The 144,179-nt window shown below is 44.0% G+C and overlaps 1 protein-coding gene across 6 annotated transcripts; it reads right to left on the reverse strand.

Annotated features, from left to right (window-relative positions):
- Window positions 1-15,373: 15,373 nt before the first annotated feature.
- On the reverse strand, window positions 15,374-95,464 carry Fermt2 (FERM domain containing kindlin 2). Of its 6 annotated transcripts, XM_041634053.1 has the most exons (18): window positions 95,304-95,464; window positions 94,835-95,000; window positions 67,458-67,691; window positions 42,012-42,146; window positions 32,699-32,731; window positions 32,172-32,397; window positions 31,800-31,902; window positions 29,792-29,899; window positions 24,371-24,505; window positions 23,632-23,681; window positions 22,615-22,739; window positions 21,659-21,765; window positions 21,312-21,533; window positions 19,733-19,756; window positions 19,204-19,224; window positions 18,558-18,682; window positions 18,208-18,349; window positions 15,374-16,607 (listed from the first exon to the last, which is right to left on the reverse strand). In XM_041634053.1, exons 2-18 carry the CDS (start codon window positions 94,989-94,991, stop codon window positions 16,434-16,436), a joined length of 2,121 nt encoding a protein of 706 aa, XP_041489987.1. In that variant the 5' UTR covers window positions 94,992-95,000; window positions 95,304-95,464; the 3' UTR covers window positions 15,374-16,433. The 6 variants fall into 6 exon arrangements, with proteins under 6 accessions (XP_041489987.1, XP_041489989.1, XP_041489988.1 ...); XM_041634055.1 differs by lacking the exon at window positions 32,699-32,731; XM_041634054.1 differs by lacking the exon at window positions 19,733-19,756.
- Between the last annotated feature and the right edge of the window lie 48,715 nt (window positions 95,465-144,179).

Genomic DNA, 144,179 nt, shown 5'->3' on the forward strand with positions numbered 1-144,179 from the left:
TTCTGTGTGGCCTATACTCGGGGCTCACCTTGCAGTCCAGGCTGATTCACAACTTACAGATAGATCTTCCTGTGAAGCCTGCCCAGTTCTGTCACTACAGGGGCCCGGTAAATAGCATATCTTTGCTTCTTTGTTTACTTGAGATAGTGTCTCTCAAAGCCTTGGTTCTTCTGGAATTCATTGTGTAGACCAGGCTAGCCTAGAATTCACAGAGATCCACCTGCCTCTGCCTCCTACGTGCTGGGATTAAAGGCGTGGGCCACCACGCCCAGCTAAACAGCAGATTTAAATTGTAGATGAGTTACCGATATTGCCTGGCTAGTTTAGCCCCGAAATAATTGCACAGAAACTGTATTAATTAAAACACTGCTTGGCCCATTTGCTCTAGCCTCTGATTGGCTAACTCTCACATCTTGATTTAATCCATTTCTATTAATCTGTATATCGCCACCTGGCAGTGGCTTATTGGGAGAGATTCGGTATGTCTGTCTCTGGCGGCTCCATGGCGTTCCTCCCTGACTCTGCTTTCTTCCTCCCAGAATTCAGTTCTGTCTACTCCGCCTACCTAAATTCTGCCCTATTAAGCCAAGGCAGGTTTTTTTATTCATTAACCAATGAAAGCAACACATTGACAGAAGGACCTCCCCCACCAAAGGTCAGCCATACTGGTGATCTCCGAGTGTGATGGAGAGACCCTACCTCACTGACTAAGGTGGAAGGGTGATTGAGGAAGTTTCTTGATCTCAGCCCCGAAACCTCCATAGTCACAGTTTATGAATACACACACATATCTGAGTCCCATCCACAGAACCCATGTAAAAGCTGCAACGTGGTGGTGACACAAACCTTGAGGTAGGTGGATCTTTGTGAGTTCAAGACCCGCCTGGTCTACAAAGTGAGTTCCAGGGAGAGCCAGGGCTGCTATACAGAGAAACCCTGCCTTAAAAAACCAACCAAACAAACAAAACCAAACAAAGCCTTGCAGTATACACTTGCAACCCCAGTGCTGCGGGAGGCAGAAGCAGATGCATTCCCGGAACTCACTGGCTAGCCAGCCTGGCCTAAGCAGTGGGTTTCAGGCCACACAGAGGAGATCCAGTCTCACAAAGCAAGGAAGATGGCTCCACCACGCCTGAAGCTGACCTTTGACCTTCACACACATGCACACATGTGTGCTCATGGCCACACACAGACCTGCATATACCCGCAACAAACAAATGGAATAATGGTGGAAGACTTTCATTTATGACTCACGATTTGCAGTGTAAGCTATGCTACCAAAACAGATTCATGAAGCAAACTTCTATGGTTCAGATAGGTAGGGCCCCATCTTAAAAAACTATGGTAGATGTCAGGTGTGGTGGCACACACCTTTAATCCCAGAACTTGCAAGGCAGAGGCAAGTGGATCTCTGTGAGTTCAAGACCATCCCTAGTCTGTGTAGTGAGTTCCAAGATACTCAAGGCTATAAAGTGAGATCCTGTCTCAAAATAAATAAATAAATAAATAAATAAGATACAAATAAGATAAAAAAGTCTAGATTCTCTTTGAAGAAAGAAATCGAAGAAGATATCAGAAAATGGAAATATCTCCCATGTTCTTGGATAGGTAGGATTAACACTGTAAAAATGTCACTCTTATTAAAAGCAATCTACAGATTCAATGCAATCCCCCTCTAAATCCCAACACTATTCTTCACAGACCCCAAAAGAACAATTCTCAACTTTATACAGAAAAACAAATCCTGTACAATAAAGGAACTTCTGGAGGTATCACCATCCCTGACTTCAAACTCTACTATAGAGCTACAGTAATGAAAAAAACTTCATACAGAAAAACAATCTTGTACAATAAAGGAACTTCTAGAGGCATCACCATCCCTGACTTGAAACTCTACTATAGAGCTACAGTAATGAAAACAGCTTGGTATTGGCATAAAAATAGATAAGTGGACAAATGGAAATGAATCAAAGACCCTGATATTAATCTACACACCTATGACCAAGAAGTTAAAATTATACAATGAAGAAAAGAAAGCATCTTCAACAAATGTTGCTGGATAACTGACAGTTGACATGTAGAAGAATGCAAACAGACCCATATCTATTGTCATGCACAAAACTCAAGTTGAAATGGATCAAAGGCCTCCATGTAAAACCAACCACACTGACCCTGATAGAAGAGGAAGTGGGAAGTATGGTTGACTGCATTGGCACAGGAAACCATAGTGATATTTTATTTATATTTTGTAAATAAAGCTTGCCTGAAGACCAAAAGGTAAAACTATGCCGTAGAGGCCAGGCAGTGGTGTCATACACCTTTAATCCCAGCACTTGGGAGTCACATGGCTTTCGTCCCATAACTAGAGAGGAATATAAGGCAGGATGAGACAGAAACTCCCTCTCTTTTGGTCTGAGGATTTCTTGGAGGTAAGAACTCTCTAGTAGCTTGGCTGCTTTGCTTTTCTGATCTTCAAGTTGAACCCTAATATCTGTCTCTGGGTTTTTTTTTTTTTTTTGTTTTGGTTTGTTCGAGACAGGGTTTCTCTGTGGTTTTGGTTCCTGTCCTGGAACTAGCTCTGTAGACCAGGCTGGTCTCGAACTCACAGAGATCTGCCTGCCTCTGCCTCCCGAGTGCTGGGATTAAAGGCGTGTGCCACCATCGCCCGGCCTTGGGTTTTTATTACTCATGCTACAGAAGACCACTTCCTAAAGAAAACACAAGTAGCACAGACACTGAGAGCAACAATTAATAAATGGGACTCTTTGAAGCTAAGAAGTTTGTGTAATGCAACGGACATGATCAACAAGACAAAATGGCTTCTTACAGAATGCAAAAAGATCTTCACCAACCCCACATCTGACAGTGGTCTGATCTCCAAAATATATAAAGAATTCAAGAAACTAGACACCAAAATACCAAATAATCCAATTAAAAAATAGGATATTGATCTAAACAGAGAATTATCAGCCGAAGAGACTCAAATGGTTAAAAGAAATTTAAGGAATTGCTGCTCAACATTCTTAGCCATCAGGGAAATGCAAATCAAACAATGCTGAGATTCCATCTTATACCTGTCAGAATGGCTAGGAACAAAAACACCAATGATAGCTTATGCTGGAAAGGATGTGGAGTAAGGGGAACACTCCTCCATTGCTGGTGGGAGTGCAAACTTGTATAGCTGTTTTGGAAATCAGTATGGCAGTTTCTCAGAAAATTGGGAATCAATCTACCTCAAGACCTAGCAATACCACTCTTGGACATATGCCCAAAGGATGCTCAATCCTGCCACAGGACATGTGCTCAACTATGTTCATAGCGGCATTATTCATAATAGCCAGAACCTGAAAACAACCTAGATGTCAACCAAAGCATGGATATAGAAAATGTAGTATGCCTGGTGGTGGTGGCATATACCTTTAATCCCAGCACTCAGGAGGCAAAGGCAAGTGGATGTCTGTGAGTTTGGGGCCAGCTCTACAGACTGAGTTCCAGGATAACTCCAAAGCCCTGTCTCAAATAAACAAACAAGAAAGAAAGGAAGAAAGGAAGGAAGGAAGGAAGGGAGGAAGGAAGGAAGGGCGAAAGGAAGAAAGAAAGAAAGAAAGGAAGGAAGGAAGAAAGGAAGAAAGAAAGAAAGGAAGAAAGAAAGAAAGAAAATGTGGTACATTTACACAATGGAGTATAACTCAGAGGTAAAAAAAACAATGACTTCTTGAAATTTGCAGGCAAATGGACTGAAATGGAAAAAACCATGCTGAGTGAGTTAACCCAGACCCAGAAAGACAAATATGGTATGTACTCACTCATAACTGGATATTAGAAATAAACAAAAGATGGGCAGTCTACCGTCTACAACCTAAGAGACATACACATATGGATTCACCTAGGAAGGGCACATAGACTAGATCTCCTGAAACCTTCATCTAATAACTGCTGGAAGCGGATGCAGAGATCCACAACTAAACACTGGACAGAGCTCCCGGAGTCCAGTCAGAGACAGAGAAAGGGTCAAGACCATGACGGGGAAACCCACAAAAACAGCTGACCTGAACTAGTGGAAGATCACCGAGTCCAGACTGACAACTGGGGAGCCTGCATAGGACCGATGTAGGCCTCCTGAATGCAGGGGGGACCAGGAGCAATCCCCAATGAATGATCTGGCTTTTCGGAGCCCATTTCCTATGAAGAGAAACCTTGCTCAGCCTAGACACTAGGGGGAGCAGTCCAGGATCCTCTCTCTTCAGGGAGATGCAAATTACAGTCACTTCACACTGTTAGGGTGGCTACAATGGAAGACTGACAGCCTCACATGTAGGCACCCCAACAATGAGGAGACGTTTAATACAGTGCATCTGTGACCCCCCAACTGTTGGACCGCTAGTAAGGGTGAGATCTCCGTCCATGATATCACAAAGCCAGGAAGATAAAATGAAGTTAAGCAACACAAGTTTATTCAAGTGGTCAAGGAGGGGAGAAGCAGGCAAGGCCCCCACACACCTTCTCCAGCTTTTTGAGGAAAGGTCAGTTAGATAAAAGTAGAAGAAATGTGGAGGAGGACAGGCTGAGGGAAGCAAACATAGGTCCTTATTTCCTTAGGCTGTGAGGACACCCGGAACTCCTTTTATGGTCTGGTGCTTCTTGTCTTGGCAGCTGGTAGTTACTGTGACTTAATATGGAAATGAGGTTATATGAGGTTGGAATTGATTTGGGGGCCACTCTGGCTTCATCTTACATCAAATTAGATTTGGCTAGGCTACCTGAAGAGGAATTTCTGTCCTGCAGACGACTTGTCCTCTATGATATGCAAGATTAGGGCAGGGTAGAAATCCAGTCGGTTCACCTAGGCAGAACACTAGTTGCACTTTTGTTGGACCAGTTCCCAAAGGACAGATAGACTTCTTAGTAAGGAATGCTTGGCTTTAGCATAGGCTTATTCCCAAGTAGCTCTTATAATTTAAATTAACCTGTTTATATTAATCTACATTCTGGCTTGTTACCTCTCCTTCATACTGTACATCCCACTTGCTCTGTGTCTAGCTGGTGAAAATCCCCACCTCTCAGACTCTTCCTCAAACTTCCTCTCTCTCCAGAAGTCCCACCTATCCTCTCCTGCCTAGTTATTGGCCATTCAGTTCTTTATTAAGCCAATCAGAAGGTATCTAGGCAGATATTGTAAAACAACGACATATTTTCACACAGTGTGATCAAATATTCCAAAACAGAACACTGGCAACGCGTCCACTTTAGAAAAATGTTTAGGACTTTTACATGAAGTCAGACATGTATCTTCCATTTACAACTTCCATTTGTAGGGGAAATGGAAAAACATGGAGATATACATACAGGGGGAGAGGAATGTGAGACAGAAGGGGCAAGGAGTGAGAACAAGCTTGCATGAGAGGTTCCATTCCTAGCAGCCCATGGAAGCATCCGCTGTGGGTATCAGTAGGACAAAGCACAAATGACAGTGCATCCAACAAGAGTGGATAAATCTAGAAAACATGCTGAAAAAAGAGGAAAGAACAGACTCAGGGAATACTTGGTGAAAGAAGCCAGAGACCAGAACCCACGCAGTAGGTAGGTGGAGGCTGGGGGATGACCTCATGGTGGTTGCCTTGGGTATGAGGAAAAATGACTAAGAAGGGACTATTTTGAGAGAAAATTTTAAAGTAAAAATGAGCAAATGAGTTAAGTAATTTCTTGAAGGTGAAATACAAATGCCCAGGAAACATAAAAAAAATGAATAACAGAGAGTAAAATTACAGAATTCCTTTGGAAACACAAAATACTCCAAATAACAGAATTACTCTTGGAAAAAAAAAAGAACAAAAGTGGAGACATCAAATTACTGATTTCGGCCGGGCAGTGGTGGCACACGCCTTTAATCCCAGCACTCGGGAGGCAGAAGCAGGCGGATCTCTGTGAGTTCGAGACCAGCCTAGTCTACCAGAGCTAGCTCCAGGACAGGCTCCAAAACCACAGAGACACCCTGTCTCGAAAAACCAAAAAAAAAAAAAAATACTGATTTCAAAATATACTACAGAAGTGCAGCAAAGCCGCATGAGATCAGAGACCAGTGGGTAGAAAGGGAAACCCAGACATGAGCCTAGACATCTACAGCTAAGTGTTGTCCACAGACGGGTCCACCAGCTGCAGCTCAGTAGCATAGCATCTTCAAAGCAATGTTGCTGGAAAACAAGACGTCCACACTCCCTCCTTCCTTCTGAGTGGCATAGTTAAAAAAGCTGTCTTCCAGTTCAGCCTAATGCTTGACCTACTCAACTGTAGAGACCTTCACCTGTTTGTTTTTAATTTGACTATGGAGGGCTGTTGGAAGGGGTCGCTTAGCCCCGAAATAACCACACAGAAACTGTATTAATTAAATCACTGCTTGGCCCATTAGCTCTAACTTCTTATTGGCTAACTCGTACATATTAATTTAACCCATTTCTAGTGATCTATGCATTGCCATGTGGCTGTGGCTTACTGGCAAGATTCCAACCAGGGTCTGTCTCTGGTGGGGCTACAAGGCTTCTCTCAACTCCGCCCTTCTTTCTCCCAACATTCCCTGCCTAACTAAGTTCTGCCCTGCTATAGGTCCAAAGCAGTCCTTTACTAACCAGTGGTAATCAGAGCATACAGAGCGAGATCCCACACTAGAGAGCTTCGTTTCCATGGTTTCTGTTTGAGTCCCTTTCCAAACCACTCTCTCTTTGCTGAGTCTCCCCGTCGTACCCAGCATCTTCATCATTTCATTGAACTACTGGTGTGTTTTTGTATATTGTTGAGCTATTCTGTCATAGTTGATATTTACACAGATATTAGCTAAGAGCTATCTACAGCATTTAGGGGGAAGTCATCTTGGTAAGTCAATTTCTCTCATATATATATATATATATATATATATATATATATTTGGTTTTTCGAGACAGGGTTTCTCTGTAGCTTTGGAGCCTGTCCTGGAACTCCCTTTGTAGACCAGGCTGGCCTTGAACTCACAGAGATCTGCCTGCCTCTGCCTCCCGAGTGCTGGGATTAAAGGCGTGCGCCACCACCGCCTGGCCAGGTTCTCTTTTTTAATGGTTTTTTGGGACAGGGTTTCTCTGTAGCTTTGGAGCCTGTCCTGGAACTAGTTCTTGTAGCCCAGGCTGGCCTCAAACTCATAGAGATCCGCCTGCCTCTGCCTCCTGGAGTGCTGGGATTAAAGGCGTGCACCACCACCGCCTGGCTGATAAGTCATTTTCTGATGTGTGTCTTGGAGCATCGGTTCATTAGGCAGCGTTGGCTTTGGAGTATAGTCTCTTACAGTTTTCCAGGCTGTATTAGTGATTTGGACACAGCACAGATGTAATGGGTTTTAGAGAGACCTATTGCCTCCGTGGGCTGTGTCGGCGTGGGCTGCCTTAGCAGTCCAGGCAGACAGTGTAGGTGCTGGATACTCTTGCCATGAGAATGGTGGCCTGCGGTGACGAGGATGTCCTCGGGTGCTGCTTATGTTGTTCTGGTATTAATAGGGCCTCTGGCAGTGTGGCTCTGGCACTGACAGGGAGCCAGCAGCACTTGGTAGTGCAGGCCCAAATGCTGCCAGGGCAGGGGGTGGGGGAGCTGGAGTTGCTTCCTTTTGGTACCCATGCACTCCTGACAGCAGTGTTTAGTAGACCAGATACCTGGATGGGGAAGTGGCAACCACACGGACAGGGCAGCAACAGGAACTAGTGTCCCTCTCTCCTGACTAGGAGTAGGACTATGGCCAACACCCGGTAAAGCTCCTGGCAGTGGCTAGGCTTTGTCTTGGCTTTACCGCATGGTTCAGCCAGTGTACCTCCCTAGGAATGCGTGGTAGTGGAGCACAGGCTGGGCAAAGTTGCTTTCTGTGTCTTCTAGCAGTGCACGTCCAAGGGTAGACGCAGATTTGCTCAAGGCCAAGGTATGCCACTGTGAGCAGACCACCTGTGGAACAGTAATGTTCCCTCTGCTTCCTGTCAGCTAGTGTGTAGAACCTGGGGGTGGGGTGGATGATGTGGGCAAGGACACCTGCTCTTAATTCTGGCACTGGGGCTGTGAGACATGCAGTTTCCACACCCTTATCCTAAGAGGGCAAGTACCCAGATCTTTTGGTTCTCATAGAGTGTGTCCCCTACAACGAACGTAGCACACACAGTGGGCTTAGGTCTCAGTTTTTCTCCTGGGCAGTTGTCCCTTGAGCCAGGGCAGTGGAGGCTGCCCTGAGACCCACAGGTGGGAATATTTAGGGGTTTCTGGCCGGACCTCAGGTCATAGCTCAGTTCTCAATATGGTTTCTGGCTACAGCACCTGCTGGGACAGTGGAGTCCACTGGGGGATGATGGGAGATCTCCCCAGAGGCCAGGCTAGTGCACAGAGGTCAGGGTACTTACCCAGGTACACTGACTGCAAGCCCGGGAGGACTGAGTAGTTTTCCAGAACTAAGTTGCCAGTGGCTGCACTGAGTTTATGGGGACTCTCCGTGGAGCCCGGTGGCAGACATCAGGCTGCTCTGACTCTAACCAGGTTCTGGTCTGTCATGCCTATTTGTGTTCATTTCAGAGTGCGGCCGTGTATCAGCCGCTTCCTCCTTGGGGGTCTGGAGATGTGTTAGACGCCTCTTTTAGCTATCTGCAATTAAAAAAAAAAACATATTCCTAAATGCCTTCGGGAAATCCTTTTGCTTAATTACGGACGGCTTTCTGGTGCTTATGGATGGGTGGGATACAGTCTTGTGGGAGTTTGGCTGGGAGGAAATTAGAAAAGGGTTTGGAGTGGGCTCCTCTTTGGGACATTAACTTGAGAATAAATGCCTCCGTCCAGATGAAAGTGCCTCCCCTTTTTTTAAATTTTGTTTTGGAAACAGGGCTCTTGGAACTCACTCTGTACACCACGCTAACCTCAGACTCAGAGATCCACCTGCTTCTTCTGGAATTAGAGGTATGTGCCACCACCGCCCGCTGAGAATGCCTTTTTGCATAAAACACATAACAGGATAACCCAGATCATCCCTGTCCGTGTCCCCCCCCCCTCGTTTGGTTTTGAATTTGAACTTGTGTTTTTCTGTTGGAAGCACCTGCCTCCAAAGACCTCTGATCAGGCCATTATTTAAATTGGCTCAATTTCTTGACTTCAAAACAGTTAGTAGTAGGGAGGGAAGGCTAAGATTTTGAATCTAAAAATAACAGGATAAAAAACAAAACAGAAACAAAACCCTAGTTGGCTAACAAAAAACCAAGTATAAAGCTGTGTTTAAACTCAGGTCTAAAGGCAGTTTCCTCTGAGCCCTCCGGCCCTGGCTAGTTCTAAGACCGAACCCAGGGCCTCGCGTTAGGTGCTCAGCAGACACACCCCACCTCAGCCCGGTAAGTCGCCGGGAGCTTTCTTAAAGCTAATCCCGTTCTTCGTATCTGGATCCTGCCCTTTTTTCGCTCCAGAAGTTTGTGCCGAGCCACTTTGCCTGCCAGACTGTGTCAGACCCTGGGCGTGTGCGGCCCCGAGGTCTGCTTCCTGCTTCCAGGGTGGATACTCCGAGTCAGCAGCAATGCCTTGTGAGACCCCTCGTGGTGGTTGTCAGTCATGATGGTGGTGAGAGCTGCTTTCTTTCCTAGGCTTGGTTCTTTAGAGTCTACATGGAATGTGCCAGAAAGAGCTGGCTTTGAAGACTTGTTTACAATCTTTCTCAGTCACTTCAGAAGTGTCCCTGAGCAAACAGGACTCCTCTTAGAGGAGCAGGGGGCCCAGCTGCTCCGGGTCCAAGGTCCCTGCACCCACCTCCTGTTGGGAACATTCCCACGATACACTGTCTCCTGTAGGGCTGTGCACCCTTCCCCTCTGCCCTCCTGGAGGATGCGCTCGGGGTGTGATGTCCCTCATCCTCCATGAAGAACAACTTTGAAAAAACGCAAGCTGGCTTTCCCACGGGTCTCCCGCGGGAACCTTGCTTCTGGAACCTCCACTCTAGGGTCCTGTATCTCAGCCATAAAAACTTTCCCGCTGCTTTCTCTTCGATGTTCTTCCACTGCCTCTTAAAGCCACAGGCATTTAAATTGACTTCGGTTATAGCTGATTCTTACATGGACATACGATTGATTGGCTTTGTTTCTCCAAGACGATTTTTTTTAATGGATCCACGCCCTGGAATTCTGGTTTTCCCATCTGTACTTCAGAAACAAGCTAAATTTGGCTGTATTTCAACCACTCAGACATCCCTCATTGCTCCCCGTATTTTTTCTTTTCTTTTCTCAAGCGTTCACTGGGGTTTTGAGGGCTATTTCTCGAGATTCTCCTTTTCCTGGGGGGATGGGCTTTGGGTTTTCTCATTTCCTGCCCTCTGGTCTTCACACCCTCCCTGCATGGCTTCCCTTGGGCCCTTGGTCACGCAGTTTTCCCAGGGCTGTGCCTTGTGAGCACTTATCGGCTCCACCGCAGCTGTAGTTAGTCATTACCTGCGCTGTGACGCTCTGCAGTCTTCCTCAGTCTTACAGCCCCACAGGCTTCCAGTCTCTTCTCCTGAGCACACCCAAAGATCTGCCAAAAAAGCTCCTTGCTTCTTACCTACCCACTTTCAGCAGTAGTGACATATTTGAGTCTGAATGCAGAGATCTTTGGGAGAATGAGCTGAGATCTCTGGGAACAAAATGAGCTGGCTGGCTCCTTTAGTGACCCGTGACCTTCTTTAGAGACAGCACCAATTAACTAGATACCTAACAGCTATTTTGTCCCCCCCCCCATTCAGAAAAGGGGGAGGCCTAACCTACTACCACAGGCATGCCCTCAGGCTTCGCTGGGACACAGCTTCTCAGCTGGCTGCTCAACTAGCAAAGAGCAGGGGCTCTAGCCACACTTCATGGGTTTAGAAGTCATTTTTGTTCAGAGATCAACAGGATTTGATCTGCAGCAGTTCTTGGGTTAGAGGAAAGGCTGCTGGGTTCATGTTGTTTGCCTAAACAAACACCAAGCAGACAGCGCTCAGAAGTTCTCCATTCTAGCACTTCAGTAGTGAAGATGAAAGGGGACATCTGAGTTTCCTTTTTAGAGACCTTCACAGGGGGGATTTGGGGCATGCGAAAGAGGTCAGGCTCCCAGTGTGGGCCCCATCCACCATACGGCAAGCATGGCAGGGAATTCAGTGCCATTTGCTAGGTCCAGGCAGAAGGTCCTCTTCTGTGTAAGAGGCTCGAGGAGGTGTTGATAGTTTCAGTGATTGTTCAGCTATGGCTTAGGTGGCTTTGGCAGGTTTGTGCTGGTTCCCACAATCCTTTGGGAAGAAGGCCACTGTTTGCATGCCGAGGCCGACTGTGAGCTTCATTTCCCAGTGTTCGCTTGTCCTATTGGTCTGTGACTTTCGGTGAGTCTTGGTATAGCCTATGAATATGAGGTAAAGTCAACTGGACCTTGAGGAACTGAACCCCTGATCCCAGGCTTACTAGCTAGCAGTCAGGTAGCCCACTGGTTAGAGATTCACTTGGCAGCAGAAGCCAGAACTGGAAAAATACATCTACCACTGAGCTACATTGCCAGTTGGCTCTTTCTCTTTCTTTCCTTCATTTTTTGGGGGGAGGGTGGGATAGGTTCAGAAAGTGGGGAGAGACTCCTTCGTAGCTCAGATTGGCCTGAACTCCTGATCCCACTGTCTCTACATTCCAGGCACCAGAGCTACACAGCAACACACGTTGCCCAGCCCTCTTGCGGCTTTCTGACACAAGGTCTAGCTAATTTGCTCAGGTTGGCATTGTGATTCTCCTCTGCTGCCACTTCTGGGTAGATGGGATTACAGACCTGAGTCATCACACAGCTGTGCCACGTCCTAGAGCGGGGTTCCCGGTGGGCGTGAGGATGCATTTTGTTGCTCCAGACACATAATTCGTAATAGTGGAGTCGAGATCCTCATATGCGTGAGTGATTTTACCAGATGCTTCTGATGATGTTAGAATTTATAATTGTCCCAATAAATATCTTTGTTATCCCAGCAATGCTTGACAGCACCAGATCTTAACTAAGTTACCAATATGATAGATAAGAGACTACAGTTGGTGGCACCGGGGATGGAGTTGAGCGCAGAGCGTGTGTTTAATACACAAGCCCCCTGGTTGGCTCAGTCCTCAACACTTCACAAAGTGCCCAATTTCCAGACCACTGTGAGGCTGGGCTTCCACTCCAGTGAAGTGATTGTCTTAGGGTTTTGTCCACTTCCTTTTGGGTTGGTGTGAGTACAGACACACGCTTTTCTGTTTATAGTCTGGGCACTCATCTTCAGTCAGTTATGCTACAATACCTTCTCCACGTTTTATTTCTTGTTTTGAGACAAGGTTTTACTATGTAGCCCCAAGCTGGCTTCAAACTCATCATCTTGCTGCCTTGTCTTTCACTCAGTAGTTTAGAACACCTCAGAGCGTGCACTGTGTGCTGCCCCACAAGAGCTTATACCAATATTCCTTCCCTCAGACCACAAGAGCATTTCCTGTTTGAGCTTCAGTCCCGATCCACCCGGAACTGATTCAGGTAACGGCATACTGAGACGAGGTGTGGTCCCTCTGGGGACTCTTTTCTGTGGCTCCTCAGCACGGTTCCAAGTCTCCTGACTCTTCAGTGTTCCAGTCATCTCTGTCAACATCAAGCTTTCTGTTGTTGTTTGTGGGTTGTTGGATTTTTTATTTTTGAGTCAGGGTCTCACTGTGTAACCCTGGAACTCACTATTGTACATCAGGCTGGCCTCTCCATGTTGGGGTGCTGGGGTCAAGTCTTGCAAAATGTGCGCCACCTTACCCACAGCTTTCTGTGTTTTTTAATTTTTTAAAGTTACGATACACCTTATTGAAACTGTGGGAGGGAGTCATTGTGGTCTTGTCCTACCTGTGCTTGCTGACTTGTTCTCACTCCTGCCCCCTCTGCTATCATTTCTCAGGAGCAGTTTTGGCTCTTGCAAGTCTTCTGAGTGCTGAGTAGGATTCAGAGTGGATCTGTTCACCTCATGTTACTTGGAAGCCTGGAAACCTGGAGGTGAGAAGTCCATGCTCAATGTTTTCTTTTCATGCATTTGCCGGCGATTCCGACACGGCTGTAAGCTTGTTTGGTTCACTGTGCTGTCTGTAATCACAAATTTAATTAAAATTGAACTTGGACCAGTTCCCGGAGCAGTAATATGAACAATGCCTGACCAGCGAAGCCACAGGAGACTATAATTAGATCTCATGAAATAATGGTCTCAAATTATTTTTAAGTGCTTGTAATTTTTAGTAATATTTAGGCCTAGGTACAAACAACAAAGGGAACACTCAACTGGGAGTGATCCAGTAAGAGATGGGGCTCTTGACTTACGGGTGCTCAGCCTGGGAAACTTTACAGTTTAATTAAATAGAGAAGAGGAATCTGCACAGCGGGAAATAAGGTCACTAGATAAGCTTTTGACCTCTGTTTCCTGTTCTGGGTGGCTCTGCAATCCACTGAGAATTTCACTGCCCTTACCCGGATTTCCCATTTCCTGTTGGTTCTCTCTCCCTCCTTCCCCCACTTCTTGAGCTGCCAAACCAAATCCTTTCAAACAGATAAAGACTCAGTTAATTTGCTAAACAGCTCAGTGCTCCCGGGAAGGGACAGCTTCCTGAATTGCCGTGTAAAGGGCAGGAGCAGAATAAAGACCAGATCAGTTTCTCCTGTACCAGCCTTTCAGGGCTATACCCATAAAGCAAGTCAACTCAGCCTTGCCTCAGCGCTGTGGCTACCTGGCTACAAAGAGAGGAGCTGGTACTGTGGCCACAAGTGACTTGGATACAGATATAGCACAGAGAAGTTGGAGGAAAATGCTTTACTATTGTGTCACTATTGCAAGCGTCTACCCTAAAACACTGAACCGTGTCTTTTCGCTAAGGGTCGGAACCCAAGCCGGCCTCACACTTCTTTATCACTGCTAATTTACCCCATCCCCCCTTTCCCTAGACAGGGTTTCTCTGTGTAGCCCTGGCAGTCCTGGAACTCAGAGATCCGCCCACCTCTGCCTTCAAGTGCCCGCACTTAGGGACAAAAGGTGTGCTTCACCGCCACTGCCTCGCTTAGATCTTTTACTAAGACATAAACCACAACCAGGCAACACAGAAAGAACTGGTCGGTCTTGTCTTTGCCTTTTGGATGTGTGACATTAAAGAGTCAAGAATTGCAAATGTCTTTCTTTCAAGATCACAAAACTGACAGCAGTCTAATCCCAGCACTCGGGAGGCAGAGGCAGGCGGATCTCTGTGAGTTCGAGACCAGCCTGGTCTACAAGAGCTAGTTCCAGGACAGGCTCCAAAGCTACAGAGAAACTCTCTCGAAAAAATAAAAACAAAAACAACAACAACAAAAACCACAAAACTGATATTATCGTATCAGAAGCCTCTAGTAGGGCACTAGCCTGTTCACTGAGAACAGGATTTGTTTGGAGTTTGGATAGTCCCTGTTCCTGTGCCCTTGTGAACGTGAATCACAGGGAACAGAAACTCAAATGTAGGTTCTTGGGGGTTCCTAGTCAGTGTTCTTACAAAGTGCCTCTCTGGTTTGAGGCTGCCACCCACAGGTTTGCTTTCCCCATGACTGGACGGAGGGACAGGAACCTGGGCTTGGTACCCATTAAGTACAGTGGGCAGCTCAGAGAAGGCAAAGTGCACACGTGGCCCCAAGGCAACTTAGGGGTTATTTATGGGAGAAAAGGTAGAAAGGCTGACATGGACTCAGACGGGTGAGGGTAGGTGCAGGGCTGGGGGTAAGATGGTGAGGGGTAAAATGTCTAGGCAGCAGTTCTCAACCTGTGGGCTGCAACCCCTTTGGGGGGTCGAATGATCCTTTCAAAGATATTTACATTACAATTCATAACAGTAACAAAATTGCAGTTATAAGGTAGCAATGAAAATAATTTTATGGTTGGAGGTCCCACAACATGAGGAACTGTATTAAGGTGTCACAGGGGCTGGAGAGATGGCTCAGTGGTTAAGAGCACCTGGCTGCTCTTCCAGGGGACCAGGGTTCAATTCCCAGGACCCACATGCCAGCTCAGAACTGTCCAGTTCCAGGGGATCCGACACCTTCACTCCAATGCACATAAAATAAAGCTAAATAAAATTAAAAATGAAATACAATAAAGTGTCTAGTGTTAGGCGGGCTGAGAACAGCTGTAACAGACAGTGCAGGCTTTGCTTCGTGTGCATAAGGAAAAAAGCACCAGGATTAGAGTCAAGGGAAGGAACACAATTCAAAGTTTGAAGTCTAACTGAACAACGAAGCACGCACCTTAGAGAGAAAAGCTCTTCACCCAGGACACGGCCTAGCACCAGCAGCCGTTCTAACCACGCAAGATGTAGGTAGCGTTGAGAGATCAGAAGTACAAAAAGCAATGTTAAATAAAAGGTTTTGCTTTTATTTAAAATAAATTGCATTTATACAGTCTTTAAATCATGGATTATCGGAAAATACTGGTAGGTCCACCCCTCCCTTGCACCCTCTGGGCTCGTGAGCTAGGAGTTTTCTAGCTAGCACCAATGCAGACTGTAACAGCGCAGCGACCGGAACAGAGCCAGTGCAGGCGGTAGAGTTAAGGACATCACGGCAAGTCATGACCATCATGAAGGCATTCTTAATTTAGCAGATACTGAAACTGCATATTCATTATATAATTTAAGAGCATTTAATTAATGCGAGGATGCTACATTTAAGCCATTTCCTAGATGTGAATAGTTTTTAAAAAAACTGTACAATTTTATAAAATTTGTGTTTGTACATTAGTTACACAAAATGCATACTTCATAGAACTTTCTTCATATCGGAACACAAAGGTCGCATATTTTAGCAGACAGTGAATATGCTGGTGAATACTAAGAGTGTTGTAATACAGTCTGGTGCAAAGTAAACACGAAACAATGTACAACATGCTTCTTCAAGGAGAACAGATCAACAGCGCTTCCTTCAAGGTCAACAATGTCATTGAACACCAAGCATCTACTGCAGACCCGATTTTATATTAGGAGAGGGACTAACCAGCTGCCAGAAGTAGGGTATTTGAAAAGAGGGCATCAAATTAGACATACATTAAACACATGCATTATACATGATAAATAGACTTCATATAGGTTACACCCTGGGTAACCTGGTAGTAGATGGCTTGTTTCTTGGTTTGGCTAGTGTCAATCAGCAACAGCTGGTTCCCCATTCACCCCCTGCTTCAGATGTCAATGTGTGGCCCTAGGGAACGTCTGCATTCCACAGTCCACATACTGCATCATGGTAGCAGGTTAATAACCATGCTTGTTAGTGTACATATTAACCGCTCTGATAAGGCAAAGAGTTTTCATGATAAAATGATAAATTTCAGGCTTACTTTATTAAGCAGCATATAAGAAACAATAGCTTTAAAGTTAAATATTGTTATGGCTGTGCAGTTTCTTTACACAGTTTCCTGTTCACACCCAACCACTGGTGAGTTTGTAGAACATCTCCTCATCTAAGCTCTCGTTCTGGTCTTTGGCCCGAGTTGAGAGAAATATGTAACCACCAATGAACTCATGGACCACCTTGCAGTCTACTTCAGTACAGATGAAGGACAACCGGACCTCATCTGCAAACTCCACGGTGACCTGGGATAGAGACAAAGAACCGTCAGCATCCCCAGCGGCTTCTGTAAGAAAGCACTGTCAGTCCCCAGAGGATTAGCCAGGGACAGCAATGTCTGTGTGTCCAAACAATACGAACAGTGTATCATCCCTTCCCCCATTCCTTTAGTTTGCAAGTTCTCAAGGGAAGTTCCCAAGCAGTATCTGGTAATGCAATTAATAAGAATGTCTCTCTTCAGGTCCTGGGAGAAAATCTATTTCCTGTGTTTTATTTAACATTTGCTTCAGAATTTAACCTTTAGATATTATGATCAAATATTTCAGAAAGATGGGTTTTCCTGATAGCAACTGATACAACAGATCCAATTGCCAAGCCAAACAGCCTACCAATAAGACTGTTTTTTTTTTTTTTGTTTTTTGTTTGTTTGTTTCTTTTTTTCCCCGAGACAGGGCTTCTCTGTGTAGCCTTGCCTGTCCTGGAACTCACTTTGTAGAGCAGAGATCCTCGGAGATCCCTCCTGCCACTGCCTCCCGAGTGCTGGGATTGAAAGTGTGCACCACCACCACCACCACCACCGGGCACAGTAAAACTGTTTTATATGATGTCCATGTAACAAAGAAAATGGGCCCCATTGTGGTTACACAGTGCTCCAGGCAGTGGGCACTAGCGTGCAAACAACTCTTTCAAAGCTGAGCCAGCCACTAAGTGAGCACTCGGACAATGACCACACGTGAGGCTTCCAGATGGGAGTGAAGTCCAGGCCACCTGCCTGCTTTAGAAGCTGTGAGGGGCTGCGAGAGGGGCAGAAATGTAAACATCCAGGCCTGGCCAGAGGCCTGGAACAGACTCTGACTGCTGCTATGGGAAGGGGCTTAGCTATTACAGAGAGAACATTATGAAATAGTTAAGTTTTAAGTGAGAAATGAGTAACAACCATGGTCTATACTTTAATCCTAAAGATTATTTTTTTCTTTTTTTGGATGCTAGGCAAGCACTCTCCCAGTACCCAAGCTATCCGTAGGCTGGCGCTCTCTCTCTCTTCCCAGTACCTGAACTACCCTAGGCTCTCTCCTTCCTTCCTTCCTTCCTTCCTCCCCCCCCCTCTCCCTCTCTCCTTTCATGTCTGGAGTTGTAGATGGTCGTGAACCTCCATGTGGGTGCTGGGAATTGAGCCCAGTCCTTCAGAAGAACAGCAAAGTGCTCTTAGCTGCTGAGCCATCTCCCCATCCTATTCGTTTGTAAGCAAATGCAGACTACCCTGCAGGGCCTCATTTGGATGAGGCTGCCTTGGAAGTCTGGCTACCTACCCAACGGTGGCCTTTCAAAGTGTGTTCGAAGGTTCTAGCATGGGAGCCCAGCTACTCTATACCCTTGGCAGAGAGGGCTGTCTTCTCCCACCAAGTATGAGAAGTGAAGGGGACACCAGAACTCACCAGCCAGACAAGCCAAACCAGCCCTAGCAGTTAATGGGAGTATCAAATATCACAGTCAAATGGCCTCACAGAACCCGGGGTTCAGAATTTATAAGGCTCCCCCTCTTTGTTTTTCTTAAGTGCTGTGGAACAAATCCAGGCCCACTGAACTACACACCCCTCAGCCATCCTCACACTTCCGCCCGCTCACCATTTTGATCTCCCAGTTGACATTCCACTGCTTCATGTTGCTGAACCGCCATGTTTTGATGGCGTCTCCCGTGCTGGCATCCATCCGGATCAACCTGTTGTATGCAATTCCAATAAGTTCTTCTCTCTTGCCACCTTGAAATCTGTAATATTAAAGAAAACCCCCTCAGAATACAGGTAAGGACAGAATCGCAACTGTGAGTTGTTAAGGGAAGGCCTGTGTTTTAATACCATGTTTTAAGTTTTGCTGTAGAAGAGGTTACTATGTCTAAGTAGCTTTGCCTTCAGTGTTTAATATCTAAGTACATGAAGTAGACAAACAACAGCTGCAGACCACAGCAGCACACTGACCTCGCGATGAAGTGTGTGATGCCGAACTCAGGCAGAGACTGCCAAGCTTGAATGAATCTCATCTTGGCTTCAATCAGACTCATCTGGGCTACATTCTGATGGGCCTCCAAGATTCTTGCTGTTATCTAAACATGATTAAGTATTAAATAATTAGATATTATATCTTTTGTGATAGAAACAAGATAAAACATTTAATTATGTGCCCCATAAAATCATGTTGAATTAAAATTAAAAATTATCTAAACTTTTTTTGGGGATTTCAATAAAGTAACATTGTTAATTTCAGTTTTTATGTGTTACACAAGAAGCATTTAGGATTCTCGTGTATGCCTGCCAGGACTGAGAGGTTCCAAGTGAACAGACTGGCGAGCGATGACAAGATAACACGTTCAGATCTATATTCAGATGATGGTTGGCATTTAGCAACAAAATGCAACAGGGCTCCAGTCCAGAGACCTGAACATGAAGAAATAGTGGGTATCATCCATGTCCTATGGCAAGCAAACAGAATTGAAATAGTTCACCGACACTCACTTTAGGATATTCCCCCTTGGTGGGGTAAGGGGCCAGGGTAGGATGGCTATGAGTTCGGCTTTACAATGTTTAATTTCTCTCTCTTTGTAAATATCTCCGATTACCAACTTACCAAATCTCTTATATAGCCTGGCTGTAGATGGCAATGCGAAGAAAGAAAAAGGGAGCAGAAAGAAAAAAGGAAAAAAGAAAAGAAGAGGTGATCAGGAAACAGCAATGAAGCAAAGCAAAGGCCATGGAACCTGCAACCCAAAATTCTAGCAGAAAACCATGCAGAAAAAGACCACTCCGGTGAAACACAGTCAAGGCAGGAATGAGAATGGAAACCAGGAAGCAGAGATTACTGTGCATTCAGAACACAGAAGTGTACACTGCAGACAGTCACTCAGTTAAAGGTGGAACCTCATAGAAGAAGGGGCAAAGCCCTTTCTCCCCTCATGTGCTGTTCTTATAGTGAGGGCAAAGCTAGTTATTTTAGTGGCAAAATAAAAACGAATAATCCAAAGCCACGCCAGCTTCCTCAGCTCTAGGCAGAGGACACGAGGCATGCACAGCTTCTCAGAAGGACGCTAAGGCTGCACATGAGGTCAGCGCCACATTGTTCCTTTATTTGCACAAAAAGGCAGCAGGCCCTCAATTACCATCTGCTTTTTGCATCCTTTTTCCTGGAAGGAGAAACACAAGTTTGCCAAACAGGGCCCTGGGAGCTGTGGCCACACATGTATTGTTTTCAGTTTGGTATGACAGGACAATTCTTTATTTACAGTTAAAAACTCATACTCAAAATAACCCTGGAAAAGCTCAGCTAAAACATGCATAATCTGGGGGGAGATGCAGATTAAGTGTCAGAGGCTATGCTGATCTGTGCCTCGGCAGCATCCCCTCAGCCAGACATTTGATCTCGTGCCTGTGAGCACTGGTAGGGTCAGGGCAGCCATGCAAAGGCCTGAACTTGAGGGAACAAGATCTGGGCCTACTTAGAGAAGGAGGGGTTGGAAAGGTCTGTGTATTTTACTCAGACCAAAGTCCCGGAAAGGTCCTTAACCATAAGTCACACACCGCCTTATTGACACTGACAAAACGGAGGATTTTAGGTCACATTTTTGTCCACAACACAAAAGCAGAGAACTATCATCTGTGGACAACAGACACTGAAATAATAAAACCACTAAGGTTTGAAATCATTCGAAGGTAAATGAGTTCATCTGTAGAAACCAGTCTCTTGGCACACAGCTCTCTGGTGAGTAAGGGAAAGCCAGCACCTCCTCCCTTTCCCCTAGGCGGCACTTCTGCCATCCCTCACCGCTCACTCCCACAGCCTTAACTGCACACACAGACCATTCCTGATTAAAGTTCTCACCAGTTCTGTGGAAAGCAAAACTCTTTCAGATTCATTTAATAAAGTAACGTTTAAATTTAAGGAAGGTAATGTTCTATTTAATTTGAACTTTAATGTTTTAAAATGATCCCTTAAAGACAAAAACAAAACTCGATAAAAATGATTTATTTATTTTAGAGGTCTTCTCTCTCCCCCGTCGACTCTGAAGCCTTTCCTTTTAAGGCCTGCTGTTCAGTGTAGAGAATCCTGGGGGCTCTCAAGTCAAATTCCCCTGCAAAGGACCTCGAGTAATGCACCAACATGCCATTCTCCTGGACAGCAAGCCTTTTACGGCATTAATCTCCAGGACAGGAATTCCAGAGAGAGTGGACAAGAGAGTGTTCTATTAGGGTTAGGACAGTGATGGAGATATATTTCTCACACCTTTAACCCCAGCATTCGGAAGGCAGAAGCAGGCAGATCTCTGCTACACAAAGAAACCCTGTCTCAAAACACTCTCCTGCCCAACCCCCACAAATGGTTAATCTACCTCAGCAAACACAAGTATTAAAGATACTTTGGAGAAGTGCTGAGTGTGCTCTTTTGGTCACGTCTCGGCAGGGACCCAAAGAATCCGGCCTCTAAGAGCATTTCAATTCTTGAGGGTCCTTTGAGAGTGCTCTCCTTGGACTGTGTAGAACAGACAGCTGCTGATACTGCTTCCCAGTATCTATCCTATTAACGTCATAGAAGATTAACAACATTTTAAACAGACCCTCACCTCCTCCATTTCCTGTTTTATATATGCTACCAAAGCTGGTAACTTTCATTTAGGAGGAGAACCAGTATTTAAAGCATGAGCACAATATTACAAAACTAGCTAATTAAGTAGAATGGAATACCTGTTTGTTCTTATACTTTTTTAGGTAGCGAGGGGACACCAGGCACTCGGGATTGATGTCAGTTGTGATCTGCTCTGGAATTAGCTGGGGATCTGGGTTAAGATGCTGCATCTTCAGGAAGGAGAGGATGTTCTGAACCTCTAAATTATAGGAACTGTCCGCCATGGTCTTGCCTTTGGAAGCTAATCTGCAGGCTGCCATCCAGTGTGCATACTGCTTCTCCTGTGGAAACAAAGAGAGGGATGAAGCCACACAGTGCTCGGAACCTAGGTGTAGAATGTAGGGACAGCTGGCCAACCAACTCACACGAGAGCCAGAAAAAAAGTGACTTTAACTGGAAAACTTACATTATCACAACGAAGCCAAATTTCATTCATGCCCTCTGCAACCGGAATTAGGAGTTTTATGTTAAATTTTTGGCCCGAAATGTTTACATCTGGGGTAACTTCACATCCTGTAATAATAAATTAAATTATAAAAGTGCATAAAGGAAATCCTGAGCCAATAAAATAGCCTCATTTTGTGAGATCTTAACACGGTGAATTCTGCCACAACACTTTAAGAACACTCTACCACTGAATGTCACTCCTGGTCTCCAGATGGAGAGGCCCCCAACACGGTGAATGAGGCTCTTGCTCTAGCCATAAGCCTGAATGAGTATCAGTGCTAGGTAGGGCTGGAGGAGGAGTGGCTGAGCAGTTCCGGATGCATAAGGACAGGAGTTCAGTTCCTAACTTACAACTGTCTCTCATTACAGCTCCAGGGGGTTTGATGCCCTCTTCTAGACTACTCAGGCACCTGTACATACAACACGCACACTTAAAAATGAGATACTTTTAAAAAAATATTAAATAAAAAAGTAGAGCTAACAGCTGAGCCCTCGCTGAAGGCCCAGGCTGAAGCCCAGGCTGCAGGCGCTCAATGAGGAGGCCCATGCCTCAAGTTCCAGCTCCCACTGCTCAGCTTTCAATCTTACAAGGCAAAAGGAGCCTCACAGGAACATCCTGGACTTGCTCAGGAGCTGGGGGAGAACAAAGTGAAGACAGAAGAACAGGAATGGAAGAGGAAAACAGGCTAAAAGCTCCGCCTGTGATCAGGGGTGAAGAGCAAGCAAGATGCCAGCGAGGAGGATGAGACAAGGACTGCAGACACGACAACCACAAGGCTGCAGATGAGGGAACCCTAACAACATCAACTCGGGTCAGGCCAGAGATCAGAACAAATACCCACATGCAACTCAACACACAAACTGGAGAACCAAGAACACGGCAAAGCCTCCACAGGTCACACGAGGCCCCCTTACCTCTGAGATTCATCTGATGAGCAGGTGTACCACTGGACTCTTCTCGGCTCTTATAGCAGGAGATGGAAGTGTCTTTGAACGTGCACCAGTACTGCTTGTACCCTTTTAAAGTCAGCTTTTTAGGCCTAGATAGCAAACAGAATTGAGACAATAACCACTTTGACATGACTTCATCAGGGCTGTTTTAGCAGTTAAATTTCTCAGTGCTGAAAAACACAAAGCCAGTTTTATAGGGCTGACATCATCTGCCTTTGGCCAGCTTTCCCTGGTGTGCCCCCCTTCTCAGTATACTCCAGAAGATTGCAAACACTGAGAGGGTAGAGAGCCCCAGCCCGCACTTCACCCTTCAAGCTGTCCATCTGGAAAAACCCTGCAGATGCATCATGGCTGTGAAAATCTCTGCATGTGTGTACTCAACATGAGTGCAGTCAAAGGCTCGGTCATGACACAGACATGCCACTCCAGAGCCAAACACAGAAGGTGGCACAGTAGAAGTATGGAAAAGGGAAAGGTAGATACAGAGAGAAGTTCTGAAATCGTCCTTTTCTCGGAAGCGCTCTATTCTGTGAGCTACAGTATTTCCAGCCTCGCGAAGCACAGCTGTCTCCCACCCACCCTACTACCCACCTCTCAGTTTGGAAGATTAAAAACTTACTTACAAGAGAGGGTCCAGCGGCACATGAACACAGGGCAATGGAGTCTGGAGGTTGAGCAAGGACCTAACACTGCGTTCCCAGGACACCATGTGCCACTTTTAATGCAGACCACTGACGTCAGCCACTATTACCAACTATGATACAATCAGCCCCATGACTTTAAGATCAAATAAAGCAATGATTTTTGTGGTTTTAGTTTAGTGAACATGATTTTAACTTTAAGTGTATATCTAACTGGTAAATCTTACAGATTTATTTTATAAATAATTGACATCGAATTACTGTAAATTTAAATGAGAACCTGATTATAAGACTGATAGTTCTTGTTGATATTTGAAATCCATCCCACTTTTGTACTTACTTGAAAACTTTAATATAGTCAGCAAGTTCTGGAATTGAAGTAATGTCACCCTAGGTAAAGGATTAAAATAATATTTTTCTTAATCTTTTAAATTTGGTTTGGTATCTGATTTTTAAAACTGCTTATTTAATATTCAAAATACAGTCGTTAAAGATAGAAATGATATGATCATATTAGAGGTCTTATTACAAAAGCATTTTCAAATATTACACAAAGCTAATAAAAACTTGAACAACATGACATTTGTACAATTTCCAAGAATGTATTGTTACATCTAAATATAGCTGAAATGGTTTACAGCAATATATGGAAATATTATAAATCATAATGGCACCAAGAAAAATCTTTCTTCATTGATAACTCCTTCCTCAGTTTTAAAAATAAGCAACATTTAGGTTATCATGAGGCTCATTTCTCTTCTTTCTGTTGTGTATCAAGTAAGCCGACTTACCACGGCTTGATGATGCTTCCCCAAAACAAGTACTTAAGAGAGGGCTTCAGAATGGAAAGCCCTAGAGGTCAGAGGCACTATTTCCTGAGAAAAGGTTTTCTGGGTGGAGAGTGAGGCCCTGGCATTGATCCTTCCACCACAAAAAAAACTTCTCTGAAAATCTATGACAAACTTCTGGAAAGAACTGAACACTTTTCTCCACCTTCCAGATGCCACAGCTGGCCACAGAAAACCCACAAAAAGGTAAGCCTCAACTAAAGTCAAACATTAGCTAAAGAACCACCTCACCAGAATTGTTGATGTTTTCCCGCCTTCCAAAGTGATCTCCAGATCAGAAAGGGCAGCATCAACTTCATCCACGTCTTTGTCACTGTTGTTCAGATGGTTTTCTGACGTCATGATTGACAGCTTATTGATATGATACTGAAACCACAACAGCATGTTGTTGAAATGACTGTTCAGTTGCAGAACTTTGAGATGAAATTACTACCTGGCTCTATACTGGATGCTTTTTTATCTGATTTGCAAAGATAAAGCGTCAGGGGAGGATGCTGAAGAGACGATGGCTCAGTAGGTAAAAGCACTAGCTGCTTACAGTGAATCCGGATTTGATTTCTAACAGCCACATGGCAGCTCACAACCTTCTATAACTGCAGGTCCAGTGAATCCAGCGCCCTCTTCTGGTCTCCACAGATACTGCACAAACATGTGCACAGACAAAACTGCAGATAAAGCACCTCAACACTTAAAATGTCCTGAAACTAGAAGGGTAAAAAGCCATGGCACCTGGGATCAGTGTGACAGACCTGATCAGAAAAACTTATCCAAAATGAGTGCAGTCTCTGTGTACATACAAACGGATCGTTTCTGCCTCCCTTCGTATGATGGGAAGCATTTACAAAGCTGAGTTTTGGTTGTTTTCTTGTGGGGTGGCTGGCTTTCAGTGCATTCTGTCCTGTGCCTTGAACAGATGCACATCCCAGGAAGCCTCAGACCATGCATGAAGCTCCTGTAGAGACGAACTCACTGGCTTGTCTCACATCATTGAGAAAATGAGCCCTCGCTGGCCTACAGTCCTAATCACCAGGAGCAAAGTATCACCATTCTAACTCCAGGGAAAAGTGAACACCAGCTCCACTTTTCCCAGTTCTGTCTTTAATACTCCAGTCTCGGCCATCGAAGAATAAGAAACCGTTCATATGTATGAACAGAGAGTGTGTAAGTACAACCAGACAGCCCTTCTATCTAGTGAGGAAACAGTCTTAGGCATAGAATCTTCTTCTTCTTCTTCTTTTTTAAAGATTTATTTATTTATTATGTATACAGTATTGTCAGTATTCTGTTTGCATGTGTGCCTGCAGGCCAGAAGAGGGCACCACATCTCCTTACAGATGGTTCTGAGCCACCATGTGGTTGCTGGGAATTGAACTCAGGACCTTTGGAAGAGCAGGCAGTGCTCTTAACCACTGAGCCATTTCTCCAGCCCCGGCATAGAATCTTCTAAAATATAAAATAGCTGTTTTTAGGGCTGGAGAGATGGCTCAGAGGTTAAGAGCACTGGCTGCTCTTCCAGGTACTGAGTTCAATTCCCAGCAACCACATGGTGGCTCAAAGCCATCTGTAATGAGATCTGGTGCCCTTTTCTAGCGTCCAAGCAAACATGCAGGTAGAACACTATACATAATAAATAAAGATTTATTTTAAAAATAGCTGTTTTAAAATATACTTGGTGACTCAGAATATTAAAAATCTATTAAGTTTTGCTATCAAGCCTGAGAGATTTTATGAGAGATCAACAGCATCTGGTGTAATTCTCATCAGCTGCTACTCAAGGCAGAAGCGGCTCTGAACTTCTGAAGTATCCATTTACTTGATGTGGGGAATACTCAATTGATGGACCCAAGGCCAACTACCAGTCCTGTATTCTAAGACTCAGTAGCAAATAGTTATACCTTCCAACTGGGCAAACAGATCTTTGCGGTGACAGAACTTGTGATAACCAATGAGAACAAGGGAAGCAGAGACTATAGGGCATATGGATCCAAGCTTTGCTCATGCCTATAGGAAGCCTGTCCCTTTGGGAATGGAGGCAGAGGAGTGGATGGGGAGGCGGTAGAAGAGAATCAGGGAGTGGGAGAGAATGGGAAGAGAGGAGGGAGGGAAACTGTGGTTGGCATGTAAAATAAATGAAAAAATGTTAATAAAATAAAATAAATAAATAAAAGAAAAAAAGGATTATGTGAAGAGCTGGTTAAAATGTAGACTCCCCCTTTCCTCCCACCACCCCACCCCAGAGATCCTGACTCAGCAACTCTGTGGCTCAGCCTGAAATCCACATTTTTTTAAAGCACTTTGGCTGATCTTGATAAAAGAGGCCCTGTTATTATCTTAATAATTTTGCAGCTTTATTTTTTATCTAGTTTATACTAAATTATTTTCTTTCTTCTTGCTATAACCTATTTACAGAGATCTGGGTGCCCCAAAGACAGAGCAGTTCAATGTGTGGGTTGCAGGCTCCACCATACTTTGTTTTCAATGGCAGAAGCATGAGTTCTATTCAGTGTGGTCACACTGGGAAGGACAAGAGTCCGTCATCCATCCATCCATCCACTCACCCACCCACCTATCATCCATCCATCCACTCACCCACCCACCTGTCATCCATCCACCCACCCACCCATCTATCATCCATCCATCCATCCACCCACCCATCCATCATCATCCACCCACCCACCATCCATCCATCTACCCATGCATCATCCATCCACCCACCCACCCACCCATCTATCATCCATCCACCCACCCATCCATCATACATCCATCTACCCACCCATCCATCAACCCACCCATCATCCATCCATCCACCCATCATCCATCCATCATCCATCCACCCACCCATCTATCATCCATCCACCATCCATCCATCCATCCATCCATCTACCTACCCACCCATCCATCATCCATCCATCCATCCACCCACACACCCATCATTCATCTATCCACTAAAATGGTCCAAGAGAGCTATGCTTTGAGGCCCTTCAATTACTGTGAATAGAATCTAAGTTTTGCTGGGAGATAGCCCAGTGGTACAAAGCTTGCTTAGCATGTGCAAGACTACAAGCTCATTTCCTAGCACAATACCTAAACAACAACAAAATGATAAAGAATACTGTTATAAAATTTATACCTATGGTTTTTCACAGATGTATTTTACATGTCTTATTCTTGCTTTTGGCAAAATTTCCACCAGAAAACAATGAGTCTGTATTCAAAGTGTTAAAGGTATATTTGAAGAGTCACTCAGGTAAGAGCTTCCCAGTGAACTATGCCAGATTTAATTCAGGAAATTCTCCAGACAGCTGAAGGCCCTGAGAACGCTAAGATTTTTTTTTTTTTTTAAGACAGGCTTTTTCTGTAGTTTCGGAGCTTGTCCTGGAACTAGTTCTTGTAGACAAGGCTGGCCTTGAACTCACCTGCCTCACCTCCCAAGTGCTGGTAGTAAAGGTGTGAGCCACCACCATCCAGCAAACTTAAAGTTTTTTTAAATTGATTTTTATTGAGTTCTACATTTTTCTCTGCTCCCCTCCCCTTCAACCCCTTTCCAAGGTCCCCATGCTCCCAATTTACTCAGGAGATCTTGTCTTTTATCTACTTTTCTAACTGTAAGATTCTAAACCAGCTGGTTTAGTCAACTCTCTGGAACAGCTGATAAATTCGCCCACCCGCCAGCAACCTTCCAACGGTGACCCTGGGTTACAGCTGAACTTTCTCGTGTGTTGGTGCATTTGGAAGTTTGGCAGCATTTTTGCGTTTTGAGAAAAGTGAACCCTTATAGTTAGAGATTCTTCACTGAGGACCAGCTTTGCTTCTCCTACTTCTATTTAAAGACTATTAATTGCGCTGGGACCTTAGGGAAGACTAGAGTCCCATCAGAACCCAAGAATACTTGCCAAAGCCCCACTCAGACATACTGAAATCTAAAAGAGAATCAAGCTGCTGACAATGGACCTCAGTGCTTCTAAGAATGCTGGTTTGTCTAAAGCCATACTGGAGAGTGGATCAGTAATGGGAGTGGGGTAATTAATTTAAAAAGTACCACTATAATTCTGAAGCATGTGTTATCCAAGGCTCACATTTGGAGAAATACTGGCTTAAAGAAACATTAGCTTTCTACTTAATAATTAATATTGTAAAAACACTTATGTTTATCCTACTCTACTGCCAACTTGCAATGTGCCTTATCATCAACTTAATAGTATTAGTATTTTATTTCCAAGAGGAAACTGACTTAACTTCAGGTTACTATAGGCTAGAAGGGAAATGACCATTTTTTTTTCCCCACAAGATAAAGGAAAGCTACCAAAAGTACCACTGATTCTTTTTTCTTCTTTTATTTATTTATCTTTTTTTGTTTTCTTCAAGACAGGGTTTCACTGTATAGTTTTGGAGCCTGTCCTGGAACTTGCTCTGTAGACCAGGCTGGTCTTGAACTCACAGAGATCTGCCTGCCTCTGCCTCCTGAGTACTGGGATTAAAGGTGTGTGCCACCACTGCCTGGCAATTCTTAAATATATTTGTATATCAAGATATATATAAAATATTTTGCCTGTATGTATGCCTGAACACCAGAAGGCACCAGATCTCATTATAGATGTTTGTGAGCCGCTATATTGTTGCTGGGAATTAAACTTGGGACCTCTGGAAGAGCAGTCAGAACACCTTAACCTCTGAGCCATCTCTCCAGCCTTGTTTCTTTTTTGTATGTTTGTTTATTTTTTGAGACAGGGTTTCTCTGTATAATAGTCCTGGCTGTCCTGGAACTCACTTGGTAGACCAGGCTGGCCTCAAACTCACTGAGATCCACCTGCCTCTGCTTCCTAAGTGCTGGAACTGAAGGTGTATGCCACCACCACCCAACTGACTCTTAAATATTTTATTTATTTATTTACTTATTTAGTTTTTTGAGACAGGGTTTCTCTGTAGCTTTGGAGCCTGTCCTGGAACTAGCTCTCTAGACCAGGTTGGCCTCAAACTCACAGAGATCCGCCTGATTCTGACTCCCGAGTGCTGGGATTAAAGGCATGCACCACCACCGCCGGCTAATTCTTAAATACTTTAAAACGAAATGAAACAAAAATAATCATTAGCTTGGCCTTGGTGGCGCACACGTTTAATTTCAAAACCAGGTGGATCTCTGAGTTAGAGGCCAGCCTGGGCTACAGAGTGAGTTCCAGGACAGCCAAGGCTACACAGAGAAACCCTGTTTAGAAAAACCAAAAAAAAAAAAAAAAAACAATAATCATGCTTGTTTCACTTTTGTAAATGTCCACTTCTGATGCTTACAAATTTCCATTAGTTAGTGTGTTTGCATGTCCACGCACGTGTGCACATGGAAGTGAGAAGACCACATTAAAGCAAACGGAGTCTCACTATATAGCCCTAGCTGCCCTAGCTTCCCCAGGAATGGAATTAAAGGTGTGTGCCAATATGCCCAGCCTCAGATGATTTTGGGAGTTGGTTCTCCCCTTTCATCAAGTAGGTCCTGAATACTAAACTTGGGTTACCATGCTTGGTAGCACACATCTGCTTGCTGGGCCATCTTGCCAGCCCCATGTACCACTTCCTACACAGCAAAAACAACAGTATCAAATGCTAGGGTTACTACAGCACTCTCTTCCCAGTTAAGAACCAGTCACTATGTCACATTACCTGCAAGGCTGCAAACATCATCATCTCCTCCTCGGTGCATTCAATCTCTTCTAGGAGAAGAGCCCACTTGGCCTGCTCATAAAGTTGATTGATTCTGATAGCATCGTACTGCAGAACAAGGGAAACACGAGCTTCAATACACAGCATTCAATACCAGAAAGTTTTCAGTGTTAAATATTCACTTTTGAGGCTTGAGAGATGGCTCAGCAGTTAGGAGTGCATACAGTTCCTAGCACCCATGTAAGATGGCTCATAATTGCCTGAATTCTAGATCCCAGGGGTTCTCATATGTCTGGCCTCTGTGGGCTCCTGTACTCAAACACACCTAAATTTTAAAATAATGTCTTTAGTAGTCTCATTTTTAATAAAATTATTTCATGAGTGTTTTGCTCTTGTGTACGTGTATACACTACATGCATGCCTGGTGCCTGCTGGGTGCCCTGGAACTGGAGTTAATGTATGGTTGTGAGCTACCATGTAGGTGCTGGGACCCAGGTCCTCTGCAAGTGCTATAGCACCCCTTCTCCACTTTTGAGACAAGGCTCACTGTGTAGCCTTGGTTGGCCTTAGCTTGCTGTCTAGACTAACTAACTAGTCTTGAATTCAGAGATCCTCTTGCCTCTGCCTCCTGGGTGTTGCCATTAAAAGCTTGCACTACGACTTTAACACCATAAATACTCATGTTTAAAGCATGACAAAAAGTGAGTATGTAATTTTTTTTCAACTTTTTATTATCAAAATGGTTAATTCTAAAAAAGAAGAGATCTATTATGTTAGATATGTCTATAGATACATCTAATTTTCTATTTAAAACGACAAACTATGACAAGAAAATTACTCAGGGATTTAGTTCAGTAAGCAGAAGAGATCGCCTAGCACGAGAGAGGATTTGACCCCTAGCACTGAAGGGAAAAAAGGAGGATCACGTAATGACTATGTGTCTGACTTGAAGGAGGGCGCGGTGGCTCATGACTGCTACGCGGGCACTGGGAAAGCTAAAGCAGGAGGATCCTTGTTTCTAGGCCAGCCCAGGCTGCACAGCAAGGCACTGTCTCAAAAACAGAACAAACCCCACAAAACTGGGTACTGATGTTTGCTTGTAATCCACACCCAGAGTCAGCCTGGGTTTCATACTAAGTTCCACAGCCTATGCAGAATGGCTGGATTCTGTCTCAAAAAGCAAACACTGGATAAAGAAAGGAAAGGGGGGGGGGGAATCTAGTTGGAAAGAACTAAAACAAGGTACAAATACAGATTGATTTTAACATTATTATTCTGACTTGCCACAACAGAACTCAGTGAGTACAAATTAATTACTTTGGGAAATACCTCACTCACAGAGAAACACACGAAGGGTAGACCCTTGGGAGGAGGAGCTATTTTAAATGTCCAAAACAGGAGGACAGAGACACTTTTGGAAAGTAAGTGTATCCATATCATAAACTGTCCATTTAATTATATTAGCTAAAAGAAACGCTCTCTTAAAATGCTAACCAAACATTCCACTCACTCCCCAACCTACAACTAAAAGTAGATATGAAGTGGCCTAAAAATAAAACTCTGATAGTTCTGAACACACAGTATGCTGTACACATGTTAAACACAGAATTGTGTGAGCACACAATGAAAGACAAGACACTAGATCAGTGGTTCTCAACCTGTAGGGCCTGCATAACTGTAATTTTGCTGCTGTTACGAATTGTAATGTAAATATTGGTTTTCCAATGGTTGCAGGCCACCCCTCTGAAAGGGTTGTACAAACCCCGAAGAGGTCAGGCCCTACAGGTTGAGAACCACTGATCTAGCGTCTTGTCTTTCATTATATGTTCACATAATTCTATGTATAACATGTGTACAGCAACCCTAAGAAAATACCAGATTTATTCAGGATACACACACTTTTGCTTAAAGGTCTGGGTTTTGAATATTATTCAAAACTTGCTACAGTGTCTTAACATTCAAATGAGAATGGAAACAGGCAGAAAAGATTCTTTGTGATCCTTGGTACCTTTGGATTCAAATCAAAAAAGCTGTAGTACTTGAATCGGAGTAGCAAGGCCTCATTTTCCTTCACATCCTGCTCCATTAGCGATCTCGAGGAATCAAGCCACCTGAACAAACGGAGAAGAGCGCTGAGCAAAGCAAACACAATTAACCAAACACCCACCCCTACCAGGTACATTCTTTGCTTGTGCCTGTCCCCCTAAAACTTACCCATGGGTAGGCCTAGTGATGAATACTTTTTAAAATCCCAGCACTGGGGAGGCAGAGACAGGCTGATCTCTGTGAATTTTGGGTCAGCCTGGTCTACAGATTGAGTGAGTTCCAGGACAGCCAGGGCTACATAGAGATACTCTGTCTCAAAAAAACAAAAACTTACCCTTGATTCGTTTTTGCTTTATCAAGAAGAGCTTGAGGCTTGAACATCTTTGCCAGTATTTCTGGCGATGTTACCGGCTGACTGACAGCAAGTATCCCGGGATTGCCTTCTGACAGAGCACTGTCGCCAAACCAGGCAGAAGTTGGTGACAAGGGGCTTCCATCATGAGCGTCGTAAGTGGGCGTCATTGTTTTGCTGTAAAGTCCGGGGCTGGAGTATATGCCTCCTAGTAAGTGGGAAGAGACAGCTGTGAGGGGGACTCAGACTCAGCTCAGTGAGCACACACACTATGGCAGGAAGCACAATGAGCCACAAGCTTCAATCTGGAAGGAAAGCTTAGCACATTATTTGCCTGCCTCAAAACACAAAGTAACTGTGCTCGTACAACAGAACACACAGTACCAAAGCCGTGATGTGATTAAAGTGGTGGCGGTTCTGAGGAGAAAGCCGGCTGAGGGAACTAGGGGATGAGGCCATAGCTGAAGCGCACAGACCAACACCGTGTGTGTGATTGTGGTGAGGCTCACCTTTCAGAGGGCCAATGTAAAGAACATCGATGCCTATAGGAAAGGAAAGAAAGGAGTTCAGAAGGCAAAGGAAAGGCAACATCAGAAGACAAAGGAATGAAGAGGAAAAGAGGGGAAACAGACTCGCCCCAGTTGTGGGTCACGAGCAGGCGCACTAAAATCTCAGGAGCTTCAACAGGAACACAGTATTTTGTCCAATGCAGAAATGAAGCTGTGCTTTAATCAGGCAGGCTGTGACTTGGTTCATATACAGCTGAACTGGAGCCAGAGGTGTCACCTCGTTTATCTAAGGGTCCCGCAGTGTGACAGGGCAAGCCACACAGTAGAGGCTACATAACTGAAGCACACTAGCTAATGATACAACATATGCTCTTTCACCTGAATAACACAATTAAGGATATCAAATTCATGTCTCAATCTGTTATATTCTATCCGATCCTGTCCTGTTTTAGGCTGGCCTCAAACTTAGGGCCATCGTCCTGACTCATTTTCTGCTGCTACACTGTTACTAGATGTGGAAAGAAGAGGGTTAATAATCCACCTTCCCCCAGTTATCTAACTGAAAAATAAGCTTACGCATCCTCCTTCCTCCCACCCCTGTGCGACGGCACTGAGACTGAAGGAATTTCACTGAAGGTATCTTGTCAGCCATCCATATCTGACCCGCTATCCCTGAGTCCTGTGCTGTGTCCATGGCAATACTGTGGGGCCAGAGAGGAGGCAGGAGCATAGTCAGTTCTGAGGCACTGTTCTCTAGGGGTCACTGGCAAACTTAAAATCAGGACCCCGTGGAAGGGTAACGGTTCCCATCCTCACCAAAGGCAGGAATCTCTTCTCCAGCTCATCTGCTAAGGGAGTACACATAAACACAGTACGGGAGAATATTAATTCTAACTGGCAGAAACTCCTTTACTTAAAAAATCTATTTGTTGAGTAAATCTTTCACTAAGAATGTTGGATTACTGACATTTTTCCTACTATGCTGTACTAGAATTACTCAGAGCTGAGTAGTTAAAATGGATGACTCTCGTTTCCAATACAGAATAGTCTGTCAACAGCCCACTCTCCATCTACAGCCTGCACTTTACAGAGCACAGCTCCACTTGTCTACAGATACTACAGGACAACAACTCATTTAGTGTCTTGACAAATCTATTTTCACCCTGGAGAACAAAACTGAGGGACAGAGGCTAAAGGACACGTTCTCGGTCAAGAGCCAGCAAGCTGCCGATCACGTTGGACTAGCTGGTGTTGCCTGTTCGCACACTGCCTTCATGCAATACAAGTCAATCCATTCCCAACCCACAAGCGTCTGACTGCTGAGCATCTCGGGGGCAAACGGAGCTTCTGTAAACAGCTCTGTGCTTATTTCCCAATGCTGCCCGCACCGCTGGGTCAGAGGACACGCATAGTTTAGATTCCATCAGGGCCAGCTCAAAGGCGAACCCTAACTTGTCTTCCCACGTGCCTGCTCTCATATCTATTTCAGGCAGAAATCAAACAGAGTGAGATGAAGAAACAGATTCAGTCAGCAACAAAATATGGAGAGATAACTTTCATAAAAAGGAAAATTGTCCAAAGAGTACTATATTCTGGGCTACTCCACACAATTCCCACATGGCTCTTGGGAGGGCTGCTGTATTAGAACACAGTAAAATGACCACAAACAAAATGCTAACGTGCAGGTGAGACTCTTGAACATAAAAACAATATCACTAAAGACCAAAATATAAAGAAGAAGGTGCAGTCTAGGCATGTAAAAAAACATCAATAGAATAAAAGAGCTACTGGCTAATACAAGAAATATCATTCTACCATCCCGGTGTTTAAAGCATCTATCAAAGAAACGAGAAATAAAGTAACCCTGAGATACTATTAATTGTTAAAATGGTAAAAAAAAAATGTATAAAGATTTATAATACTCAACACTGGGAAGACTGAATGAAAAGGGTATATATCCATATATACTACTGATGGCGATGTAATCACAGCAACTTTCTGCAGTCCATGCGGTACAATAATATCACGCAGGTAGAGAACAGATAAAGACAGCTTTTACATATAAAAACTTTTGAGAGCATTTAAAAGGACCTGAAAGAACTCTCTGCTTTGTGCAAAAAAAAAACCCATCAAAATATTGATCATTGAAAAAAAATAATCAAAACTGAAGTACAATATGCAGCATATATTAGTCTTTCTCTGGGAGTCTGAGGGCTATACAGTGAGACCCAAGCTAGCCATGGCTGTGAGGCCGCATCACAATTAGAAAAGAAAGAGAAGGAAGGAAAGGAGGAAAGGGTACTGTCAAGCTGTAGTCCAAACTGTTACAACACAGTTATCAAGAAACAGTTAATTCTTGGGGGCTGTGGAGATGGCGCAGTGTCTAGAAACATCTAGACGACCTGAGTTCAGTTCCCAGAACTCATAGCTGCCTGTAACATCAGCTCCAGGGGATCCAACACCTTCTTCTGGCTTCCATGGCCACCTACACACATGAGACACACATGCACACACAAATAAAAACTGGAAAAAAAATAAATGGCTGAGTGGGAACAGCAAAAGAATAGTTTAAAAGGGATCGTCACATTTGGCTTGGCCTATTTTGTGTATTATTTGAGTTTATTATAATGAAATTATATTCAGTGTATGACTTCTGTAATAGAAAATATGAGGCTCATTAGAACATTTTACTGACAGAAGGAAACATATATAAATATATAATCCTACTTTAGTTGGGTAAAATAATTTGAAGAAATTTTCAACCTTTAATATTTGAATATTTAATATTGTCTATCTACCTATCTATCTATCTATCTATATAATCTTTTCTTCTTCAAAGAATGAGGTTTTTTTTTTTGTTCTTTAAAGAATAGGTTTGCCGGGCGATGGTGGCGCATGCCTTTAATCCCAGCACTCGGGAGGCAGAGGCAGGTGGATCTCTGTGAGTTCGAGACCAGCCTGGTCTACAGAGCTAGTTCCAGGACAGGCTCCAAAGCCACAGGGAAACCCTGTCTTGAAAAACCAAAAAATAAATAAATAAATAAATAAATAAATAAATAAAATAAAATAAAGAATAGGTTTAAGGTGCTAGAGAGATGGCTCAGTGGTTAAGAGCACTAACTACTCTTCAGGAGGACCTGGGTTCAATTCCCAGCACCCACACGGCAGCTCACAACAGGGAACTCAATACCCATGGAAAAACACCAATACATATAAAACTTTAAAAAATAAATATAAAACAAGAATAGGTTTAAAATATTTGATACGTAAAAACTGCATCCTATGTTAATAATTTCCCTAATAAAGAAAACAGAATATTAATCTAGACTTTTTTCCTTTCCTAGATGCTGTCCCCCAGTTTTTTGTTTTTGTGTTTTTATTTTTAAAAAAATGTTTTGTTTGTTTGTTGAGATGGGGTTTCTCTATGTAGCCCTGGCTGTCCTGAAATTCGCTCTGTAGACCAGGCTGGCCTTGAACTCACAGAGCTTCACCTGCCTCTGGTCCTGACTGCTGGGATTAAAGGTGTGCGCCACCACTGCCCAGCTCTCAAGAAAAGTTCCTAATAAGATAATTACTACTTGTATAATAAATTCTGATGTTATATTTCTTTGAAAATCAACGACTATGCTGCAAAAAGTGAAAAACTGCTTTCAGTGTGTGTGGTAGCGCGCAGCTGCTGATCCCAGCACTGGGGAGTCCACGGTAGGAGGACCGTCCAGAGTTTGAGGTCAGCTCTGGCAACAGTCAATTCGTGATAAGCAGGGCAATGTAGCTGTTAGAATTTATAGTGTGTGTTGTCCAGGCAGCATGGACTCTATATATATATTATATATAATAAAAATGACCTATTTGCATTGATTATAGATAGCTACAGGTTAGCCATTACAAACCAGACAGCTACGGAGAATAGAGCCTGTGGGGCTTCTTCATGATTTTGTTTGCCATCAATTTCCCTACCAGAGTATCTTCTAAAAAGGGAATATCAATCTGAACTACCATGGTTTAATCATGAATACCCCAAAGCCTAACACTCAGTGAAAATCGAGCTGTTTGGCATGGGCTCAGCCAGCTTTCTTACACCCTGTCACTCTGAGCATAACTGAGGGTAGCAGTAAGCCGCGACATTACCCAATGTTCTGACTCTATATAAACAGGGCTTTCTTCTCGTTCTCATACTCAGAAGCTACTTCTAGCCACTTCTGGATAACTGAAATGATTGTGTGTCTTAGAATTCCTACATACACCAGTAGTCACCCTTGGTTTCTGGGCAACAAAGCTCACTGATAAGATCTTCCACGTTGCAGTTTCTAATGTTGATGACTTCTAACTGTTCTGATTATTACAGAGTATAGATTCCTTAAGGAATCAAAATGTATTTCTTTTCTTCAAAGTAATCAAAGTTTAAAAAAGAATCAGTAAATGCTAGATTCTGGCCTTTAGTTATTGAAACATTGCTAAAATTCAGGGTCTTTGTGTCCTCAGGAAGGGGGGTAGGAGCATGTTGCTAGACAGTCAGAGCTTAAGTATGTATTCCACAAACCTTGGCTCTCCCTTTCCTGGGTGTCTGATCCCAGGCAACAGACTCAGCCTGAATTTCTCATGCTACTTCTTAGTCAGAATGAGGGAAGAGGCAAACATTCGCACTGCATGTCCTGTTTGGGGAAATAAGTTGCTCAGGGAATGTGGCCTTCAACAGCAGCAACCTCTCAACACAACTCTGGTTTTCCTCCTTAAAAAGATTTCCTGAATGGACCACAGAGATGGCTCAGTGCGTGAGACCTCTTCCAGAGGACTGAGGCACATCCCCAGCATACACATGGTGGCTCACAACTGCCTCTGACTCCAGTTCCAGAGGTTGTGATACCCTCTTTCTGGCCCCTGTGAGCCCCGCACACACATAGTAGGTAAAAACATGCATGTAGGCAAAACAACCACACATACATACAATTAAATAAATAAATCCCAAAATGAAAAAAATTTTTTTTAAAGGTCTCTTTTAGGCAGGTGGCAGTAGAACACACCTTTAATTCCAGCACTCAGGAGGCAGAGAGAGGCAGGAGGATCTCTGTGAGGTCGAGGCCAGCCTGGTCTACAAAGCGAGTTCTAGGACAGCCAGGACTGATATGCAGAGAAATTCTGTCTTTAAAAACAAACAAACAAACCCCCCAAAAAACGAACAACAAAAACCAAAAAAGTGTCTCTTGCAAAGCTGTCCAGTAGTGTCCTTAGCACACTCGGAGCTTTCTGGAAATCAAGCCTGAGGGAATAACTAAAGAATGACACAGTCCAGAAATAAGCAGCAGCTGCAGAGCCGTAGTCAGAGTGGAAAGGAACTAGCTAGATGTCAGGCAGGGGAGAAGATCATGAGGTCTAAACTAGAGTGAACCCCCTCTTTCCCACCCACGCCCCAGGAAAAAACAACAACAGAACAAATGACCCTCTATACCCCGCAAACTATTCCAGCCAGTTACTTGTTGGAGTAAAGCTGAAAAATACAAATGCAGAAAGCATGGGGCCTGGGAGAGCTAAGTTTCTTCTGGGGCTATTGACGAAAAACGAATAGCTAGAACCATTTCCTAGCTGGTGTGGCGGCGTAGGTCTGCATACTGTAGGGCTGTAAGGGCCACCCCTGCTATCTGTGCGAGATCAGAATGGTCTATACAGCAAGGTCCACTCAACTGAAAAACAAAACCAACTTGCTGGATCAGGCGAGGACCAGTAATTACAAAAGAACACGAAGAAAGAGATGCAAAAAACTCAGATTTGGGTGACTGGAGAACTATCTATCTCAGTGCTAAGAACGCTCGCTGCTATGTTCTTTCAAAGGACCAGGGTTCTCCAACACCCATGTTAGGTGGCTCACAGCTTCAGGAGATCTGCAGTGTTCTGGCATCTGTGGGCACTGCACACACGTGTCCCCGCCCCCACCTACATAAAAGGCTTCAGAACTCTGGCCACAGACACACACCACAGACTCCCAGCCTTACATAAAAACATGAAAAGGAGTACGCACGTGTTTATGCTCTGAAGACATTACCAGGCCTAAAAACCCTCCTTTTGGTTGGAAGAGATCTTCCCCTGCTATCTGTTAAGACTGGGTGATCTTTGAGGCCACATGTAGTCCACGTCTATCCTGGCTCTACAATTCCTTCATAATTTGTTGGAGTGGCTGACAGAACTTGGAAACTCTCTCACTACATCACTAACTCCTAGCAACAGGAGCCCATTCAGGCTGGATGGGAGACACATTACAGCATCTGTGCCCTCTCTGGGAACTCTTCACACACCTGGGTAAGTTCACCAACCTGGAAGCTTAATTACAAAGGTACAATGATTCCTAGTTATCACCAAGGGTTCATGTGACTGTTCTCCAGAGACAAAAGGGAGGAAGTTTGGTTCCCAATATGGCAGCATTAAGAAGTAGCAAGACCCTGAAGAGACAGGGTCGAGGATTGAGTTTCTAAGGTCACTGGAGCACCGCCTTCAGAAGGAAATGACATAATGCTTGTAGAATTCTGAGAAGTCTTTTCTGAGGGAGTTGATTTAAAAGTCTAACCCCTGAGTCCTACTTTGGTATCTTTTCCTTCATGCATGGTAATGTATGTCATCAGACTCAAGATCTGTAAACGTGTTTGCGCCACGTCCTTGAATCACCACCATGCTATCAGCTAAAGAAATGTGTTTTATGAGCTACTAGCCATGGGTATTTCATAACTGTAACAATGCTCAACTCAGCCTCCAGCCCTTTTCCTTCCCACAAGAAGTCTGGGAGGTGTGGGTGGTACCAAGGCTTTAATCATCTAGTTGGATTCCCAGATAAGCAGTCCTATCCTGAGGGGCTTTTCAAGACTGGGGCTATAAAAGATGCTTGGGTGCTTGTTGTTGCCATAACCTCCTTCCTGGCTTTTATTATGAGAGTTTTATTTAGGACCTCAATCAGTAACACTGGAGGACCAAAATGTCTTCTTAAAAAATGACATCACAACTCTTTTACCCACCCATTTCCTCCTCCAAAATAATTAGAAGTAAATTCAATAATCTTTCTAAAATATATTTTGCTCTGTAAATAATTCAGAAACTAACTCCTCTTTAATACACTAGTAACTTCATTGACTTGCCATCACACACCCTCCCATTATGGTCTTGAACTACTCTGGAGGCTTCTCCCCCAAGAACTGGCTCAGCTGAACTATCTAACTTTTGTACTTTGCTTTTACCAAGACGATCTTGGTTTCTGCCATTTCTGTACATTATAATTCTGATCTCTGGCACCTTTATAATCTAGGCACTAAGGAGGCAGATGCAGGCAGACCTCTGGGTTCAAAAAAAGCCTGGTCTATGTAGAAACCCTGTTTCAAATCTCTAACAATAGCAGGATGTAGTGGCACCCGCCTTTAATCCAAGCACTTCAGAGGGAGAGGCAGGCAGATCTCTGTGAGTTTGAGGCCAGCCTGGTCTACAGAGCAAGTTCTATGACAGTCAGAGCAACACAGAGAAACCCTGTATCCAAACAAACGACCCAACCAGACCAAAAAAAAACAAACAAAGCAGACCAAAAACCAAATAAACAAACAACTTACAAACTAAATTTCTAAACCTCTAAAACTGAATATTCCCTAACTGAGTAATATTAGTCTCCGAATTCCTATCATGTTTTCTAATTCATTTAACATTTATGTATAACTTCTTTAAATATAAAAACTGTTTTTCAAAGAAGCAACTTAAGAGCAGTAAGTGCAGCCGGGCTGTGGTGGCACATGCATTTACTCCCAGTACTCGGGAGGCAGAGGTAGGCAGATCTCTGTGAGTTGGAGGTCAGCCTGGACTATAGAGTGGCTTCTAGGACAGCCACATAGAAAAACTCTGTCTTGGGGAAAAAAGAAAAAAAAAAAAGAGCAGTAAGTACATTGAATTGTTTGTATTTCTCGAATTATAGCCAATATATAAATATTACCAGAAAACATATTTTCCTAACTGTCTTGTGCCATAATCCCAACCTCCTTAAAATGTGGGTAGTTACATGTCTACCTCAACAGGCTGGGGGTAGGAACCCAGTTTTTATAGGTAAAGTGCATTGTGGAGGTGCGGACAATGTGTGGTATGCACCTCATAAATGTTGGCTTTATCATCACACCAGAATTTATTTATTTATTTTTTATTCTTTTAAATATTTATTTATTTATTTATTATGTATTCTGTGTGTGTGTGTGTGTGTCTGCAGGCCAGAAGAGGGCACCAAACCTCACTACAGATGGTTGTGAGCCACCATGTGGTTGCTGGGAATTGAACCCACGACCTTTGGAAGAGCAGGCAATGCTCTTAACCACTGAGCCATCTCTCCAGCCCCACCACACCAGAATTTAAATGGCAGGAATGAATTACACCAGTAACCTGAGTTACAACGCCTGCAGCAGGGAGGGACCCGTTCTAGAAATGGGTGGTCAATGGAAATGTGGCTGCCAAGAAATTCAGACGTGTTCGTGTTCAGATGAAAGAACTATGCAACCTCTGTCTTCCAGTGACACCGTCACTGCCCACTTGCCTGATGTGTGCCATCTGCTGCGCAGGTCTTGGTAGACAACAGAAAAAGGGGGAGACTCCCTTTCTGCAGGGAATGCACAATTATTAGGGTAGACAACTCCATATATTACACAGAAAGGTCTTAGCATAGGAGAACACCTAATCGAGCTTGGGGAAGGAAGCAGTAGGAACACGAGGCTGCTTCTCAAAGGAATGATTTTAAAGAAAAAGGTAGGGATGCCAAAGACCAGGACATGCAATCCACGGAAAAGGTCTTCAGTAATTAAGACTTTAGAGATTAATGTGTCAACAAAAGAGGGATTTGTTTTTCACAGTCTACCTGTCAAAAAGCTTTCAATTTTTACAAACGAAAGAACTGAGTCTAGTCGGGTAGTGGTGGTGCCTTTAATCCCAGCACTCAGGAGGCAGAGGCAGGCAGATCCCAGAGACTTCTAGGTCAGTCTGGTCTACAAAGCGAGTTCCAGGACAGATGAGGTTGTTACAGAGAAACCCTGTCTTAAAAAACCGAAAACAAAACAAAAACAAACAAAGACCTAAGTCAGTCCAACTATGGAACTATCCTTTTCAGACCTGAGCAGAGTACTAGGTTCTTCTTCACTTATTAACATATGATGGCCAGCATGCACATGAGAGGACCTGAATGGCACTAATACGGCTGGGGAAAGCGGTTGAAGGGGGCTGGCCCACTTCTCCCGACCTGCATGACCCACGTACCCTTACCAACACACAGTGCAGGCCCTCACGCCCTGCCTTTGTTTAGCCAGGGTCTCACCTGATCCAGGAGTGATAAGTGGTCCTTCCAACTCAAGCGCTTCATCTTCAGACTGGTCATCTAGCTTTTTCTTTTTCTTCTTTGTGGGATCTCTGGGTTTTTTTAAGAGAGAGAGTTCTTCAGGGTGTCTTATATCTGTTGAGAAATGGATTAAGTAAAAGAAGTTAGTACAGTAAGTTTAGTCTATTTTGAGATGTGAATTTGCCATTTCCTTCTGTGAATGCAGATGTCAGCATTCTGCCCAACACTGACACCACACAAAAGAGTGACTGACGGCAGGCCAGAAATCCCCAAAAACTACAGTAAGAGAATGTTTGGCTAGACCACACAAGGCGCTGGATTCCATTCCAGCACTGGAGGAAAAGAAAGTCTACCCAAAGCATTAATTCATTATTAGCTATCAAGTATAGTGACCACAGAGCAGACAGAGAATCCACTAGGGCAGAGAAGGAAAACCCACTGGGAATGATGGTTCATGCCTTTAATCTTAGGAAGGTGGATGCAAGTGACTTCAAGGTCAGCTGGTTTACATAGCAAGTTCCAAATTAGTCAGAACATGTCTAAAAAAACACTTTCCAAAAGCTAGAAAGAAAATTCTAGAACTTTTCTTCATATACTCATTTTTATTTAAGAATTTATATTATTTGGCATCAACCATTCTCAATGTCATAAGGTACACAAAGCATATGTAATAGATTACCTTAACAAACAGGTATCTTCTTTAACTTTATATGTATGGGTATTTTGCCTGCATGTATGTTTGTGCACTGCTACCGTGTGGGTGCTGGGAACTGAACCCTAGTGGTCTGGAAGAACAGTCAGTGCTCTTAGCCTCTAAGCCATTTCTCCAGACTCAAGCTGGTATTTCTTACACATTAGATACAGTATACGCCATGTTCCTGAATTGCAAGACTGAACATTATCCCTCACCCCAAATCAGTGGGACCTCAGTCAAGTCCCCTTATGGTGAGAAGAAAGTTGTGTATGTGTGTATGCACACGCCTGGGAGTGCATGTGTGAAGACCAGCGGCCAGTCAACATCAATTACCTTTTTCAATTGTCCTCTAACCTTTTTCAACTTACTATTTTTATTGACTATTGAGAATTTCACACTATGCACCCCAATCACACTCACTTCCCAGTCCTTCCAAGTCAGCCCACCCCACCTGCCCCTACCACCCCCCCAAAAAAGTTCAATTTGTGTTGCCCGTGCAAGCCTAGCAGCCAGCTCCTTAAAGAAAACCGGGTCTCCCGCCTGCACTCATACCAGCAGCATCAACAGTGGAGAACGACACCTCAGCATCAGTGGACAGAAATGTTCTGTCCCTCTTTCTCAACTGGGAGTCTTCAGTCATCCAAACCACTGCAAAAGTAGTTTCTCTGCCTCTTACAGTCAGTGGGTGCATGGACCATGGCCATCCATGTGGTCTCCAGTGTTACTATGTGCCACAGACCTCAGCATGGTCTTAGGTGGCAGCATAGACCAAGAACATCACATGGCCTCTGGTGCTCTGCCTTAGTTTTTAAAAACAAGTACCCCACTGAACTTGGGGCTTACTGACTGGCTAGGCTGGGTAGCCAGTGAATCCTTGTGACCACCGGATCCAGGTCCCAGCCCTGATGTTAAACGTGTGTGCCAGCTGGGCGGTGGTGGCTCACGCCTTTAATCCCAGCACTCAGGAGGCAGAGGCAGAGGCAGGCAGATCTCTGTGAGTTTGAGGCCAGCCTGGTCTACAGAGCAAGTGCCAGGGCAGGTTCCAAAGAGAAATCCTGTCTCGAAAAACCAAACCAAACCAAACCAAAAAAACACCAAAAAAAACCCCACATTAATTCTTAATGAATTGTGGACCTATATCCAACAGTGGAACTAGAAGACCCAGGTTGCTTAGAAAGGGTAGTGAAGTTTGAAGGAGACAGTCTCCGAAAAGATTCCGTACTTGAACATTTGGGTCCCAGCTGGTGACGCTGTTCGCAGAGGCTGTGGAGCCTTGATGAAGGCCTCTATCACTCTGAGGTGGCACTCACAGAGGGCTTTGAGGGTTTACAGCTTTGCCCTACTTCCAGTTCACCCTCTGCTTCACGTGTGTTAAGGTGTTATCAGGCAGCTTCCAGCTCCTACCACCCATCAGGCCTGCTGCTTGCTGCCACACCTCCCTGCATGATGCACTCTTATCCCCCGGAACTATAAGCCAAAATAAACACTTGTACCTGTAAGTTGTTTTTGGTCAGCAGAAAAGTAACGAATACAGATGCAAACCCTCCCATCCCCACGCATAACCTGCCTTTGGGGCTGGAGAAATGGCTCAGCAGTTAAGAGCTCTTGCTGTTCTCTCAAAAGCCCCACATTTAGCCCCCAGTACCCATACTAGGTGGCTCACAATCACCTCTAACTCTAGTTCCTGGAGATCTGATGCTCTCTTCTGGCCTCTGCTGGCACTGGCATACATGTGATACACATACACACATGCAGGAAGATATACATAAGATAAAAATTCATAAATCTTCCTTTGTAATTCTGGTTCCAGGAGAGTTAATACCCTCTTTCGGCCTCTGAGGGCACTGTATACATTTGGTACAAATGCATGCAAAACATACATACAAATAAAATAAATTAAAAAAATTAACCAACCTGTTCTTTGAAAGGTACTGTTCAGAAAATAAAGAGAGAAGCAATATATATATATATATATATATATATATATAAAATATTACAAGCATATCTCTAAGACTTGTATTCAAAATATGTGAAGAATATATATATATATATACATTTTTTTTTCCAGAATAAGGCCACTGGGCTAAAGACTGGGACAAGTTCTTCATCAAGAATGGCCCAGAAGTACATGAAAAGATAATGAATTAGCACCCATCAAAGAGTTGTGAATTAAACTATCCCCGCCAGAGCAAGGCACCTTCAAAAACACACAGGCTGGGAAGGGTGACATATGGAGGGCCATGTGAAGCTCTCACATGTGCACCTGGAATGGGGAAGGAGAGAGTATGTGGAATTGATCTTCGGTTTCTTACAGTCTAGACGTGCAGCGAACACACAACTTGGATATTCTCCTGTCTACCCAAGAAAGTGACAATCACGACCACAGCAGCTTTATTCACAACGTCCACACTGCGAGTGATCCATACGAATTCACTGGAAGCAAGGCTCATACAATGGAGCCCGCTCATCAGCAGAAATAACAACCATTGACACATAATAGAGTGAATGAATCTAAGAGAAAGAAACTATTAAAAGAAGAAAATTTGTGATTAAAATCTTTGATTCCACCAATAAAGTTCCACAGAATGCCAACAAATCTCAGTGAGGAAATCTGAGAGAAGATGGAGACACAGTGAAGCAGGAGGATGGCAAGTTTAGGCTGGCCTGAGCTGTAGGGTGAGTTCTTCAAAAAACCAAACCAAACACTTCCAAGTTTTACATTTTAAATGGTTTTATAGTGGCGGCATCACAATCTACTTAATTAAAAAAAGGGGGGGTCAGATAAATAAAAGGGGAGTGCAGGCTTTTAATCTCAGCACTGAGGAGACAGAGAACTCTGTGAGTTCAAGATCAGCCTGGTTTCCATAGTGTGTTCCAGGCCCCCCAGAGTCACCTAGTGACGCCCCGCCTTAAAAATGAAAAGGCCAAATACAGAGAGATGGAAAAGCCAAAAAACAAAGAAGAGGGCAGAGAGCAGAAGAGCGCAGGCTGTGACAGACTGCTCAACCCCAGGACCCTGGTCTTACTACTCGTGGCAGTCTTCCAGCTTCAGGGGTTCACAAGACTGTAATCTTTGACCAACTAGAATGATTTGGGAAGCTCTTTATTTCAAGGAAACAAGACAGTAAGATCTATCATCTGGCTGAAGGACTGAAAGACACAATTTTTTAATTTAAGATTTGTTATATATAGTGTTTTTCTGCATGCTTGCCTACGTGCCAGAAGAGGGCATCGGATTTCATCATAGATGGTGGTGAGTCACCATGTGGTTTGCTGGGAATTGAAATCAGAACCCCTGATTGAGCAGTCAATACTTTTAACCTCATAGCCATCTTTCCAACCAGAGAGACACAAGTTAAGGTAAGAAACACACAGCCAAATTACCTGAATTCAAACCCCAGATCCATGTTCACTGGAACTCAGGGAGGCTACCCAGCCTGCCAGAATCTGGGCTTTCTTTATCAACTACTATAAAAATTAAGGGACAAAGCCGGGCGGTGGTGGCGCGCGCCTTTAATCCCAGCACTCGGGAGGCAGAGGCAGGCGGATCTCTGTGAGTTCGAGACCAGCCTGGTCTACAAGAGCTAGTTCCAGGACAGGCTCCAAAACCACAGAGAAACCCTGTCTCGAAAAACCAAAAAAAAAAAAAAAAAAAAAAAAAAAAAAAAAAAAAAAAAATTAAGGGACAAGAACCGTTTTATCTTAAGACATTTTACAAGCCTCTTTTTGTCCATGAGACACACATTCCACAACTCCAATGGATACCCTGCAAGTGCAGTGGTATCAAACTCTACAGTGACTATAAATGTTTCTTGTACAGACATACCTGTAAGAAAGCATACTTATAAATAAGGTACAGTAAGAAATTAAATGGCAACCAATAACAAACCAGAAGTTACTAGAGAGACTCTAACAAATAAAAGTTACATAAATACAGTGTTGCCAATATCTGTGTTTGTTCTTCCTGCGGCATCTGAGCTGTTTCAGGACTGCACCTCAGGCCCTCTGAGGCCACTAAACAAAGGTTAAATGCTACCGGCGACAGCTGACCGGAACCTGGACGGCTCCTGGCTGCCTGGGGAAAGGGTGTATAGAGGGCAGACACACTGTACAAAAGGTGATTTCCCGCCAGTGACACAGTGAGACTTACTGCGCCGCTCAGAGGGTACAAAAATTACAGATGTCAATTTCTGGAATTTTCTTTTAGATAATAAAGAATTGGGTCTGACAACTGGTAAATGGAATCTTGAGAAGTGAAACCAGACAACGTGGGAGAATCACCTCATATAATGTTTTCTTCTAATTGTAAAAAAATATAGTCATGGTAAAAATTAAAAATAGAAAAAAAAGTATGATTTATGTTTTCTTTTCTTTTTTTTTTTTTTTTTGGTTTTTCGAGACAGGGTTTCTCTGTGGCTTTGGAGCCTGTCCTGGAACTAGCTCTTGTAGACCAGGCTGGCCTCGAACTCACAGAGATCCGCCTGCCTCTGCCTCCCGAGTGCTGGGATTAAAGACATGCGCCACCATCGCCCGGCATGTTTTCTTTTCTTTAAGACGAGATCTTGCTATGTACCCTGACTTCCCTAGAACTCACTATATGTAGCCCAGGCTGGTCTTGAACACAGAGACCTGCCTGCCTCTGCCCCCTTTAAAATCTTATTGAAGCACAACTATGCAGTAACTATACAGTATTCTCTGTAAATATAAAGACCATTTCTTCTAATACTGATGCCATTATAAAGAATAACTCTGTCAACACCCATTTTAATCTTTTCCGCACCACATTTCATCTGCAATTCATATTTGTGAATTACTGGATTACTACCAGAGCCCATGATGATTCTAAGACAAAAGTGAGACAAGAAGGCATGTATCTTATTCTCTGTATGTAGCTGAGGATGACTTCACTCCAGGTCTTCCTGCATCCGTTACCTTCCAAGGGCTGGATGATGGCAGGAATGACAGCTACTTGTTAACCTGACATTACCCTGACATTAACCTAAAATTACTCTGGTTTCTCTTCAGATTGCATACTTTTTTTCCCGGTCTATTTAAAACTGCCTGCAAAGAGGGTCTCAATGAAGACTGTCTAGATCAGGTTGGCCTACGGATATGTCTGTGGGGGAATTGTTATAATTGACAAGGAAAGACCCAGCCCACTGTGGGCAGCACCATTCTCTGGATTGGGGTCCTGGAATGTCTTATCTGATAGGGACTTAGTATAAAAACAAAACAAAAACTTAAAACAGTAAATGCCTCCCTTAAATCATCCAATCAAAATGGGCAAATGAATTCCATAGAAGACATATAGAAAGGGCTGGAGAGGGGGCTCTGTGGTTAAGAGCACTGGCAGCTCTTCCAGAGGGCCTGGTTTGATTCCCAGCAACCACATGGCAGCTCACAACTGCCTGTAACTCCAGTTCCAGGGATCCATTGCCTTCTTATGACTTCCATGGACATTGCATACATGGACATACACAAAGGCAAATCATACACATAAAATAAAAATGAAGATTAGAGTTCCAGGATAGCTAAAGCTGTTACACAGAGAAACCCTGTCTTGAAAAACTAACAATAATAATAATAATAATAATAATAATAATAATAAAGCTGGTTGGTGGTGGCTCACACCTTTAATCCTAGCATTCAAGAGGTAGAAACAGATGGATGACTATAAGTTCGAGGCCAGTGTGATCTCTAGAGTGAGTTGTAGGACAGTCAAGGCTACACAGAGAAACCCTGTCTCAAAAAACCAAATCAAACCAAACCAAACAAACAAAAACCAAACCCTACATTAAAATCCAATCTCACCCAAGTGAGAATGGCTATCATCCAAAAACCAATGTGGGGTTAGAGAGATAACCAGCAATTAAAGAGTACTGGCTGCTCTTCCAGAGGACCCAGGTTCAATTCCCAGCACCCACATGGCAGCTCATAACCGTCTATATAAATCCAATCCTAGAAGATCTAATACCCTCTCTAGCTTCCTTAGGCACCAGACAGACATGGTGTACACACGATGCAGGGAAACACATCCACAAAATAAAAATAATTGAAAGAAGAGGACCCTTATTAGTACTGGTAAGTGTGAACCAGTACAGACACTATGGAAATCTGTGTGGCGCTTTCTCTGAAAACTGACCCAGCTGTAACAGCCTGGGTATATACTCACAGGTCTTTTAGTAAGTCATCATGCCACAGGGATGCCTGGACATCTATCTGTGTTTACTGCTACACTATTCATTACAGCTGAGATTTGGAACTAGCCTAGATAATCACCAGGTGAATCGATAAAGAAATTGTGATATATAAACACAACATAATTCCATTCTGCTATAAAAAGTAAAATAAGGGTCATTTTCAGAAAATTGAATAGAACTATAGATAACCATGTTAAATGAAATAAGCCAACTGAAGACATATTCTGTTTTCTTTCATAATCAAAATCTCTATATTTATATACATATATGAGTAATATATAAACACAAATATACATATGTGTGGTGACATGAAAGCAGAAGAGGAATATGTGGGAGAAAGAAGGAACTAAAAGAAAGTGGGAGAGAAAATAAGGTAACGGGGGAGGAAAAGATAAACACTGCATTTAGTGGAATCTAGATTTAGCAATAGGGGCGCGCTCATACATGAACGTGTGTGTGTGTGTAAAGTCATGAAAACAAAAGGAAGAGATTATTTGCAGAAGAAAGACAAGGGTCAGCAATGGGGTGGAATGTGAGTAAAGTACAATAATACACATGTAGGAAAATGTCATATCAAGTCCAGTATTTTGTACAACTAGCAATACCAATTAAAAGAATATAGCATATTTCAGCTACATAACTACAAAGAAAGGTTTTTTTTTTTTTTTTGAGATAGGGTCTCCCTCACTATGTAGCCCTAGCTAGACTGGAACTATGTGGACCAGGCTAGCCTTGAGCCCATAGTGATCCTCCTGCCTCTGTCTCTGAGTGCTGTGATTAAAGGTGAGCACCACCATGGCTGGCTCTTCATTCTTACAGTCTCAAGGACGAGCATTAACTCGTTGTTACATGTGGGTTTTGGATCTGATGGATCACTAGTCTGACTGGGTATGTTTAGACACCCAAATGTATTTCAAAACAACTTTCTGATCTTTACTCTTTACTTACCTGACTACTACAATGTGAACATGTGGTGTGTACATGTGTTCTCATATTGTGTGCTCATGCATGGTGTGTGCATATGCACGCGGAGGTCCTAGGCTTGTGTTGGGAATCTTCTTCCGCCATTTTTCTGCCTTATTTATTGAAGAGAGTCTCTACATCATTAGCCTTCCCAGTCTCGCATAGGTCATTCACCAGGCCCGCCCAGAATGCAGAGGGGTTCTGTAGATCCCGAACTCTAGACCTCTTGCTAGTGCAGCAAGTGCTTTCCACAGCTGAGCCATGCCCACAGCCCCATATGCTTTTTAACATCTGAGACCTTATATGGTAGTCACTCTTGATCGTCACTAGTTGTGGTTTGAAAGAAAATGTCCCCCAAAGGAAGAGGCACTGTTAGGAGATGTGGCTTTGTTGGAGTAGGTTTGGCCTTCTCGGAGGAAGTGTGTCACTATGAGGGTGGGCTTTGAGGTCTCTTGCTTAAGCTTTGCTCAGTGTCCCAGTCTATTTCTGGTTGACTTCTGATCAAGATGTCACCAGCACCATGTCTGTCTGCACATTGCTACACTCCCCGTCATGATAATAGACTAAACCTCTGAAACTGTAAGCAACCCACCCCAACCCAATTAAATGTTTTTTGTTTTATACGCCTTGCCATGGTCAAGGTGCCTCTTCATAGCAATAGACAGTAGTAAAGCACTCCTCTGGTCTGTATGTCTATGTATGAGGACTTCTCTGGGGAGGACTAACTAAGGAGGAACTAGCTGCCCAGAGGTGGATGGCACCATCCCACAGCCTGGGGCCTGAGTGGAATGAGAAAAATGAAGAAGAAAAGTCCGCTACACAGGCACTCTTTGCCTCCTAGTGCTCGACATGTGATCCTCTCTGCTCCACCGTGGACGAAATCTCTAACACTGAGCTTTTTTCCCTTTAAGCTGTTTCTCTTGGGTGAGTATCACAGTCACGGTGACATTAATACACATAAATACTTAGGAACTGCACAATTCTCGGGGCACCCTTGGATTTAAGTGTCATCGCTGCTATGTCTGGAGAAGAGAAGAAAACTCCAAGCTGAGCTGGAGAGATGGTTCAGCAGTTAAGATCATACACTGCTCTTGCAGAGGACCCAAGTTCAGTTCCCATATCCACATGAGGCAGCTCATATAACCCTTAACCCCACCTCTGGCCTCTGAAGGAATCTGTACTCATATGCTCATACCCTAAACAGATAGGCAGTACACATAATTAAAAAAATAACTCTTTTAAACAAGGAATTTCATACTTCAGTACTGGGGGCAGGTTGTTGTTGGTGGCAACCGCCCCCCCCCATGGTTGTTTCCCCTTAGAGAAGTTACACTAGTCATTATTGGATGACAGAAAATGAGTCACGGCTGAGCTGTGACATTTCCACCACCTCTGTGTCACTGTCCAGCTGGGCGAGGGGGTCAAGCATGTCATCTCAAGTCTTCTCAAGGGTTTCTGGAATGTTTCTTAGGTCCTGAGAATTTCAGCACAGCACAGTTCATACACTGATATTTTTCTTCCTAAGTAATTTCCTGTCCAGCTCATAAGCCAGCGATGAATGTAACTAAAACAACAGCAAAAATTACTATTAACTAATTTTTCAGTCTGCCGTAAGCGGACACAAGGCTCTTGACCAGCTGGGTAATGCAAACTGCTTGCCACGTCAAAGTAGTAAACCATATGCTTGGGGACCTCGCTCTCCAGCACTCTCGGGTACTCAGCCCTTCCTGTAGCTCATTCTTAGAAAAGTTCTATAGGTAAGGCTTTTTTTGTTTGTTCTTTGTTTTTTTCAAGACAGGGTTTCTCTGTGTAGCCCTGGCTGTCCTGGAACTGCAGACCAGGCTGTCTTCAAACTCAGAGGGCTGCCTGCCTCTGCCTCCTGAGTGCTGGGATTAAAGGCGTGTGCCACCACCAGGCTCTATTCCTACTCCTAAAGTACCTAGAAGCTTAGAGGAGCTCATCTCATTTTCCTGGTGACTGACAGTCCCATCCTTGATCTGCACCAGCCATCGGCTGCACATGAAACATGACTATGTGATTTTCATTTTATTGTAACGATCTGGTACCCTCACACAAATATACATACATGTAGAGAAAACACCAATACACATAAAATAAAAATAAATTATTAAAAAATAATCTAAATTAAGTAAAAGAGTGGAACTGGAGAATAATAACACTACAAGACATGAAATGTCAGACAAACATGATATCTCACTGAATAATATTATTGTGTTCATGTATATCACACATGTGTACATATACATACACAGAGAATTATAGGGGTCTAGGGATAAAAGAGCTAAGAAATGAGCATGCAGAAGGGTGTATAAGGGAAATAATTTTAGATTTTCTTTAAAGAAACCTTTTCTTGTGAGTTTCTGGTTAAATAAGTATAATAGAAGTGTCTATGTACTTGTTTTTACTTTTCCAAAGGGACACGTAAAGACGCATCTGCCTGTAAAGAGTTTTCCCGGGGTGTGTGGTGGGTGACACAACAGCAGACAAGGGTGTCAGAAAGTGGACATGATGGGACACACATAATCTCGGCACTCGACAAGTTGAGGCAGCAGGCTATCTACAAGTTCAAAGCCAGCCTGGACCACAAAGCAAGGCCTTGTCTTGAAGACACAATAATACAAACCAAACTATAAGAAATGCCAGAAAACCTTTGGGAGAAAGAAGCCAGACAGAGCAGCAGGAACTGTCTGACCAATGCGGAGAAGTGTCAGCAGATGAGACGAGTGAGGGCCACCGACTCACTGTGTGTGCCCAGTGCCCAGGAGTGAGAAGGCACCAAACCCAACACAGCAGGTGGAAAGTCTCCTGCTCCATTACTGCCTTTTAGGATCGTCAACAGAAACCTCTAAGAACCCAGCACAACGTCCTTGAGCTGCTGACACTTGAAAAGTTCAGAGTGGGGACGCTGCTCCCTGAGGATGATGACAAGCTAAGCTCTGCCCAGAGCTCCCATTAGTTGGTTAGGGTGTGTTATCACTATTAGATCCCCCAGACCTCCCTATTAGCAAGCTAGGGAGCGTCACCACTGAACTGTGAATGGACATTTAAGAAAGGCTTCCAGGAGAGAAACTCTAGAGACATCCCTTAAAATTCTTACTCTTGGGCCAGGCTGTGGTGGCACACACCTTTAATCCCAGCACTCAGGAGGCAGAGGCAGGGGAATCTCTGTGAGTTCGAGGCCACCCTGGTCTATAAGTGCTAGTTCCAGGGCAGCCTCCAAAGCTACAGAGAAACCCTGTCTCGGGAAGAAAAAAAAGTTCTTACTCTTGGCTCTACGTTCCAACAATGTGGACACTGCTATGAAGGTTATCAAGCAAGGGATCTTAGGGGAGATAATTCTGGTTTATCTGGATGGGCCCAATATAATCACAACATTCTTTTTTTTTTTTTTTTTTTTTTTTTGATTTTCGAGACAGGGTTTCTCTGTAGCTTTTGGTTCCTGTCCTGGAACTAGCTCTTGTAGACCAGGCTGGCCTCGAACTCACAGAGATCCTCCTGCCTCTGCCTCCCGAGTGCTGGGATTAAAGGCGTGCACCACCACTGCCCGGCAATCACAACATTCTTTACAGACAAAAGAGGCACAAGAGGGATGAACTTGGAGAGGTCAGACAAACGTGTGAAAACTGGTGAGAAAAATCATAGTCCTACAACAAACCATGAAAAACTCACTCTCCACCTGAGGAGGCAATACAAACCTCAAGGACCTAAGCAGAGGACCTGGGTGAGCCATGCTGCCGTGCCCAGGCTTTCAGCCTACAAGATGACAATTCTGTGCTGTTTTCAGTCGCTAAATTTATGACACTTCTTTACAGTGGCAATAAAATTCTAACAGTTTCAAATATGAATGAATGTCAGAGCCATAGCTCAGTAGTAGAGTTCCTGTTAGCATGCACAAAACAAACAGCATAGGATAAACATGGGACTGAGTACAAAATAAGACGTGCGTGGTGGTGGCACACATCTTTAATCCCAGCAGAGGCAGGCGAATCCCTGTGAGTTCAAGGCTAGCCTGACTCCAAAGCTACAGCAAAAACGCCTAGAAAAAAAAAAAAAAACAACAACAAAAACTAAAACGCCCTCAATTAATAACGCTAATAAGAATGAGAGAAGGACATCTGTGAGATGGACAGGACAACAAAGAACCAGAAATTAAGAGCTCAGATATCAACAATGGGGGAGGAGTGTCTATGTATTTTCACTGCTCCACTGAAGTACAACTACACTACAGGCCAACAACCTTAGATTTGCTGATCACCTATGCAACGAACACCCGGGGGGAAACACAAACCACTGAAAATGAGAATGAGGTGCCACAGTGAAACCCTAATAGAAAAGATGTGGTCAGTAAGAGGGCCAAGCTGAGAACACTGCCCAACAGCACCAAAGACAAATGATGAGACAAAGGGAAAAGAATTAATAAGGAAACAGTAACATTGCACAAACAGGCCGGGGGCAGGAGGCGTCAGAACAGTAGATAGAAATAAATCCCTAAGCAGGGACATTGTTGCGGAACTTCAAAGTGGGGAAAGAAGTTTAAGTTTCCAGAGAGAAAAAGCAGTCCAAAAATGAGATGAAAATAAAAATTCATAGCGTTACCAAGACTTAATAAGAACATAGATCTCACCAGATAACTGAGCAGTGACTTCCAAACGCAGAGGGTAAAATAACTCTCAATTCAATAATTCTATTAAAAAGCAGAATGAAATCAGTTTCAAATTAACATTTTAAAATTATCCCATTCATTCTTTCCTTACTACATGGATGTTCTTATTTTTCCACCCTAGGGAACAAGAGGACAATGTAGGGATCAAATGTGACAAGACATTTCAACTCATGTGTGCCTGCATGAGTTTATATGCACATGCCTACAGAGGCTAGCGGGTGACCAATCCCTGGAACTGGAATTACAGTCAGTTGTGAACCACCTAATGTGGATGCTGGAAACCAAACTCAGGTCCTCTATAAGACCTGACTTAATCCCTGTATTATCTCTCCAGCCCCTTAAGAAAATATTTTAAATGTTTCTGTTTACAGAGTGTACCAAAAGGAACAAGAATGGACAAAAAAAGAACATTTAAAGAGGCCGCTTGGAAAAACCCACGAGGAGACAGTGGGAAATGGATCATTAGTGCAGCACAGAGGACACAGGAAGACGCACACACATCTGGGGGCAAGATCAGTATTTACATGTAATGAGTCACCTTCTCATCCTTCAGCAAAATACTTTACAAAAGCAAGAAAGGAATGGTTTGTTTGGGCTCACGGCCGGAGGACACAGTCCACCATGACAGAGAGGCCTGGCAGCAAGAGCATGAAGCAACTAGTCACACTGCAGCTATGGTCACGAAGCCAGAGGAATGGACACTTGGTGCTGCCTGCCTCCATTGCCCCTTGATAATATTGACAATAATATTTTCAAGCAAAATATATATTAGTCCCGGACCTCAGCCTATAGAAAGGGACTGTCCACATTTAGGGTGGGTTTTCCCACATCAGTTAATCTAGACAATTCCTCACATGCATGCCTAGAGATCTGTTTCCACGGTGATTCTGAGGCCCATCAAGCTGAAGAGAGAAGCAGTGATAAGGGTGACCACGCTGTTCCTGGGTGGTAGATGGAGCCTTTTACTTTCAGGAGGGTGGGGTGAGAAGACCAATCTGGAAGAAAATACCATGAGCATGGCCCAGAACATGCTCAATTTTAAATTTCAATGAAAGAAGTCATTTTGCACCTAAAAATGCTTTAATGAACAACGATGGCTTTCTGAAAAATACACAAGGCTAAGAGAAAATTTCTAATAAATTAAGAAGGAGGGTCCAATGAAGATGGAGTAGCAAGAACTTGGACTTACCATCCTTTACTTAAACAATAATAAAGCAAAAGCCAAGGGGATGGATATGGCTTTACCTGTACCAATTTACTAGATAAAAGCAGCTGGGGCTGGGAGGAGCAGAAGGAGAAGGGAGCCCCTCTATTAGCAGAGAAGTTTCCCAAAGTCTCAGAGAAACTTCCTGGAGTCTGGCTGAACTGTAACCCGTGTCTGTGAGCAGAAACCACTCAAGACTAGGAAACAGGAAATGACCCATGATTGAAACCATGCTGCCACCAGGAAGAGTGGAAGAACTCCCAAAAGACAACACCTTAGGAGTTAGGCTAAACTGGTCCCATAAAGCTAAAAACAAAATCTAAAGGACAAAACCAAAACAAAACAAAAAATCCAAAAAAACCAACAACCAATTTCCTTACAGTCTGGTGAACAGAAAAAAAAAAAAAGTTGGCACCACTTAAAGGAATTAGGGGGAAAATCCAGCTATCAACCACATTAAATTAATAAAGCCTCATACGCAAGCAAGTATTGTCTCATAAAGAGGCAGGGAAAACACAATCCATAACCATGAGTGAAGGAAAAGGAAGGGGAGGAGGCAGGAAGGGAAACCAAAATACCCAGATGAACAAATAAAAATCATAAAATCAAACTCGAGTGCTGAAAATCTACCTGCGTGGTAAATACACTGGGTGGGATAACCAGTGAGCTAGCAGAGGAAAGAGCAATGGACGCAGACATAACGAGAGACACTATGGAAACAAAGCACACACAGGCATCACTAAGTGCAAACAGAAAGCATGCGGAAGAACTGCAGTCTTCTCAGAGACAACGCGGACCAGAAACTCAAAGACATCAATTCCTGGAGCAAAGCAACTGGGAATTCTTTGGCTATCGTGTCTTTCAAAAACAAAGGCAAAAATAAAGATCTTTTTTTTAAAAAGATAAAAACAAGTGAAAACCTGCATGTGCCAGTTTCATTTTGCTGCTCTAGTAAAACAGCCCAACTCAAAACAACTTGGGTTTACTTGGGCGACTCTTGCAGGCAGAGATCTTAGAGGTAGGGACTCCAGATATATACAAAAAGAAATGAATTCATCCATGCTGCCTGAGCTCAGCTTAGGGAATGATGCTGCCCACAACAGGCTGGGCTCTCCTACATCAATAAACAATCAAGACAATCTTCTATAGACCCAGTGACCTCTGTGATATTGTTATCATCTACAAAATTTTTGCTCAAGAGCTACACAAATCCAATTACAAAAAAAGTTTTAAAAAAATCAAAGGAAAAAACCTAATAATGTTCTACGTAAGGAGATGATTTTTGTGTCTGTGTTCAGAGCCACCCTGGAATAAGGTACAGGCTGACGGTTGGACACTCCTGCATTACTATGAAGATGGCAGTGGGAAGAGCAATACTCACAGGTGGAGAGAACTACAGTTACAAAGGACAACTAAAAAACCCTTTAATAGAAAGCAAAGAAGGAAACAGAAAGAGAAAATAGAGATCACAAACTGTTTTTCCCAAACATTAAAACTTTTCAGTTTCAACAACACTTCACAGAAAGTTAGCCACACACTGAGAAATGCTTTCAAAACATGCCCAATAAAGTTTCTGCATCCAGAATATGCAAAGAATGCTTGTAGTTCAACCAGACGGCCCACTTAGAAGAGAAGAGCAAAGAATTCAAACATACCTCACCTGGAGTTCCCTTTTTGTTGCTTTGATTGCAATAGCAGAAAGAAATAAGGCCAAGGAGGAAAGACATACTTCTGCTCAATTTCTCTCCACCCAGTGGGGACGCAAGCACAGGGGCAGGAGCCTGTGTGGGGTCTACTTGAATGGTTGTCAGGTTAGAAGGCAGAAAGGGCCCTGGAGTCAGTCTTGCTCCTAGTGACCTATTTCCATCAGCTAAAAGGTTCTAGAATAGTATCACAAGCTGGGGAGCAACCTTCAAAATGTGAGCTGTGGGAAACAGTTGAGATTCAAATCCTAACATCACCAAGGAGCTAGACAGCAGCAACTAATCCCTGGACTCTCATCTACCAAAATGTTGGAATAAAATGTTTCAAAGACACGGCATTTTAGCCACTGTCCTACCGCTGTGAAGAGGCACTATGACCAAGGCAACACATCAAAGAAAGCATTGAATTGGAAGCTTGCTTAGTTTCAGAGATTTGGTCCATTACATCATGGGAGGAAGCATGGTGCCTGCAAGCAGGCGCTGGAGCAATAGCTGAGAGCTACATCCTGATCTGTTAGCAGAGGAGAGCCTGGCATAAGCTTTTGAAACCTCAAAGCTCACCCCAGTGACACACTTCCTCCAATAAGACTACACCTTCTATTCCTTTCAAATAGTGCTACTCCCAGGTGACTAAGCCTTCCAAATATAAGTCTATGGGGGCTATTCTTATTCAACCATCACATTCCACTTCCCAGTCCCTCCAGGTTTGTACCAATATCATAATGTAAAAAGTTCATTTAACCCATTTTAAAAAGTCCCCAGTCTTTCACAGTCTCAACACTGTTTAAAAGTCCAAAGTCTGCCAGATGGTGGGAGCGCACACCTTATTCCCAGCAATCTCAGGAGGAAGACAGGCGGATCTCTGTGAGTTTGTGGCCAGCCTGGTCTACAGAACAAGTTCTAGGACAAGCTCCAAAGCTACAGAGAAACCCTGTCTAGAAAAACAAACAAACAACAACCAAAACAACAAAAGACAAACACTAACAAAAAAGTCCAAAGTTCAAAGTCTCTTCTGGGATTCAAGGCAATCTCTTTAACCATATCCCCTATAAAATCAAAACAAAGAAGCATATCAAGCCGAGCAGTGGGGCACACTAATCCCAGCACTCGGAAAGCAGAAACAGATGGGTCTCTGAGACAAGGTCAGCCTGGTCTACAGAGTGAGTTCCAGGACAGCGAGGGCTACAGAGACAAACCCTGTCTTCAAAAACAAAAACAAAAACAAGCATATCGCATACTTCTAACACAATAGTACATTCATTACCATTCCAAAAGGGAGGAAAGGAGCATACTGAGGAAATACTGGACCAAAGCTAAGTCCAGAGCCTGGGCAAACTCCAAATTCTGCAATTTCACGTCTGACGTCAAGCACTCTTCAGATTGCCAATTCCTCCTGTTCAATTCGTTGACTGCTGCAACACACTTCTCTCTCTTGGGCTGGTTCCAGACCTCCTCTGCAGCTTTCCTTGGCACGAATCTCACAATTCCGGCATCTCCGACATCTTGGGGTCTCCAGAGAAATCCAGGCTTTCCCTTGGCAGCTTAAGTAATGGTTTCCATAGGTGTCCATGCAGTCACCTGACACACATCTGGCCTCGGTGACTTTCCTTGGCCACAGGGGACTCCACAACCCTTTTATTGTATCCTTGACTATGAAGACAGAACCATTTGGCTGAAGCTACCAAATTCTGCTGCTTGGTGGGGGCTGGAATCTGGCACCCTGTGCTTTCTTGTGTGAGGTTTCCCCCTAGTGCAGGCTTTCCTCTAACTCCTCTTCCCAGGTGGAAAGCTTAGCGGGTGGGGTCTTGCCCTGAGGTCACCACTCCCTTTATTCCATTTAGCATCAGGTTTTTCTTTAAACTTTTTATCTCTGAGCACTGGATTTAGCTCCATTACACTTCTTGAAGCCCTCCCCCCCAAACTTACATTTTGCATTTTTCCTTGCTCAGTTTACTCCTATTCATTTTCAATCTTCGTAAGAGTGAACACTATAACCACATGACACAGTCTATACTAGGCTGTCTTACAATCTCCTCTGCCAAAACCATTAATCCAAAACTCTTCAATTTTGCCTCACACAGATTTTTAGGACAAGTTCAAAAAAACAGCCACATTCTTCACCAAAATATCCTAAGAACAGTTTCTGAGCCACTGTCCCTCTGACACTTGAGCCGAGCTGATACTGCTCTCAGTACTGCTATCCTTGCTCTTACTAGGGTGGCCCAGTAAGCCCCAAAGTGTTCCATATTCCTCTAATGAAGAGCACGGTCAGGTCTGTCACACCAACATGCCAGTCCCTGGCACCAAGTTCTGTCTTAGTCACTGTGCTACTGCTGTAAAGGAACACCACAGCCAAGACCATTCTTATGAAAGAAAGCATTTACCTGGGGGCCTGCCTACAGTTTCAGAGGTGAGGCTCATTACCATCATGTAGGCATCCTGGTGGCATAGAGACAGGCACGGGAACAACAGCTGAGAGCTACATCATGATCCTTAGCAGAAGAGTGCCAGGGCATGTGTTTCTGAAACGTCAGTGATACTCTTCCCCCAACAAGACCATACCTATCTCAACAATGCCACACCTACTTCCACAAGGCCACACTTTCTAATCCTTCTAATCCTTTCAAATAGTGCTACTACCTGGTGACTAAGCATTCAAATATATGAGCCTAAGGAGAAGCATTCTTATTTAAACCAACACAGGGCAGGTAGAATCCTCAAGGTCAGAATGCAAAATAGTATGTCCAATTTGCAAGTAGAGCTGGAAAATTTCATTCTTAAATTTTATGTTTTATGACATGGAATTCCTATAAGAACTAAAAGTGGGTGGTCTTTGTATCTTTATTTAAAATTCTTTTTTAAAGCATTTTATTTATTTTCATTTTGTGTGCATTGTGTTTTGCCTGCACGTATGTCTGTGTGAGGGTGTCAGATCCCCTGGAACTGGAGTTATAGACAGTTATAAACTGCCATGTGGGTGCTGGAAATTGAACCTGGGTCCTCTGGAATGGCAGACAGTGCTCTCAACCGTTGAGACATCTCTTCACCCCTATTTAAAAGTCTTATTCCATTTTATTTATTTTGCATGTGTACATGTATATGTGTGGATGTGTGTATGGGGGTCAGAGGACAACTTGCAGGGATTTGTTTTCTCCTTGTGCAGTAAGGATCCCAGAAATTGAACTCAGGTTTCAGATTAGGTGGCAAGTACCTTCACCTGCTGAGCCATCTCACAGAGTGCCGTCACACTGGTGGTGCATTCTTACTTTTCTGCTGCTGTGATAAAACACCACAACCAAAAGCAACTAACAGAAGTGGCTTAAGTTCCAAAGTGGTTAAGAGTCTATAAAGATGAGAAACCATGGCAACAGGCAGCAGACATAGGAGGCTACGAAATCACATCTTTTACCACAAACATACAACAGACAGGGTGAACCGGAAATAGGGTGAGGTTACAGAATCTCAAAGCCCCATTTCCAGTGACATACTTCCATCAGCAAGCCTATGTGACCCAAAACTTCCCAAACAGTGCCACCAACTGGGGACCAGACGTGCAAATACCAGAGCCGGTGGGGAACATTTCCCATCCAAACCACCACAGGTAAATAAAGGGCAGAAAGCAAAGTGGGAAAAGCCAGAGAAGGCTACATACTGTATGGCTAAATGATAACTGAGAAAAGGCAGTCCTTACAGTGACAGAAAACTGATCAGTGGTTGGTGGGGTCAGAACAGCAAAGGGGACTGAGGAAACGATAGGATGATGAAACCTGCCTTAGGAACCTGCTGTAAACTGGTCAAAATGCACTCAATATTACCTGGAAGATTATATACCTCAATCAAACTGACTAGTTAAGTGAGTGGCTAGAGAGATTGCTCAGCTGCTAAAACCACTGGCTGCTTTTCCAGAGGACATGGTTGGGTTCCCGGCAGTCACATGGCAGCTCATAACCATCTATAATTCCAGTTCCAGGGGATCTGATACCTTATTCTGATCCCCATGGACACCAGGTACACACACAGTACGCAAACATACATGCAGACAAAACACCCACATGCAAAATAAATCTTAAAAGTTAAGTGAAACTACAGCACTGGGGAGGCAGAGGCAGGTAGATCTCCGTGTGTTCAAGGCCAGCTTGGTCTACAAAGCAAGTTCTAGGACAGGCAGAATTGTTACACAGAGAAACCCTGTCTGGGAGTGGGGGAGGACAAAGGAAGGAGGAAAGTAAGTTAATTAAATAAAATGAAAGAGAGTTTTCACATAGTCACTCTAATAAAAGTATCATTTGATCTTTATGTTTTGCTCAGTTTGGCTCATTATGGGTTTAAGAGGAGCATGTCACAGACCTGCGTATGGGTGAATCCACAGATCATTTCTCAATCCTCTTCTCTGCTTGTCTCTAATATAAGGAAACGGTAAACATGAGTATCTTCCTGTGTTTCTTCAGTGGTCCATGTGGGCAATGAGATGTGAGGGAAGATTCTGGCATGTTTCCGCTTCACTCATCAGGACAGCTGGGAAGAAAGCTCAACAGACCCTACCCTGAAGGGGGCCTGTCCTGGGGAAGGAACCTCAGGAGAGAAAATACCTCAATCAAACTGGTCTGTATGCAAGTCTGTGGGGCACTTTCTTGATTGACTGATGTGGGCAGGCCAAGTCCTCTGTGGGCAATGCTGACCCTGGGCTGGTGGTGCCCTGTAGTTGTGTAAGAAGGCAGGCTGGATGAACCACAAGAAGGAAGCCAGCATCCTCTATGGCTTCTGCATCAGTTCTAGCTTCCTTGAGAGATGGGGTGTGACCTGAGGGCTGAGTGAAATAGCCTTTTCCCCAGGTTGCTTTTGGCCATGGTGTTTAATCACAGCAACAGAAACCCTAACTAACTCAGGGCCTCCAAAGAGGAGGCCAAGTCCACATCTGAAGGGTGGAAGGGCCTTGTCCTTGGAGACAGGCTAACTAATCACTTTAGTTTCCTCATGTAACTTCTCAGGATGTGAAAATGGAAACCTTACTTAAAACACAGTTCAGCTTGGACTTCTAGTACTTACAGCCAAAATAAACTTATAAAGAACAAAAAATTATGAGAAAAATATTTTAAAATAAAGTAACAAGAATGAGAAAAATAATTTGAGAATAAAGTAACAAGAAGCACTAAATAATTTGTAGACTAAAGAAACAAACTCTTCCCGGGTAGAAACAAGTATAAGGAGCTGGAGAGATGGCTCAGCAGTTAAGAGCACTGACTGCTGTTCTAGAGGACCTGGGTTCAATTCCCAGCACCCCCATGGCAGCTCAGAATTGCAATTCCAGTTCCAGGGGATCCGACATCCTCACATAGACAGGCATGCAAAGCAGCAATGTACATAAAACAAAAATAAATTATTTTAAAAAGAAACAAGCATAGAGTATAGAACAACGATCTGCCTGATTCTTTCCAGGAGACCCTCCAACCTGCTCTACTGTCATTGCACAAGTGTGTCTACCAAATACAGGCACTTCCCTGGGGCAGGGCAGAAGGGAAAGTGGGAGTGGGCTGGCATGTGCCTAATGACATCACTGAACACCAACGTTAATGCACTGTGAGCACAGAACACTGTCAGACTGGGGCGCACGTTCATGAAGTCGGCACACAGTGTACAGGTTAGATGAAGAACTCAACATTCTCTGCCAAAAAAGGAAGAGGTAAGCCAGTGAGCGTCATTTAATAATTATAAGGAATTTTTGTATGAGTTAAATTACGGAAGAAATCTTTTTACCAGTTTTGAAAATAAAGCCACCTTGGAAAGGCTGTCAGTGTTCAATAAAATACAATGACTTCCCACCTGGTCTGGTGTCAGCTGTACTGCTAACCTTAGGAGCTGCGTCCTTCACAAGCCTCTGGGCTCTGGTGCTAACTACACTGGTAACACTGGCCGCATCATTTTTCTTTCTTTTGATTCTACTTCTCTTATAGAAATCAAGAGCCAGAAGAATGAACCCAGAAGAGTTCAACTAATGAAACCACAGTGACCAGCAATTAAGTGAATTCATTTAATTTGAGGAAAATTACTCGGCTTGAATATTAAATGACTAACAGGAGAAGATCATTCCCAGGAGTAGTTACGAAGTGTTTGGTGTCCAGTGTAGAAGATGAACAGAGTGTCTCCAAGTAAGTTACCTCAGGATGGGCCAGCTCTTCCCACATTAAGGCCAACAGAGTATCCACCCATGCCGATCCATTCAACCCTGCCATGTATCCAAAGGCAGCCAGACAGCAGCCAAGCAAGGCAGCCTGGCTGCACTCCAAACAAGTTTACTTGTAGACAGGGGAATTCAGATCCCGATACTTTCTATGTATCTCAAGTATTTAGCTTTTGAAACCATTAACACATACAAAACCTAATCACAATTCACTCACAAATGATACAAATGTAGACAGGCAGTTTTTGCCACTGGATTTAACAACTGTGAATCGAATAAGCACACTTTCCTTTCCAATCCACACACTAATATTTTATAGTATTTATACTTTCAAATAAGAAGAACAATCTTCAATTACTGCTTATTAGATAAGGTAAACATGGAGTTATTGAATTACTTAAAGCCAAACAGCTGCCTTAGTTATTTCTAGAACCAACCCTTAACTCCAGAGTGATTTAATTTTATCTTTAAGTCCTAGCTTCTTCTGGGCTCCTCCATCCCGCGGATGCTATGGCTTGAGTACGGGATGTCCTCCACACTCATTCTCCAGCTGGAAGTGCTAAAAACACAGGTTGTGGAGCCTCGGGACTAGGGCCAGGCTGGCGTCTCTTGTCTCATCCCAGAACTCTAATGTAGTAAGGAGGCCACTAGTTAGTTCCCGGTGGCTTAGCCCCGAAATAATCACACAGAACTGTATTAATTAAATCATTGGTTGGCCCATTAGCTCTAGCTAACTCTTACATCTTAATTTAACCCATCTCCATTCATCTGTGTATTGTCATGTAGCTATGTCTTACTGGATAAAGTTCCCAGCGTATGTCTTTGGTGGGGCTACATGGCTTCTCTCTTACTCTGCCCTTCTTTCTCCCAGCATTCAGTGCACTCCTCCCCACCAAGCTCTGCTCCACCCCACCCTGCTCTGCTATAGGCTCAAAGCAGTTCTTTATTCAGTAAGGATAATCACAGCATGCAGAGGGATATCCCACATCACTCTAAAGATAAGAAATTCTAGAACACGGGGCCAGCAAGTCAGACGTACACAGGTATTAGCAGTAATCAAGACTGTAAAGCAAAGATAAACAAGCACACCGCTGTATTCAGGACGGTAGAGAAAAGAAGTACAGAAACTTAATACCACCTACACTTACCCTCATTCACAACAAGAGAAAGCGGAAGGAAGGACGGACGGATGCGTAAGACATTTACAGGGTAAGATGTAGTGATAGCACATGGTTGATAAAGAAGGAACATGAGCGAGGTAGGAAGTGTTCTAAAGTGAATCAGGGAACGTAGGACCTTTGTTCTACACGACACCAATTTCCGTGACCTCCACTTAATTACATTTTATGTGTCTTCATGAATTAAGGTATTAGGAATAAAATATAGGTGAAAAGTTCCTAAACACAACAAAATGTGAGCTCATTGTAAAATATCAGGAACAATTCAACAATACTGTCACTGCTGTCACTCAGCACAACTAAAAGTCTAACTCATCACAGTAAGACAAGTGAGGGACAAGAGTAATTTATATAAAAAGTAAAGATATAAGTTAAGATTAAGACAGAACTCAGCAGCGACTGATGAGAAAAAAAAGTAGGCCTAGAAATGTCTGAGTGGGTGCAGCATGGAGAAGCTGCTAAGCTCTGCCTAAGTCAGGCTTGTTGGCACTCACTCAGAGTTCTAGCATTGAGACATGTCCCAAAGAAAGAGACAAAATTAAACACCAACTCTACTCTGAGACACAAAGATTTGCTGGAGTTTAGCCTCAGCAATGACCATTCAGATAAGATAGAAGAAACACGAAGCATAGAAATGAAAGATCTGGTCTAGAAATGGCTCAGAACAAAGGCAGAGGACTTGGGTTCAATCCGCAGCCCCTACATGGTAGAAGGTTGGAACCAGATCTGGAAGGTTGTCCTTTGACCTCTGTGTGTACATCATCATGACATTTACTCCACTGTCACACACAAGTAATAAATAAATAAATTAATTAAATTTTTTGAGCCACGTGAACACAATTTTAAACACAGTAACAAAAGAGCAGCTCATGTGTGCCTTGTGAAGGAAGTTAGGAGAATGACATTCAAGAATTTTACCTCTACTACCGTGACTTAAAAATGATGATCAACGGGGCTGGAGAGAAAACTCAGAGGTTGAGAGCACACTGGCTGCTCTTCCAGAGGGCCCAGGACAGCCAGCAATACACAGAGAAACTTTGTTCCAAAAAACAAACAAACAAACAGATTCTTAAAAGGCCTAAAGTAGATAAGTAGATACTGACTTGATTAAAAGAGCCTCTATCAGAACCACAAACAAGAAATGGAGAATCCATGCCACAAACCGAGAAAGTCAGGAGCAAGAAGCTCTGTACTGAGGAGCGGCAGATCCAGCCCAGACTTGCTTGCAGGAGCCTGAGACAACAAAGGAGCATCTGCTGAGGAATTAAAGAGGTCTGGGCATTCTGAAGCTATCCCAACTGAAAACTTGTCAACATGCTAAACAGAAACAAAAACTCATTGCAGTATGTGCTCTAAGAGTGAGTGAAACAACCTGAATTGTCCACTGACGGGGAACTGATACTAGTGCAATTGCACAATTATTATAAAAAAGCAAATTGTATTTTAAAAAATAATACATATAATGGGGCCAGGGAGATGGCTTAGTGGGTAAGCCCACTTGCTGTGCAAGCATGAGGACATGAGTTCGAATCCCCAGCACCCATCTAGACAGCTGGCAGAGACTGCAGTCTCCCTGCTAGGGAGGGCAGACAGAGAGGACTGGCTACTGGGGCCTGCTGGCTGCTAGCCTAGCTCTAGGTTTGAGAGGCACTGTTTCAAAGAAATAGGGCAGAAAAAGTAGGACAACCAACATCTTCCGATCATCTTTTCATCTGTGAAGACTTCCAAACCTGCACGTGTACATGCACACACCACACGTAAACACATCACACAGAAAATAGCCTGAATGCAGGAACGTGTAACAAATCAAACTGTAGACCAGAGTCACTTTTGGGAAGGGGCCATTTACTGTGTGTCTGCAGTCTTGATTCTTTTCTAACAGCATGTTCATGAATTACTAGTGTCACCTAAAAATGCAACATAAAAGAGTTCTGGTTCTAGTCAGAACTAAAACCTGGAGAACCATCAAATATATCTAAGAATTATGTGCTAGCAGGAATGACGAAAATTCATTTTCTCTGATGGTTAAATGCTTCCTGTCATACATCATAACCAGGTCAGCCAAAGTGAAAAGCAATTCACATCTTGTTTCTGAAAGCCTAGGGTATTCACACCGGGTGAGGAAGAATCCTCACAGTTTCCTTGGGAGCGGGCAGGCCTTCGTCAAAGGAAGTGACACCATCTCTGAATTACTAAACTCAAAGTGACTTACATGAAGGAAACACTGGAGAGCCACAGCCCTCTGAAAACAATGCCTGCTCCCCTTCCCTCCCCAGCAGACAACGCTGTTGGGGCTGAGGATGCAGTGCAGGGGAAAAGCTCGTGTCTTCATACACTGAGGCCCAAGGTTCAATCCCCACTACTGACAAAGAATAAAAGTTATCAGAAAAAACTTTTATATAATAAGAAACATGATATGATTCTAATCATTAGAAAAAAAATCTAATTTTTCCTGTTCCTTCTTAACCCAACACTTCTTTATCAAAAATTAACATTAAAAACTATATAAATGATAATTTCAAATACAGATGCATACAGAGTTTATCCCAACTCCCACCCCAAGGGTAAGCTCACCACTGTGTCAGTCAAGCGTGCCCCATACTCTAAGGAGGCAGACTTACTGAAAGTCTTGCAGATGTCCGACACAGCTTTGAAGACTCGGTCCGAGAAATTCACTTTCACCTTCACGTATTTCATGTTGGGAAGCTGTAGCCGGAGCAGCTTGTGCTGGGGCGTGAATTCAAGCTTGGCGTCTGCCTGGATGCCATACTTATCCAAGGTCCAATGTGTCTTAAGCAGCCAAGTTCTCTTCTTTTCCCACCAGAGAGCATGGTCAGACCAATCCTTTTTTACATCTATAAACAGCAAACAGTAAACAAACAAAAAAAAGCTTTTAAAAAAAAATCACAGACTAGCTGGAGATAAATTAAAGACAGAAAACAAAACCTGGGTACTTTAAGAAAAACAATAGATACTAGAAAACTAAACTGAGTACTTAAGAAAAACAAGAGACTGTTAGTGACAGGCGCAAAAAGTACAAATGGCAGAGAAAACACTTTCTCTGCTCTCACCCCGGTGCACACCAAGCCAATCGGACAGACCTGGACTGTGGAGACAAAGGGTCCTGGGACTGAAATAGGAAAGATTAATAAAAACTGAGTGGTGTATTTGGAATTCAGCTTTGAGGAACAGGTAACAGAATTCCTATAATATACATGAAAACAGTTCATTTCTGAAGCTACACACATGTGAAGGTGGGGCTGGAGAGGCAGCACTTGATGTTCTTACACATGGGCTCCAGGGGAATCTGATGCCTCTGGCTTCTGTGGGCACCAGCACTCATGTGTACATACACCCCCATATAGCTAAAATAAAATAAAGTCTTAAGAAGAAGAAGAAATAAAAATAATGTGTTAAGGGCTGGAGAAATGGCTCAGTGGTTGAGAACACTAGTTGCTCTTCCAAGGGACCCAGGTTCAATTCCTAGCACCCACATGGCAGCTCACAGCTATCTAACTCTAGTTCCAGGAGATCTGACACCATCATACAAACATATATGCAGGCAAAACACCAATGTACATGAAATATAAATAAATAAATAAATAAATAAATGTATTAATACAGTAAGGGTAGGAACATGGACAGGGAATCAAAGTGAATAAAGGTGACACTCTAGGTGAAGAAAGCGTGGAAAGAACTCCAAAACAAATGTGAACAGCCTGCAGCCTAAACATGCTTCCCCGAAACATCCTGAGGAAGGTAACTCAGAACTGCCAGTTTCTATTGCTGTGACAGAATAAACATCAGGACCAAAATTAGCTCAGGGAAGAAAGGGTTTATTCTGGCTTACAACTCTCAGGTCACACTCCATCACTGAGGGAGGTCAAGGCAGGAACTATAAAGCAGAGGCCATAAAGGAGGGCTGCTGACTGGCCTGCTTCCCATGGCTGGCTTACCCTGCACAAGGGTGGCACTGCCCACAGTGAGCTGGCCCTCCTACATCAACCGTCAATCAAGAAAATACCTTACTACAGGCCAATCAGATGAAGATATTTTCTGAATCAAGATTCCCTATTCCCAGATATGTCTGTCTAAGTTTGTGACAAGTTGACAAGAACCAACCAGGACAACAATCACACAGTCTGGGAGCATGAGAGATGGCTCAGTGTTTAAGAGTACTGATTGCTCTTTCAGAGGACCAGGGTTCAATTCCCAGCCCCCACATGGCAGCTAACAACTGTTTATAACTCTAAGATCTGACACTCTCACACAAAGATAAATTCAGGCAAAATACCAATGTATGTAAAATAATAATAATAATAAAAAGCATACGGCCCAAGTTTTTTCTTTGAACATATATATTTCAGTTCAGAAAGCATTAATATCTACTAACTGCTTTAGCAGCTTTAGAAACCAAATACACAGGCTGGAGAGATGGCTCAGTTGTTAAGGGCACTGGTCACTCTTCCAGAGGACCTGAGTTCAATTCCCAGCAACCACATGGTGGCTCACAACCATCTGTAATAAGATCTGGTGCCCTCTACTGGCATGCAAGCATACATGCAGGCAGAGCACTGTATACATAATAAATAAATATATTTAAAAAAAGGAAAGAAAAGAAACCAAATACATGATACTTGGCTACAATCAGATAAGTAACAGTAAACCTGTAACAGGAAGATGCAACCTAACTTCAGCTAGTGTTTATAGTACTATCTAAAGAAAAGTCTTTCTGGACCAACCGTATATTAAGCTTACTATGTGGCAAAAAAAGAGAGACATGACTTTAAAAAGCAAGAAAACAAGCAAACAAGTGTTCTAGAGGAAGACAGTGCCAAACCAAAGAGAACTCAGCACCACCAACCTCAAAGAAACTGATATGAATATCCTTACAAATAAAAATGGCTGAGACACTTGGAGAAGCTCTTGCTAGCAACCAGCAGGACTGACATAAAGGGGAGGACACAGTGCCGTGGCCCAGCTCCCAACTCCCTGCTAAGGATCCAGCCATACTTTATAGCAGTGGAGACACAGTCTCTTTTATATGACAGTTGATGAATGGTATCTTATTCGAAGCAAAGATGATTCTCCAAGTTATTTCCCCATCAAACTATCAATCACATTATTTATTTATTTTCTTGTTTTTATATCCTAACCAAAGCTTCCTCTCCCTTCCCTCTTTTTCAGTGTCCCCTCCTCGTCAACTGAATTTAATAAAAAGGTTTTTTTTCAATATTTGTTTTGCACCGGGATAGTCCAGTCAATCACAGCGCTGGGAGCTCACCTGCAAACACACGTGGAACTGTTATACATGTTGGGTTCACGTCTTATTTTCCAGCACAAAATCTGACAACTTTTGGAAGTACCAAGTTCTTAACTAGCTTAGAGCAGACAGGCTTTTTTATATATAAAGAGTTCTGGTCACACATGCTTTTTTCTTTCGGAACAGAGATTATGCTAATCAGGGGAAGCTGAGCTGAGCCGGTTTATCTGTAGTTAGATATGCAATCTACCCACACCTCTACCCAGGCACTTCTGTAAAGATGCCTGTGACATCATCATCATCATTAAGGAAATAAAGTCAGGTATTTCCAGCAAGCAAAAGAAAGAAGGGAAGGCTGGTAATAAAACTCATTCTGAGGCTGAAGTAATGAACCATTAAGGGCACTTGTTGCTTTTTTGCAGAGGACCTGAGTTTGATTCCCAGCACTCACACAACAGCTCACAGAGATCTGTAACTCCAATTCCAGGGGGTCTACTGCCCTCTTCTGGCCTCCTTGTGTACCAGGAATGCCCATGGTGTACATACATACACATGCAGGCAAACATCCAAACACATAAAATAAACAAATCTTCTTGAAAAAGTCAGAGTCAAGCAGTGGTAGTGCATGCATGTCTTTAATCCTAACACGCTGGAGACAGAGGCAGATGGATCTTGGTGAGTTGAGTTCAAGGACAGCCTGGTCTACAAGGAAAAACCCTGTATCCAAACTCCCAAAATAAATTAACTATTGGGGCTGGAGAGATGGCTCAGTGGTTAAGAGCATTGCCTGCTCTTCCACAGGTCCTGTGTTCAATTCCCAGCAACCATATGGTGGCTCACAACCATCTGTAATGGGGTCTTCTGGCCTGCAGGCATACATGTAGATAGAATACTGTATACATAATAAATAAATAAATAAATAAATATTTAAAAAAAAAATAAAATAAATAACTACTAATTAATTTTTAAAAGGCACTCTAATTCCAAAAATCCAGAAGATATGGGTTCCTCCAGAGGTGATTTACTTATGAAATAGGGGAGGGGCCCACTGCAGGGAAGGAGTGAAGCAGTTGCTGGGGGAAGAAAAAAACGGCCAGTAAGTTGGCTGACTAACCAGTGTGGACAACTACAGTCCATTCCTTCTGAGAACTAACCCGGGCTTGGTATTTCTCCACTTGCTAGGTTAAACATTGTTCTAGGGTCATTCAATGCCCAGAGCTTCCTGGCTACCTCTCCAGTGGCCTAGGGCCGTGCACTCCACAGGCACACAGCAAGTCCAGAAATCTATGCTTTAGCAAAAGAAGTTGCCGGCATGTCAGGAATCTGTCCACACAGCTGACAGTGAACTGGGAGTGGGGGTAGCTCCTCAGCACCTGCTACCAGCCTGAAATAAATGCTGAGTGATATGAAGTGCAGCTGCCTGACAGGGTAGCAAGGCAGAAGCGGTGCTTTCAGCTATAACAAAGGACAAACTCAAACAATGTCAAATGTGGTCCCAAGGAAGTGCTTAAGAGCGAGCGCGGCCTGAGGGGGAGCAATCTGAAAAAGAAGCTACACATACATTTAGACTGATAGGCAACTTGTTCCAGACCACAAAAGTTACGAGTGGTCAGAAAGTACACTTTTGAAGTAAGAAACACCCCACTTAAGATGTAAAGCTAAAGGTGGTGAACTATGGATGGCTGAGGGACCAAATGCACCAACTACTGGCTCTTTTGTGTCCCCAGGAGCTAAGAATGGGTCCAGTGTCCATAAGCACAGGGCCACACTCACCTGTTCAGATACAATGACAGCATCTGCCTTCAACATCAATGTCATCCTGACAGACAAGCTGTGGCCCTCCAGATCTGAAGGACAGTGCTGTCTGGACTGTCTGTGAGCTCTTCACATAAGCAGTGTTAGAGTAAACGTCATCAGATAAGAATACACTGAAATCTCTTCTGCTCCCTCCCCATGGACTATACCCTGAAACTGAGAGTTAGAATAAAGCTAGCCTCCTTTAAAAAAAAGAAAGAAACCCACTTCCACAAAACCCTCAACTCTCCATCAGCTGGTCTTCAGACTGGGTCCAGGGCACAAACACTCTCTGATGCCCATTTTCCTTGTTTCCCCGTTCCCCATCAGACACACAGCGCCTCATTACAAAGGTCTGAGAGAGGCTCAGCTCACACTGGAACATGGAAATGCAACGGGCCTGTTTATAGATCACAAGTTGACTGCTGTTCTTCCCTTCGAAGCCTGCTGACCTGGCTCTTCCATGAGGGAGCAGCCTGCCAGCACCCAGCAAGGATAAACATAGACAAGGACAACAAGTAATACAAGGACGGAAACTCCTGTGTGGGCGCTATTCACCCACCTTACGATAGACACTCTTACCTATGGCAAGGCAGGCGGGACCGATGTGCTTTATCCACAAGAAAAGGACCTAAGCTGGGTGGTAGTGGCGCATGCCTTTAATCCCAGCACTATAGAGGCAGAGGCAGGCAGATCTCTGTGAGTTCGAGGCCAGCCTGGTCTACAAGAGCTAGTTCCAGGACAGGCTCCAAAGCTACAGAGAAACCTGTCTTGAAACGCCCCCCCCCCAAAGAAAGAAATAAAAAGGGCCTGGTCTTGGGGGGGGGAGGGCATATGTAGTGCACCTAATCTCAGTCCTGTGGTGGGAGAAACAGACATATGGCTGGAGCTCCCTGGCTAGCCAGTCTAGTTAAGAGTCAGTGAACTTCCGGTTCAGTGAGAAACTATCCCCAAGAACAAGGTGAAGAGTGATGGAGGTCAAGAGTGGTGGAGCACAAATTTAATTCTGGGACTTGGGAGGCAGAGGCAGGAAATCTACACAGAGAATTCCATTCCAGAGTAGCTAGGGCTACATAGAGAGACTGTCTTAGTTTGGGTTACTATTGCTATGATGAAACACCATGACCAAAATCAAGCTGGGGAGGAAAGGGCTTATTTGGCTTACACTTCCACATCCATAGTCCATCACCAAACTCAGGACAGGAACTAAAAAAAGATGGGATCCTGGAGGCAGGAGCTGATACAGAGGCGATGGAGGGTGCTGATTACTGGCCTGTTTCCCATGGCTTTGCTCAGTCTGCTTTCTTACAGAACCCAAGGCCCTCCTTCACCAATCACCAATTAAAGAAAATGTTCTAGAGGCTTGCCTGCAGCCTGAAATTATAGAGGCACTTTCTCAACTGAGGCTCCCTCCTCTCTGATGACTATAGCTTGTGTCAAATGGGCATAGAACTATCCAGAACAGAAATTTGTTTCAAAGAAAAAAGAAGTTGATAGAAGACACTTGTCATTGTGTCTGGCATGCATGCAGCATCCAGCATGAGGGCACACATGCACATGCACACACACAGTGACATCGACTTCTGGTACATATATGTATGCATGCATGTGTACATGTGTGCATGTGTGCACGAGCACACACAGACACACAGACACACACACACACACACACACCAAAAAGAAAAATGGTGTTGGAAGGCGGATAGAAGGGGAATTGTGTAGCCTGGAGCATATATTGAAACAGTGGACACACTGGTATTACAGGAGTGTGCACTACAGCATCTGTGGAGCTCCAGAGACAATTTACAAAATCAAGGATGCACCTTTCTGTGGATTCCCATGATCACAGAGCCATCCCCAGCATCTCCAGGCAATCTTAAGGACAACAGGCTACCAGCCTAGTCTACAGTATTCATCACCATTGCTACAGAGTATCAACCAACATCCATCAAACAATACATTAACAAGCATCTCTTAACCTGTGTGCCAAAAGGCACTGTTCCAATGCTAGAGACGGTAGTGCTGGATGAAACAAAGCTGTGGCACCTGAAGGAGACGGATGACCAGACGGCTGTTGTCAGCAGGCACAGCCGGAGCCTTGTTTGCTGTAGAAAGTTGTCCAGGTTTTACTGTGTGCATGAGATAAGCGATTTAGTGACTTTCAGTCTGGTCAGTATTGTAATTGTCTAAGTAGCATTTTAAAAAAAATTGCTTTTAAGTCTAAGCAATTTTTAAAAATACTGATGCCTAGATCCATCTGCGAACCAGAGTTATTCCGTCTGTGGGCTGAGGTCTATATTTGTTTTCGGTTTTGATTGGGGGTGTGGAAATAAAGGTGAGTATCTCCTACCACCAACCTTATATCAACTATGTCAAAATAGGTCTGGAACTGGTTTTAAGCAGGGGGACTTGTGCTTCATAATAATAGACTATAATAGTGTTCACCAAAAGGGTGCAAAGTAAACAGGAGCCCAGAAACGAACTGAATGCTGATGGCTGGGCGAGGGCAGAGCCACAGGTGACAGGAAAGGGATGGCAGGTCCAAGGAGCCCTTTAGTTTGGGTTTTCAGAAGGAAAAGTCACTACACGTTACTGTAGCTGAGTGGACGACTGTGGAGTGGTCTCCATGGAGCATCCCACAACTGGCTCCCTATGGCAGCAGCCAATCCCATCTGCTCTCACATCCAGGAGAGCCTGAGAATGACACAGTAGCTGACAAGCACTGTCACAGACAAGCCTAAGAGCCAATGCACGTCAGAAGCGTGAGTCAGGGAGAAGGAGGTTTTGCCTTGCTGACAGGCTTCTCACTGAGAAAGGGGGACTCACAAAACAGGTTTCTAGAAAAGACAAATCAAGCTACCAAGCTGTTGCTATTTTATCACTGCTTTATATAAAAGAACTTGCTTTTCAAATATTGTGCTCAGTATAATAAATGACTGGATGTCTCCAGATGGAAGAAAGAAGGTTTATGTAAGTAGTAAAGGTCTTTGGAAGTGATTTAAGGTGTGTAAAAAACTGAGATTTAAAGATTATACATATGGCATTAAGTCTTCAAAAATCCAAGTTTTAACATTAATTAATGGAGTTCTGAGAGACTGTTAATCTGGTCTTGGTAGCAAAAGCACTGGCTACTATGATAGCTGCAGGCTCAAAAGTTTACATTTTCTTGGGTTGTTTTCTAAACAGACTTAAAAGTGCTTCTCATTGTGCTGAAAACACCTGTCTGCTCTCTCTACAGCCAGCCCTCAGGATAGGACATGCTTTTACCAGAGAGCCATCTTTTGGGTCCTCCAAGCTCTTCCCCTTTGTCTTCTTCCCTGCTGAGAAATTCTTATTACAAATGAATGTTTATGCTTCTACTATGCTGGTAACTTTTCAGGCTTTGTTTTGCTATGGCTCAAGGGTGTGAGCCTATTCCAACTGTTAACTGCTTATTCTACAAAGAGAATTTCAGTGCAGATTAAAGATCATGCTAAGACTTTCTATCCATATAAATATATATGTCAAAAGACAACATCCAGGAATCAACTGCAGAGTCTACCAGTAAGCCCAAATCATGATGAAAACCGGTGTGAACCAGTCTGGCCAATGTGATTTGCACCTTGTTTCTTCACACTTGGTCCAGATGCTTCTGATGGAATTTCCGTGTCTCCTGCCATTAGCTGACTCCCCTCCCCCTCCCCAACTTTGACCAGCATCCCAGCCTTTCTGGGCCCTCTCCAGCTGTGAAACAGTCAGAGATTATCCTTTATCGTCAACAAAAGGCTGAAATATCAGATCTAAAGGAAACTCTAATTCCCCAAAGCCCACGTCCTTGTGAGTAGGGACTGAGAGAGCCTGGTCACTAGCACTGACTTTGATATGTTGATAGGCATCAAAGATACATGTCAATGAAGAGCCATATATGTTCCTTCTGCCAGAGGTAAGGGAAGTGACTCCTTTTGGGTGACGGGAACCTGTTTCATAAGTTCCTGAGGAATGCTGGCCTTTATCTAGCCACCAAAAAACTTTCTAGAGCACAGTTTGAATTGGGCCAAGACTGGCATTTCTGGACATATGCACTGCCCTTGGAGTTTGGGGAACTGGAGTTTCTTGGAACCTGCCAACCAGTCTCACTGATATTTACTGTAGATGATGAGAGAGGACAGCTAGAGGGAGTACAGGACCACAAAACTCTCAGATTGACTGATGCGTCTGAACACTTCCAACAGAAAACAGCGCCATTCAAGAATGAGAAAGAAGAGAGGCGGGACATCAGAGACAAGAAGTTATTAACCTGTATAACACCAGTGCTAGCCAGGCATGATGACGTACAACTTCAATGCCGGCCTTAGGAGGCAGGGGCAGCCTGGTCTACATAGTGAGTTCTAGGACAGACAGGGTTGTCTCAAAACAACAGCATAACAACCAAACCATCCCAAATAAAAGAAGATCTACTGGTGCAATAGTGGCAGAAATATGGGAGTAACCAACCACCTCGTGAGTGGATTTAAGGCTCACTCCTTCATAAAGAACACATACCTGCCAGTAAATGTGAGAAAAATAGGTCATAGGCTTAGGGGAAAACCTACTACTATTGTTTTGCTAAAGGAACAAGCAATAAAACGACACATAATGACCTACTGCTATAACCCTTGATCAGAGCTTTGCTCAGCCCTTCTTGCTGTAGAAGGGACTAACAGAGACCCACAACTACACCAAGGTGCAGAGGGCAAGAGACTTCAGAGTACTTAGTCCTAAGTGGGATGTTTTCATCAAAGCCCTCCTCTCAGGGCGCAGGGATCCATACAGAGGGGGAGGTAGGAAGATTTTTTTAAGTCAGAGGTGGCCAGTACAGGTATTCTCTCCTCCATTGCTTAGGGTCTTAGCTGAGGTCATCCTTGTGGATTCCTGGGAATTTCTCTAGAGTCAGGTTTCTTGCTAGCCCCATAATGGCTCCCTCAATCAAAATATCTCTTTCCTTGCTCTCATCTCTGTCCTTCCTCCATTTCAAGTATCCGGTTCCCTCATGTTCACCTCCCCCTATCCCTTCTCCCGTCCTCTTTCCCTTTCAACCCTCTGTTCTTCCCCCCACCCCCATGCTCCCAATTGTCAGGCAATCTTGTCTATTTTCCCTTTCTAGGTGTATCTATCTATGTTTTTCTTAGGGTTCACCTTGTTACTTAGATTCTCTAGGATCATGAACCATAGGCTTAATGTCCTTTGCTTTACAGCTAATAGCCACTTATAAGTGAGTACATACCATGTTCATCTTTCTGGTTCTGGGTTACCTCACTCAGGATGGTTTTTTCTAGTTCCATCCATTTGCATGCAAATTTCAAGATGTCATTGTTTTTTAATGCTGAGTAGAACTCCAATGAGTAAATGTGCCACATTTTCTTTATCCATTCTTTGGTTGAGGGGCACCTAGAGGATGCCTGAACTGGCTTTGCCCTGTAGTCAGATTGACAAATATCTTAAATCTCACAATAGAACCTTCATCCAACAACTGATGGAAACAGAGGCAGAGACCCACAGCAGAACAATGGGTTCTGCTCCCAAAGTCCAGCTGAAGAGTGGGAGGAGTGAGAATATGAGCAAAATGGCCAAGACCATAATGGGGACACCCACTAAAACAGTCTACCTGAGCTAATGGGAGCTCACCAAGTCCAGCTGGACAGGGAAGGAACCAACATAGGACCAAACTAGACCCCCTGAATGTGGGTGACAGTTGTATGGCTGGGGAAGACTGGGGCCACTGACAGTGGCATCGGGATTTATCCCTACTGCTTGTAGTGGCTTTTAGGGAACCTATTCTCTTTGGATGGATCCCTTGCTCAGCCTAGATATAGTAGGGAGGAAACTGGACCTTCCCCAAAGCAATGTGCCTTACCCTCTCTGAGAAATGGATGGGGAGTTGGGGGATAGGTGGCAGGAATGGGAGGAGGGGAAGGAGAGGAAACTGGGATTGGTATGTAAAATGAAAAAAGATAGTTTGTTTCCTTTTTTAAAAAAATAAATAAATTTAAAAGAGTCAGAGGTGGTAGATGACTCCAAGGAAACGGACACAGTAGAGCTGATGTACACATGAGCTCTCAGAGACGGTGGCAGCACTGCACAGGTTCAAATGGGTCCCCGCACTGAGACAGGGTAGCCAACAACATACCCTCACACAGAGCTAGGTACAGCCACTTCTGTCTTTAATATCAGAAATTAGGCTTCATGGGTATGTATTTAGTAATATATATTTATATAGTATATGTAATAATAAAAATAAGTAGGTATCTTCCAGGTCACTCCTTTCCCTTATGACGGCTCATCAGTAACTATATTCTTGAAAGAACTCAAAATAAATTCCTAAAGTAATCTTATTCTAGAAGGAAAAATATTTGGAACAAAATTCAACAGTATATCTCTAGAACTTAAGTTCTTATAATACAGTTCTATGAATGTACCAAAAACAGTATGAAAAATTAAAATAAGGATGCCTTAAAAAAGAAATACAAAAGCCGGGCGGTGGCGCACGCCTTTAATCACAGCACTCAGGAGGCACAGGCAGGTAGATCTCTGTGAGTTCGAGACCAGCCTGGTCTACAAGAGCTAGCTCCAGGACAGGCTCCAAAGCTACAGAAAAACCCTATCTCGAAAAACCAAACAAACAAACAAACAAACAAAAAACATTTAACTCATGGACTTTGCTGAAACTTCATCTAGCACATAGTGTTGCTATTTAACAATTAAAATGAAAAGAATCACCACTGAAATATGCAAACACTGGATAATACTGACCCCGATCTATATCCACCTCACCTGGCAAAAGGTAGACTATGTGCACTGTGTAATACACATATTAACCTGTCATTCCTGTTTGAAACCTGATTGCTCTCTTGATGCTCCTCTCCGGTCTTTGTTTCTGTCCAAGTATGACAGAGGGTAGGTACTTGAGCAGCTGCTATCTCTCCCTTACTCTCCCTTCTTACACTGCCTACTTCACATGCCTCAACATTCCTAGCTCCACCCCCAAACACTGGAGATCACAGCCTCTTGGAGGCAGAAGGGTCACAGATTCAAGGCATGCCTGCACAACTTAAGTGACAACCTGCTAAAATAAACCATTTCTACAGAACTGAAGGTCAGTGGAGGTGTGCTTGCTTAGCAGCGAGAGGTCCTGGACTCTCTCCAGTAGTCAGGGAAGGGCAAGGGGGAGCAGGATCAGCAAGTACTTCTGAGATCATCTTTTATATACATTGCTTTGTGAGACACACAGGGACATCTTCACCCTGCTACACTGTCTTCTCTTTATGTCAGTAAGTTCTGTCTTCACCAAGTCCCACTGGCTGCACCCAAGTCTCCCAGGTGTCCAGGATGAGCTCCCTCTGCAGTAGCTCCAGTTGCGCTGGGATCGAACCTCACATCCAATGCCTCCCTATCGCTACTCATTGTACTTTTATCTTCATTAATCAATTTTCTCTTCAGTTATCCATTCTTATATCATAGAAGTTTATCACCTGGAGACAAGAGGCAACACAAGCACACATCTGTTGTCTCTGAGTGAACAGAGCCAATCACAGAGAACATGAAGAAGTGTCATGACTGACATCACTCAGTTATCACGGCTAAAGACCCAGTGGTACAAACTGTATGCCATGTAACAGTCACAGTTCAAGTAGAAGTTAGGAAAATGTGAGCTGTGTTGTTGGGCAACCGGTGCAATTTAAGTCACAGTAACGAAGTGTGCACTGATGGCAAAGCAAAATCCACGTCATACCTTTAAAATGTCAACTTCCTGACAGAAACATAAAGTGTTTCAAAGTTTACACACCACTCAAACTGACCACACATTTCAGCTAAAGCCTGGCATCCAATTAGGGCTAAAGACATTATTAGTTTACAATAAGGCTTGGGGTTAACTGATGGGGACTGTGTCCGGTGACAGGAAATACTCTGAAACTGCTATGGAATGAGGATTTGGATTCCTTCACACTACATGTAAAAACCCTGCTCCCCAAGGTGACAGCATCTGGAAACAGGCTTCAGGGAAGAAATCAGGGCAGAGGGCAGCTCTGCTGGTGGCACTGGTAACTCCAGAAGTCAGGACCAAGCTGGGAGCCCCTCCCTCCAAGAGGAAAGAGATTAGGCTGGCTGGGACTTCTCAGTCACTCGAACTGTGAGGACTAGATCTTGCTAAAGACACACAATTCTGGACATTTATTATGATAAATGAACAGAAAAAATAAACTTCTAATAAATAAACACCGACTAATTATTATTTCTTCTACATAACTAACAAAAATTTGGAATTCACTCTTCAAAACAAAAGTTAGGAATGTACTTGTGGCATATACTTGTAATTCTGGCACTTCAAATTACAAGTTGGAGGCCAGCTGCCTTGGTTGTCAGTCTGTCGTTTCGCTCCTCCCCCCCTCCTGCCCCATGCCTCCCAAACTTAACACAAACTAGAGTTACAGAACCACAATTGAGAAAATGTCTCCATTAGACTGGCCTGTGGGCAAGTGTGTGGAGCATTTTTTTTTTAAGATTTATTTATTTATTATGTATACAACATTCTGCCTCCATGTATGCCCACACGCCAGAAGAGAGCGCCAGATCTCATTACAGATGGTTGTCAGCCACCATGTGGTTGCTGGGAATTGAACTCTGGAAGAGCAGTCAGTGCTCTTAACTGCTGAGCCATCTCTCCAGCTCCCTAAATGTGTAGCCCAGGCTGGCCTCGAACTCGTGATCCTCCTGCCTCTGCCTCCTTCAGCAAATCCTACCGGTGTGCGCCACCACAACCGGCAAGCATTTTCTTAATTACTGATTATTGTGGGAGGGCACTGCCTATGGTGGTTGGTGTCACCCCTGGGCACCTGTGCTATAAAAAAGTAGACTGAAATACCAGCAGAAGCAGGTGGATCTCTATGAGTTCAAGGCCAGCGTCGTAGTGAGTTTCAGGACGGGCAAGGCTACATAGTGAGATACAGACGAAGAAAGGAAGGAAGAAAGGGAGGGGGGAGGGAGGGAAGGAAAAAAGTATTCTATGGGGCTGGAGTGATTGCTAAGTAGTTAGTTAAGAGCACTAGCTTAATTCTCAGCACCCATATGGCAGGTCACAACTGTCTGTAACTCCAGCTCCAGGAGCTCCAGTGCCCTCAAACATGCAGGCTAAATACCAATGCACAGAAGGAAAAACAAGGTAAACTGAGTAAGCCATGGGCTTCTGCTTCAGCTCCTGACTTCCCTCACTTTCCCTCAGTAATAGAATGTGATGTAGAACTGTACGTTCAAATAAACCCTTTCTTTCTCAGGCTGTTTTTGGTCACAGTGCTTTATCATGCAACAAAAACTTATATAACTAAAACACCAACTTGGCTGGGTGGTGGTGGCACACACCTTTAATCCTAGCACTCGGGAGGCAGAGGCAGGCGGATCTCTATGAGTTCGAGGCCAGCCTGGTCTACAAGAGCTAGTTTCAGGACAGGCTCCAAAGCTACAGAGAAACCCTGTCTTGAAAAAAACAAACAAAAAACAAAAAGCAAATAAAACACCAGCTTGGACAATATAGTGAATTCTGGGCTAGTCCCATATATGGCAAAACCCTATCTAAAAGCAAATAAAGCCAAACAACAAAAACCAAGACACAAATAATTTTTTGAAGTACAAAAACAAAATTGTGCCCATTGATTTCCATTTATCTAATTTCTTTATTTCTACTTATTACTATATACTAGCTCAAAATGGTTGATAAGTTTCTCAGATCAAATTAAACCATGCAACTACAGAGTACACACAGTAGACACTACACAATTATCACTTCCAAAGGGTGGGTAACTTTCTACCCAAAATTGAAGGCTTATTGCTAATTTGTTCAACCTGGCTTAGTTCCTAGAAGCCAGGACTCTGACTACATGCAAAGTAAATACCCTACAAATTTTCAAGGTGTGCCACTAGAGTATATATACTAGATAATAGTTAACTCACACAAGAATTAATGACATTTGTCCTTTTAAAAGTGGTCAAAGGCATTAACTATCTCAAAAGGTTATTTATAAGAATACGTTACACAGCTTTGACATTTTAAACCTCTCTCAGAAGAAAATAGTAACAGATTCTAAGACATTCAGATGTGAGCTTCCAGGCCATGGCCCTCTAGAAATCCTTTCCTATATTCTGGCCAGGGTCTCCAGTACCATTCCTCTATTCCACTTGCACCGATTTTGCTACATTTTAGTAATTACAATGCAAAGACCATCTTTCCCCATAAGTGAAAGTGGAATGATGGCAAAAAGTGAGTTAATTTCACTAAGGCGTGTGCTACCGCCACCCCACTTAAACTAAATTCTTAACTGCTAGCAAAAAAGAAGAGACAAGTCTAAGTAGAATACTAAATTTATATAAATACACTTATGCCAATACAGTACATGTTTGGAGCATAAAATTTAGTGCTTATAAATCATACTTAACTCTTCATAATATTACTATTAATAATACAAGGTAGTACAGTAAAGCTCAATATAGTTCTAATATGACAGAGAATAAATGAGTACTAGCTGTCTTAACTTCATAAAAGACTAAATCTTTAATTGGTTACAAAATACGATGATTTCCCTAGCTCAGCTCGAGGGACAGCTGTACAAACCACTGATGTTCTGTAATGTGATGGCGCTTCTCATCGTCACCACAGATGTTCTAACACTCCGCACGTGTCTGCTGATGTAGTCGACACAGTCTACTAGCAAGGCCGTGGATGAGGGGTACAGCCCGGCATCACACAGCTAGTCTATGGCACAGTCAGGATCCTGGCACAGGTAGCTTCCAGGGCAACAGAATTTAGCACCACACTGTCTAAAGTTTTTTAAAACTGATACAGCAATCACTTGCCTTTTTCAAGTTATTTTTAATTTTAAGACTTATAAAATTTTTAAGTCAGAACCCCAAAATTACATTAAGGAACATTACACCAGAAGGCACTTACCCAATAAAGGCACTACAATCAATAACCCAGAACCTTATTGGTGTTTTACTAATTAATAACCCCGGGTGTTCTATTATGAAAAAGATATGGATGCTTCAAAATATCAACCTTTAAAACACCTGGTATATTTTTAAATTACAACATAATATAAGCTACAGAGCTGAGAGAAGATGATAAATTTAGAGATGGTCCTGCTTGTGTTTTCAGATGGGTAACCTAGCAAAATTTGAGGTCATCCTGGGATTGTCCTCGTGTACCTAGACAGAAGACAAGTCTAAATGCTAAATCCGCCACAGGGTGTGACCCTGACATCTGTAAACCCAACACTCAAAGAGCCAAGGTGGGAGGGTTTCCATGAATCCAAAGCCAACCTGGGCTACACAGTGAGCGCCAACACCAGGCCAACCTGGGCTACATAGTGCCATGCCAACCTGGGAGATGAGTGAAACACTGATGTAAAATAGTCTCACGTAAGGAGGCTGCAGAGATGGCTGAGTTTTAAGAGCAACAGTTGCTCTTCCAGAGGTACAGGGTTTGATTTTCAGCATCCAGATGGTAGCTCTTGCAGAGGACTCAAGAGCCATTCCCAGCACCCATGCCAAGTGGCCCACAACTGCCTACAACAAGCCAGACATCCTCTGCAGGCACCTGCATTTACACATGCACATACACACAGATACATACATATATACTTAAGATAAAGGAAAGCTTTAGAAAATTAAAACACGATCAAAATAAAAATGGACTGGGAAGACAGTTCAATCAGTAAAACACTTGCAATGCAAGCACTCAATTAAAAAGGCAAAGTAGTGTGTGCTTGTCATCCTAGGACTGTGGGGGGGGGGTGGGAGGGGGGGTCCGGAATCTCTGGGCCAGGAAGGCCAGTCAGCTTCATTTACTAATACACAGCAGCAAATAAGCACTTTGAAAAGCACACCAATGCCATTACTCATTCCAGACACTCGACCCAAAAGCAAAATTAGTTATGAGAACAGTTAGCATGACAGCAGATACAGCAAGCCCTGGCTGCTGTGAGCTGAGGCACACTGGGACCAACCAAGCTCTCCCACAAGGCTGACAATGCACAAAGGACTTGGGACAAGGCCCAGCAATGCCACTCCTCACCAAAGAGAAATGGGAAACTATGTCCACACACATTTATGGCAACCCTATTCACAAACTCCAAAAATTGTGAACAACTCCAATGGCTTCAATTACTGATAAAACTATAGCGCATATCCAAGCTGGTTGGTGGTGACACACATCTTTAATCCCAGCACTTGGCAAGCAGAAGTGGGTGGACCTCTGAGTTCGAGGCCAGCCTTGAGACCAGCCTGGTCTAGAGAGCTCTAGGACAGCTAGGACTACATAGAGAAACCCTGTCTCTAACCATCCCCTACATAACACACACACACACACACACCCCACACACTATAGTACACATCCATTCCACAATAAAAACTATTGATATGTTCAAATTCAAAGGGCCAAACTGTATCAAAAAACCAGGTTCAATGAGATACATCAGTATGTTCCATTTACAGGGCTCCCCAGAAAAGGCAACCCAGCAATGGTTTAAGGACCTCAGATTGGGGAGTAGGCTGACTATGGAAGAATACCTATTTCTATTTACTGATTATGGCAGTTGAACATGACTATGAATTTGTTAAACACAGAACATTACATTCAAGGACTATTTTTGCTTTATGTAAATTATACCCGGCAAAGCTTGAACATTAAGAAGCATGGTAGGGCTAGAAATGTAACTTAATTGGTAAAGTGATTGTCTCCTATGCAGAAGACCTGCATCTGATCGCTAGTACTACATTAGCTGGGTACCCAGACTTGGGAGGAAGTAGGATCGAATGTCCAAGGTCATCCTCAGCTACCCAAGAGCTCTAGGCCACTTTGTTGCAGGAGACACTATCAAGAACAAACAAAACCAGCAAGAGTATGAAAAAGTGCTGGTACGCAGTGACTACAGTCTGACACAGTAAAACTCTGATATCAAACTATGAATCTAAGAAGGAAATGCTGGAGAGATGAGTGCTGACCAGGGTTCAGTTCCCAGCCATCCCTAACTCCAGCTCCAGGAGATCCAGGCATGTACACGGTGCACACCCAAAGCCAAAACACTTATATGCAATACATTTAAAAAAGCTTAAAAAGATAAAAGGATTATTTAAAAACAACTTGCAGACTATTTACTTCAGATAAGGCATTAATATACTTGGATATTAACATTTTCACAAAATTATTAAATAAAAATCCTGTATCCATGACTGAAGGTCTGGCCCAGTGGCAGAGTGGTTGCTTAGTTAGCATCTGTGAGGCCGTGGTTTTGAATCTCAGCATCAAAATAAACAAGGAATCTGAATACATTAGCTTTTTTCCCTCAAAGTACTTTCATGAGTTCTGAATAGGCTGTTTTCATGTGCCAAGAAATAATTTTACTTCATTCCTTTATTATAAATGAATAGAAAGCACCACTCTTATAAAACAGATTAAGTAGGGAATTAATTTACCGCTGCCTATAAATTTTTCAAATCCCTGAAATACCATCATCCACTTATTGTTCAATTACATTTTCAGAAATCTTCGGAAAACGGTGGTTAAATAGCTCTTTGTTACATTACAAAGGCAGGTGTGTGTTTCAAAGTGCAGGGAAGAGTAGAATGGTAGCTATTTTTCTTGTAGCTTAGGAGATGAGAATACACAGTAATCCCAAACTAAACTCCTTTTGAGGTATACAATTCTCCTCTCACAAATATGAAACTAAATATTTTACACTGTACTTTATATACCCTTCCTCCACCAACAGTATATACCCAGAGACTTTCAATGTGGACAAAATATACTCAATGTATTTTTATAATAGTAGTAGCTTTTATAAAGCACTTCAATGTTTAATAACCTAGTTAAGTCTCAACAAAACCTATGAGAATTTGTCTTTTCAATTTTTTATTACATCTATTCTTGAGCATGTATGTGTATGTATGCTCCCTTAGTGTGTGTGTGTGCGTGAGTGCATGCGTGTGTGTGTGTGTGTAGGTCAGAGAACAGCTTTTAAGACTCAGTTTTCTCCTACCATCTAAGTCCCGAGAACTAAACTCAGATCACCGGGCTAGGCAGCAGGTCTTTACCTGCTGAGGTGTGTCACTGGCCTTGTTTACTTTTTTGAGACAGGGTCTCGTGGAGCCCAAACTGGCTTGCAGTTCTTTATGTAGCCAACTCTGGACTTCATCTCCTGAGCTTACAGGCATGGACCACCATGCCTGGCTTAAGAACTTTGGTTTTTCCATTTTAAAGAAGACCCACACAGAAGGTTGGATTGGTTACTCACGGATCACACAAATCGGGAAGTGGCAAGGTCAGATGTTGAAATCAGATCTTCTGGCAAACAGACAATACATTCTTTTCCTACTGATCTGTGCATTGACTAGCATCTAAAACAATCTGAGGACAGCTGGTATTCGGGGTAATCTATAGCCAATGATGTCTGAGAATTTTATTAACACTGCTGGGTGCCACTCATGATAATCCTTACAGTTGGGAATTCAACGAAAGGTGATCATTTAAACCCAGGAATTGTGGGCCAGTCTGAGCATAAATAAGGAGAACCCATCACAAAAAGAATATTAAGATAAAAACCTCCCCCAACTGCCTAATAATCTGAGAGTTAAACTGAATGTAAAGATACAGTCTGTGAAAGGGAACTTACAAAAATACTGAGTCCCACATGAAGCCTTTGCTCTGGAAAGTAAAGAGGCGTCTTAACAGGCTGAAGTCCAGAAACACTGTTCTTCTATGTGCATCTCAACTGCACATGCTCTTTCAACTCTGCACTTCGGCATTTGGTGTATTAAAGAATAAGAGGCCAATTTGGCTACAATCAATGCTACTGGAACAAGTAAAATCTGAATGTATTTGAATATGGATTTATAACAGATGACAGTCTTAAATCAATATTATATTTCCTGAATTTGATAAAATGTACTCTAATGAAGCGTTCATTTTTAAGCAGTATGTGCTTGAGTATTTAAAAGACCAGAGGCTATAAGGGCAACAACAGGCTCCACCAGCCCTAGAAGCTGTGTTTTCCAGCAATGAAATCAAATGACAAGGGGACAGGGCTGAAGATCAAAAGTCCTCACCGAGCCCTTGAATTTTTTTAAAGATGAGCCAAAGACTAAAGTCAAAAGTTGCATTGCTTTCTTTTAAGTGACAAAGACTTTTCTAACAAGGTCTTTTGTAAATAACTAAAGAAAAACCAAGTCCAGCCTTTGCCTCTACCTGGAATCTAATAGACTGTTTAACTTTGTAGAAAACTGGGGCATAAAACACGGCAGAGGGAAAGAAAACCTCGGGGAAGGCACCACCTTTAATCCCAGCACTTGGGAAGGCAAAGGCTGGGTCAACCTAGATCCTGTACTTATTTTTTTTTAAGGAAACAAATACCACAGAATACACCCAACAAAATAGTTCATACTTTATTGAGGTTTTTACAGAGTATAATAAAATTTATACTGTCCTCTATTCTTAAGGAGCTTAAAATAAAAAAAAAATTCTTAATATTTTGTTTTGGGGTACATGCATGCCACAGTGCAAGTGCGAAGTTCAAAGGACAATCTGTAGGAGTCAGTTATCACCTGAGCTCCAGAGAGTGACCTCAGATTGTGGTTGTCACACTTGGCAACAGGCAGGTCCTTTACCTACTGTGAATCATTTCTCTTGCCCAAAGAACTTGCAAGTTTTCAAAGAAACATAAAATCCAATACTGAATTCCTACGGATCAGTCACGGTACAGAAACACTGAGTATAGGGGCTATCAGATATATATCTAGGGTTCAGTTTACTTTATTGATATCCCAACTGCTCCTCCCACCCACCCAAAGACTTAAAACATGCCTTAGAGCTGGGTGGTGGTGGCGCACGCGCCTTTACTGCCAGCACTAGGGAGGCAGAGGCAGGCGGATCTCTGTGAATTCTAGGCCACCCTGATCTACAAGAGCTAGTTCCAGGACAGGCTCCAAAGCTACAGAGAAACCCTGTCTTGGAAAATGAAAACAAACAACAACAACAGCCACGCCTTAGAACCCTAGCACACTTGGGCTGCCACGTCTGCATTATGCAGACATTTACATTTCCTGATTCAAAGGGGGAAATGGGATTTTCCAGCACGGACGGCATTCTACAAAGTCCTTCCTCAGGAAGCCATATGCATGAGGATGGGAAGAGAGCGGTCCAGTCAGGTGGTCTTTCTCCCTGTGGACACCCACTCAACCTTTCACTTTAGTGGAAAGTCCTTAATGTGAGCTACCACCTTCATCTGGAACTCAACAAAACTTACTTTTAGAGTTTCTGAAGGAAAAATTAGCTATTTGCATTTCTGGGAGGTGCAATAAATGCACACTTAGAAATCACTTTGAAGCTGGGCGGTGGTTAGTGGTTTACACCTTTAATCCCAGAACTCAGTAGGCAGAAATGGCACACACCTTTAATCCCAACATTTAGGAGGCACAGACAGACGGATCTCTGTGAGTTCGAGGCCATGCCTGGTCTACAAGAGCTAGTTCCAGGACAGGCTCCAAAGCTACAGAGAAACCCTGTAAAAAACAAGGTTTTGTAAAAAAAAAAAAAAAAAAAAAATTAATAAAAATAAAATAAAAAAAGAAAAAAAAGAAAAAGAAAGAAATCACTTTGAGTAATTCATAAATAACTTTATTTTAGATCATGCAAGCTAATTTCACAATTTAATTGGATAATGGGACTCTCCCTACACCCCCCTTTTTGAGACCAAGTCCTAACCTTGGCTGGCTTTTAAATCACTGTGTAGACCAGGCTGGATTCAAACTCAGAGACCTACCCACTTGCCTCTGTCTCCCAAGTGCTGGGATTAAGGGCGTGTGACAGACAACCAGGCCCAGCAATCTTCAAAAATTTTTTTAACTCAACTCCATTCATTTCTTCTTTGTTATACCTGAATCTTGAAACTTGAGTTTTTGATCTATATCTGATGTGACTTAACTTCAGACTCAGAAGAAATCAGTCTTGTAAGCCAACTCCTTTCCAGCTCACAAGCTGGCTGTTGGACCATCCATTCAGTAGCTCCACAATATTATAAACTCCTTACTCACCACTGAAGAAGTACTTGTAGAATTGTCTAAAAAGGTCGTTGTTGTTTTTGTTTTTCAAGACAGGTTTTCCCTGTGTAACCCTGGCTGTCCTGGATTTTCCTTTGTAGACCAGGCTGGCCTCGAACTCACTGAAATACTCCTGTCTCTTCTTCCGAAGTTCTAGGACCAAAGGCATGTGCCACCACTGCCTGGCTCTAAAAAGACTTTTGTAAAGTGACCCTAAAATTCAGTGAACAAAAACTCAGGCAACCGTTAGCTCAGAGTACCTAGAAAAAAGGGAAGAAACCAACCCAGTTAAGCATCCCTCAGTTAAGCATTCCCTTGGTCCTCAGAACCCAGTGCTGACGGATTGCAGACTCCCACAGGTCTGGGGCTGTCACTGTTTTCCAGGGATATCCAGAGGAATCCCATCCAATTAAGCCTCCTTTTAGAATTTATTTTTAGATATAATTATTAAATTGTATCCTCTTTTATCTTATTTTCATAATCCTTATCTTTGATAATTGTTTTTTCTTTAAAAAAAAAATAAGAGTCAGGCATGGTAAAACATGCCTTTAATCCCAGCACAGGTAAGGAAAAGGTAGACAGAGCTTGAGAGTTTGAGGTCAGCCTGGTCTACAAAGTGAGTTCCAAGACAACCAAGGCTACATAGAGAAACCCTGTCTTGAAAAAAACAAACCAAAACAAAAAACCCCATGCCAGTCTCTTGAAAAAAAAAACAAACAAAAACCCGCACTATACATGACAGTCACAGCAGCGTTTACATGGATCCTCATACACCGGAGGCTAAATTCAAGGTCAGCCTTAGCTACACAGTGAGCAATGAGATGCTGCTTCAAAACAAACCAGCATTCGCTCAACACATGTCATGTACCTGCATGAAAACGTCCTCATATACAACACATGTCATATACCTGCATGAAAACGTCCTCATATACAACACATGTCATATACCTGCATGAAAACGTCCTCATATACATGTCATATACCTGCATGAAAATGTCCTCATATAACAACACATGTCATATACCTGCATGAAAACGTCCTCATATACAACACATGTCATATACCTGCATGAAAACGTCCTCATATACAACACATGTCATATACCTGCATGAAAACGTCCTCATATAACAACACATGTCATATACCTGCATGAAAACGTCCTCATATACAATACATGTCATATACCTGCATGAAAATGTCCTCATATACAACACCTGTCATATACCTGCATGAAAACGTCCTCATATACAACACCTGTCATATACCTGCATGAAAACATCCTCATATAACAACACATGTCATATACCTGCATGAAAACGTCCTCATATAACAACACATGTCATATACCTGCATGAAAACGTCCTCATATACAACACCTGTCATATACCTGCATGAAAACGTCCTCATATACAACACATGTCATATACCTGCATGAAGACGTCCTCATATAACAACACATGTCATATACCTGCATGAAAACGTCCTCATATACAATACATGTCATATACCTGCATGAAAATGTCCTCATATACAACACCTGTCATATACCTGCATGAAAATGTCCTCATATACAACACCTGTCATATACCTGCATGAAAACGTCCTCATATACGACACCTGTCATATACCTGCATGAAAACGTCCTCATATACGACACCTGTCATATACCTGCATGAAAACGTCCTCATATACAACACATGTCATATACCTGCATGAAAACGTCCTCATATACAATACATGTCATATACCTGCATGAAAATGTCCTCATATACAATACATGTCATATACCTGCATGAAAATGTCCTCATATACAACACCTGTCATATACCTGCATGAAAACGTCCTCATATACGACACCTGTCATATACCTGCATGAAAACGTCCTCATATACAACACATGTCATATACCTGCATGAAAACGTCCTCATATAACAACACATGTCATATACCTGCATGAAAACGTCCTCATATAACAACACCTGTCATATACCTGCATGAAAACGTCCTCATATAACAACATATGTCACATACCTGCATGAAAACGTCCTCATATACAATACATGTCATATACCTGCATGAAAACGTCCTCATATACAACACATGTCATATACCTGCATGAAAACGTCCTCATATACAACACATGTCATATACCTGCATGAAAATGTCCTCATATAACAACATATGTCACATACCTGCATGAAAACGTCCTCATATACAATACATGTCATATACCTGCATGAAAACGTCCTCATATACAATACATGTCATATACCTGCATGAAAACGTCCTCATATACAACACATGTCATATACCTGCATGAAAACGTCCTCATATACAACACCTGTCATATACCTGCATGAAAACGTCCTCATATAACAACACATGTCATATACCTGCATGAAAACGTCCTCATATAACAACACATGTCATATACCTGCATGAAAATGCCCTCATACAACACAGTACAATTTATAACATACACAATGAAAAGGATTTAAACTATGCACATCTAAAATGTTAATTTTAATAACAATTGTAGTAATAGTTAAAGCATTCATTATGGCCTTTTAAAGGGATGAAGAAAACAATTTTTCACATACACTGAGGTGTACAATCATGATAAAAGTCTTAAGTCCCTACAGCCCACATCCTATCACAACATACTCCTTGTTTTCTCTTAAACGTCTAAAGCAGAATGACAAATGTCCTCTATACTAAGATGTGGGCGACTCTGCAGATAATTGAAGAATCAGGTTTCAATAACATTCTCTGAAATGCAAATGTTCTTTTTTTATTAACGTTAACAACATGAGCTTTATTGGCCAAATACATAATCGGTGATTAAAACAGAAATCTCCTGATGTGTCTGAAACTGCCACCCTAGACGAATGAAAAGGTATAAAAAGAGCCCTAGTTTTATTGAATGCAAATGTTCTTTAAGAAACACTGAAACCCAATACAAAGGTATCACTAAGGGAGCATTAGTTACCCTTTTGTCTCCGTCTGTTCTCAGAGGAACATTGTAGCTGCACAATAAACCCTACTGTATGGTTACTCCCTCTTTTGTACACATGCATTCTTGAGGACCTAATGACAGCCAAGTACCCTCTTCCCAGAGTTTCCACACTGAGCGCATCAAAGGGAGGGTTCATCCTGGGATCTATTAACTCCAGGGAATCAAGGGGTGCCATGAATACTGTATGGGGGAGATAGCTTTGAATCATAAAACCTTTGGTAATCATATACTCTCCAATGAGCATGAAAAGACTATCAGATAGGCAGTGCAAGCCTGAAGATACAGGTTAAGGCTGCCTGCAGTATATCGTCATTAACTAGTCCATGGCCACATAGTCTGCTTTTGCTGCATGCCCAATACTGCAGTGCAATCTGAAGACACCAGACGCTGTCCCCCCTCATGGCTACAATGACTCCATCTCTTATCTAGACTCTGTAGGCTGCTTTGATCTACTTAGCCACTGTGGACAAGCAGCCACTGAGTCTGCCCATTAATACCTCAGTGATAACCATGCAGGACTTCAGATGGCAGCCCATTCCCACTTAAGACAAACCTGATAAGCCACAAATTCTTTTCTAATTTGACTGGCCCGATTTGTGGACATTTTAAAATGGCCCTACTCTATGTACCTTTCAAAAGTTTGCTGAAAAATATCTCCTATTTGGAACTTGAAACACAGAGGAATCAGTCCTGGTTCAGCTGAAGAAAGGTAAAAAAAGTTTCCAGCTGTTCCTTTTAGGTTTTTCTCTATATAATTAATCGGCGTCAGCATTATTTATTAAGATTATAGTTACTCAAAAATAACCTCAATCCTGTCTACAAACAGCTCATCTCCTACAATTCTATTTATAATTGTGATATCATAACAGTCAAAGTGATATAAATATAGTAGAAATCATTATTTATTCATTAAAGCCTTTTTTTTTTGAGAACTTCAACTCATCCAAGTCACCTTTAACAGATCCTTTACTGCATGATTTTTTTTTTTTTTAGAATGAGTTAAATATTTATTCAGGGAGCTACCGAGGGGAAAGCAAAAGGGGAGAAAGGAGTTGGGGGGGAGAGAGATAGAGGAAGAGAGAGACAGAGAAGGGAAGGAAGCAGAGAAGTGGGGAGAGAGGCAGAAGCTAAGATGCCTCTCCGAGAGAAAGACAAATAAGAGAGTGAGCTCAGGCTGGAAGCTGAAAATCAGCCTGCCTCAGTGGATGGGAGAGGGAGTGGGCTTGGCTTGTACGAATAATCATAACAAGCCGAATAGTCTGAGAATCTGCAGGCTTGGCTACTGCATGATTTTTAAAAATCACAATGTAGAGCTGGGCTCTGAGCATAGGTAGGGAACCCTTTTAATCTCAAAACTCAGAGGCCAGCCTGGTCTACACTGCAAGTTCCAGGCCAGTCTGAGCTACATAGTGAGACGTCTCCAATAACAAGAACAAAAATTAGCTAAATTTAAAAGTACAATGTATTACTAAGGTCTGTCTGTCACACATCAGGAAATCTGATAGAAATGACCGCTTCCTTGTCAAAATGTAACCATATTGGATAGTTTTCATCCTCATGTGGAGCTGGGCAAAAAAATGTTAGGAAATATTTTGCCAACAGTGATTGATTTACTTGAATCAAATAAAAACTGTAAGCTGACAGTTACTTGGTTAAACCAGCAAAATCGAATTCTCAGAAGGCTCCTTGGAGGCTCTTTCTTGGGCTGTCCCTAGAGTCAAACAATGGACTTTGTAGAGGAGAAGGCCCCCCTGCAATGAGTTCCTCTTTGGTCCTTCAATAATTAAATTCCCTGCAGGGGCATAACACAGGTTCACCTAAATGAACTCAGTCTAACTTCCGAAAGTGTATCAGACTATTTCATTTAAGTTTATATGGTAAAAAATACAGCCCTCTCCCCCTGTATAAGAAATACATTTCCTGAGAAACGAATATCCCTTACATTTCCAGGATGACCCAAAGCATGAATGCTTTTCAAAACCAACCAAGCCTGTCTAAAATGACACCCCACTACACAACAACTTAGCACAACTTCATTAGACACAGCAGCAAGCACCACAGCCCAGGAAGGCAGTCCTTTGATAAAAGCTCTCCAGATAAAATCACCCGTCTTATCTAGTCAGTTGATTTGGCCCGGTGAAAATGGTCTGACTGGTCACTAATGCGTAGGGCCAAGTTTTCTCAAATATCCTGTGTGGTCGCCCTTCCAATCGGAGTCAGAATCAATCGACTATTATGTGTACTGAAATTCTGTCGACCTCAAATTAGTTTAATAAAGTCTTATTTTTTTAAAAAAAACTAAGTTCTTTCACGGGCTTACTATAAAACTAAATGCTCGAAATAGCTTACTTCCAACTCAATATAGATACCAAGTTTGTCAAGCACTGCCCCACCCCTCGCAAGAACGGATGAGTGGAACATTTCAGGGCACTCCATCACGTAGTCCGGCTACAGAAACTTCATGACCGACGCAATTCGCACAGTCTCCCCCTAAACATCGGTATCAACCCAGGTTCAAGGAGGGTAAGACGTGGTGACACAGCCTAATATCACAGTCGTAGCTTTCAACAAGTCGGCCCGGGAATCCGCAGTTAAGTATGTGCTAGGCTCGAATCACTCACTACTTTACGCAGACTCGAAATAACAAAACAGGACGCAAAGCGGAGCAGGTCTATGCGCCCTAATACTAACAAATTTCGCATTTTAAGCACAGCACACGCCGGGTGCTAGGAACTCCCAATTCCACCCCTCCCCCCGCCGCCTTTCCTCCCCACCCCCTCCTCCCATGCTGGGAAGTCTTTATTGGAGGCATCTGGGGTGCAACTCACCGAGTTTCTCCACCAACTTCAGCATCACCCCTCCGATGTGCACCTCTCCGGTCACTCTCAGGGTGACATCACGGTTCAAGTCCGTGACATGGACGCTCAGTTCCCACGTTCCGTCCGCGTAGCAGCCATCTGGCATCCTTATCCCGTCCAGAGCCATGGCTCCTTCCTGCGAGCGCGGAGGAAATGGCTCTCGTCAGCGTCACTCCCCCAAAGGAAGACAAACCCCACTGACTCCGCTGCGCCGGCCGCGGCGAGGGAGAAGGCGGAGGAGCCGCGTCTACGCGCGCACACCCGAAGGCGCCGGGGCGCGGGCGAGGCAGCACCCAAAGTCCCCGGCCTCCGCCCGCAGCGCCCGCCTAGCGGACTCGGACGCCTTCACCTGCCGCCGCTGCGCCCGGGCCCCCTCGTCCGCGCCCCGGGTGACCGCGCCGCGCCCTCCGCGCCCCGCTCCTCCCGCCGCGTCCCTCACCGTGCTCCTCTCGCCCGGCACCCGCGGCAACAGACGAGGCCGGCGGCGCCCGCGTCGCTGCTCTAAGGAAAGCGAAGCCTCCCGCCGCCGCTAAAGCAGTCCCGGCACCCGCCGCGGCCCCCGCCCCACCCCCTCTCCCCGCCCCGGCCCCCGCCCCACAGCACCGCCCGCAGCCGGCCGGCCTCCGCCCCCTCCTCTCTGTTCTCGGCCGGCCGCGCTCCCGCGGGGGCGGCGCGCGCTCTGGCGGGGCCGGGACGGCGCGCGCCTCGGGGGAGCGCCGCGGGGGGAGGCGGCGGCCGCAATCTCGGCCCTTCTGAGCGCTGCCCTTTTATGGAAATGAAGGACCAGGCACAGGGATGGAATCCAACATCCGGGCTCTCGGGCTGCGGAGCTGGGGAGGGGGGGGGGGCAGGGGCGCGCGCGGGGCCGGGGCGGCGCCTGCAGCGGGGTCTGGGCTGCGTGCGTGAGAAGCTGTCGCGGGAAGTTCCCAGGCCCGGGACGTGTGCGGGGACATCGCGCCGAGGAGTTGGGGTGCAGAAACTTTATGATGTCTGTCTTGAACATCCCATCCCACAAAACCAGGAGAAAAGCCAGAGGGGCGAATGAGTCACAAAAGTTGCCTGGCAAGCAGGGCCCCGCCAGTCCTCGGCTCCGCTGGACCCCCCGGGCGTGGGCGAGCATTCCTACCCCTCGGACCCAAGTGCCCGCCAGATGCCAGAGCCGGCCCCTGCGCTCCCGCGGGAAAAGCGGGAAAACATCCCCTCCCGGCAGCGGTTTGCCCGAGACCGCTTCTCTACCCTCGCCAACTGTTTGCGCGCACTTGCGACTTTTCATCCTCAACTTAGAATATTCAGTGGTTTGGGTCCATGCACATTGTCTTCCTCACCCTCTGCCACACCTCGAAGAGATCCAAGGAGCTTTGAACCGGTGCTCACAAAAGGAAGATCTTTACCTGTTGAAGACTGAGTGAAGATGGAGAATGGCCCAATCCCACCTTCCCCACTAACTGTTGCACTCTGTTAAAGAATCAGCAAGCCAGGGAAATTGCCTCCTCTAGCAAATCCATGGCTCAAAATTTATTTAGGTCAGGAAGACTCAGATAAGACACACTGTAAAAGAGCGTGGTTTTAAGTCTCTTGGACTTCTTAAAGTGCCTCAGGCACTTCAAAGGGGAATCTACTGGGCAGATAACCCTTTGTTCATCGACAATACCTCCAGAAAGGGGTGGGCACCCCTAAAGGAGTGAAAGTGGGGAAACTTAGTCAAATGCCAGAGGTTTGGGGGTGGAAACAAAATGGAAACCACTCTCCTTACACTAGCTGTTCATCATGGAGGAACTGATGCCTCTCACCAGGCTTGCCACTCCAATTACTGCTACCTTGCAAGGAGTTGACTTGGAATCAGGGTTGTTCAGGCGGGAGAAGTGTTGATGAAAGCATGGTGTTGGGGAAAAATAGGAGAATATTTTTAATGATGTGGAGAATTACTTGCTAGAGTAGAAAATCTGTACAAGCCAGGAATGGTGGCGCAGCACTCTGGAGGCTGAGGCGGGTGAATCTCTAAATTCATGGCCAGTCTGGTCTATCTAGTGAGTTCCAAGACAGCCAGGGCTATTACAGAAATTCTTCCTCAAAACAAACTACAAACAAAAAAATATGTAGAAAAATGTATGTACATGAAGCTGTAAAATCAAAAACTCACTTATTTTAGAATAGATTTTTAAAAAAAAAGACTAGAAGGAAACCCCGCAAATGTTAATTTGTGTTGGAGTCATGAGGAGTTTGGTTTGGTTTTAGTCTTTCTACCAACTCAAAACCTGCCACATCATGGCCTTTTCTGTTACCACTAAGAACTGCATTCAGTGTCACATCCTCTGTGGGATGGACAGAGTGGCTAGGGCAGTTACTAGATTTTCAGGCAGGATTTTCAGATTTTTTTTCCTTGTGTGTGAATTTTAGCAACTTCAAATAAGAGTTATGTTATGTGTACATTTACAGATAGATGGGTCAAAGGATATAGAAAGCATACTGGTATCAATATCAGAGAATCTAGCCTATAGAGAAACCTCATTATTAAGGAACTCCTGTGTGAACATTTCATGCACCTGTTTGTTCCCTCACCTTATCACCAAAAGATCTGTGGCCTGGGCTGGAGAGATGGCTCAGCGATTAAGAGCACTCACTGCTCTTCCCAGGTATCGGGGTCCAGTTCTCAGCACCCGCCTCACAACTGTCTGTAACTCCAGAGTCCAGCGCTCACGCAGACATACATGCAGGCAAAGCACCAATGTAATGCACTGTAAAGAACGAATACTCTAGATGGCAGTGGACATTAGAAGTGGCGCAAAAGAAAAAGAAGATGCATATGGGTTGGAGGCTTAGAAGGTTAGGGCAGAAAATTAAAATGGAATCAGGAACGAGGCCCAGATTTATTCCTAATGACCTGTGTGTGTTCCGGTAAGCCTGGAGTGACTAGTTTCTCTAACATGTCTTTAGAACCAAAAATATCCTTGTCCTTTCTGAATATTCCTTTTCCTCAAACTTGCTGAAGCCAAGTGAGGTGGTTCATAGCCCTCTAATGCCTCAGCTTCCACATTCTAACCATTTCCCAGTAAGCTATTTTCTGAACAACCTCCCACTATAGAATGTGCCACTTGGACGGACGGCAGACCATGTTTCCTCAATCTACCTCAGTAAGTGTTCCCTACAATTAGTGATGGGGGGAATATTGTAAATAACTGCCCCATTTAAGTTATAGTTTTGAAAGAGACTTTATGCTACCTTAAAAAGCCAGCAAACTGTTTGAATGGTATAAAGCACCGGGAGGCAGAGACCCTTGGTCAAATATATTTGGAAGAAGAATTAGGGTGGGTGCAGCCAGTTCTTTCAGGCTTTCACTTTGAGTATTTCAAGCTGTTGCTGCTTTGAAGATTAAAGAGGAGCCAAAACTCAAACCTTTGAAACTAGGACATTTCCCCCCTTCTAGTTCATCAAGTGAAGTCTTCAAGTACATTTCTTAAATATTTACTTCTACCTAATGTTTTCTAACATATTTAAGTGTAGTCTATTATCTGAACACCCCCCTCCCCAAGCCTCTAAGACAATGCAATACTTGTGGTACTTACATCATGCTGAAAAGTAGCCGAGAACTCCAGTGTTTGGAAGAACAGCTCAGGCTTTGAAAGCAGCAATATCCAAATAAGGTACCAAGCACTGGACTTAGATTTAGACCAAATGATACCTCGCAGATCTGTCCTCAGATGCAGCCCTGGACTTGGTAATCCTCAGGTTGACTTCGGCTTTTTATCCGGACCTCCCCCATGGTGTACTTTCAAAGTTATTTGAGTATTGATACAAAACATAATGATGGGATTGAAAGGAGGGGGTTTCAAGCATGAACATATAAAATGGGGCTTGAAATTTAATTGGAAGCATAATGGATTATTCCTTTTGAATACTAGGTAGGCAGATTGTCAAGGATGAGAAGCTACCAAGGAGACAGAAACCAGGGAATGCAGGGTAGGAAGGAAGGTTAAACAGCCACTGTTTTCATCTAAGTGGTTAGGCCTTGTGGAGGGGGACCGGAGGTGGGGGAGGGGAACGTGAAAAAACTGGTAAGCTATGAAGCAATGAAAAATGTGTGAGCAAAAGCATAGTTCTGGTTCCTACGGCAACCGAAGGAGACCTCTGAGATAACAACGCAACCTCTGCTCCACGGGAAAAGAAATATGCATTCCTTGCATTTGCTGTTCTCAGCTCAGTTTATTTTATTTGTTTATTATTTATTTCTAGGAAATCATGTGGGATTTTACCTTCTCTTGCTCTCTCTCTCTGATTCAGTTTGAGTGTTTGAACATCAGGATAGGTCATGAACTTTGTAAAAATAAATACCCGAGGTTCATATGTGCTCATAATACCATGGTCGTAGTTGTGTGGTTAGCAGTGTAGGGCACTGAAATAAGCAGGCAGGTGTGGAGCGTAGCACACCCTCTTCAGGCAGCGAAAATGCCAGAAAGATTATCCACCCAGGAACAACGTTAGACCCACGCCTCACACTATACACAAAAAGTGAGCTGAAATGGGTTGTAGACTTGAAATTTAAGTTCTAAAACTACAGCATTCTTAGAGGAAACCCAACACTAGCCCTCCAAAGCCGCGGGTAAGGCAGTGGCTTGTTGGGTTAGACATAAAAACATAACACAAAGGATAGGTGAATTGGGATTCATGTAAGTCTGTGGCAGAATACTGGTTTAGCATGTGCTCCCACATAGGTTCAGTACCAGCACCCACATGGCAGCTCATAAGTGTCTACAACTCTGGTTCCAGGGAATCTAACGCCCTCTTCTGGCTTTTGTGGCATCAGGAACACACATGGTACCCTTGTGCAGGCAAAACACCCACCACACATAAAATATTTTTTGTTGTTGCTGTTTTTTCGAGACAGGGTTTCTCTGTGTAACAGCCCTCATTTTGTAGACCAGGCTGAGCTCGAACTCGAGAGCTCCGTCTGCCTCTGCCGCCCGATTAACGGTGTGCGCCACTGCTGTACAGCCACAAAATAATTTTTTAAAATATAGGGAACAAACTCTACAGAATAAGAAAAATATTTGAAAATAATCTCTAATGCCGGGCGGTGGTGGCTCACGCCTTTAATCCCAGCACTCGGGAGGCAGAGGCAGAGGCAGAGGCAGAGGCAGAGGCAGGCGGATCTCTGTGAGTTCGAGACCAGCCTGGTCTACAGAGCTAATTCCAGGACAGGCTCCAAAGCCACAGAGAAACCCTGTCTCGAAAAACCAAAAAAAAAAAAAAAAAAAAAAAAAAGAAAAGAATCTCTAAGAAATTTGTATTTAGAATATACAAAAGCCTGTCATAATTTAAGATAAATAGATTTGTTATTATTATTACCATTATTATTGTTTTCTTCTTTAGACGAGATCTCACCATATAGCCTTGGCTGGTCTGGAGCTCTCTATGTAGGCCAGGCTGGCCTTGAACTTACAGAGAACCACCGGCTTCTGCCTACTGAGTGTTGGAATTAAAGGCATGTACCCCCATGCCTGGAAAGAGATAAATAAATTTGGTGGGCAAAGGATATTAATAGACAGGAGATGAATGACCGTAAATATCTAAGGTGATGCTTAGTGTCATTCATCATCAGGGAAATGCAAACCAAAACTATAGGGAGTTAATACTTCATACCTACTGCAATAGCTACAATTTAAAAACATGGTGTGGGGCTGGAAAGATAGCTCAGCAGTTAAGAGTACTGGCTGCTCTTTCAGAGAACACAGGTTCGATTCCCAGCACCCACATGGCAGCTCACAACTGTCTGTAACTCCAGTTGCAGAGTACCACACACTCTCATACAGACATGCATGCAAGCAAAACACCAATGCACATAAATAAGAAAATTTAAAAAATAGTATGCTGGTTTGAATAGGAATGGCCTCCATAGACTCATGTGTTTGAATGCTTGACCCATAAGGAGTGGCACTAATAGGAGGTGTGGTCTTGCTGGAGTAGACATGGCCTTGTTGGAGGAAGTGTGTAACTGTGGAGGCAGGTTTTGAGGTCTCATATGCTCAAGCTACACCCCATGTGGGACACAAGTCTCTTCTTCTGCCTGTTGATCAAGATGTAGAACTCTCAGCTCCTCTCCAGTACGTCTGCTTGCGTAGCCACCATGTCCCACCATAATGATAATGGACTAAACCTTTGAAACTATGCCAGGCCTGATGAAATGTTCTCCTTTGTAAGAGTTGCCATGGTAATGGTGTCTCATCACAGCAATAAAGACAGATGACAGTAGGAGGTGTGGTCTAGGGTTTGGAGAAACCACAGTATCTTTGTTTATTTACTTGTCTGACAATTGTTACTTATTCTTTGACAATGTGTATATAACATTCTTTCATTATATTCACCTCCATTTTCTTCTCTTACCTCCCCCAGCTCCCTCTGAAATTCCCCCTTTCCAACACATTCCTCCTACTACTCTCAAGTTTTTTTTTTTTAAATCTAAACCTATTGAATTTAATTAGGGTCGCTTGTATATGCATGAATGTGGGATTGTTTATTGGATCATAGGCAATTTACCAGTAGCTACACCCTGGAGAAAAATTAATCTCTCTCCTTAGCAGTCTTTACCTGCCAATGGTTCCTCAGCTAGGGATAGGGCCTAAGGTTCTTTTCTCCAACCGATGATGGGATATTGATGGTTCCATCTTATGCAGTTCTTCATAGGTAACCACAACTACTGGGATTCCGTGAAAGCAACAGACAAATCGTGTCCAGAAGAGTGTTTCAAAGCTTTCCACTCCACCCTCTGATTTCTATAGAAATTGCAGTTCACATAGATTGCCGAAAAGAATGCACAATGGCCAGTTGCTTTGTAACAAGTTGGCAGTTTTTTTAAAAAGCTAAACACAGGTTTATTGTGAGATACCCACCAAATTCCTAAGTTGAAACCTTACCTCCAAAGTAATAGTACTAAAATATGGCACATCTGATTAAACCACAAGTTCTAATTGGACTTTAATTAGCTCATTGTCTCTTATACATGGACATAGCTAGAATACACCATTTATGAAACAAAAGGGTTCTTACCAGACACAAATGGACTTCTTAGCATCCAAAACTTGAAAGATAATTTTTTTTTCATTTTTAAGCTGCCTACTTATAGTATTTTGTAGTCCAAATAGGCAAAGACAGCATATAAGCCCGAAAGTCTATTCCTGGGTATATAGCAAACATGTTTACTACATAGAAAGTTGCAGTCCCCATCTGAGGGTGAGCAGCTCATGGTCAGAGTGCTTGCCTTTGCCTTTCCTAAGTTCTGGATTCAACCCCCAGCACTGTGAAACAAAACAAAACAAAATTCCTGAAAACCCTAAAAACCAGCTGGGCGGTGGTGGCGCATACCTTTAATCCTAGCACTCTGGAGGCAGAGGCAGGCGGATCTTTGTGAGTTCAAAGCCAGCCTGGTATAGAGAGTGAATTCTAGAATATCTAGGGCAACACAGAGAAACCCTGTATCGAAAAAAAAAAAAAAACAGAAATAATAAAATAAACCCCTAAAATCCTTGTATGTGAATATTCATAATGTTTAAAAGATGAAAATAATATAAATGTCTTTCAAGTAACAAAATATGGTATATCCATACAATGGAATATTTTTAGTGTTTTTATTAGCATACATTAATTATATATGATAATGGGTTGTGTTGTGACATTTTCATACATGTACACAACATATTTCAATCATATTCACAGATGTATTACTCCCTCTTGTCCCTTCTACTTCTGGCAATCTTCCCACTCCCCACCTCTCTTTTCATGTTTTCATGTCTGTGTGACCTAGGAGTTTGGAGGGTAATTTACAGGAACATGGGTGAGGGTTTGTTTACAGAACTGTGGGCAACTCACCAGCGACTACCCCACAGAAGAAACTCTCTCTCTCTCTCTCTCTCTCTCTCTCTCTCTTTCTCTCTCTGCTATCCACCCATTAGCTTGTATTATAATTCTTCAGGAATTGGTGGAGTCCATGAATGCTGCCCTCTTCCATAAAGGGATATTGCTGCAAAGGAATATGGTTCAGTCCTGGGGTGGGGTGGGAGAGACACAACAAACAAAAAAACTTTGTCTGCCGTGTTTAAGGTCTTGACTTTGATTCCTGCAACGGTTTAAATATGAGATGTCTTCCGTGGGCTCACATGTTTGAATACTTGATTCCTGATGGTAGCGTTGTTTGGGGGAGGTTGTCGGGGATATAGTGCCTGGCTGGTTGATGTAAGCCGCTAGGGTGGACCTCCAAACACACAGCCCTACCTGTCTCCATCCTTCTCTCCGCTCTCTGGTCCACAGACATGCGAGGAGTCCCAGTTGTACCATACACCGTTCCCTTCCCTACTACAGCAGTGGCACAGAGCCTTCCCCGCACTCTCCAACTCTGAGTCACAATGTATCCTTCCTGGGGCTGGAGAGATGGCTCAGCAGTTAAGAGCACAGGCTGGCCTTCCAGAGGACCCTGGGTTTTTTTGTTTGTTTGTTTTATTTTGGTTTTTGGAAACAGGGTTTCTCTGTGTAGCTTTAGGTGCCTGTCCTGGGACTAGTTCATGTAGACCAGGCTGACCTCGAACTCACAGAGATCTGCCTGCCTCTACCTCATGAGTGCTGGGATTAAAGGTGTGCGCCACCACCCCTTGTCAAGGACCAGGGTTTAATTCCCAGAGCCTACAACAATCTTTAACTCCAGTTCCAGAGGATCCAATGGGTCTGAGTCCCTCCAGCACCAGGCACATGTGTGGTGCACAGACACACAGGCAAGCAAAACACCTGCTGTAGAACAATCCTTTTGTATACTATAAATATGTGTTACTCTCACTGGCTAATAAAAGCTGATTGGCCAATAGTCAGGCAAAAGGTATAGGCAGAGTGATCAAATGGAGGAGAAAGAAGGATGGAGTCAGAGAGTAGAGAGGAGATTCGGAGAAACAAGATGAATGTGCCATGATAATAAAGGTACTGCCACGTGGCAAAGTGTAAATTTACAATGTAGGAGCTAGTAAGTAATAAGCCCGAGCTATTGGCCAAGCTTTTATAAAATATTAAGCCTTTGTGTGGTAATATGGAAGTGGTTCCCATGACAGAAAAGCTCCACCTACAAACACCCATTCACATAAAATTAAAAAAATAATAAAAGATTTTGAAAATGAATCCTTCCTCCCTGAGTTGTTTCTGCCAGGCTCTTTGGTCTTAGTGACATAAAAGTAACTCATGGTCCTGGATGTTCCACGCACATACACACACACACACACACACACACACAGAGAGAGAGAGAGAGAGAGAGAGAGAGAGAACACTGATGCATACTAAGTTGAAATCATGCCGAGTGAATGAAGCCAGATACCCACAAAAGAAGATTCCATGATTCCATTTCCATGAAGTATCCAGAACAGGGGCAGAGCACAGAGGGAGAATTCTCGGTGACTATCAGAATGAGACTGGGGTGTACAGAGAGAGCAGGGCACAGTTCTTTATTTACTTAAGTTTATTTTTAGGGTTTTTTTTTTCTTTAGACAGGCTCTTTCATTGTAGACCTGGCTGTATTGGAACTCACTATCTAAACCAAGCTGGCCTCGAACTCTCCATAATCCTTTGCCTCCTGAGGGCTGGAACTAAAGATGTGTGTCACCACCCCTGACTGCAGTTCATATTTAATGTCTGAAAGTTAATTGTGAGGTCTGCACACTTTTGTGATTGTGCTATGCCCTACTGAATTGTACTCTTCAAATGAGTAAAATTTAGAACTTGAGTTATCTCTTACTAAAGCTATTATTTTTCAAAATGAGGAAGGAGGAAAAAAAAAACCTGAAAGGCTAAATTGTGAGGCCCGGGCCCAGTCTGAGGGCAGTGACAGTGAGACCTGGAATGAAGGCCAGTCTGCGACAGGAGATCTTTTGGAGACCTGAAGCACCCCACTACACAGAGCTAGGTCTGTCCTGGGGAGGAGTGGGCCCCAGTATAGCAGAGAGAGCAGTGAACCAAGAGGCGGCTGGAAGAGAAGCCTGGCGAATTCTGGGGGAGAATTAGTGGAGTAAAGTCATCTGACCATGGAGGACAGAAAACTAAGCACTTAGGTGGAGACCCAGAACTATTTGAAGGTCAATGCATATCTCAAAATCATGAAAGCAATGCTGAAATAAAATCGACCTAGTAAGAGCATGCGTGAGGGATGGAAAAAGGTAGGTGCTAGAATCCAAAGCTGATTGCATCTGTTCATAGCTTAGGTGTGGGAAGGGGCAACAAAACAAAACTGAAAATGTATCTTTGACTTTGGCTGCTAAGTAGCATGATAGGCGAATGGTGAATGCAGAGGATTTAAGAATTCTTGCTAAGGCCCGTCCGTACCCAGTAGTTGAAGCATTTCCAATGACCTAAGGCGCTGTTTTATGCCATTTGAAATGTTCCTCCCAATAACCCGATTGTTTTCCTTATACTGAGGATTGAACTCAGGGCTTTGAACATACTAGACAAGCACTTTACCACTGAGTTACATCCCCAGCTCTCATTGGTTGTGGCCCTTGTTTTGTAACTTAGAGTCAGAATCCCACTAAATTGCTCAGGCTGGCCTTGAACTTGCTCTGTAGCCCCGGTAAAACTGGAGCTCATGATCTTCCTAGTAGCTAGGATGAGAAGAGTGTTCCCATACCCACTGTGTGAGACTGCACTTCTCTCTTGCTCTCTTTCTCTCTTACACACACACACACACACACACACACACACACACACACACACAGAGTTTATAACCATTAAGGTTATAAGACCAGATAGGTTACCCGGTTACACAACTTATCCTGAACCACACAGCTAGCACGGCAGATGGCTTTAGGTCTACATACAGATGGTGGGAAGAGTGATGGAGTCCCTGGACGGGGAAAGAGATGCTGAGGGAAGACTTCAGGGTGCTAGGGAAACCTGAAAAGATTTTGTTAAAAAGGGTGTCGGAGGGAGGGTGCTCAAGCAATGACTCAGCAAGTAAGAGCTGTTCTTGAAGAGGACTTGGGCTCGATTCTCAACACTTTGGACCTCCTCAGGCACGAGGCACATGTTTGATGCGTGTTTATACACGCGAGCAACACACACACATAAAATCATATATATCTATGAGATGTTGAACTTGGGGATGAACGTTTTATATCCAGTGGGAAAATCTACAGGGCAATCAGAAAACTATGCCTGGCAGTCTTGGAGAGAGGATCAGCTGACACAAGGAAGTCATTAAGGCAGAGGTGAACCTTGCTGGACGGCTCAAACCACGTGACACTGCTCGTAAGAACTGTTTGAGTAGAAGAGTCATCCAAGGTGACTGAGGACAGAGAAGAAAGGACCCAAAGGGTGGGGGGAAATGAGGTCAGTCTCATGCCAGGCATGGGGGTGGGCAGAAGCAGAAAGCATCCATTTCAAGAAAGAAAGGGTCCCCGATAGAACATCCCACTGGCTTTGGGGGAGCCTAGGCAGTTTGGATGCTCACCTTACTAGACCTGGATAGAGGTGGGCGGTCCTTGGGCTTCCCACAGGTCAGGGAACCCTGATTGCTCTTCGAGCAGATGAGGGAGGGGGACTTGATCGGGGGAGGGGGAGGGAAATGGGAAGCGGTTGCGGGGAGGAGGCAGAAATCCTTAATAAATAAATTAAAAAAATAAAAATAAAAAAATAAAAAACAAGAAAGGGTCATCAGCAGTGTCAGTGGATGCTACAAGGCTGGGAAGAGGTGGTACACTGTACAAGACAATTCTAGAGATGAAGGGAAAGTCTTTGTTTTTGTTTTTGTTTTGAGACAGGGTTTTTTAGTGTAACAGGCTGGCCTGAAACTCTCTTTGTAGACCAGGGCTGGCCTTGAACTCACAGAGATCAAAGGGAGATTTGTTTGGAAAAGTTGAGCAAGAAATAAATGGGGATTTGTGGGGTGAGTGGGAATAAAGATTCTTTTTCAAAACAAATGAAGCCTGGTTGTGAGTCAAGAGAGGTATGGGGTGGGGGGTGTCCTGGCAAGCCAGAGGTTAACACAAACCTTTACCAATAAGACAGGGTGGCCTGAGGGCCCCGAACAATTTATACCGGTGGAAAGGCGCTGCCGGACAGAGCAAACCAGAGTCTAAACATATTGGAACAGATACTGTGGCTACTGGCCAGTGGAAGGTGGGGCTGCTGGGCTTATTGTGTGGCTCTGGTGGACTCCCTCCAGGAGGTCAGAGCTGGGCGGGGACGTAAGAGGGGAAGGATGTGATTGAAAGATTATTTCAGTACAACTAGGACAGAGGCTCCTAAAAGAAAGCCAGCAGTGACCTCACTGCCTGCAAAAGTGCCTGGCCTACGGAAGCTGGCCTGGGGACAGTGAGGAGGGCTCTATTTGTGAATGATTAGGAGTTTAGGGATCTGCCTTCCCACCACAGGAACTCCACCTCAGTCCGCGAGCTTGTTAATTGCTGTGCTAGGCTCCTCCCTGATTTCCAGTGTTATTCATTGTCTAGTCGGTTTCTCCTATTTGGAGTGGCAGGGCCAACCTTCCATTCTGAGAAAATGTTCTCTAGCCTTGTCCTTTGTATCACAGTGTCCTCAGCAAACACATACACCCTTTGTTAATTCTGAGGCAGGATTTTCAGGGCCACTGAGAGCCAAGCCAGAAAGTCACCTCCGATTCCAATTGCCCTGAGGCCAATTTACAAGGACAAAAGTATTTTGTTTTGTTTTTAATCTGCTAGGTCAAAAGGAGGTGCTCTCAGGTGACAGAGAATGACCCAGCAGCTGAACAGCGCCATCTGGTGCCCGGGAGGTGTCACTTTGACGCTTCTCTCCTTTGAACTAATTTTTTTTTTTTTTTTTTAGAGTTTCTAATATTCTGGTTGGAATCCTTTGATTTTCCAGAGTCTTTGAAAAATTTTCATCTGTCACAGTTGACATATTTTATTCTTTTGACATTACCATCATCCTTAACTTCTTTTTTTTTGTTAATTTTTTTTTCTGAGAAAAGGAAAAAAAAAAAAAACAAATTTCCTCCTCCTCCCAGCCTCCCATTTCCCTCCCCCTCCTCCCACCCTTCTCCCCCTCCCCCCACTCCTCTCCCCCTCCCTCTCCAGCCCAAAGAGCAGTCAGGGTTCCCTGCCCTGTGGTAAGTCCTAGGTCCTCCCCCCTCCGTCCATTTCTAGGAAGGTGAACATCCAAACTGGCTAGGCTCCCACAAAGTCAGCACATTACGTAGGTTCAAAACCCCGTGCCATTGTCCTTGGGTTCTCATCAGCCCTCATTGTTCGCCATGCTCAGAGAGTCCAGTTTTATCCCATGCTTTTTCAGTCACAGTCCAGCTGGCCTTGGATTGGGAGGATCAACATAGTAAAAATGGCAATTCTACCAAAGGCAATTTATAGATTCAATGCAATCCCCATCAGGGTCCCATCAAAATTCTTCACAGATCTTGAGAGGACAATAATCAACTTTATATGGGAAAACAAAAAACCCAGGATAGCCAAAACAATCCTATACAATAAAGGATTGTCTGGAGGCATTACCATCCCTGACTTCAAACTCTATTACAGAGCTACAGTGATGAAAACAGTGTGGTACTGGCATAAAAACAGAGAAGTCGACCAATGGAATCGTATAGAAGACCCGAATTTTAACCCACAAACCTATGAACACCTCATTTTTGATAAAGGAGCCAAAAGTATACAATGGAAGAAAGAAAGCATCTTTAACAAATGGTGCTGGCATAACTGGATGTCAACCTGTAGAAGAATGAAAATAGACCCATATCTATCACCATGCACAAAACTCAAGTCCAAATGGATTAAAGACCTCACTATCAGTCAGAACACAATGAACCTGATAGAAGAGAAAGTGGGAAGTACCCTACAGGAGATGGGCACAGGAGATCGCTTCCTATGTGTAACCCCAACAGCACAGACTTTAAGGGCAACATTGAATAAATGGGACCTACTAAAACTGAGAAGCTTCTGTAAAGCAAAGGACACTGTCACCAAGACAAAAAGGCAACCTACTGACTGGGAGAAGATCTTTGAACTAATCTTAACAAAACATTAACGTTTATACTAACTGTAACACACTTCTAGGGGATCCGATGCTTTCTTCTGGCCTCTGTGGGTATCAGGTATGCACGTGGTGCACAGACATACATGCAGAAAAAGCACCCATACACAAAAAATTAAAATAAAAAACAACCCAACAAATTTAGCCAGAGCTGGGGTATAATGGCACTAGACTTGAACCCCAGCACTTGGGAGGTAGAGAAAGGCAGATCTCTATGAGTTTGAGGCCAGCCAGGGCTACATAGTGTGTCTATTTCTCAACATTTTTTTTTCAGGTCAGGAACTGGTGAGATGACTCAGTCTGATGACCTGAGTTCTACAGAACCCACATGATGGACCTGATCACCACAAGTTGTTCCCTTGGCCTCCATGTGTTTGCCACGGTATGTGTGCACACCCCCCCATAAATAAGCGTGATAAAAAAGCAGTTAAGATGGAGGTTTTCATGTTACATGGATTTCATCATAATAATGATTGGGAACCAATGAGCTTCTGCTGAGACATGATCCTCTTCAAGACTACCCGCCACCACATGACTGGCGTTTTCTGCTTCAGAGCCTCCCCATTGCTAAGCAGCAGGCTCCATTATCTGTACCCCAGAAGCAGAGAGAAAAGTATGTCTTATCAGATGCGTGCTTCTAGTACCATTCAGATAACGGTCCCTTAAGCATGTAACCATCTGAGCACCACGCTTGAATGCTATGTCGCTACTTTCTCAATTCTTTCAAAAATATTTATATTACATTTTATCCCCCCTGCCCCTGTGTGTGTGTGTGCACATGTCCTCTGTACTTTAGTCGAGGAGGACAATTGGAAGTTGGTTCTCTCATTCCCCTGTGTGAGACCCAGGGATGGAACTGGGGTTGCCAGGTTCGGTAAAGAGTGCCTTTACCTGCTGGGCCATGTCAAGGGTCCTCCACTTCAATTTTAGGTTACTTTTTACTTTCAGTCCCAAATTGGCTCAGAAGAAACCAAAATGTATCATCTTTGATCTGAAGTTTGCTCTTGGAACAAAAGGAGATGGAGAAGCAGCAAGCAGATGAAAGGCCCAGTCTGTTCTTTGTTCTCCTGAGGCAGAATAGAAATTCTCCTTACCAGGTGACAACCCTGCACTGGAAACAGAAGAATGTGCAAACACGTTTTATTCATTCTGTCTGGGTTGGAAGCATCACCCAAGCCCCTGGCAGTCATCCTTGGGGTGCCAATGGAGCGCCAATGGAGCAAAAAGCTCCATCGCAAGACCCCTCCCCCTGGGAGTTGGCTTGGGTTGACTCCACCTCCGGGAAAGCCCACCAAACACTGACCCCTCCCCAGGGAGGGTCAGGACCACTCCCGCAGGATATTTAGGCTTGTGCTGGAAAAAGGAACATGTGGTCTCGGGGCTTGTGTGGACTCCCTCCTCCCTGTCTCCCTGCCCCATCATGCTTCCGTGCCACCTGGGAGCGCTGCATTCATTAAACGTGGGCATCTTGATTTAGTCTAATATGGTCTAATTGGAGTTATTTTGCGTCAGCTGAGAGGCTCCTCTTAAGGATTTTCCCTAACACATTCACCTTCTTTCCACCATTTCTGACACTTGGAAGCCTAAAACTGTTCTCCTTTGTCATTCCATTTCTTTATTCTTTCTTTTAAGTTTTTCAAGACAGGCTTTTCTGTGTGGCTCTGGCTGTTCTGGAACTCTACCTCTACTGCTGGCCTCTTCTTCGTGAGTCCTGGGGTTAAAGATATACACCACCACTGCCAGGCATTATTTCTTTTTCCGTTTGGCAGTGCTGGAGACTGATCTCCAGTGTTGTGAATAGTAGCAAGTGTTCTGCCACTGAGATTTACTCCCAACTCTGTAATTTATTGTTGTTTACTTTCTTTTATGTGTGTTAGTGCTTTGCCTACGTGTATGTGTACCATGTGTGTGACTGGTGCCCATGAAAGCCAGAATAGAGCATCAGGTCCCCTATGACTAGAGTTATAGGTAGTTAGGAGACACTTCAAAGGTGCTAGAATTCAAATGTGGGTCCTCCAGAAGACCAGCCAGAGCTCTTAACTGCTGGACCATCCCTGAAGCATTATTTAAACAATCTTAATAAAAACCAGGAGTCAGAGATCTAGGTAAAAACCTGGAAGATCAGAGAACCAGAGAAGAAGACAGAAGATGCTTCCTTCCCTTCTCATCTGTTATAGTTTAAGTAAAATGCTGTGGTTCCCTGAGGGAAGCAGCGTCAGAAATGCTGCAGGTCCCTGAGTGGTGGCAGTGGGCAGTGGGTCCCAAGACCTCGGCGGGCCACGAAGGCAGCCAGTCCCAGGCAGGGAACTGCGTGGTGGGTGAGAGACCAAGAGGGATAGGCACGCCATGCAGAACGAGGTTGGATATTTATTTAGTGGGTTATGGAAGGGAAGGGGGGAGCGAGGGAGAAGAGGGAGGAGGAAACAGAGAGAGAGAGAGAAGGGGGGAAGAGAGGAGCAGCTACCTCTTTGAGAGAGAGATGGAAAGGGAGAGGCTCAGGCTGCAGGCAGGAAGGAAGATCTGCCTGCCTCTGCAGTGGAGTGGGGAGGGAGTGGGTAGGGCTTGTCTCTTAGAAAGGGACAGGAAGACCATTACCGTCCCATCTCTTTTTTATAATAAAAAGGTGGAAGATTAGGCGCAACAGGTTAAAGGAATTGGGGATGACAGATTCTCAAGACTGCTTCCTGCTTATTTGTGGGCATTGTCTTAGAGGGGGGTACCTGAGAAAGCTGGGTGCTGGTTACATCCTGGCATAGCTGGTCTCTTTGCTCCTATCCAGTGTTTGTGGTATGGAACTGTCTTGTGTCTCTTACACCTGTTTAAAGTATTGGCAGAACAGAGGACAAAGTTAAGTTTAGGAGAAAAAAATTTAGGACCAGGGAATTGAGAGGGATGTATCTGACCTGTTTAAGGTGGATCCTTCAATTGAGCTCCCTGGAACTTACAAGAATTCTTTTGGATTTGTGAAAACATAAGTTTATATCAGAATGACTGTGACAGATATCTTTTGCACAATGAAAAGTATTTTTAAGACTATGTTAGACAGAATGAGAGAGAAATTTAATTAACTTGTATTTGTTCTCACACCTTTATAACTTGCAGATCTTGTATTTGTAATTTACTAAAGTTTGTTTGGTAATGTTGTCTTTTTAAACTGACAAAACCTCTCAACTGTCAAACTGCATCAGCAATCTTTGAGAAGGATGAAATTTTATTTGAGTTACTGATTAAAAAACGACAGAGAACTTACTTGGTTGTCACCTAGAGCTACTCCTCAGGGTCCTCCATGGTTGCTGAAGGTCGTATTTGCCTTTTGCTGTTTAGCACAGGGCCTATCAGACTCCAGAAGACCCTGTGGGCTAAGAAGTCTATAGGAAGACAAGCCTACATTGACCTGAGCAGCTAGGCTGCTGATTCCAGTGATTCTATCCACTCTCTGGTGATCTTCAGTTTAGACAAAGGCAGTTTTGTCCAGTGATCAGCGCTTGGCAGTTGAAGTGAATTGCAGAGGGACATTATTTTGTGCCCAATTGTCTTCTGCCTTCTTTGGAGGAAATAGAGTGCTGCAGCTAGGAGACAACCTGTCTCTTTTTGTTATGAAAATTCTTTTAACAATTAAATATTTAATGCCATATTCCCCCGATCTCTGAGCAGTTGAGGGCTGTTTATCAGATATAACTACAGTATAGAATCTGCTTGGAGAGCTGGGTCTGAGCTTGACTGTACTGACTCTCAACTTAACAGGTAAGATTTACACTTGTAAAAAGACAGAAAGAAAAAACTGCTTGTAATAGAAGGTTAATGGCAGAACTGACAATAGTAATATATTTTAAATCAGGGTTGGGTTAAATATACTGTATTTTTGTAGGAGCCTTAAAAGTACATACCAATTTAAGACATGAAACTTAATTGCTTTGTAGTCTGGAATGAGATACAATAAACAGACAATTATAACATTTAACAGTAAACATAGGTGCATCTAAGTTACACATGTGCCCACACACACAGAGTGAACAGGAATTGGGTGAAGAGAACGCCCTTGGTGGGCCCTACCAAAGGCACACCACTGCACAAAACACACAGGTAACAGAGTCAACACTGGGGAACCAGGCAGGGAATACGTCGGTAAAGACGGTGGAACTTGGTCATCTGATTTGGCTCTCATTTAAGATGGTGGTAAGGTCACCTGACCTCAGTCAAAATGGCAGCTGTCCCGTGTTGTATGGAAGGGAGACCTAAAGGCGTGATCTGCCCTGAGGCTGAGCCACCGTGCCACAAGCCGCAGCAGGGAGCAAAGTCTGGAATTGAAAACAGCTGCCTTCCTAGGCGCCAGGAGACCCAGCGTTGGGGTGAGTTTCTGACCCTGCGGCGCCAGCCCGGGAAGGGGAGTTCAGAGCTTCCTTGGCCCCCTATCCTTCTTGAGCTCTCGGCAGGGCCCCCACTCCCTGCATACCTCCTCTTTCTTCCTAGCCCACCCAGCTTCCATCCAGAACCCTCCCCAATTTGCCCCACCGCCCTCTTTCTGCACATAACATCACCCAGCCCAGCCTGTCTGGGCACTGGGTCCGAATCCTCGGGGCACCCAAGCAGGCGGGAGTTCCTTTGTTTCTTTGGCCTGCCTGCACCAAGCAGGGTAGGCGCTTTGTTTGCCACCTGCCCATCAGCACGGAGGCCTGATCTCTCGGCGCCAGGAGACCCAGCCTTGGGGGGACCCAGCATTGGGGAGAGACAACGTTGGGGAGATCCAGCATTGGGTAGGCAAGGAGACCTGATCCGGTAAAGAAGATCCATAAGGGAGCATTTGGAAGAAGAAATGGGTAGACGCCAAGGCAAAAATTCGCCCAACAAGCTGAAAAGCAACATGAAGCCACCAGAAACCAGCGACCTCACAACGGGAGGACATGAACACCTTAATCAAGAAGAAGTAGAAAAGGTTGACTTCATGAAAGTGATTGACGCCCTTAAACAGCATGTAAAAAATGTCCTTATAGAAATGGATGAGAAATATAACAGAAAGTTTGAAGAACTGAATAAATCAGTGAATGATACCCTAGAAAACCAAGGAAAAACAATCAAACAGATAATGGAAACAGTGCAAGACGTGAAAACTGAAATGGAGGCAAAGAAGAAAACACAAACAGAGGGCCGGCTGGACATGGAAAATTTAAGTAAACAAACAGAGTCTACAGAAACAAGCATAACCAACAGAATACAAGAGATAGAAGAAAGAATCTCAGATTCTGAAGATACCATAGAGAAAATAAACACTCTGATCAAAGAAAACAGCAAGTCCAACAAACTCTCATCACAAAATATTCAGGAAATATGGGACACAATAAAAAGACCAAACCTAAGAATAATAGGAGTAGAAGAAGGAGAAGAAGTGCAGCTCAATGGTCCAGAAAATATATTTAATAAAATTATAGAAGAAAACTTTCCTAACCTAAAGAAAGATATACCTATGAAGGTGCAAGAAGCATACAGAACACCGAATAGGCTGGATCAAAAAAGAACATCCCCTCGCCATATAATTATCAAAACACAAAGCATACAGAATAAGGAAAGAATATTAAGAGCTGCAAAGGAAAAAGGCCAAATTACTTATAAAGGTAAACCTATCAGACTTACACCTGACTTCTCCATGGAAACCATGAAAGCCAGAAGGTCCTGGATAGATGTACTTCAGAAACTAAGAGACCATGGATGCAAGCCCAGATTACTATACCCAGCCAAGCTTTCGTTCACTATAAATGGAGAAAATAAGATTTTCCAGGATAAAAACAAATTCAAACAATACGCAGCCACAAATCCAGCCTTACAGAAAGTAATAGACGGAAAATCACTAACCAAGGAGTCCAACAATGACCACAATAACTCAGACATCTAGAGACCCTTCACCAACACAAATCAAAGAAGGGAAACACACAACCTCTACGACTAAAAAAATGACTGGAGTTAACAACCACTGGTCATTAATATCACTTAGTGTCAATGGACTCAACTCACCTATTAAAAGGCACAGGCTAAGAGATTGGATACGAAAACAGGATCCAACATTCTGCTGTTTACAAGAAACCCACCTCAACCACAAAGACAGGCACCTACTCAGAGTAAAGGGCTGGGAAAAGGCTTATCAAGCAAATGGACCTAAGAAACAAGCAGGTGTGGCCATACTAATTTCTAACAAAGTTGACTTCAAACTTAAAATCAATCAGAAGAGATGGAGAGGGGCATTTTATACTCATAACAGGAACAGTTCAGCAGGATGAAGTCTCAATTCTGAACATCTATGCCCCTAATTTAAAAGCACCCACGTACATAAAAGAAACATTGCTAAAACTCAAGGCAGCCATCAAACCGCACACACTAATAGTAGGAGACTTCAACACTCCTCTCTCACCAATGGACAGGTCAAACAGACAGAAACCTAACAGAGAAATAAGAGAATTAATGGAGGTAATGAATCAAATGGACTTAACAGACATCTATAGAACATTCCACCCAAATAGGAAAAATATACCTTCTTCTCTGCAGCTCATGGAACCTTCTCAAAAATTGACCACATAGTCGGTAACAAAGCAAACATCCACAGTTACAAAAAAATATTAATAACCACCTGTGTCTTATCAGATCACCATGGATTAAAGTTAGAATTCAACAACAATGCTACCCCCAAAAAGCCTACAAACTCATGGAAACTGAACAGTCAACTACTGAACCATACCTGGATTAAGGAAGAAATTAAGAAAGAAATTAAAGTCTTCCTGGAATTCAATGAAAATAAAGAAACAACATACTTAAACTTATGGGACACTATGAAAGCAGTCCTAAGAGGAAAGTTCATAGCACTAAGTGCCCACTTAAAGAAAACAGAGAAAGTTCACATTGGAGACTTAACAGCCCAACTGAAAGCTCTAGAAAAAAAAGAAGCAGACTCACCTAGGAGGAGTAGAAGACTGGAAATAATCAAACTGAGGGCTGAAATCAACAAAATAGAAACACAGAAAACAATCCAAAGAATCAATGAAACAAAAAGCTGGTTTCTGGAGAAAATCAACAAGATTGACAAACCCCTATCCAAACTAATCAAACGGCAGAGAGAGAATTTGCAAATTAATAAGATCAGAAATGAAAAGGGGGACATAACCACAGACACAGAGGAAATTCAGAGAATCATTAGATCTTACTACAAAAGCCTATATGCCACAAAACTGGAAAATGTAAAGGAAATGGACACTTTTTTAGATAAATACCATATACCAAAGTTAAACCAGGACCAGGTGAACAATCTAAATAGACCTGTTAGTCGCAAAGAATTAGAAGAGGTTATCAAAAACCTCCCTACCAAAAAAAGCCCAGGACCAGATGGTTTCAATGCGGAATTCTACCAGAACTTCCAAGAAGACCTAATACCTATATTCCTTAATGAATTCCACAATATAGAAACAGAAGAGTCATTGCCAAATTCCTTTTATGAAGCTACAGTTACTCTGATACCAAAACCGCACAAAGACTCAACCAAGAAAGAAAATTATAGACCAATCTCACTCATGAACATCAATGCAAAAATCCTCAACAAAATACTGGCAAACCGAATCCAAGAACACATTAGGAAAATTATCCATTATGATCAAGTAGGCTTCATCTCAGGGATGCAGGGCTGGTTCAACATACGAAAATCTATCAATGTAATCCAGCATATAAATAAACTGAAAGAAAAAAACCATATGATCATTTCATTAGATGCTGAAAAAGCATTTGACAAAATTCAACACCCCTTTATGATAAAAGTCTTGGAGAGATTAGGGATACAAGGGTCATACCTAAATATAATAAAAGCTATATACAGCAAGCCGACAGCTAAGATTAAATTAAATAGAGAGAAACTTAAAGCCATCCCACTAAACTCAGGAACAGGACAAGGCTGTCCACTCTCGCCATACCTCTTCAATATAGTACTTGAAGTTCTAGCAATAGCAATAAGACAACATAAGGGGATCAAAGGGATTCGAATTGGAAAGGAAGAAGTTAAACTTTCGTTATTTGCAGATGATATGATAGTGTACATAAGCGACCCCAAAAACTCCACCAAAGAACTTTTACAGCTGATAAACACCTTTAGTAATGTGGCAGGATACAAGATAAACTCCAAAAAATCAGTCGCCCTCTTATACACAAAGGATATGGAAGCAGAGAGGGAAATCAGAGAAGCTTCACCTTTCACAATAGCCACAAACAGCATAAAATATCTTGGGGTAACTCTAACCAAGGAAGTGAAAGATCTATTTGACAAGAACTTTAAGGCATTGAAGAAAGAAATTGAGGAGTATACCAGAAAATGGAAGGACCTTCCTTGCTCTTGGATTGGGAGGATCAACATAGTAAAAATGGCAATTCTATCAAAGGCAATTTATAGATTCAATGCAATCCCCATCAGGGTCCCATCAAAATTCTTCACAGATCTTGAGAGGACAATAATCAACTTTATATGGAAAAACAAAAAACCCAGGATAGCCAAAACAATCCTATACAATAAAGGATTGTCTGGAGGCATTACCATCCCTGACTTCAAACTCTATTACAGAGCTACAGTGATGAAAACAGTGTGGTACTGGCATAAAAACAGAGAAGTCGACCAATGGAATCGTATAGAAGACCCGAATTTTAACCCACAAACCTATGAACACCTCATTTTTGATAAAGGAGCCAAAAGTATACAATGGAAGAAAGAAAGCATTTTTAACAAATGGTGCTGGCATAACTGGATGTCAACCTGTAGAAGAATGAAAATAGACCCATATCTATCACCATGCACAAAACTCAAGTCCAAATGGATTAAAGACCTCACTATCAGTCAGAACACAGTGAACCTGATAGAAGAGAAAGTGGGAAGTACCCTACAGGAGATGGGCACAGGAGATCGCTTCCTATGTGTAACCCCAACAGCACAGACTTTAAGGGCAACATTGAATAAATGGGACCTACTAAAACTGAGAAGCTTCTGTAAAGCAAAGGACACTGTCACCAAGACAAATAGGCAACCTACTGACTGGGAGAAGATCTTCACCAACCCCGCAACAGACAAAGGTCTGATCTCTAAAATATATAGAGAACTCAGGAAACTAGACTTTAAAATGCTAATTAACCCAATTAAAAAATGGGGCACTGAACTGAACAGAGAATTCTCAGCAGAGGAAGTTCAAATGGCCAAAAGACACTTAAGGTCATGCTCAACCTCCTTAGCAATCAGGGAAATGCAAATCAAAACAACTTTGAGATATCATCTTACACCTGTCAGAATGGCTAAAATAAAAAACTCCAATGATAGCCTTTGCTGGAGAGGCTGTGGAGGAACGGGTACCCTCATCCATTGCTGGTGGGAATGCAATCTTGTGCAACCACTTTGGAAATCGGTGTTTCGGTTTCTCAGGAAATTCGGGATCAACTTACCCCTGGACCCAGCAATACCACTCCTGGGAATATACCCAAGAGATGCCCTATCACATGACAAGAGCATTTGTTCAACTATGTTCATAGCAGTATTATTTGTAATAGCCAGAACCTGGAAACAATCTAGATGCCCTTCAATGGAAGAATGGATGAAGAAAGTGTGGAATATCTACACATTAGAGTACTATGCTGTGGTAAAAAACAATGACTTCTCGAATTTTGCATGCAAATGGATGGAAATAGAAAACACTATCCTGAGTGAGGTATCCGAGAGCCAAAAAGATGAACATGGGATGTACTCACTCATAATTGATTTCTAGCCATAAACAAGGGTCACGGAGTCTACCATTGGTGATCCCAAAGAAGCTAAGTAAGAAGGTGAACCAAAGGAAAAGCATATACTTGTCCTCTTGGCTATGGGAAGTAGACAAAATTGCCGGGGAGAAAATTGAGATCTTGGGGGTGGGGTGGGATGGGGGTAAGGGGAGATGGGGAGAGAGGGGGAGAGGGGGAGAATGGAGGGAGCTTGGGAAAGTGGGAGGATTGGGATGAAGGAAGGTTGGATGGGGGAGCACGGAAGCACGGTTCTTAGTTAAGGGAGCCACCTTAGGGTTGGCAAGAGACTTGAACCTAGAGTGGCTCCCAGATACCCAAGCCGAGGTCCCCAGTTAGTTCCTTGGGCAGCTGAGGATGGGGAACCTGAAATGACCCTATCCTAGAGCAATACTGACGAATATCTTGCATATCATCATAGAACCTTCATCTGGTGATGGATGGAGACAGAGACAGAGACCCACACTGGAGCACTGGACTGAGCTCCCAAGGTCCCGATGAGGAGCAGAAGGAGGGAGAACATGAGCAAAGAAGTCGGGACCACGAGGGGAGCACCCACCCACTGAGACAGTGGAGCTGATCTATTGGGAGCTCACCAAGGCCAGCTGGACTGTGACTGAAAAAGCATGGGATAAAACTGGACTCTCTGAGCATGGCCAACAATGAGGGCTGATGAGAACCCAAGGACAATGGCACGGGGTTTTGAACCTACGTAATGTGCTGGCTTTGTGGGAGCCTAGCCAGTTTGGATGTTCACCTTCCTAGAAATGCACGGAGGGGGGAGGACCTAGGACTTACCACAGGGTAGGGAAATCTGACTGCTCTTTGGGCTGGAGAGGGAGGGGGAGAGGAGTGGGGGGAGGGGGAGAAGGGTGGGAGGAGGGGGAGGGAAATGGGAGGCTGGGAGGAGGAGGAAATTTGTTTTTTTTTTTCTCTTTTCTCAATAAAAAAAAAAGTTAAAAAAAAAAACAGCTGCCTTGTGGATCCGACCAATCTTGTAGGCAGCAGGGACAGTTTGAGGAAAAGTAGAGCTGGCGCGACACCAGCAGAGCATAGTTTGAGGGTTTATACCATGTCTGAAAACATGAAAACCCACGAGAAACACCACAGGGCCTATAGAAGAACGTCCTCTCTCTACAGTGGGGTGTTGAAGTCTGACTGACTCTGATCCAGGCAACTCAGAAGCCAGAGGGGCTAGAGGCCGCTCTGAATGGTCTCTCACAGCAGGGACCACTTATGGGTGGTCTAAAAGAAAGGAAAAAAAAGGAGAAAGAAAAATCCAAGGGACCCTGGGCCCCCAAATCGAATGCACCACACGAGGACCAAGCCTGGGTCGTCTGCTCATGTGTTTAGCTATGGAAGCAACCAGAGGTGACAGGGATGAATGTCAGCAAAGGGCTGATCCATAGCCGAGAAGGCTGTGGCTGGGGGCTGAAAGGGGAGAACTCACCACTGAAGCTGCTGGTGTGTGTAGAGGTCGGTGTTCAGGCAGAGAATGCAGAGCTGTTGTAAAGAAACCTGGTTCCCCAGCCCAGGGTTCCATGTGTCCTCAGCCGGCCTGTCCTCAGGCGGGAAGGAATGTGGAGAGCCTAGCCGAGTTACAAGCACCAATGTTATGGTTTAAGTAAAATGGCACTGTTTCCCCAAGGGGTGCAGTGGCAGAAATGCTGCGGGAACCTGGGTGACGGCAGTGGGCACCAGGCATGAGACCATGGTCAGCCACGAAGGCAGCTGGGTCCCAGGCTAGGAGCCGCCAAGTGACCTGTGGGCCATGAGGGCCATTGGGTCCCAGGCAAGGAGCCACGTGGCAGGTGAGAGACCTCACCAGAGTAGCAAGTCCCATGGGGAGCTGCATCCATGGTGGGTGAGAGACAGATGGTTAGGCATGCCATGCAGAGTGGGGTTAGATAGTTATTTAGTGGGTTATGGAAGGGAAAGTGGGAAGGGGAGAAGGGAGAAGAGCAGAGAGAGAGATAGAGAGAGAAAGAGAGAGAGGGATAGGAAGGGGACGGGGGAGAGGAGAGGAGCCATGGTAGCAGCTACCGCTTTGGGAGAGAGAAGGGAAGAAAAGTCTCCAGGCTGCAGGCAGGAAGGAAGATCTGCCTGCCTCAGTGGTGGAGGGTGAAGGAAGTGGGCGGGGCTTGTCTCTTAAAGGGACAGGACAGACCATTACATCATCCCTCAGTCAGAAAGGCCTGTATAGCCAGGAGGTGGTGGCGTATGCTTTTAATCCCCAGCACTTGGGAGGCAGAGGCAGGCGGATCTCTGTGAGTTCGAGACCAGTCTGGTCTATAAGAGCTAGTTCCAGGACAGGCTCAAAGCCACAGAGAAACTCTGTCTCGAAAAACCAAAAAAAAAAAAAAAAAAAAAAAGGAAGAAAGGCATGTACCACCACCACTGCGCAGCTTCTATGGTTAACTAGTGGCTAGCTCCGCCCTCTGATCTCCAGGCAAGCTTTATTTGTCAGAACACAAACTATCACACAACACATAACTTCAGCCCTTATTGTTTTTGTTGTTTGTTTAGTTAGTTTTTTTTTTTTTCGAGACAGGGTTTCTCTGTAGCTTTTTTGATTCCTGTCCTGGAACTAGCTCTTATAGACCAGGCTGGCCTCGAACTCACAGAGATTCGCCTGCCTCTGCCTCCCGAGTGCTGGGATTAAAGGTGTGCGCCACCACCGCCCGGCTGTTTAGTTTGTTTTTTAGAAAAGGTCTGGCTATATAGCCCCAGACTGGTCTCTAACTCACAGTCTTCCCACCTCTGTCTTTTGAATGACATGATCTTTCCCTAACCTCCCCCAGTGCCTACAGGCTGGGATTACAAGTATGTGCTACCACCTGGCTCTAACTTCTTTTTGCTTGACAATGCTGTATTAGCCAGAGCGCTGGACATCTGCTTTGAGTTGTTTTATACAAGGCTTCTCCTGTGTGATGCTCATGGAGTCTGTTAATAATCCTGCTTTTTGCTTCCTGATCATCTTTATTATTTGTGTCTCAGCTAAGAGCTACAAGGGGTTATAAGAGAACTTATTTTGCCTCTGACAACTGTTTTGACCATCCAACTCAAACTGTTTTAACATCCCAATGACAACCATGTCAGCAGGCAAATGGTTTTCCTCAGCCTTCTTCAGCGGTTCTTAGACATTTGTCTTTTCTCTCTTCTGGAACTCTCATTCCTCTGGGAACCTGGACAGTGCATTGTTCTCATTTTGCTGCTCTCCTCGCAGGTTCTCCTGTGGCCGACTGTAGCTCAGCCTGCTATGGTTCTCCATGCACCTCCTCGCAGGCTCTCCTGTGGCCGACTGTAGCTCAGCCTGCTATGGTTCTCCATGCACCTCCTCGCAGGCTCTCCGGTGGCCAACTGTAGCTCAGCCTGCTATGGCACGGGTCCCTTTTTCTTCATTTTCTTCTTTTTTCACAAATTCTCTCTCTGAGTTCTCTAGTTTTGAGATGCCCATGTTGATGAGCCCCAAGTCTCTTGCCTAGACCTGGTCTTGGGGCTCCAGAATCTTGGGACCACGTGAAACATTGCAGAGCACTACGGTTGGTGCGAGACTCCTGACTTTCTCTCCGATGTCGGCATCATTCATATCTTCAAACGGTGCCCTACACTCACTTGTGCAACCTAGAAAGGAGGAGTCACGCTTACTCTTCTACTTCCGTTTACTGCCCTTTCTCCAGTGACTAATTTGACACCAAACTCCTCCAGTCTGCCTCTGGAGGAGACCCCGATTGATCCTCCTCTTCCCATCTCCGCCATCCCCCTAAGGTCTAAACTACGGTCCTCTCACTGGGACTGTGTACTGAGTAGTGTCCTGTGCGCTCACTCCAATAACTCACACGAGCTGCCTTCTATCAGGCTTCAAATGAAAGCCAGAGCTGAAAAGGACTCACGTGACCAGGCCTGAACTGACCTCCTGACCTCTTGTTCTCTGTGTCCTCTCCCACAGCTTTCTTGTTTTTCTGTCTTGCCACACACCATTCCCCCTGCCTGCAGGCTTCCCTGGATCCTTTGTGACTCTGTGTGTCTCAGCTCGGAAAGGCTCTCCTGACAGCACTCACTTTCTTTCTGATCGCCTTTTATTTCCCCATCTGCTTCTGCTGCCTTAGAAGGCACACACAACAAAAGATGCAAGTATCATACAATTGCATATTTGCTCGCTCATCTCCGCGCCACCCGGGTTCCCTTTGAATGCAGAGCATGCGCTCTTTAAGGGGAGGAATCTCCTGGCCCCATCCCACAGGCACCATTCTTGCCTGTTCATAGCTACACTCCAGTCGAGTGCCTGGCACATGGCTGGTGCTCAATAAATATTTCCTGCATGAATAAAAGATGGGAAGAGAGTAAGTAAAGAAACCCTCTCTATGCCTTGCCTTGCAGTTTCCAAGAAACTGAAACTCTCTTGGAAGGCCATTAGAACCAGGAACATACACATCACAAATAAATATTGATGGGTTTCTCCACATGAATATTCGATAGCGTGGTGCTTCTGATGGTTGTGCTGTAAACAAGCCTATCTGTGAACACAGATACTGCCCCTATCTCTCCATATACTGTTCTGCAATCCCTCACTTTGCCTTCAATAATCTACCTCGGCACCTGCCAACCCAGCCTTATTGTTCCCCCTCGCATGACCTGTGCGCCTCGCTGAAACTGAAGCCTTCAGGGAGCAACCCCTTGCCTTCTCTACCACCTTTCTTTCAAGCCCCTAGGCAGGGATGCAGCAAAGAGGAGTCCACGTCGTCATCAAAGGCGCACGCACCTGTCGCTGTGTCCCGTTCCCTCTTAGTTTCTATTCATGGATTCTGGACTGTTCCTCAGATTCTCCGTGTAACCTAGAGACGCCTCGCGGCACTTAAAACGCCCAACTCTTCCCTCTCGCTGTGCTGGGTGGAGGAAAGGTCAGGACGCCCCGCCCCTTCCCATTTCCCTGGTGGCTGTCCTTCAGAGTCAAATTTCTCAAAGAAATTTCAGGCCAGGCACTGCCTACACACTCTGCGTATCACTGTTTTAGCGCTATCGAATCAGTTTTGTTCCTCACTCCACAGACAGAGCTCGTGAGGTGATCATGAATTGCTCAAGAGCCATTTTAATTGATATTTAAAAAAAGAAAAAAAAAACTAAAGAAGAAAGGACAACTTTTGTTACAGGCATGGAGGGTGTCAGAGAAAAACAGCTTACCAGTTCAAGTCAACTGGTAAAATAGTTACCACCACAGAGGCAAGATTCAGGCGCTTACTTCCTCTGAGGAAAGGCGGCACAGGTTTGAGCTTTTGAAGCAACGTTTAGGGCAGGCCATTGTTTGAACTGACCAAGCCAGAGTGGGGCTGCTGGAACCGGTGCCATGCAATCAACTTGAGAAGGACCAGCTTTCTGAAAGCAGGCTCTAACAGCAGCAATCACCCGATATGAGCTGGCGTGAAAATTCCCTGTGAGCTAACCCCATAACCCCTAACTGTGGGGCTGGGCATTGGGTTACAGCATCAGCAATGATAATAATTAAATACTAGTGATAATAATTGTTGAAGTATAACATTAAAAGTTTTTAAATGCTTCTACTTCTAGAAAAAAAGATTAGATTTTTTTTTTTTTTTTTTTTTTTTTGGTTTTTCGAGACAGGGTTTCTCTGTGTAGCTTTGGAGCCTGTCCTGGAACTCACTCTGTAGACCAGGCTGCAAACTCACATAGATCTGCCTGCTTCTGCCTCTCAAGTGCTGGGTTTAAAGGCGTGTGTCACCACCGCCCGGAGTGATGTCTATTTTGGTTGTTAATTCGACTTCATCTGCAATGAACTTCACTCTAGAAATGGAGGGCGTGTCTGTGAGAGATACTCTGCTTGGTTTGAAGTGGGTGAACCCACTTCGAGTCTGGACCTTTGGGGTAGGAAGACACAATTTTCCCCCGGCTTCCCCTTCTGTTGGAAGCCACACCTTTCCCCTGGCCTCCCCTTCTGCTGGAAGCCTATATGGACAGGAAGAAGGAAAATTTGCTCTTTACTTGCTGGTTCTCGCCTGTACAGCATGTCCATTCCTCTGCGGGCATGGCCCTACTTCCTCAGAATTCCAGTGTCTTCTGCAGACCAACCGAGACAGCCAGCCCTGTGGGCTGAACAACTTCTGGATTCTTGGACTTTCCAGGCATAGCCAACCACAGCCTAATTCATTCTAATAAGTCCCCATGTGTATATATGGAGATTTATTCTGTAAAATTTTCACTCTAGAGAACCCCGACTAATACAATCTTTAAGCACTTTTTCCAAGTGGTGTCATAGTTCTTTAATAGGCTTCAAATGAATAAGAGTTATGAAATGAGCAAATAAAAGATGATAAGGATTGCATTCCTCGTACATATCTTGGAGCACTCTTGTCTCCTTGGCAAAGGGGTCCAGTTTCCAGACAGGTAACAGAAGCACAAACATTCCTCCTGCAGCTGCTGTGCCTCGGTTGCCATTATTTCAAGCAGTCCTGATGCCAACACAGCACATTTTGGGGTGGCATATTCTGTCCCCCAGAATTCAGACTTATTACAGCAGCAGTGAGCCCCAAGCAAACAACCAGCAATTTAAATAATGTTAAAGTTTAATGAATGTCATCCTGCAATCTTCCCCACTGCCCCTCAGTAGTCAGCCTTGGCCCCTGCCAGCCAGCAAACATCATTGCTCTGTCTGCAATTTGCTCCCATACTCTCAGTGGGGATTTATTGCCAGTGTCAGCATCCACCTCACGGTCGCTTTTCCTGGAAGATGTCAAGGGGAATTTTCAACTTACATTTTTCTGGATCTTTTGGTAACTTTTGGTACTGAAAGCCATTTTCCCCTAATAGCAGTCCTGTTGGCTCCAGCATCACTGTGTTCCCTCAAGCAGACTCCAGACACACCCCTCAGTCCCGTCAGAGGCCAGGCCGCACACGGCACAGTCTGCACCTCTTTTCAGTTCACCTCCAAAGCCTGTTCGTTTCTGGCTTTCTCCTACATTCTTACCAAACCCACCCACCTCTCTTCCTCTTCCAGCCTTTGATTTGCCAAGGAAGCTTGATGGGTCCCCGCACTGGCCATTGTGCTTTCTGGTGCCCTTAGTACTGTAGCCCAATGAACAGGTAAATAATGAATTTAAAGTCTTTCAGGAAAAGGTCAGAAGTTAGCACGTGTCCCAACGCCCCCTTCCCCGAGCTGACTCTACCAGCTACATCCTGCTCTCAGCTCCCCCCTTCCTCAAACATCCTTCAGCTCCTCTAAGCAGACCCTTTCCTCCCTCAGGACCCCAGGGGTTTTCCCTGTCTGAAATCTTTCTCTTCTGACCCTTTCTATTTAACCCTCCATTTCCTCCTCCTTCCTTAGGCTTATTTATTAGTTCTGCATTTATCTATCTGTGTGCCCCATGTATGTTCCGGGTGCCTCCTGAAGCTGGAAGAGGTCTTAGATCCCCTGAAACTGGAGTTACAGATGGTTTTGAGCTGTCATACGGGTGCTGGGCACCAAAACAGGTCCCCTGGAAGAGTGGAAAGTGCTTGTAACCTCTGAGCCATCGCTCCAGTCCCATGCAGAATTATCTTTTAAAATATCTCCTCTCCAATCCAAAGATTTGCCTTATTAGCTTAATCATAGAAAAGTTTTAAATCAGGGCTCAGGATACAGAGGCAGGAGAATTGCTACAATTTCAAGGCCGGCCTGTCTAAAAAGGTGACTCCAGACCAGCAGGGCTACATAGATCCTGTCTTTTAAAAATAAAGTCTTTCTCTGAAAAAGGTGTGTGTGTGTGTATGTATATATGTACTGTGTGTGTATATATGTACATAAGTGCTGTGTGTGTATATGTATATACATGCTGTGTGAATATGTATACATGTGCTGTGTGTATATATGTGCTGTGTGTATATATGTGTTGTGTGTATATGTGTATATATGCTGTGTGTATATGTATATATGTTATGTGTGTATATGTGTATATGTGCTGTGTATGTATATGTATATATGTGCTGCATATGTATATATGTATATACGTGCTGTGTGTATATATGTGCTGTGTGTATATATGTGTATATATATATTGCTGTGTATGTATAATGTACATATGTGTGCTGTGTGTATGTATACATGTGCTGTATATGTATAAGGTGTATATATGTGCTGTGTGCATGTATACATGTGCTGCATATGTATGCATACATGTGCTGTGTATGAATATATATGTAAATATGTGCTGTGTATATATGTATGCATGTGCTGTGTGTGGATATATATGTATATATGTGCTGTGTGTATATGTATGCATGTGCTGTGTATGAATATATATGTATATATGTACTGTGTGTGTATATGTATACATGTGCTGTGGGACAATGGTGTTGTACCCTGTAAAGGCTTGTCAGTTGTACTGGTTTAATAAAAGGCTGATTGGCCAGTAGCCAGGCAGGAGGTATAGACTGGGCAACGAGAACAGGAGAATTCTGGGAAGAGGAAAGGCTGAACCTGCAGTCGAAACCCAGATGCAGAGGAAGCAAGATGAGATTGCCTCGCTGATAAAAGGTACCAAGCCATGTGGCTGACGCAGACAAGAATTATGGGTTAATATATAATGTAAGAGTTAATAAGAAGCCTGAGCTAATAGACCAACCAGTTTATAATTAATGTAGATTTCTGTGTGTTTCTTTGGGACTGAACAGCTGTTGGGCTGGGCAAGACAGAAACCTCTGGCAACATGTGTGTGCTTGTGTATATACCTGTATGAATTGATGTGCACCACGTGAATGCAGGAGCCAGCAGGAGTTGGATCTCCTGGACATGAGAGCCACCATGTGAGGGCTGGAACCGAACCCCCAGGTCCTTTGCAAGAGCACTCACCGAGCACCCTTAACCTCTGAGCCATCTCTCTAACCCCTTATTCCTTTTTTAATTTTCAAATACATCCCAGGTTGTTTTTTTTGTTTGTTTGGTTTTTTTGTTTTTGTTTTTTGCGACAGGGTTCTCTGCATAGCCCTGGCTGTCCTAGAACTTACTCTGTAGACCAGGGTGGCCTCGAACGCACAGAGATCTGCCTGCCTCTGCCTCCCTGAGTTCTGGGATTAAAGGCCTGGGCCACTACTGGTGACATTTTTATTTTAAAACCCCAATATTCCTTTATGTCCATCCTCAAAGCACTAGGAGTACCTTTGTTCAGTCTGCTCACTCCTGAAGGAAGAGATTCTGAGGAGTAACAGATGCTGTTGTGTGTCTGAGAGGAACCGGAAGGAAGCTCAGTCAGGGAGCTGAGCTTTCTGGGGCTCTAGTTCAATACAATAATAACAGCCCAGAGCGTGCTCGGAATCTCTCGGAACCTGGCTCTTTAGGAGTTTTTGCCGTGTGGGTTTTGCTTCTTGGCAAAATCTTTAAAATAAATAATAGAAAAGCCCCAAAAGGTTTTTTAGCCTCTCTCCCCCAAACCAGAACATGATCATTTCCTACATTAGGCCCAGCTAATGTTTTATCTGATTTAATTTTTAATATTTTGGATAGTGACTCTTGCGATTTTCTCGAGGAGGCCATTTCATAATTCAATATTTCTCTTCCAGATAGGGAGTGTTTCCAGTAATCAACCCAAATGTTTAAATTTATTTTGTTCTCTCAGAGATGAAGTGCTTCCTCTCTGTGAAAGGTAGAATCTTCCAAATATGTTATTAGTATACAATAGCTCCCCAAGGGGTAACCTATTTCCTTAGTCTGCTCAAGGAAATTAATATCCCCAACCAACCATTCTGCAAACCTATAATTTTCTCTAGTCTCTTATTATCTTCATGAACTTATTATTTACTTAAAAAAAAAAAGATGGCCATGGACCAGAAAGATGGTTTAACAGGTAAAGGTGACTGCTCCCTCCAAATTAAAAAAACAAAACAAAACAAAACAAAAAGGTAAGAAAAAGGAGAAGTTACACTAAAAAAGTTGCCTAATTTTTTTGTAGTGGATTGGGACACACAATTGTGAAAGCATGAAAGAAAGCTAAAAGGGGGGGAAGGAAAGCATGTGGGGGTGCAGAGCTGGGGGGTGCACAGTGTCCCCGCTCATTCATGTGACCCTTGAGGTTGCCGAGGGAGCTGGGTGGGCATTGCCAGGGCCACAGCCGTAGCAATAGGACTCTAGAAAACCCAGATGGTGTCACGTGCACAGGAAACAAGATGGCGTCAAGGGCATAGGACCTATGATCCTAACTAACGTGGCTGAAGGACAGAAATCAAGGGCACATTTGTTGAAGGAGCTGTGGGCTGCACCCGTACTAGGCACACGTGTCCAAGCTGGGACCATAAGAAATGTGGAAATAGCACAAAACAGCCCAACTTTCAGTATAAAGAACTGGGTGTCTGGGAAGACCCGTTAGTGGTATCAGGGCCTATACTAGATTTTGAGAAAGAAATGACTTGAATACAGTTTTGATATGTTGGACCCTCGGGTGGTGACTTCAAAATACCCAGATCTCCCTGGGTTAAGATGGCAGAGGCTTGCTCACCTAACTGCTGAGCCAACCAACCTTTCTGAGTTCTAACTCAAAAGGCCTAACTTTTTCCTTCCCACTTTCAGCAGTGTCTAAAGACACCGGCCCTCATCCTGAGTACCCTTGCTCTGACACTTGAGTCTGAGACATTCTCACTGACCTTCCTGTCCCATGCAGCTGCTCGCTGACCTTCACTGCCCATCTGCCAGGCCTCTTAGACCCCTCACTGATGGGCACAGGTCTCGGGTCTCAGTCTTCACCTTGTAGCCATTCCCTCCTCTCAGCAGCGTGCCCGCCCCGTTGTTAGTTTTTTCTCAAACCAACATAAAATGACCCTCAAGTTTCAGAAGAAAAGGAGGCATTGTCTTTGTAGGTCTGGAGATTGAGGATATAGAAGGGACAACTGTGCACTTGTGAGTCATACACGCACACGTATACACAACCATACGATAGAGACATAGTAACTTGCAAGATATTAATATCAGCTACATGAGTAAAAGGCAAGAAAGTTTGAGATCACCCGGACAGAATGATCAGCTGCGTAAAGAGCCCTGGGGCTCTGCACCAAGTAAATGTCAGATTAGGGGCTCCAGCCATGAAACAGACCAAGAAACAGGGAGATATGGGGAGAAACGGAGACAACAGAAACACGCGCAGTCCGAGGAGCAAGAAACATGAGCAGCCCAAGGAGCAAGGTTTCAGAGTGTGTGCGGGCCTGACAGTTCCACAAACTACCGGCACCATTCATTCTGCTTCTTAGCCTGTTTAATCCAGTCCTCAGGGGTTGCTCTAAGTTCTGCTTGTTCTCTGTTAGTGAATTCCGGGTGCACTATCAAAGCACCTGCTACTGAATGAGTTTTACGTGCAGGAGTTTATTACTCATGCTTTGGGAAGCTGGGACTCCAGACCAATGTGCCAGCAGAACTGGTCCCTTTCCTCACAGATGTGACAGCGACCTGGCAAGGCGGCTTTATTTGCAAGGCTCTAGACCGTGTGTAGGAAGATGAAGCTCTCATGGCGTCAGCGCCATGGCACTTTTGACAGCGCTAAGGGCACTTTCGACACCGTCATACCGTGATGGAGCTCTCATGGCATGAGCACTTCCTAAGGGCACTTTCGACACCGTCATACCGTGATGGAGCTCTCATGACATGAGCACTTCCTAAGGGCACTTTCGACACCGTCATACCGTGATGGAGCTCTCATGACATGAGCACTTCCTAAGGGCACTTTCGACACCGTCATACCGTGATGGAGCTCTCATGACATGAGCACTTCCTAAGGGCACTTTCGACACCGTCATACCGTGATGGAGCTCTCATGGCGCGAGCACTTTCTAAGGGCACTTTCGACACTGTCATACAGTGATGGAGCTCTCATGGCTTCAGCGCTTCCTAAGGGTACGTTTGACACTGTCATACAGTGATGGAGCTCTCATGACGTCAGCGCTTCCTAAGGGTACGTTTGACACTGTCATACTGTGGATGAAATCTCAACACAGAGGTCAAAACTGTATCTGGAATGTCTGGGATAAGACATTTTCATATTTGCTCCTCCCCCTTCTTCCCACCTCCTTTCCTTCCTCCCCCTTCCTCCTGTTCCCCTTCTCCCCTCTCTTCCTTTTCCTCCACCTCTACCCCCCCTTTCTTTAGATTTTGGGATATTTGCTTATAAGTTGAGCACCCCCACCCCCACCCCTGGTAAGATCTAGAATATTTGGTTTGGGACTGAAATTGCAGGTTTCAGAATACTTTCTGTTCCATATTTTTAGATTGGGGACACTAAGCCTGTGTGAATGGAGTCTGTACAGACATCCAGGCCACAGCATTACCTGTGCTGGAAAATATTTTGCTTCATACCATGTGTTCTCAGTGCTCTCACGGATGCCAAATTTAGGTAAAGGTCCTGGTGTTTATTTAGCACAGCCGCCTCCTCTGTTGGAAAGAGGTCCTGGTGAGTTTTTCTGTCTCTGTGATAAAACATTAACTGAAACAGCCTGCGGAGGAAGGTTTATTTTAGTTAACAGGTTAGTCTATCATTGAGAGTAGCCAGGGCAGGAACTTGGGCAGGAACCTGGAGGCAGCAGCTGAACATGAACGCTGCTGACTGCCTTGTTCTCCATGGCTTTCTCAGCTTGCTTTCTTTCATGGTGCAGGACTACTTACCTGGGGGTGGCACTGCCCAAAGTGGGCTGGGCCTTCCCACTTAGATCATTCATTCATTCATTCATTAAAAAAATAAATAAATGGATGCCCTACAGTGTAAGCAGAAGCTGCTCTTGCATTTCCTGGCTGCCCAAACCCAAATAGTCACACAAAAACTATATTAATTACAACATTGTTTGGTCAATGACTCAGGTATATTCCTAGCTAGCTCTTACATCCTATATTAACCCATTTATATTAATTTGTGTATCACCACAAGGCTGTGACCTACTGGTAAAGTTCCAGCATCTGTCTCCTTCGGCAGCTACATGGTGTCTCCCTGAGTCTGCCTACTTTCTCTCTTCATTTCTTCCAGTCTGGCTATATTCTGCCCTGCCATAGGCCAAATCAGCTTCTTTATTAACCAGTGGTATTAAAACATATTCACAGCATACGGAGGGGAATCGTATATGGCTACAGCATCTGTTCTCAACCTGTGGGTCTCAACATATAAGATATTTACATTTCAATTCATAACAGTGGCAAGATTCCAGCTATGCCGCAGTAACGAAATAAACAGAAGGTGTCCCGGCATCAGGAAGTTTGAGAACCACTGCCTCACAGGCTATCTGATAGAGGTAACTTTTCAAACGAGGTTTCTGCTTCCCAGCAGACTCTAGTTTGACAGGCTGACAAGTCAGCACAGGGAGGAGCTGAGCTTCCAGGAGGAGCTGAGGCTTCCAGGGGGATCTGAGGCTTTCAGGAGGAGCTGAGGCTTCCAGGCTGAGCTGAAGCTTCCAGGAGGAGCCGAGGCTTCTTCCAGGGGGAGCTGAGGCTTCCAGGAGGAGCTGCTCTTGTAAATAACAGGCAGCAAACAGAACGAGCTGTACCAACCTAACTGCATGCAAACCGTGGAGGAGAACGACTTGGGAATGTCTTGTTTTGCCTTTGGTAGTTTTCATCATGTGTGGTGATTAGGTCACGTTATGCTTTAATTACCGCCCTGATTGGTAATAACAGTCCATGACTTGACAGGCAGAGGGAGTCAACTGGGGGTAGGCTTAGGTCATGAGTTCCGGTGATGGAAGTGAGAGGGCGCACGTGGGTATCAGGGAAGCCAATCACCCTTTCTTAGTATGTCCTGGTGATGTGTTCCAGGACTAGGAATAAGAATTGGTCCAGCTCTGCTCTGTCCTTTTAGCTACTTCCTTTGTTGTTCAGACAAAGTCTCACATAGCCAGGTTGGCCTCACAGTTGCTGTGTAGCAGAGAATGGCCTTGAATTCTGGATCCTCCTGCCTCCCTCTCCTAAGGGCTGGGATTTCAGGTGTGCGCCACCACCCCTGTTTATGCGGTGCTAGGGATGGACCCAGGGCCTTGTGTGAGCTAGGACTGCACTCACTGACTGAGCCACATCTCCTCCCCTGTTTTTGTTTCTTTTGTTAAAGGTCTTTTGTTTGTTGAGATAAGGTCCTGTTAGGTAGCCCAGACTGCCTCAGAATTCATGATCCTCCTGCCTCTACCTCCCTGGCATTATAGGGATTAAAAGTGTCAGCACCAATATTCTTATTGTATTTCTTTCCAGCTATTCAAGCTGGAATTATAAAAACAAGGTGTCTAATCAGCTGCAGAGGTCCTGGAGCTGGGACTTAGCTTTGTTCACAGTGCCTGGCGCCAGGTGCTCAGCTTCTTAGGGACACATCCAACGGATGAGTGGCTGCACTCTAGATAATCTCCATCCAGTTCGTAAGCAGGGGAAGATGCTGTCCACTGAAAAGGACCGCTGAAATTGCCCTCCCAGTCAGGACAAGAAAGTGCAATCAAACAAAGAGCCTGTAAAGGCCTGTTGGCCCCTCCCCTCCCTCCTGTTTGCCAGATACACACTAAATGCCAGTGAGAAGGCAAAGCTCACGCTGGAGAGCTCCTGCTGCTTCCTCCTCACAGATCCGAGGACCAACGAAGCACTTGATGCCCAATGTGCTTCATCATTGTCCCAAGTGAGGAAGCTGTCCTGCTGGCTGCTCCCAGGCTGCCTCTGAGGAGGAGTCCCCATCTGTCTGAAGGAAGGATGTGTGCATTCCTAGACTTGCAGAAATACCTGGAAGAGCAGTGCTATGAGTCAGCAAGCACATAGAGCATCAGGCACGGACTCCGGCATCAAGGCTCCCTGTCTGACTTTTCTAATCTTCTCTGAGTGGATGCAGAAGCCTTCGCCCAGGAAAAGGGACGATAAATAAAACATTTACTAAAAACCTATCCCAAACTCCCATTTTATCTCGTACTGTAGTTTAAGACAAGAGGAATATAGTGCAGGCAAATATATTGGCAGGATTAAGTTCTAAGAGAAATCGGTGCCAACCACATGATAAACACTTCAAAGTTCAAGCATAGCAGCATCTATCAGAAGCACCTTCACCGAGGGAGCACATTTCTTCAGGAACATTCTCACTGGGAACATCTTTGTGGGACTTACGATACAACCCTGAGCAAAGCAACTAAAATCCTTACCCACGTAGACTAAGTCTTTCTGGGGATCTTACCTCTAGAGCAACTGTTCTCAGCTTTCCTAATGCTGTGACCCTTTAATATAATTCCTCAAGTTGTGGTGACCCCAACCATAAAGTTATTTTTGTTGCTACTTCATAACTAATTTTGCTACCGTTATGAATTGTAATGTAAATAGCTATGTTTTTAATGGTTTTTGGTGATCCCTGTGAAAGGGTCATTCAACCCCCCCCCCCAGAAGATATCATGATCAAAGGTTGAGAACCACTGCTCTAGAGAGAGAGAGAGAGAAAATACATCATAAGAAACATTAGATAAAGGTAGGTATGGAGAAGGAAAAAAGAAGGTGGGTGCAGGGGGACTGTAAAACTTGGGGTGGAGGATTATGATTCAGACAGAGTATAATGGATTAAATAAAATGCTGCGGATCCGAGTGGATGCAGTGGCAGTGAGCCACGTGGTGGCAGGCAGCAAACAGCAGATCTCAAGAGCAGCCAGTCCCAGGCAGGGACAGTGCAGTTCCCCAAGTGGCTGCAGCAGGCCACAAGGAGAGACAGACAGATGGGCATGCCACAAGACCACCCCACAGGTCTCTGAAGGAGGCAGGTCCTGGGCAGGGACCCACACAGTGGCCAGCGAGAGACAGAGACATGGATAGGCACACCATGCAGCGTGAAGTTGGATATTTATTTAGTGGATTATGGAAGGGAAGGGGGAGAAGGAGAGAAGAGCAGGAGAGAGAGAGAGAGAGAGAGAGAGAGAGAGAGAAAGAGAGAGAGGAGAGATCTTCCTGCCTCAGCAGACAGGGGAGGGAGTGGGCGTGACTTGTCTTTTAAAGAGACAGGACAGACCATTACATTCCCAACTCTTCCTTCCTGCTTGCAGCCTGAGTTCCTTTCTTTTCCATTTCTAACACACTGTCTCTCAAGAAACTGGTAGAGGTGTCCAGTAAAGTCTCTCAATTGCTCACTCTAGTGTTTACTTATACTTGTCATACAACTTAATTCAGATTTTATTCTTTTCTGAACAAGGTTGGAAAATGATGGTTTAAGGAAAACTGCACACATAAAGGTACTGTGTAAAAGTCTGTGGGAGTCCTATCAGTATATAAATGAAGCTGAATATCACACACTGATACAAGTCTTTTTAATCTTTATGAAAGGCAGGGTAACATACAGAACTGTCTTCATTCTGATCTTTACCTGTAAAGCCACAGTTTATAGTAGACATCATTAAATCTGTACAGAATACAAATTTTATTAGTATTAGTAGAATTAGTAGAAATCTAACTATTTAAGACATGCTTTAACATATTTGATTATTTAGTTACGCTGCAGCCAAAACTACTTCTACCTATTAAAGATGTTGTTCAATACAGTAATATAAAGTTTACTAAGACAATTGAAATTAAGTAACATTACAAGTCACAGAGTTTTTAAGTGACAATTTATAGCTATGATTCCATACATGGGATGAGTAAACCAATGGCTGTTTTCCAAATAAAATATAAAATTCCTATCATGAATACTTTATAGTATATAGGAATGTAATGGTCTGTCCTGTCTCTTTAAGACAAACCACACCCACTCCCTCCCTGTCCACTGAGGTAGGCAGATCTTCCTTCCTGCTTGCAGCCTGAGTTCCTTCTTTTTCCATCTCCCCCTTAAAGAGGCAGCTTTTGCCTCTCCCCACTTCTCCCCTTCTCTTTCTCTCTTCTCTCTGCTCTTATCTCCTTCTCCCCCTTCCCTTCCATAACCCACTAAATATATATCCAGCCTCACTCTGCATGGCGTGCCTATCCACGTCTCTGTCTCTCACCCACTGCTGTGTGGTTCCCTGCCCAGGACCAGTTGCCTTTGGAAACCTGAGGTGTGGGAACTGTGCCATCCCTGCCTGGGACTGGCTGCTCTTGGGCCCGCTGCCTGTTCCTGCTTGAGGACCTGCAGCGTGGTCTCATGACCTGCTGCCCACTGCAGCGTTTCTGCAGGGGATCCTGCAGCATTTTACTTTTACCATTACCTAGAGTGGTTAAGAAAGCTCCGTGAGAAGGTAAGAAAGAGAGACATGCAGATATTTTAAAAGAGCATTTCTGTACCAGGCTTTGGGGCCATCAGCCAGCTCCCAAGTCATGTCATGGAGACTTAATATTAGTTTTGAATGCATGGCCTAGCACAGGCTCATCTCTGGCTTGTTCTTTTAACTCAAATTAACCTGTTTTTCTTTATCTACTCCTTGCCTTGGGCCTTTTTACTTTTCTCTCCATCTGTACATCTTCTCTCACTACTTCTTGTGTGTATGGACTGGTGGCTGCTCAGTTGGCCCCAGCCATCTTCTCGTTCTCTCCTCTCGTTCCTTTCCTATTTATTTTCTCTCCCTGTAAGTCCTGTGATGGAGGAAGGTCATTGGTTAAAAAAATAAAGAAACTGCTTGGCTGGCCCTCATAGATTAAAACATAGGTGGGAGGAGCAAACAGAACAGAATGCTGGGAGGAAGAGGAAGTGAGCTCAGAGGCCATGCTCCCCTCTTCCGGGCAGACACGATGAAGCAAGCTGCCAGGTCAGACATGCTGAATCTTTCCCGGTAAGACTGATGCTACACAGATTATTAGAGATGGGTTGATCGGGATATGAGAATTAGCCTGTAAGGGCTAGAGTTAATGGACCAAGCAGTGTTTAAAAGACTAGAATTTGTATGTTGTTATTTCGGGTAAAGCTAGCCGGTGGTGGGAGCTGGGTGGCGGAATGCAACCCGCAGCTCCGTACAACAGTCCTGCCTATCCCTCTCCTGCCTAGTAATTGGCCATTCATCTCTATTAGACCAGTCAGGTGCCTTAGGCAGGCAGGGTGAAACAAATGCAGCACATCTTTACATAATTAAACACATCCTTACATCATCATGTAAATATGGCATAAACCAATGAAACACACTTCACACAGTTAAAATAATATTCCACAGCACATGTTAGACAGTAAAATAGTACATGTAAATGCCCTAAGGGTCAAACACATTTGGTGTTTTGCATGGAGCCTGAAGCTGAGTGGACAGGAGTTGAAGTCAGAGGTGATGTAAGGGCCTGATGGTGACAATTATCTGGTTGGGACACTGGCTGTGGCCTGCTCAGTACTAGTTAGCTCTTTATATCTGGATGAAGACAAAAACATTCAATACACACACACCCACACAGGCAGGAAGAGGGAGAGGGGGAGGGAAGGAGGGGAGGTATACCTACCTTCTAAGGTCTTAATGTGTATCAGATATACACTTCTCCAGCACGGGATTCACTAGAGCTAGAAGCTCACTAAACCAACCCATATTCAACTATTGGTTACTGGAAGCTGCTCTTCCACGTTCCATCCTTCCATTTGGAATTGGTAGAACCATAGTTTTTTGGTTTTGCTTGAGTTTCTGCCTCCACATAAGTGGTACTGGGTTTGCCTTCTTGTGTTAATCCTAAAATTCGCCAGAAAAACCAGTTCCACCATTATGGCTGAATTTAAGCAAGCTTTTATTAAAAATATTAAATACTGACCGAGATGTAAAATGGCCAGGACCATCACCTGGAAACTTTCCAGGCAAAGGGCACTGAGACACATGTTGGCAGAACTTATATAGGCAAAACCCATAGGCCACCGTACTTTCCCATGTGGTTTTGTTGTTAGTTTCCAAGAACTCCAACTCCCAGAATCCCAGGAAGTTACCTACCTGGTCCTTGGCCAGGTGTTATATCTTAGGAACTACAATTCCCAGAATCCCAGGAAGTTACCTGCACTTTGACTTCCAGTCTAACATTTGAAAGAGGGTCACAGAACATGAAGAAGCACATGTGGGAATGGCAGTGTTATTACCATCACAAACATTCATTCACTTTGGAGTTTCCAAACTAATGGTAAAATGGGAAGAAGTCACATGAGGGATTCAGAGAGCCTTCTGGAAGGCTATAAAACACATAAAACACACAAAACACACAGAAAGGGTTGGAGAGGCTTAAGCTCAAACCAGCCCTTTCCCTTCTCTTTCCCTTCCTTTGCCTTCCTCCTCTCCTTCCTACCTTTCTTCCCTGCTTCACCCCTACCCTCTTTTTTCTTGCCTCTTCTTCCCACTCTTCCTCCTCACTGAGCATGCTCAGTTAGGCCCACCTCTTAGAGGATGAAGTCTAACCTTTTTATTGCAGACCTTTGTGTCTTACAGGTTCTGTTTTGAGTCTGGTCCCTGTCCAGGCTGCAAAACTTCATGAAGAACCTTCCATCTGCATTTGAACGTGTTCTTGCAAATTCTTTAGTTAGTTCCAGTGTGTTAAAACGGGCCCCATCCAGCCTGTTGCTCTGTCCTCTGGCAAAGGTAGCATGTGCCATGCCTGAGAGCTCTCCTCACTAGGCACCCTGCCAACCAAGCTTCCTGGAAGGGGACAGCTGGGTGGAATTTCCCCTTGGGTCAGACGGAACAGCAACCACCCCAGCAGCAGACACATGCAAGATAAACTCAAAGGATCCCACGCATTTTCTTCTTGGCTAGGAGACCTCAATTTGTTTTGTTTTGGTGTTGGTGTTTGGGGGGTAGTGTTTTGAAACAAGGTCTCACGCAGACCAGGCTGGCCTTGAAATGATTGTACAGCCCAGTGTGGCCTTGATCTCTGGATCCTCCATCTTCACCTCCCAAGGGCTGAGATTACACTGTGCCCTTCTCAGAACATCCTTGGTACTCTGGTGACAGGGAGACCTGCTGAGCCCATGCCCATTTTGCAAACTATGCTGTTTTAGCATTTAGGTAAATTAAAATTATTCTTGATGCTCAGGAGAACCAAAATGCTTGAGTGTCTTCCCTGTGGGGAGCTCCAGAATGCCTTGCCCAAATGACCTTGGCGGACCCTGCAGCGTTTACACTTTTGCTGTCGGCTCAGTTGAAATGAAATCATATTTTGCTATATCAGCCAATATTCTTATGGATTCATGCCCAGAAATGAACACATAAAGTTGAATAATTCTTTTAGACCACTGATCAACAGTCGAACATTAATTTATCCTTTATCAAATGTTATGTGTTGGTTGGCTTAGGGATTAAAACTTCTTTGAAATTAAGTATGAAACCCAGAAGTAAAAAGACATATATGTTGAATCATATAATAATACCATATGAAGCTGAATAAACATCACTAAGGAATTATTTTTAAAACATAAAAAAAAACTCGGGTGACTTTCAATAAATTTGATTGCATATATTATGTTATATCCCCTTGCTGGGATACTATGTGGCTGTGCAAAGGAATGAAAACACAACAAGAAAGAACATGAGCAGCTGAGAAAAGATTTCTAAAATGTCTTAATAAAAAAAGCAAAGTTCAGAACAATATTCCGTGCTTTGACAGAGAAGGAAGAAGAGGGAGGATGTTATTTGCAGTTGTTCGCACATCCACTAATTCTGGAAGTAGGGCTATTGAAAAAGCGGAAAACAGTGGGGACCACGGAATGCGGGAATTGGGAAAGCTGGAGATGAATTCGCTGTTGGTGTTGTCATGCTTTTATACACGTCGGTTTTAACCCAAGAGAATGCACTGCCTTTTTAAAAATCTAAATTACAAAAGCTTACCTGTATCTGAGAGCCAGGTCCAAATCAGACCTTTAAGGTGCCTTTGCACCCAGAATTCCCTCCTTTAGTCAGAAATATTTATTGCAAGCCCTGTTAGGTGCAGCAGCCAGTAGGCATGGTTGTCGTTGTTAACACTACATGGAAGGAGTACAGTGAGCTAATCAAACGGTCCACAGTCAGTCTGCCCAGAAGGTTCTTCTGAGCTCTTCAAATGACCAACTCCACCTCACCATGCTCATCAGTGCCAGTTACAGCCTCTCTAGACATGTCTTTTGACCATTCCATATAAAAGCCATTTGTAGCAAGTCTGTCTCTGTCCTGCCTTTCAGTTCTCAAATAACCACACAGAGACTCATTATGAAAGCTTGGCCAATAGCTTAGGCTTCTTTTCCTAACTAGTTCTTATAACAAGCCATTTCCACCCATCTATGGTGTAGCACGTAGCATTACCCCTCTTCCATCTTGTACCTCCTATTCCTTCACATCTCTTGGCTTCTTCCTTCTTCGTCTCAGTGTCCTCTCCGCCCTGAAAATCCTGCCTAGCTATTGGCTGTTGAACTTTTTATTAAACCAATCCGAGTGACACATCTTCACAGTGTTCAAAAAGGTTATTCCACAATAGCAACGGGCAGTTATGCTACTTGTCAATTCTTCTTTATAGCATGCACTGCTATTAGAGAACATCTTTAAAATTTTAAATAAAATATTAATTAATTAACATTTTAAGTTAAAATATAATTGCAGCATGCCCCCCTTTTCCTTCTTTCCTCTAGGTACTTTTAATGTTCTTCTCTTTGACCCTTACTGTGTCTCTCTACCTACTCTCAAATTGATGGCTTCTTTTATTATTGTTGTTATACACACACACACACACACACACACACACACACACACACACAACCTACCCAGTCAATTTTTTGTATATTTGGTTCTGGGGCTGACCACCTTGTACTGGATAATAAGGGCTCATTTGTGGGATCAGCTGCCTGTAGTATTTCCCCTTCTTTCTTAGCCTGTGAACTGATACTGTCATTGTTTCCCTTCTTGTTCACGCAGCTCTTTCTAAGACAGGCAGTCTCACAACAGACTTCTTCATACTCTGCCTCTTACAAAGTCTTCCTGCCCTCTTCTTCTCTGTTCCCGGAGCCATAGGTACATCTTGGTGAATCAACAACTTCAACTGGAGTTACAGGAGCATTGGTGAGAGATGCTTACAGGAGCGTGAGCAATTTAGAGGTGGCTACACCACTGAAGAGGACACTTCCTCCTAGCAATTGTCAACCACGTACATATCCTCAGGGAGTGGATTGACCTGGTGTGGGCCATGCTGGAGCCCCTCATGTTCCTTGTGTGCCACTGCTTGTCAGCCCCTCATAAACCTTGCAAACCCTTTCTTCCACAAGGCAATATTATGGGTCCAATCTTGTGGAAGCCTTGTGTAGCTCACACAAATAATTACAGTTGATTGCTTTCAAGACATCGATGGCTATGCCATACCTGGAAGACAGTGTTCCACAACCAGGAGGCAGAAGGATCCTACAGATAAACCTGAGCTACACAGTAAGACCCTGTTTCTAAATAACTAAATAAAAGGCAATCTCAGATACCCAGAAAACTACAGTCCAGAAGTCAAGAGCAGAACAGTGGGCTAGGGAGCAGAGGGTGCAACACCCCCTGTGGGTACAGAAACTGATGCCGGCCTGGGGAGGTGGATAGCATACAGGTGGTGAGGGGTCTGCGTTGAGGGTAGATGTCAAAGAATGGGTCAAGTTTTGGAAGGCTCCATTGCAGGAGAAAGGAGCACAGAGTTCCTCTGTCATGTGATGTAGTTGAGGAGAGAAAGAAGAAAGCTATGGATTGGCCGTGATGGTGTGGGAGAGCAACAGAGGGCTCTGAACACTGGGCTGAGGACCTGAGCCTGATGGAAGGCTGAGGGCATCTTGTGCTAAGTCTGGGTGGTGGAGAGGTGAAGTTGGAGCTGCTGAGAACTTCCAGGTACCATTAGAGGGAGATCATTACTTGCCTTGACTGATGGCTAGTGAATGCTATTGATTGCTCTAAATGCACAGCTACTCATTGGGGTGTGAAAATAGCAGCGTTTGCTGTCACTGTCTGTGAGCGTGATAATTAAACAATATTGTACTCTCCAGACTGCTAACGGGAAACAGAGGGTCCTCTCAAAGGAAAACGGCTCTAGGAGCATTCACTTGAGAACAGTACCAAGATGTGGGTCTGGAGTCTTTGCCAGGGATGCTGTGCTAACCTGGGTCTGGCAGTGGCAACTGATGCCACACTCCAGGTGCCTCGGACAACGGCAGGGGATGTAGGTAGGAGTCCAGAGTAGGGGGGGCCACGTTAGCCAAGTCCCGAGGAGAGGAGTGGGAACAAACAGTAGGAAACTACCAGACAGTGCGGTGGCTCACACCCGTAATCACAGTTCTCAGGAGGCGGAGGCAGGAGGATCATGAGTGTGAGGCCAGCCTGGGCAACGTAGCAAGGTCTGTGTCAACCAACCAACCAAAGGAGAGATTGCACCTCACTGTTTCCCTCCTCATGCCTTGGGCAGCCCCAAAGTTGAGAAGTCTATGGCGCATGTCAGTTTTCAGGGTGGAGAGGTGTGAGGGTGAGCTTTAAAGGGAAAATAAAAGATATCTGGCACACGTGCTATAGTTAAAGTTCCTTCAAGAATCCTCCCCAAACAATGAGGACTACTGAGAACTCAAGAACAATGGCAATGGGTTTCTGATCCTACTGCACGCACTGGCTTTGTGGGAGCCTAGGCAGTTTGGATGCTCAACTTACTAGACCTGGATGGAGGTGGGGGTTCCTTGGACTTCCCACAGGACAGGGAACCCTGATTGCTTTTCGGGCTGAGGGGGGGGGGACTTAATTGGGGGAGGGGGAGGGAAATGGGAGGCGGTGGCTGGGAAGAGACAGAAATCTTTAATAAATAAATAAATTTTTTAAAAAAAAGAATCCTCCCCAAAAATGCCCAGGAGAAAGAGCTTACAAGGAGACGATTGACCTCACAGTGTGTAACGGCTCAGATATCATATGCTTTCCTTCTGATGCACACAGCAGTCTGAGGCAAGCCACAGACCAGTGGGGGGATGGTGGGTGTGGCTACGGTGACACCCTTCCTCCTAACAGTGCCACTCCCTATGGGGGCCGGTTTCTTCCAAACCACTACAGTGTCTTTTTTAGGCCAGTTGGTTTGTATTAAGAAAGAAACTTAATGCTTTAGAATTATTTATTTATTTATTTATTTTAATTGACAAGTTCTTTCTTTCTTTCTTTTTTGCATGTGTGTTAGTGTATTCATGTAGGGGGAGGGGGCAGAAGAGAGCATTGGATTCCCCTGGAACTGGAGTGACAGGCAGCTGTCAGCTGCCAGACCCAGTGCTGGGAACTCAATGTGGTGGCTTTCCAAGAACAAGACTGCTCAAAGGCATTCGGTCTGCTCAGCTGAGCCCTCTCTCCAGCCCCAACCAGGCTCCTGAGCAGACTGAATGCCTTCGGGCAGTCTCATGAACTTTGTGTGCAATTCCTAAGAGTGAGGATGGCTGAGTGTACTGAAATGCCCGGGGCACATCCCTGAAGGCGTCCATTAGCTGTGAGTGTGCGTGGGGGCCCATGGAAGAAGCCGTGAACCGACTGTGAACTGTAAACGGGGCAGCGAGCAGATGGCTCTCACCTACAAGGTGGTCTTCTAGGAAGAACTGCACCAAGTATGGTTAAGTGGATGCACGTGAAAGCAGGGACATGAAGGAAATACCCCCGCATATCCATGTTATCTCTGTGGGAAAAGCAAAGGTCTGGGAGGAAAATTCTTGGCTCTTTTCACATGACCAAAGATGATGAGACGTAACACCAGGTGTATTCCCTCACTGTTCTTGTCTTTGCTTAAGCTAACTGCAAACGTCACTGCAGGCTTTGCTCACTTTAGTAATAAAAACGAGAAGTGCTTTGTTTGCACTACTGGAGCTCAAATGCCCGGGGACCTGTGGCACTCCACACGGGTCTCAAATGCCTGAGGACCCGTGGCACTCCACACGGGTCTCAAATCCCCTGGGACCTGTGGCACTCCATAAGGGTCTTTGGAATATTCGTCAGTCATGGAGCTTTGCTGGCCATGAGATGGGTGGACAAGTGTACAATTCTATTTTTTAAGCATTGTAAGAATAAAGAATTTTGGGGCTGGAGCGATGTCTCAATGGTTAAGAGCACTGGCTGCTCTTCAATGTCCTAAGTACAATTCCCAGCAACCACATGGTGGCTCACAACCATCTATAATGAGATCTGATGCCCTCTTCTGGCCTACAGGCAACATGCAGGCAGAATAATATACATAATAGATAAATCTAAAAAAAAAGAAGAAATTCTCATAAAAAATTAAGAATACTTAATCATACAGTTAAGGATTGTATGATTCTCAATCTTATAGCACCTTTCTCGTTCTTTACACTGGAAACTCTGCTTCCAGTTGCACCCTCTCTGCATGGCTGCCATCTTCTGTAAGATGTGGGATAAGCCCAGTCAGGTCTCTGGAAGTGGCTAAGAGCCCAGCAGGAATAGATGCTGACAGTAGCCTGAAGAACGTGACAAGGCAGGAGGAAAGACCAGACTGCTTAGAAGACCTGGAGCCGCAGACAGAGATCCGCTGGCAGAATCAATCATCCATATGGCTTTTCCTCCATTAGCGTCTCTGCTCCCTCCTCCTCAGCTCCAGACACAGAGTTGCTTTCCTGTGGGCCCTGTGGTCTGTTCTTGTGGCCATCAGAGTGACTCATACAAGCAC

This window comes from Microtus oregoni, unplaced genomic scaffold (genome assembly GCF_018167655.1).
Source record: "Microtus oregoni isolate MIOR12 unplaced genomic scaffold, Mior012 000045F_ref0000178, whole genome shotgun sequence".
Lineage (NCBI taxonomy): Eukaryota > Metazoa > Chordata > Mammalia > Rodentia > Cricetidae > Microtus > Microtus oregoni.

Excerpts from the sequence above, each read along its gene's own strand:
- Fermt2 (XM_041634053.1), bottom strand. The coding sequence starts at position 94,991 with ATGGCTCTGGACGGGATAAGGATGCCAGATGGCTGCTACGCGGACGGA. Across the intron at positions 31,903-32,171 it reads AAAGCAAAAACGAATCAAGG|GTGGCTTGATTCCTCGAGAT; the intron begins GTAAGTTTTTGT and ends CCGTTTGTTCAG. Across the intron at positions 16,608-18,207 it reads TCAACTGGGAGATCAAAATG|GTCACCGTGGAGTTTGCAGA; the intron begins GTGAGCGGGCGG and ends TCTCTATCCCAG.